Source organism: Neomonachus schauinslandi, chromosome 5 (assembly GCF_002201575.2).
Source record: "Neomonachus schauinslandi chromosome 5, ASM220157v2, whole genome shotgun sequence".
NCBI classification, from domain to species: Eukaryota; Metazoa; Chordata; class Mammalia; order Carnivora; family Phocidae; genus Neomonachus; species Neomonachus schauinslandi.
The window spans coordinates 74,408,804-74,545,325 of record NC_058407.1 but is presented as its reverse complement, the minus strand read 5'-3'; the positions used below and the strand labels follow the sequence as shown (position 1 = coordinate 74,545,325).

General features: G+C 39.7%; 1 protein-coding gene, 1 non-coding gene and 1 pseudogene across 2 annotated transcripts; 2 read left to right on the top strand and 1 right to left on the bottom strand.

Moving 5' to 3' along the window:
- Positions 1 to 31,340: 31,340 nt before the first annotated feature.
- On the bottom strand, positions 31,341 to 123,577 carry PKP2 (plakophilin 2). The gene is made up of 13 exons (XM_044914888.1): positions 123,355 to 123,577; positions 108,765 to 108,877; positions 107,386 to 108,080; positions 95,652 to 95,787; positions 78,276 to 78,483; positions 69,668 to 69,845; positions 52,492 to 52,609; positions 51,236 to 51,400; positions 50,170 to 50,343; positions 42,170 to 42,323; positions 34,101 to 34,290; positions 31,644 to 31,731; positions 31,341 to 31,496 (listed from the first exon to the last, which is right to left on the bottom strand). Exons 1-13 carry the CDS (start codon positions 123,575 to 123,577, stop codon positions 31,428 to 31,430), a joined length of 2,511 nt encoding a protein of 836 aa, XP_044770823.1. The 3' UTR covers positions 31,341 to 31,427.
- LOC123324886 lies at positions 97,413 to 100,929 on the top strand (annotated as a pseudogene).
- LOC123324940 lies at positions 99,302 to 99,409 on the top strand. The gene has a single exon (XR_006540118.1). It is a non-coding gene; the product is annotated as a U6 spliceosomal RNA (small nuclear RNA).
- Positions 123,578 to 136,522: the final 12,945 nt, after the last annotated feature.

The window sequence follows — 136,522 nt, the reverse complement described above, 5'->3', positions numbered from 1 at the left end:
AAGAAACTAAGCAGGATGTGTTCTCCCATGTTGCTATTCAAAATATCTTAATATTTGCAATCATAACCTGTTCACCTGCAATCTTATTTCCCACCACTGTAATCAGAGACATATTTACGTATGTATAGCACACAGCAGATAATGTTTTCTATTTAGTACCTAACCCACAGGAAGATTTGGACGTTTTTATTTTTATTTTTTTTTAAGATTTTATTTATTTATTTGACAGAAAGAGAGATTGCAAGAGAGGGAACACAAGCAGGGGGAGTGGGAGAGGCGTGGAGCAGGGAGCCCAATGTTGGGACTCGATCCCAGGACCCCGGGATCTTGACCTGAGCCAAAGGCAGATGCTTAACAACTGAGCCACCCAGGCACCCCTGAACATTTTTAAAGGCTGTCTTTCATTCCTGAGGTTTCTGGTTAATAATCTGTGTTTTTTATAGGTATGTTAGTAATCTTATACCTGAAAGCATGACTTCATATTGTGGTTTAATTAGTCACGTCAGGTGGTACATTTAAACCCTTGGAATTATATACATGGCTAAAATTTTATGGTCGTAGACCTATGACTTGAGCTTGGCTTGAGGAAAGGTGCACAAGTTGATTCTTATTGTTTCTGTTGGCTTAAAACGGAAATAAATAATGTTAAAAAGTATTTTAGAAAGCATGATTTATCTCAACTGTGCTAACTTGAAGTTAGCTGACTTTTAATTAGTCACATCAATTTTGCAATTACCTTTTCCTGCAACAGAATGCCACATAAATATTCACTTTGAAAGCACCCCTATATTGTATGGTGTGGTTTCAAAATGTAAAAAAGTTGTAATAGTATCCCAAAGGCACAGAAAGAGTAATGATTAATACTGTTTTAATTGGTTTCTCACAGGTTATGCCCAACAGTTTAAAGTTAGGCAGCCCCACCGAATTCTGAAGCGTTTCTCTATCTGTAGCATGGAACGTGTTCAAATTACAGCAGAGATGTGGTTGGGGCTAGAATATAAGCTGTCTAAAGGTCACAGCAAAATCACAGCATTCTGATCATTATAGTCACTTCTGATCATTATAATCACGATAAAATATTATTCCTTTTTTATTTCCTTTTTTCTCTTGAAGACAGGTGGCCTAGGTTTTTTCTGGCACAAAGTGGTGCCACAGGATGCAAAAGGGAGTGGATAGGAACAAGAAACAGAAATTGTACGTCACCTCAGGGATTTAGCGATGGCCTTCCAAATACTTCCAGATGAAGTATTTCTGTAATCTTCCTATTTCCTATTACTTGAGAAAAGATCAAGAATCACTTCTAAAGGCCAGTTTCAAGCCTTTGTTGTCTACGTATAGTAACGAATAAGTCAATCTGCCTCATAATTTCATCCTGTTTCATGCCTTCATAGTTGCCAATATTCTTGAAACTGACAACAACAAACCATAAAGAATTCTCCCACTCCGTCCACCCCAATCTGCAAGACAGTCACTCCCCCTTCATTCCAAATGAATTTCTTCCAGTAAGTTTCTTCTGCAGTAGGTGGGATAGGAGAAAGATGCTTTTACAATCCAAGTTCATCATATCCCTAAAATATATTAAAATGTGAAATTAATAATGTTCATCCTACTCACAAGAAAAGAAAGCCCATTAGATTTGATTCAAAGTATAAGTTTATGACAGCCAGATGCCTTGAAACCTAGTCTGTGTCCTTTTATTGTCCCTGATGCTTTTTGTGCTGGTGTTCATCTTAACATCCAAACAATTTTTAGAAGAAGTTAGTTTCTTCAAAGCTGTTGCTTAAAGGAGGATATTAGACCAAAAAAACCCAGACAAAGCCAAACAAAAAAACCTGTTACTAAGTGTTCCTTTTTTTTTCTACATTGGTAATATCAGAGAAGGATACACACAACTGTTCTTTCTTTTAAACTGCTTTTATAGTCAGTGGAATAACCTGCAGGGCTCACAGTTGCCATAACTATATGCACGGCTGGATAGTATTTTGAGATATTTATGGGTCGTTGTTTTGTTTTTTCCATGCTTCATTTTCCCCTTTCCAATCTACCATTTGAGTTGGTAGTAAGCTGTGTGTGTCAGTGCCTGGGGGAAGTCAGGGAAGAATGCAGTGTAAGTCTGGAAATTTTATTGGCTTTTGTTTCCAAAAGTCGAAAACCTAGAGACAGGATAAAGCCTGAGAAAATAAGCTTGGAGAAGCAGAAGAGAAAGAGATACGATTCTCTTTATTAATGAGGGCCCCAACCCAAGCAAGAGAGCTCAGGTTGTTGGCCTCGCTTGCGAGAGGAGCTGTGCGTTGCTCCCTGGCCTCAAAATGCTGGTCTCCTAGGCACGTCATGCCTGGGGCTCCAGGCCTCATAGAAGGTTCCTCTGCTTCATCCGAGGCCGTGCCTGAGTGCCAATTGGAGGCCTCAGAGAACCACTTGGGCTTGGCCAACAAGGATGGCTAGAGTGACCAGAGTAGATTGGAGATTATTACTTCTTGGGCATCATGTAGGATGATTGAATTTTAGAAATCCTGGAAGATTCCCTCTTCTGTGGAGCCCAGGAATGGTGGAGAAATAGTCTGCCACCATTACAATGGGTTAAGGACTCAGGAGTTTGTTCATTCATTTAAAAATTTATTTAACAAATATTTGTTAAAAGCAAAAAAAAAAAAAAAAGCAATTGATAAGTCAGGCACTGTTCTAGTGGCTTAGACACATTCATGAACCAAAGGAAGATCCCTGCCCTCATGGAGATGAAGTTATTTTCTGAAGTCATATTTCTCTGAGCAGTCCTTTTCTTCACCGACTTCCTCCTTCTGACCCAGATCCCCTTGCCACCCCCAGCCTTGGGGCAGAGAGAGGGAATGAGTCCGAGGGGACTATTCAGGAACGTGAAGGTTGAGATGGGGCAGAGGGAGAGAAACACTGTGGAGAATATGCCAAGGGAAGGCCCCTCCTTGAGGAAGAGTGCTGATAGAGGTATACAACTAACAGGATCCTGAGCCCCAGAATTCACATAATTCTTCCCCTTTGGACCTGCAGTTTTGTCTTCCTTCACCATTGCTGCACTGACTTTTTTCCCTCTGGTGACGCTTTGCCCAACACCCTCTCTTTCTGCTCCAGGTTTGGTGATAGCTGGTGCAGTCCATGCCAATATTTTGTCTCACAGGCTCTTTGCCAGGATTACATCACGAGCTGATTGTCTGTGTGCTCATGTGATGAGAACAAGCAGGCTTGTCTCCTAGAAACAGAATCTTGGAGACACCGGTTGTGATTGTCTTTCGAAAAGCTTAGTTCAAAAGGATAATGTCTTCAGACAAGATAATTTCAGAATTTGCCTCTTTCTCAAGTCACCTTAGTATTTTTCTGGTCTCTCTGACATAATGCACAAGTGGACCAATCAACTCATCATTCTCCTTCCATCAAGGCCAACTGAACTGATGTCTCCATTGGAGAAGAAGTAAAACAATAAGCAATCAGTCTACATTTTGTAGAGTATTTCCACTTTGATTCAATTTATTTTTGTCCTTTTCTTTTCAGTGTCTCCCATATAGGCTTTATGTGTTCCTGTTGTAAGCACTGTATGGTCAACTATCTAATGAGAAGCAAGTCCAGAAATATCTCCTAACTACTGTTCTATAATATTATCATGGGAATAAATACCTTCCATTTATTTGCCCCATACAGAAAAATCAGACATTACTTCCTTCATCTTCATAACAGCAACAAAATGTGGTTCGGAGTTGTGATACAGGGGTACTGGAGTAGGAGTCATAGACCTGGTTAGTTGTCTCAGCTCAATCCCCACTAGCTGTACTCCTTAGATAACTCACTTAACACTCTCGGCCCTAGTGTCCTCATTTTACAGATAAAGGAGCTAGGGTGCCTGGCTGGCTCAGAAGAGCATACGACGACTCTTGGTCTCGGGATTGTGAATTCAAGCCCCCCAGTGGTTGTAGAGATTGCTTAAGTAAATAAACCTTTTTTTTTTTAATGGGGGTGGGGGCTAGATTAGGTTATCTCTAGAATCCCATCGAGCTCTAAAATTCTGAGATGCCTATCTTTACTATTTAAGCTGCCACACTGGAAAAGAGGTTTAAAAGCATGTTCATCTATTTCCTCCTCTACTTGGTTCATTTAAGTAGTAAAAGCCATTTTAAGTAATGTCTCCATGGCTGACAAGTTTAAAAAGTGAAGATTTACAGGGTCACTGGGCTGCCTCAGTTGGTAGAGCTTGTGACTCTTGATCTCAGGGTTGTGAGTTCAAGCCTCATGTTTGGGGGTAAGAGTTTACTTAAAAAAAAAAAAAGATTTGGAAAGTGACCACTAATCAATAAAACATAGATCCTATTTGCAGAAACATTTGATCAGGACCCAAGTAGCTGTGTTCAAATTCAAGCAGTTTTGGTCCCCACTAATCTTATTAACAGTTGTCTATGGGTGAAGACCAAACTGGAAGGGTCTCATTAACAAAAAAACAAATAAGAACAATTCCTCTGCTCATAGCTGTTTTCCCAGAAACCAGAAAAAAATCTTACATACCTGTGCCCCTCTTTCCATTATGCATCACACATAACTCTTCTTCAACCATGGAGTTTAAGGAAGATCAAGGGGAGCAGGAATCAGGGACACTTTAGTTGATGTCAGACTGTGACCAAATACATAGCACATATCGTCAATTGAGACACCTTCCCTATGGACTGCCAATATTATTTCACACTACAAGTTTGACAAAGCACCCTGTTAGTAGGTGACCATGAGTTCTGGTTTAGATGCCTCTTGTCTCAGCCTAATTCTTAATATGACCCTTTTTACCCTCAAAAATGTCCTGTTTTGACAATAAATTATATGGTCATTCTATCTAAAGTTTCTACTCTGGAAAACCAGTTAATGAAAACCTTTTTCTGAGTTAAGAGTTTTTAGTATGTTTTGTGGAGGATTCTTAGATATGAATTGGTTCTCCTTAGTAATATAAGTTTTTAATAGTCAGAATGGTAGGGTGAATGGGCATACAGAGCTGGGACATTGCAATTAGTAAGACAATACTGAAATAGCAACCTGTATGAAGAACAATGAAATGTTTATATATTTTTGTCCTGATCATATGAAAAGTGGGAAAGGCAGGCACAAGGATGCCTATCAGGTTATTATGGGGAAAATTAAACATCCAAAGATTGAGAACTGATTAAATATAATATGGTATAACCTGTACTGGTATATTTTGTAGGCATTAACATTGTGGTTATAAAATGTTTAGTAAAATCAGAAACAAAAGTGTACATATTTCATATTAAGATGGAATAGAATTCTCTAAAATAAAAAAGTGGGATCATACATGAAGAGATTAAGAATTTCTGTTTATAAAAAAATAGAATGATCAAAATAAAAATATTTATAATGTATGTGAGAAACAACTAATTTATTAATCATACCTTGAATAGAATGAGAAGAAGCCTGATATTCCAATAGGTAAATGAATAAACAAGTCACACACAAACATATCCACAAAGCCCAATGGTCAATCAGACATTTTAGAAAATGCTCAGGCTCAACACTAATTAAAGAACTATATAGTTTAAAGCCATATTTTCCTCATATAAAATGATTTGGTGTCTGAAGTAAATGACTGGCTTCTAATGCAGCAGAAATTGATCTTATAAAAGTACAGATATTCAAAGATCTAAAGCATATATCTATACAAATAGGTCAATGATACTACTCAAATGAGGAGTTGAGCAGGCTTGGAAGCACAGAAAAGATCCACAAGGACAACCTTGGTAATCCTCGCCCAGCCACTGTCCAGAGAAGACATGGAGATGTAGGTTTCTGACTTGGAATACATCCGTGGTGACACCTGGCAGGTTGATCCTTAATGTCAAGTTAGATACAAGGGACAGGAATAATAATAATGCCAATAATAACAATGAGCATTATTGAATGCTGTTTGCTAGGCATTGTGGTAAGTGCTCTACACGAATTTTTAATTATCACCAAAAACTCTTAAGAGAAATTTTATTATTTTTATCTAGTTCACAGATGAGGAAGCATCAGTACCTGAATCCAGATTTTTCTGACAACAATGAACATCTTCTTAGCCATTTTGTATAAGACTTTTAAGTAGTTTTTCATTCAAGAGATATGCACTAGACCTGTATTAAGTTCCGAAAATTTAACTGATAGGAAGACAGATGTCTCTTGTCCCTATAGAACTTACAGTTTAGCAGGACCTTACGGTCTGATGGTGCTGCTGACAAGCTCAGGCTTACTGTGAGGTGAACACATTAGGCTCTCTTAACCTGATGCCATTGGTGCTAATTCTGTTGGATTGACATTTATTCCTAACTCCTTCTATGTGACTTTCTGTGCAGCAAGGGCTGGAAAGCTGAAAGCTATCTTTCCCAGAATCGCTTGCAGCTAGGGTTCTAAATGAAAGTTGGATTCCTCCAATCAGATATACGCATGAGCGATATGGAGCCAGCTGTCAGGTAGAGACCATCAATCTTCCTTCCTTCCTTGCTTCCTCCCTGCCTGTATCCCTCCCTTTCTTTCTAATTTTGGTGAGAATATTGAAGTTTTACTCTCTGAGCAATTTCAAGTATACATTACAGTGTTATCTATCGACTATTGTCACCACATTATACACTAGTTCTTTAGAACTTATTCATCTTTTAACTGAAAGTTTGTACCCTTTTACCAACCTCTTCTTATTTCCCCCACTTCTGAGCCTTGGCAACCACTTTTCTACTCTGCTTCTATGAGTTTGACTTTTTTGGAGTGATTCCCCATACAGGGCACCTGGATGGCTCAGTTGGTTAAGCGACTGCCTTCGGTCCAGCTCATGATCCAAGCGTCCTGGGGTCCAGGTCCCTGCTCAGCAGGGAGCCTGCTTCTCCCTCTCCCTCTGCCTCTCCCCCTGCTTGTGCTCTCTTGCTTTCTCTCTCTCTCAAATAAATAAAAATCTTTTAAAAAAATCTTCTTTTACCCTCAGTCAGTAATCCTGGACACCAATAAAGCAAGATCTTTCCCATCCAGTTTCTCTCATTCTTAACCTGGTGCAGTGGTCCAGTGGTCTCCAAATCTTTTTGGTCATGCACCTCTAACTAAGAAGGTTTGAGCATCCACTATCTCAGTGTGTGTGTGTATGTGTGTGTATGTGTACATATGAGTGAAACATGTACTACTGAAATATTATGTACATCATAAAACATCCACAAATTGAATTAAAATATAAAAATAAAAATTCTATTTTTTTATCTTGTATCCCATTATGTGAATTTACCCTCCACTGGGGTACACACACTACATTTTAAGATGAACACCTTGAGGGGCGCCTGGGTGGCTCAGATGGTTAAGTGTCTGCCTTTGGCTCAGATCATGATCCCAGGGTCCTGGGATCAAGTCCCGCATCGGGCTCCCTGCCCAGTGGGGAGACTGCTTCTCCCCCTCCCTCTGCCTCTCCCCCTGCTCATTCTCTCTCTCTCTGTATCTCTGTGTCTTGAACGAATAAATAAAAAAAATCTTAAAAAAAAAAAAGATGAATGCCTTGAACTTCAGAACAAGTTTCAAAGGAGCCAACCTCCTGCAGTGATAAATCTACTCTGGCTCCTTCCATAGAAATATTTTTAAAACTAGTTTTTAATGGCTTTTTAGTTTCTTAATCCCCACAAGTATTCCTTACATCAAGCCAGAACTAACTTAATCCTTGATTTTTCTTGTTCTTTTCTGACTTACCATATTTCTTTTCCTTTGCTTACTCACTATATTTGTAGTTTTATTTTCTCTCAAGCAATCTATTTCCAACGTATTTTAACATTTAAGCCATATGCATTTACATTGACTTTACAAAATATTGTTTCCAGCAATATTGACAGGATACACACACAAACAAGGAGGGAGGGAATTTCCTTTAGATTCCACTTGGATTCTGCCCAAGATGGAAAGGACCTGGAAGCCATTCAAAGACTGGATAAACTGCCAAGTGGATGAAAAATTGTAAAGTACTTTGGGATTTTCCACAGGTAGAAATATATAAAAGAAACATGAATAGAAACAAAACCTGTGCTACTTTTCACTAGAAATCACTCTTTATCTAATACATAATAAAAGCTGTGATCTCAGCGATTTGGCCATCATACCCTGGATCGGTGTCAAAAGCCTATAGGCCAGCAGTGAAAAGCAGTATATTGTTAAAAAACTTTATGGGTCAAATTTGAGGCATTTAAAGATACATTCAGTTTTATTTCAGAAGACAACCACCCGTTACCAGTTCTTTTGCATCTTTTCAAATATATCATACATAACGCTAATAATAATGTACTATATAGACCATCCTGAACCTTTCTTGTTTTTTTTTATTTTTTTTATTTTTTTTAAAAAAGATTTTATTTATTTATTTGACAGAGAGAGAGACAGCGAGAGAGGGAACACAAGTAAGGGGAGTGGGAGAGGGAGAAGCAGGCTTCCCACTGAGCAGGGAGCCCGATGCGGGGCTCGATCCCAGGACCCTGGGATCATGACCTGAGCCGAAGGCAGACGCTTAACGACTGAGCCACCCAGGCACCCCTCTTGTTTTGCTTTAAAATTTATCTTTAGCAAAGTTTCTAGTCAGTAAAGGAAGAGGACCCTCATTCTTTTTTATAGTTTCATGAAAAGCTGTAAGATAATTTATTTAGTCAATTATTTATTTACCAATATTGATGATCAATAACACCAGTCTAGCTATTTTACAAATACTCCTGCATGAATAATCTTACACATGCCATTTTATGTATGTACTAATGTGTCTGTAGTATGAATTCTTAGAATTCAATTGCTGGCCAAAGAGTGGTTTTAACTTTTATAGGTATTGGCAATTATTGCCAGCAATAAATGAAAGTGAGTAATGTGTTCTTTATAATGCTAATGATAATGCTTTATAGTTAGTAAGCATTCACATATTCATGTGGTGATCCAATTAATTGTTGTAAAATCAAAGCACAATATGTGACAGAAATGGGAGATACATAATCTTCAAGACTAAAACATGATAATTATTCTCCATGATGAATTCAAAATCATCTCATGTTAGACGAAGGAGGTTCTGAGTTTATTGTTTCCTTGTGCTGGGTGGGGAACAGAGAACTCAGAGGTAAACTTTCCATCTAAACTCTACCCTAAGCCTACAAGCTTGCATCATTTGGCTGCCATGGATGTCTCTCACTTAAAAAAAAAAGAAACCATTTTAAGAAAGAAGGGTAATGTCATGCTTTATAAATCAAAAAGCAAGAACAAATCATTTTCATAGGACTGTTTAGAGGAGGAACAAAGCTTGCTTTGTTCTTCCAGGTGTGCTCTTTGGATAAAAAGATATTCCTGTTAAGGCCTCAATTGAAGTCAACCTACTGAGCAGAGAATACTGTTCAGGATCATCTCCAGTTGAAAGCATTCAGGGTATAAATGAAATCCTATTGGCAGGAAAGACAGCATCAAGATGTCCATACCTCTGAATTGAAAACAGACAAAGACTAAGGAGTGAACAGCAGATGCAACTGTTGGGCAAGACGGTTGGTGCTCTGGCACCTGGGTTTGCACATATATATATCCGTTGGCACCATTTGTATCTTTACCACCAATGGTACAGATTATAAGTGTCATTGCCTTTATGGTTACATCAGCTCTGTTAGAGATGCAAAAGCTCTGCAGAGGACCAAGCCTTCTGCTCTTAAGGACACACACACAACTTTGTGAGCTAAACACACTGACGCAGCTGTATTCGCTGATACATAAATGCAACTTAAAGGGAGAGCAGAGGACAAACAGGCCCTGTCCTGGGATAATGAGTCTGTCTGGCCCAGTGCTGCTGCTCTGTGATTCTGTGATGCTGACTTAATTCAAACAGGTCTGAACTCAGTTCTGCTCCTGTTTTTTTCCACAGGTGGCTTAAGCCTTGAATCAGCCTAGACCGTGCACTCCACAGTGCTTAGCTCAGGCCACTGCACACTGACCTCTTGTCCATGATCTTAGTCCTAGGGGCTTAATTTTTCACTCTGATCTGCTTGCCCACAATTTGAATTTTGCAGGGGGCCTCAGGTGAGGGGCAGCTCAACACTTGCATCTTAATATCTGCTTTGCTGTTACAAGTCACGATAACCATGTGCTTCCTCTCCCTGAGAGCTGGTGCACGCTGACCCCCAGAGCCTTTGTCCTGCCCTAGCAGCTTTACTTGCCTTCTGGGGTCCTGATTAGAGTCTCTCAGAGTCAGGGGAGCCACAGAGTGCAGTAAAAATACAGGCTTTGGAGCAAGACAAATATAGTCTTGGGTCACAGCTTGATTCTTTCCGGCTGTCACTCTGAGCAAGTCCCTTGGCCATTTTGTTCCAGCATTCTCATCTGTAACATGGTCACCTCAGTGTTAACGTCATGAGGTTTTATTGATAGGAGTGGAAGCAATAATGTGCATAACATTTTTGGCAAAGGCCGACAGGTTCTATGCACTTTATTTTTATTGCTCTATCCTGTAGCCACCTTTAACCAGAGCCTTTTTCCCTCCAGTCTATGAGGACGGTGGCGGTCTTGATGACTTGTATATTAAAGAGATGAGGGGGAAACCGTCCTTTTTCTTCTCTTCCAATGTGACAGATATGTGGATTCTTCCTCTTCATGATCCTGAGTAAAAGACAGAAGTGTTCTTAGGACTGCTGTTGGGATATGGCCCAGATAACCTTCTCCTCAGTCGAGAGGGAGGGTCTCCTATGGGAGGTCCCAGCTTGAGCTCTTCTTTTAGTGCTAGAAATGGTCTTTCACAGGGGTCCTGCTGGCTGTGAAAAATGCAGGCTTTCAGCACAGAGCTCACACAACCACAATCCTCATTATTATCTTTGGACTTAATAATAATATAAGAGGAAAGCGCATTAGAAATTACTCTTTCATCATGCATATCCTTACCTTGAGAAGGCCAATAAACACTAATTAATGTACAGACCAATACAACTACAGATAAGGAAATCAGACTATTTTGTGCATGAGGTCATGAGGAAAAGTAACATGTAAAACTGTTGACACCAAGCACCCTAAAGGGGTGTTTTCTTGCCCTGCGCTGAAGAGAGATGCAGAATTGCTAGTTACTGTTCTTCTGCAAAACCTTTCAAGTCTGATGACCATGACTGAGTTTGTCTTCTGGCACTTCTTACCAAGTTAAAAGATTCTCATTTTTAAAAAGATGTTTAGGTATTCTGTTTTTCAATTGCTTGATTCTACTTTGAATTCTTCTTAAATATCTCCATATTTTTAAGTAAAATAACCTAGTGATCAGTGTTCCAGTGAGATTTAAACCACTGCTGATTATAATTGCAGTTCTCTTGTCCGATGCCTTATCACCCGGAAGACTAGAAACCCATGTTTCTGATATACTAAAAACAATCTCCAATCTAAACTTGGATCTAGGAATCCCCCTACCCAAGGGAAAGCAGTTTAGCTGCTTTGAGAGTTGTTGGAGCCTATAAGTAGTTCTTGTATATGTGCCTGTGGGGATTTGGAGTTTGGCAAGACAGGGAAATGTTAATCGATGGCAAACCTAAAAGGCTGGCAATAAACCATGATAGATAGCTTCTTTTCTCTTAGAAATCTAAGGAAGGAACCAAGAGAAGAAATACAGAAACCTGTGATGCAACAAAAATCACAGGATGATTTAGACTTTGAAGAAACTTACTGTTCTTCTGGTTTAAATGCTTTACTCAACAGGTGATGATCCAGGACTATGATGCTAGAAATTGACATAAGTTTAATTTTAATACCAATTTTACGGATGATGAAATTGAGGTAACTCAGACAGTAAGTGTAGAGCTGGAATTTGGACCTAGCTTTGGTTGGCTTTGGGGCCTAAGTTTTAGCCTCTGTGCTACCGCATGCATATACATCTATGAGGTGTTTTCTTGCATTGATTCACTGTGTTTGTTCATAATGAATGACTGCATTTGCCCCATTGCGTTTTGCTTATATTCCCTAAAAGAGTTAGGTGGTTTTAGTGTAAGGAAAAGACAGTCCCTTATGTTTAAGAGACTCGGATTACTTGTGCTTTTCCCCTCTGGAGAATTTATAACCTCCACAGTATCCCAGGAGATCAAATTGGCAGGGGGAAAAAGGCCAGGGAGTCAGGGAAGGGCACAGAAAGGCCAAGCTGAAGTTCATACAAACAAACAATCAAACAAAAAACTGGGGGTAAGATGTGGGGAGTAATGACCAAAGGACATACCTAGTAAATTAAAATACTGAAAATAATACTGGTCATGCTTTAAAATTGGAAAATAATGTTGATAAAGGAGATAAGTCAAATTGAGGGGCTGAGTTAAAAGGATGCCCCTATAGGGGAAAAAAAAAGGACTCACTGTTTTCCCACAGCCTGGCTTGAAGTTTTAAACATTTCATTTATCTTTACATGATAAGTAGAGAGGAGGAGAAAGGAAACTAGCAGGTCCCTACCTAAGACACATAGCAAAAAACGTATTTATTTCAAAATATAAGTACTAAATTTCTAATTTCTACCACTTCACCCGTTCAATAATTAAAATTTATTGAGCACCTATTCTGTGCCAAGCCTTGCATGAGATACTACATATCTGTAGCTACATATCCTCAATCAATTTACTGCCCAGCAGGGGAGATAATAAGCAGATATCTGCAATATAATGGGCAGGTAATAGGACCATAAAACTTTAATAATTTGAACAAGCAACTCAGCGTGGGGTATCTGGAATATAATTACAACAATTCCTTTTGAGTTGTAGGATCCTTTTGAAGGATGAGAGGAAGTTTGCCAGATGAAAACAAAGGGGAGAAGATATTTCAGGTGAATGGCACTGCATGAGCAAAGACACAGAATTATGCAAGCACATGCATGGAGGGTCTGGAGAACTGTGCACAGTTAGCATGGCTCTAGCTAGAGGACCGAGGGTGGTGGCTACTACAGTTGATCCTTGAACAATGCGGGGGTGAGGGGTGCTGTCCCCCTGTGCAGCTGAAAATCCACTTCTAAATTTTGGCTCCTTAAAAACTTAACTACTAATAGCCCACTATTGACCAGAAGCCTTACCAATAACATAAACAGTCTATTAACACATATTTCGTACATTGTATGTATTATATATCTGTTCTTACAATAAAGCTAGGCAAAAGAAAATGTTAATAAAGTCACAAGGAAGAAAAAATACATTTATAGTACTATACTGTACATATCGAAAAAAATCTACAGTGAGAGTGGACCTGCAGTTTAAACCCATATTGTTCAAGGGTCAGCTGCATAACACTAGCTAGTTATAATGAAAGTGTTAATAGTTATATAACAAGTTAGTTCCACTTACGCTAATGCCAGACTGTAATGCAAGTTGAGCAAGGCTGGGTCTAAGAGAGTGAAAGTTTCTGTATATGATAGAGATTATTAAAGATAAGATAAAAAGCAGCTTCATAGCAGAATGATGGACAATATAACCAAGCTTATCATTTCCAGAGTTTAAGGAAGTCTTGACAACAAAGAGATAGAGTCAAGCGGACCACTTCACCCTGAGACAGCAGTGGTGAGTGCTTTCTTGAAGACCAAATGAAACTGAGCAAAACACTGCAGAACAAACAGAATGAATAAACAGAAGAATCTGTGCAATCCTCTTGGATTTCCTTTTAGAGAACATGTCTAGAGAAAACAGTATGGCATTTGGAGCCTCAAAGTCTGAGGTCTGAATTCGGGCTCCGCCATTTACTAGCTACGTGGCTGGGAACAACGTGACCTCCAAAAGTCTCAACTACCTCCTGTGGAAAGTGGAGGCATGGAGAGGTGCCTTGCAGAGACGCTGCAGTGAAAGGTCTAGCACGAGGCCTGGTACCCAGTGTGAACCCTCAACATGAGAGTTAACACTTGCTGTGACCTCAGAGGGCTTGCCTTGAACATGTAATTAAAGTTGCTGCCTTCTTCAGAACAACTCTAGAGTAAGTCCTTGGAAATAAGCTATGTTCCATGAACCATCTGGGTAGGACGGTTGTATGTGGTGGCGGTATGTCTATGGATAGGTGAGCAGGTTTTTGTTTTTTTTTTTTTTCACTTACATGCAGAATGTTGCTTTTATTGATTTGGATTCATTCATCCATCAATCATATATGCAACTTATGAATTATTGAACACTACATCTGAAATTAGTGATGTGCTGTATGTTGGCTAATTGAATTTAAATTAAAAAAAAGAATTTAGGTGAGCAGTTTTTGAAATAGTTTTAGAACTAAGAAAAAAAATTCTCCTTTATACACTGGGTGAAAGATAACTCTGTAAAGCTTTTTACCAGTCAGTGTTATACAGAAATTGCCAACTCTCAAAGAAGCAGTAGACCTTACAAAACCTAAGTTCTACAAAAGTAGATGGCTACAGGGTCATCTTTATGTTGTTTACCATATCCCTAGTACTGAGCACTGTATCTGACACATAGCAGGCACCAAAGAACTACCTGTTAAATGAAGGAAGAAAGAAAGGAATGGTATTGAAAGGGTTTGGGCATGTTCAAAAATGACATAACCTTAACATAATCCAAGGGCAAGTTGATAAGTATTTTGGGGATACATTGGCTTCTTTATGTTGACACTGAGATAATCAACTGTCATATTTTCCCACTAAATATTCCTTAGTACAGGGGTGCTTGGGGTGGCTCAGTTGGTTGAGCATCTGACTTTTGGTTTTGACTCAGGTCATAATATCAGGGTTGTGAGATGGAGCCCTACATCGGGCTCCATACTCAGTGGGGAGGCTGCTTGAGATTTTTTCCCCCCTCCCTCCCCCTCCTCCTCTGTTTGTGTGCTCTCTCGCTCTCTCTCTAAAAATAAATAAATAAATAAATAAATAAATAAATAAATAAATAAAATCTTAAAAAATATTCCTTAGCACCATTTTTAGAGAGAAATATTCACTGGATAAATCCTTGAGCAGGTGAAGTTCTTAGAAATTCCAGATGGGTCGGTTTATAGAGTTCACATCTGAATGGACATTGTTATACAAAAAGACTGAAGGAACCCAAATCATAGTGCAGTTTTACATTCCTCCTTTCACATGAAACCCAGGAGCCCTCAGATGATTTTTGTACTCTTTTCCGTTTTCAGCCAAAATAGACCCTTTCTGCCTCTCTCAGATTTTCCCATTATTGCATAATCTAGGAGGTCCCTGCAGAGCTTTCCTTGTTGTTAAGCAGAACTGACAGAAGAGTGATACTTTCTATTTAAGGCAGAGCTTGGAAGTTACCAGCTGATTCTCAAAGAGCACTGAGAAACAAATGCTGCTATCATGCACAAGATGTTTTGTCCCTTTGAGTTTTACTTTCTTGCCTCTTAATATCGGCTCTTAAGCAGCAGCTTGGTGGTTACTTACATGGGATCATTGGCATTGCTATTAGTTCTTTAAGAGGCAAAATTTAGGCTTTTATATTTTGTTTTCATTACATTTGAGAAAGAATGCCTCACATCCGCATAAACAAACCTGGAAATTCCATCTTGGAGTTTCATATTCAAAATATTATAGTATCGGGCGCCTGGGTGGCTCAGTTGGTTGGGCGATTGCCTTCGGCTCAGGTCATGATCCTGGAGTTCCGGGATCGAGTCCCGCATTGGGCTCCCTGCTCAGCAGGGAGTCTGCTTCTCCCTCTGACCCTCCCCCCTCTCATGCTCTCTCTATCTCATTCTCTCTCCCAAATAAATAAAATCTTTTAAAAAAAAATTCAAAATGTTATAGTATCTTTGTTCCTTTAAGAGGCCCCTGATAAAAAAAAATACCTCTAAACAAACAAACAAAAAACAACCCACACCTCACAAGGTGAAGGGGTTCTGGACAGTATACAATTTTGATAATACGTCATTTTATAGAGTGATATCTGTTTTCAATATCTAACTGGCATTTTTTCTCAATTAACCTAAATTATTTCTAATATCTTTCATAATTATTTAAAACATGTTCCTGTCATCGCATTTAAATCCTATGAAGGGCAAAGGGACTTGACCTTTATATAAGCAAACCTCAGAGACACTGCGGTTTAGTTCCAGACCCCACCACAGTAAAGTGAATATCGCAATGGATTTTTTGGTTTCCCAATGCATACAAAAGTTAGGTTTAGTCTATTAAGTGTGCAACAGCATTCTGTCTAAAAGAACCCCAATGTACATACCTTAATTTAAAAATACTTTATTGCTAAAAAGTGCTGACCGTCATCTGAGCATTGAGAGAGTGGTCATCTTTTTCCTGGTGGAGGGTCTTGCCTCAACGTTCATGGCCGAGGACTGATGAGTGATGGTTGCTAAAGGCTGGGGTGGCTGTGGCAATCTCTCTCCTTTTTTTTTTTTTTTGACGTAGTGTTCCATGATTCACTGTTTGCATATAACACCCAGTGCTCCATGCAGAACGTGCCCTCCTTAATACCCATCACCAGGCTAACCCATCCCCCCACCCCCCTCCCCTCTAGAACCCTCAGTTTGTTTCTCGGAGTCCATAGTATCTCATGGTTCGTCTCCCCCGGCAATCTCTTAAAGTAAGACAACAATGAAGTCTGCCCCATTAATTGATAAATTCCTTTCACATTTGATTTCTATGCAGCATGTGATGTTGTTTGATAGCATTTTACTCCCTTTCAAAATTGGCATCATTCCTCTCAAACCCTGCTGCTGCTTTATCAGCTAAGTTGATGTAATATTCTAAATCCTTTGTTGTTTTTTCAACAATCTTCACAGCATCTTCACCAGCAATAGATTCTATCTCAAGAAACCACTTTCTTTGTTCATCCGTAATATGTAACTCCTCAACCATCTTATTATGAGATTGCTGTAATTCAGTCCCATTTTCAGACTCCACTTCTGATTCTAGCTCTCTGGCTATTTCCACCACATCTGCAGTTACTCCCTCTACTGAAGTCCTGAACCCCTCAAGGTCATCCGTGAGGGTTGGAATCAACTTTCAAACTCTTGTTCGTGTCGATATTCTGATCTCTTCCCATGAATCATGAATGTTCTTAATGGCATCTAGAATGGTGAATCCTTTCCAGAAGGTTTTCAGTTTACTTTGCCCAGATCCCTCAGAGGAATCATTATCTATGGCAGCTAAAACCTTACACAATGTAATTTTTAAATAATAAGACTTGAAAGTCAAAATTACTCCTTGGTCCATATGCTGCAGAATGAATGTTGTGTTAGCAGGTATGAAAACAACATTAATCTTGTATGTTTCCATCAGTTCTGTTGGGGGATCAGGCACACTGTCAATGAACAGTAATATTTTGAAAGGAATCTTTTTTTTTTTTCCTGAGCACATCTCAACAGTGAGCTTAAAATATTCAGTAAACCATGTTGCAAACAAATGTGCTGTCATCCAGAGTTTGTTGTCCCATTTATAGAGCACAGGCAAAATCGATTTAGCATAATTCTTAAGGGCCCTAGGATTTGGAAATGGTCAATGAGAATTGTTTTCAATTTAGTCACCAGCTACATTAGCCCCTAACAAAAGAGTTAGCCTGTTTTTTGAAGCCAGGCATTGGCTTCTCCTCTCTAGCTATGAAAGTCCTAGCTGCTTCTTCTAATATAAAGCTGCTTTGTCTACATTGAAAACCTGTTGTTTAGTGTAGCTACTTGCATTAATTATCTTAGCTAGATTTTTTTTTTTTTTAAGATTTTATTTATTTGAGAGAGCGGGCAAGAGCATGAGCAGGGTCAGGGGGAGAGGGAGAAGCAGGTTCCCTGCTGAGCAGGAAGCTGAACCCCAGGACCCTGGGATCATGATCTGAGCCGAAGGCAGACAGACGCTTAACCAACTGAGCCACCCAGGCACGGCTTTTTAAAATATTTTATTTATTTATTTGAAAAAGAGAGAGGGAGAGAGAGAGAGAGCATGAGCAGGGAGGAGGGGCAGAGGGAGAAGCAGACTCCCCACAGAGCAGGGAGCCTGACACAGGGCCCCATCCCAGGACCCTGAGATCATGACCTGATCCGAAGTCAGATGCATAACCAACTGAGCCACCCAAGCGCCACTTTTCTAAAGATTTTATTTATTTGTTTGAGAGAGAGAGAGAGAGAGAGAGAGCACGAGCAGGGATGAGGGGCAGAGGGAGAGGGAGAAGCAGGCTCCCCACTGAGCAGGGAGCCTGTCACAGGGCTCAATCCCACGACCCCCAGATCATGACCTGAGCCAAAGTCAGACACTTAGCCGGCTAAGCCACCCACGTGACTCTTAGGTAGATCTTGATAACTTGCTGCTTCACCTTACACTGCTGTGTTATGGCGAGGGCTTCTTTCCTTAAACCTCTTGAACGAAATTCTGCTAACTTCCAGCTTTTCTTCTGCAGGTTCCCGGCCTCTCTCAGACTTCACAGAATTGAAGAGAGTTAGGGACTTCCTGTGGATTAGGCTTTGGCTTAAGGGAATGTTGTGGCTGGTTTGATCTATCCGGGTCACTGAAACTTTCTCCATATGAGCAATAAGGCTGTTTTTCTTTCTTATCATTTGATTTCCACTGCAGTGAATTTTCAGTTTCCTTTAGGACCTTTTCCTTTGTGTTCACAACTTGGCTAACTGGTACAAGAGGCCTGGCTTTCAGCCTGTCTTGGCTTTCAACGTGCCTTCCTCACTGAGCTTAATAATTCCTAGCTTTTGATTTAAAGTGAGGGCCGTGCAACTCTTCCTTTCACTCGAACACTTAGAGGCCATTGTAGGGTTATTAACTGGCCTAATTTCAATCTGTGTCTCAGGGAATAAGGAGGCCTCGAGGTGAGGGAGAGAGATGGAGGGAATAGCCAATTGGTGAAGCAGTCAGAACACACACATTTATCAATTAAGTTTGCTGTCTTATGTGGGTATGGTTCACAGTGCCCTAAAACAATGACAATAGTAACATCAAAGATGACTGATCACAGATCAACCGAACAAGTATAATAAAAACTCTGAAATATTGTGAGAATTATCAAAATATGGCACAGAGGTATGAAGTGAACAGAATGCTATTGAAAAAAAAGGTGCTGATCAACTTGCTCGATACAGGGTTGCCAAAACCTTCAACTTGTAAAAAGCACAGTATCTGGAAAGTGCAATTAAAGCAAAGTGCTAAAAAGAGGTACTCCTGTAATCTCAATTTAACCAGTCTGTGAATATGGGCTTTTCCAGGGAAGGGGGCGTGATCTCAGGTTTATGGCTGTCTTCAGTCAAAGGCAAGTCCCAGAGAGGGACTCAGCTCAGAGACAGTGATTGCCAACACTCCCAGAAGCTGGCAGAGTGTGCTCCAAACCTAAGGTAGGGGATCCTGGTGCTACACCCTGGCCTCTAAGTAGAGATGGAAGTGGGACAAGCGTGTGCAACTCTGCTCAGAGTTCTGGCCCTGTTCATTTTTAAATCATGGCAGATCATCTTTAATTTTTTTTTTGAAGATTTTATTTATTTGTCAGACAGAGAGACAGATAGAGAGCACAAGCAAGGGGAGCAGCAAGCAGAGGAAGAAGCAGGCTCTCTGCTGAGCAAGGAGCCAGATGTGGGACTCGATCCCAGGACCCTGGGATCATGACCTGAGCCGAAAGCAGACGCTTAACTGACTGAGCCACCCAGGCATCCCGAGATCATCTTTAATTTTTAAGTTAGTTTTAAACTTTTAATCATGACATATATCACACTAGAGAACTCACAATATTTGTATTACTAAATAGACCATTTCCAATACCTTGGGAGCCCCCACATAAATCTCCTTAAATGTATCCTCTCCAGAGGTAACTGCTGAGCCAAGTTGGATGTTAATAATTTATTGACTACTCTTTATAGCCTTTTTTTTTTAATTAAGACACCAGTGGGATTGGGTTAGAGGAAACCATTCAACCTACAACATGATTTTTTTTTCCTTACAAACATTTTATTTCAAGTGTGCTTAAACACATCTCTACACCGATTACAGAATGGTTGTCCCATCCATTCACAGATACGACACTGTTCTCGACATGGCAAGCAGGGAGCATCCCTACAAATATCTTCTTTACATGTGTTCTTAAACACTTCTCTCATGCATTCTTTTTATGGCTTCTTAAAGATACATAATTATCTATTCCTAATCAATATTTTTTAGTTTAGTTTAAATGGAATCATTCTACTTTAGTCTCTTCCTGCTTAACATGATCTAATTTTATCGATTATAGCTGCAGCTTGTTCTTTTTCTTTATTGCATATTATTCCATTGTATGATGAGTTATTATGCAATGCCATTGATTTCTTTTGTATTGTCTGATGTTGTTGGTTGGAACTTTGGGTGCTGACTTGTCTATAAGAGTTTGTTTTTTAAGAGAGGTTTTATATTTAGCCAAAGCCTTAATCTCTAGTTGTTGACTTCCATACAATGGCACAAAACAGATATAAGTATCGTTTTCAAATAGGAACTTTTTGTTTTGATAGAAATGTCTTCCACTTAATCATTAGAGTCTGTTGACCTATGGTGGTTTGTTTTATTTAGTTAGAGCATAACTAACATTATAAATAATTTTCAAAAATAAAATCAATGTTTTATAATTGATAAACTGTGATTCTATAGTAGAAAGACTATATGAAGAAATGCTGTCTTTAAAAATGATGATGTTAAAAGAATCAGCAAAGTCAATAATAATTGTGGTATATAAAAACAAATTTTGTGTATGAGCATCTCACGAATAACTCTGATCATTTGAGTTTTATTGCTGCAAATATCAAACATGGGGCCTCAGCCTGGAACACACCTATTCAAGATGATGAATCATGGGCAGTGAATTAAGAAATGTTGAACTTCAGCCTACAACTCTAACAATAAGGAATTTGGCTAATTGCTTGGGTTTTTACAGTACACTAATGTGAACAGTTCTTCAAAAAAGATTAATTTGCTAAATATAGCATTGCTGGAAATGACCTTTCTCTAATGGTTTTCCTGATGAAGAAGCAATTCCTACAAGACACTTTGGCCCTCAGTATAATTTCAAGTAGCTAATGACAGAACAAATCAATGGCTTTAATTATCTACTTGCCAAAATTAAGCTAAAACTCTTGAGAGCAAAAGCCCCAGCGGGGGTTTGTTCAAAAATGATTTTAAAACATCTAAAACAGCTAAGTATTCTTGATTCAGAAAAATTTCTTTGAAGGAGGATATAAATTCAAGATCTGGAGTGCCTTTCATTTTCCATGAGTTCAGATCCATTAAGCTCTCAGGGGCAATGGTTTTTTTCCCCAGGAGGGAAAAAGGAAGGGGTGTGTGTGTGTGTGTGTGTGGAGGGGTGTGTGTGTGTGTGTGTGTGTTCCCCCCCAAAGGAATGCTCTTCTCTAATTTTTATTTTAATTTTTAAAAAATTTTTAATTATTGTAGACTTTTTGTATCAGGGCCAAAAGTCTGCACTGTCCTTACTATGTTTACAGAATGATGGCTTTGTAAGTGATAAAGTAACACATAAGGACATTAATTACTCTGTGTATGCTTGCAGGACTCTGTTAACTCTAATCAGGCAGGAGAGATTTGCTGCCATCTTGTTTGGCGTGTGAGACTGTGTGTGTGTATGAGTAAGTAGTTCACTCCACCCAAGCAAGACAATAAAACGTTGTTAGAGATTGGGGGAGGGGACCAAGTAGCAGAAAAAGCATGTGCTTCCAAAGTCCTATTACTGTAAGAAGGATAATCTGTGAGAAAGGGCAGACGGAGGTCATCTGTGGTTTGGGTGGCTCGGGTAGAATCAAATGGAACCAGCATCTAGACCCCTTGTTCACATCAGGAATCTCTGACTATAATCACACCTGAGAAAGCACTTTGGTCCTGGATTTCATACCAATGAACTTAGCCATTCTGAGGTGGTTGTCTGCTTTCTTTGTTTTTATTTATTTATATAACTCATTTAAAGATTTTATTTGAGAGCGAGCGAGCGAGAGAGAGAGAGAGAGCGCATGCACGCATGCGTGATCACGAACAGGGGGAGGAGCAGAGGGAAAAGCATACTCCCCGCTGAGCAGGGGGGTCCGAGGAGACGAGGCAGGGCTAGATCCCAGGACCCCGGATCACGACCTGAGTGGAAGGCAGACGCTTAACCAACTGAGCCACCCAGGTGCTCCTATATAACTTATTTTATTATTTCTTAAAATTCCAGTATAGTTTAATACAGTGTTATATTAGTCTCAGGTGTACTGCTTTCTTTAGTTATACAGGGGGCTTTGTAACCTTGCAAAGAGTCTAGCCGTCATAGAAATGATGACATAAATCAAAATAATTTTAATGCTTCTATGTACGCCTAGAGGTAAGTTTTAAAATCACCATTATAACCTGCCTCTATTTGTTATTTAACACATTTAATACAATTAAGGAGATCTGGCATTTTGTACTTGTGATTTTATTTTTTTAAGTTTTATTTATTTTTTAGTAATCTCTACACCCAATGTGGGGCTCGAACTCATGACCCCGAGATCAAGAATCCCATGCTCTTCCAACTGGGCCAGCCAGACGCCCCTGCACTTGTGATTTTAATTTGAAATGCTTAATTGATATTAGTCTTGTGATTTTTATGAGGAAGGTATTTGATATAGTTTGAAAATAGTATTGGACTGTCTAAAGGAATTGGATATTTCAAGTCTTTATGCTCAGGTTTCCTTTTTTTTTTAAAGCTTTTATTTATTTATTTGACAGAGAGAGAGACAGCAAGAGAGGGGACACAAGCAGGGGGAGTGGGAGAGGGAGAAGCAGGCTTCCCACTGAGCAGGGAGCCCGATGCGGGGCTCGATCCCAGGATCTTGGGATCATGACCCGAGCCGAAGGCAGACGCTTAACAACTGAGCCACCCAGGTGCCCCTATGCTCAGGTTTCTTAGCACCATTTAACTTAGGAAAGTTTAGTTAAATATTTGGATCTAATATGTTGGATTATGAAGGCCTTGAGATACACTGAATTTCTCCGATTATTGTTTAACATGCTTAATTGAAATACAATTAGTTGAAGTGTTATTTGGAGTAAATTACTGTTAAACTTATTAGTTATTGGAATATTAATCAAAGATCAAGTAAAAATTTTATAGAAAAATTACACGTGTATTGAAAACCAAATATTTAAGTTGAGCTCAATGTTTAAGAAACACAAATCTTTATGATATACCAAAGCTCCCTTTTTAACATGAAAGAACTCAGCAAACAATTAGGCTCTTCTGGGAAACTAATTTCCCCAATTCCTGGCAAATATGAGTGACTGAATACTCAGCGTTCGGCACAGAAAACAGAATTCTAACAGAGTAGAATTTCTACTCGCGCAACAGTGTACGAGTAGAAGGGACTTTGGGTGCTCACACCGTTGTGCAAGAACTGGAAGAGCCGAAGTCTGGAGGCCCAGCTGCTGCTGGTCCTACCATCACACCTGCTGCTATCACTGAGGGACTGGGTGCTGGGTGCCCAAAGACAAGATCTGTGAAGCAAAAAGGCCACAAATCCATGGCCTATTTTTTATGACTTGGCATTATTTTCTAACACCACAGAATGCAGGTCAGAAATTGGGTGCCTTTTATCAAATAGAGCTCCTGGGGGATACAGAATATTGGTCAACCGTGGGTGGTTTTCCAGTAGAAGTTTTAAAAATGTTTGTGACCTAAATTAGGCCACTTAATGGCTCTTTTCATTTTGTAGAAACTATTTCCTCTTGACATTGTAGAAAACAGGCTTCTCTAGTCACATAGTTTTACGAGGATTACATTTCAGGCACTACATTCCCCTTCACCCCCCACCCCAGGCAATATGCCCGAGAGTGCGCTTCCCAGAGGAAATAAGACACCATTAGGTCAAACCTGTGTCTTCCAGTTCCCTCTTGGAAATGTATGTATTTTTCTATTGAGTAGAATTAATTTCACAATGTGCCTGAAGACTGCTTTGAAAAGAGTCTTATCAACAGAGTGGATCTGAAGTCCAAAATTAACTCACCACATTTACTTCTCATTTTTTGTATTCTTACTAGCAGCTTCATCTTCTAGTTGGCATTTTGATCTAGGACAGAAGCACTGTATCTTCTGGTTTGGAAATTTTCTTAATTTGATTTTGCTCTATAATAGTGTCAAGAAGTGATAGCTAGAATTAAGTTTGTGAGATATAAAAACTAAAATAATAGCTTACACCCAATAAAATTTTCTCTCTCTCCTGTGTGCAGTGTCTCAAGGTAAGTGGCCCCGAACTGGTATGACCAAGTTCCACTGAGATCACTGTCCTACCATACCTGAGTATGGCCTTCATCCTTGTGGCCCAGGCAGGTGACGTCAGCTTTCCAGGCAGAATGGAGAAAGGGGGAAAATGAGGGCAAAGGGCACATGCCCACTGTGTTAAGGAAGGTATTGAGAGGCTGGGGGCTTATACTTTACTTCCATGCTGCTGGCTAGCATTTATTCACATGCTTTCAACTTAGCTGCCACGCGAGTCAGGTAAATACAGTCTTTACACTGGGCACCGCGTGTCCTGTCAAAAATTCTCTTGTGTTGGGAGATGAGAAAGGATGTAGTGGGGGCAATGAGCAGTCTATGCCACACCCATACTTTCATAAACACACACTAAACATATACTTCAGAAAAGTATCAGAATACTCTAAAAAAAAAAAAAAAACTTTTTTTTTCAGTAAAGGAAATTAAGCTCTACCATCTGACCCGATGCATTATTTGCCCTAAGTAGCACAAATGCCTTTTTTTTTTTTTAAAGATTTTATTTTTTGACAGAGAGAGACACAGCGAAGAGAGGGAACACAAGCAGCAGGAGTGGGAGAGGGAGAAGCAGGCTTCCTGCTGAGCGGGAGCCCGATGCGGGGCTGGATCCCAGAACCCTGGGATCAGAACCTGAGCCGAAGGCAGACGCTTAACCGACTGAGCCACTCAGGCACCCCAAATGCCTTTCTTTAATAGAAAAACTTATTCAATATTATCTCCCGTTGCAACACTAGCAGTCCGGGGAGTCCTTTCACTTTGTTCCCCTAGAAGGTTTACCTGATTTGAGTTCTTCAGGAGGACAGAGTTTGGTGTGGATTATGGACCAGCAGAAGAGTGAGCAGAACCAGGAGGCATGAGGAGGGGCCGGAGGGGACGAGAATATCCAGCAGGGAAGTTTTCCCTCTCTCTCTCTCATTTCCTGTTTCAACATTATGGAATCTGCTTTCTGCGCTAAGATGATTCCTGGGCCACTGTGAAAAGCAGGGGAATGAAACTGGAGGCAGAAGCTGAAGGCTGGGGAACCCCTGGGCAGCAGCCCAATCTACAGGAGGTTGTCAAGGCTATTTTGTATTGAGAGTGCCCAGGCGCCAAGCATGATGAAAACATCACCTCATTTTATTCCCTGAACAATCCAATGAAGCAGTAATTGTCAACTCCATTTTACCAGGGACTCAGAAAGTTAAAATAACTCCCCAGAGTCAGACAGCCAGGGAGAGGTAAAGTCAGAATACCAATCCATGTTTTAGTCTACTGGGTAAACCGATGGCTCACTGAGGTAATGAGATTATCCAAACACCTCAGGCGCAGACCAAACGTTCTTCTAAGGTGATTTGGTCCATGAAGGTATAACTTGGGTTCCATAATTGACTAGTTAAAGGTGAGGAATGGTAGATGTCAAGAAAACGAATAAGAGGCACAGTACTTCTGAAATGATTTTATTCTACCCCTACCGTTCAGCTGAGCATCACCTTCTTTCCTTATTTTCCTTGAAATCATGATTATTGGTTTAACTGCAGTTTCCAGCTCTTCCACCATTCTTTATCCACAAGACCTCACAGACTTTGTCCTAAATGCAATGCAACTGCCAAACTTGTTCTTTCCCCTGTGGCATTTGAGACGCTTCTTTTACAGGCCAAATGGAGTCAGGTTGCTAAAAAATGTTGAATTCTTAAAAAAAAAAAAAAAAAAAAAGTTGAATTCTTTCTTCTTCAAATGTCCTTACAGATAGCAGGCGATGTTGGTTGACTACTCTGCAGCCCCTTTTGTCCTTGCTCAATAAAACCCGGGCTTCGTTCAAGTATTCTCCATCCAAGCGTCTCAGGGGAGGTAGGCCCAGCCTTGGGTGAAATGTGATTGGTTTGAGAGAGGAACAGTTTTATTTTTCTCACCAGAAATTGATTTAGGAATGGACAGGTGATAGAATTCCGGGCAATATGAAATGAGGGATACCTGATGGAGACTTCTGGGAAATTTTTCTTTACTTATTAAAAAAAAGGATGCAAGAAAGGATTGCTTCCTCTTCTGGCCTTTAGACAAGGCCCTGTAAAGGTGGCATGTTTGGAGCTGCTGCAACCATTTTGTCAACATGGAGAAATCAACCAGGGGACAAAAGCAAAAATGCTGAGGATGGCAGAGCAGAAAGACTGAAGGAATCTAGATTTTTTAAAAAAAGATTTTGAGAGAGTGAGCAAGAGAGAGCACAAGTGGGGGAAGGGAGGATGCAGAGGGAGAGGGAGAAGTAGCCTCCCCACTGAGCAGGGAGTCCCATGCGGGCTTGATCCCAGGACCCTGGGATCATGACCTGAGCGGAAGGCAGTCACTTAACTGAGCCACCCAGCCACGCCAGGAATCTAGATTCTTGATGACTTCAATGAGCTGCTGGAATAACCAAGCCTGAGCCTAAACCTGGTCTTCCTGTTACACAAAATAAATACATTTATTGTTTAAGCCACTTGAGTTGAACTTTTTTGTTACTCAAATGCAAATGAAGCATCTTAAGTGATAAACTAAAGCAGGAGAAAGAGAACCATGGGATGAGGAAATGGGTCACTTCAGGTATGAGCCACCAGAAGTGGGAATGTGCTACTTTATATGTTCACACATAATTATAAAAAGCTGTTCAGGCAATACTACAAAAATAGGTTACTTCTATTCTTTAAATTAGGAACTGCAAAAACCTCCAATTAGAGCAAGAGGCAAAACAAATTTGAGAAAAAGAATTTTGTCAATTTTTTCTAAATACTAAAATTTTCACACACTCTATTGAAGGATATAAGGATAACAACTCCTTCTGGCTAAACATGCAGGTATCTTCTTAATAATCCTCTGCCTCTCAGGCTAACCATTTCTTGTTTTAGGAGAGACCTATTCCAGAAGGTCTGTATGGGTCTAGAGTTACCCAACTCTCACCCTATAGGATGATGACGTTCATTTCCCAGGAAATGACTTTTCATTTCCCAGATAACGCAAAGGATACTGTAAACTGTACAAGTGTCCATCACAGAAATGTCCGTTTTGCTCAGACCTGTGAGCACTTTCTCATAAAGGTGCATCTCACTGGTCCTCAGCTCCAGGAATAAATGTTCAATACATGCACGTTGAAAGATAATTAAAAGTGGAACTCCCTTTTTTCTAAAACAAAACTCCCAAAGGATTACTTGTTACTGGGAAGAACATCATACTACAGTTGTAGGAAAATCTGCAAGTTTGAACTTGTTTTTTATTCCTTGCCAGATGGATTGTTTGTTAGTAGCTTACAGTGAAATTTCGGCCTGTGAGAGATATAACTGCTTCTTGCTGTGAGATTTATGACAAGGTTGATGTGAGATTTATGACAATTATGATCAGCTGGATGTAGGAATGTCTGTTGTTGCCTCAACCTGCTCCTCTGGGCTAATAACCGCCTTCTGAGTTGCCTTCCTGCCTGTAGATGAGCACACTCCAGGTGGGAAGGAAACAAAATATTCAGGAACTAGTCCTTAATCTATTGAAATCATTGATTTTCAGATTTCCCTAATCATGGCTAAGCCCAGGTATGGTTTCTGAGTAGTCCAGGCCTCCGGAGATGAGCTGGACTAGCCTGCCGAGCAGATAAATGCCTCTTGTCCTCCTGCCTCTGGCCCAGATCACAGTTGCCTACAACAGAAGCATAGTTTCAAGAGCCATCGAAGAGAAAAGGGTGTATTGATTCAAACAAAAATCTCCCATTCTTGGGAGATTTCACAATGCACATTGCATGTTAGGGACTCTGAGAAGTCTTGCAATCAGTCTTTGTATAACTCAGCCCTTCTCAAACTTATTTGATTTGGGGATATTTCTTTTCATATAACACTTATAAATACCTCCCAAAAGACTTGTTTCCTGAGGTACAGACATTCAGAATCAGTTGACTGGGCCATATTTGTTTTCCCCGTTTTTACCTGGCCTTCTAAGGGATGGGTGTGTGTGTGTGTGTGTAAAATGGGTAACTGGGGGGAAGGGGTTAGGGCATTTAACTGAACCAACCATATATGAAAAGAGGAAAAAGTATATCCTTCATGAGGAGACTGTGAGGAGTGCTCAATATATGTTCACTATTGTTCAGTCAAAGCTAGTCTCACAAGTCTCTACCTATTGGTACTGGTCTGTCTTCTACTCAGAATAAGACTGTCATCTTTTATACAAAGGTCCTTCAGATATTTAAAGACAGGTAACACGGCACCTTTCTTCCAGGCTAACTATTGCTGGATTCTTTACGTGTGTCTCCCAGACTATGGCTTCAGAATGCTTTTCCTTCCACTCATACTTTAAACAGCTCTTTTACCACCATACAGCATTTTGATCTCTCTTTCCTGAATATGTCATAAAAAGAGAGTTTTCCTTTCTTTTACGGTCCTTAAAAGGTCAAAGTTTATTTCCTAAGAGATGAAACTGTCAGTACCACTATAAACTAAAACATTAAATCTAAAGCAGGATTTTATTTTGAAAAGTTTGTTTCCTTTTTTATTTTCTCTTCCACAACAAATACTTTAGTGTAACAGTTACTGACTCTTAAAATGAGCGAATTACAGGGTTACGCTGAGCATCAGCTGAAAGAATGACTGCAAATTTTCTCCTCTGTTCCTTTGATAAGAACTGCGTCTTTTCTGATGCAAGACAATACTTTAAGGAGGACTTGACCAGATGTCCTCTAAATTCCCCCCTAATCCTCACATCCCGTGATTCGAGGCTTCTGCAATTTTGTTGAAAGTACAAACATACTGAAGTAGTCCTCATTCCAAAGCATAAGTTCATGACACATTTTAGAGGAAATTTCATTTATAACTATAGTACAAATAAATTATATGTATATAAAGATATATTTAAATATATTTATTTCCTATTTCCTTTTTTTATTCTAAGAAATTGCTTCTTCAGAGGGTGATTAAAGTCATTTTAAAGTGGTTTATCTACTCATGCTGCTTATTTTCCCATTTGACATGTTAATCCCCTATCCTGCCAGATAACCCTTTGGTTATTTCCATCACGTATAAACAAATGTTTCCAGTGACAGAAAGCCAGGGCAGCGCCCTCCCATATGCCACAACACCATTAAGAATTCTTGACAAGGAAGCAGCCCTTTGGAGCTCTTAGCTCAAATACACAAAAAGGCCACGCTCAGCTTGTCAATTGCCCTGATGACAATGGGCAAGGTTGGGACACATATTTTTTTAAAAAAGGGCTTTTTGTGTGGACCTGTGATCAAAAACTGATATTCAACACACAAGGACCTCCTCCCTCAGAGGTCTCCACAGATAGTAAAATAGTGAGGTTTTTGGTAAGCAGAGTGAACAAAGCAGGACATGGGGATCAAACACTATCTTATCAGGGTCACAGACCAACTCAATTCACTAAAATCTACCACATTTGTATGTCTCTCCATGGTTATATGCTTTAGTCATTAGCTAATTCCAGTTTTCTTACAGGAAGTGTTTCTTGGTAAAGAATTTAGGGCTTTAAGTAGGGAAGAAATAGAAACATTTATTAAACCCTTAGCAACCGAAATTTAATCATATCACATATACCATGAAACACAAATAAATCAGATATACACAGATACCAATGCAGGCAACATTATTTTGCCCTCTTTTTGTGTTTAAGAAATGCCTTAAAAAACACAGAAGCTTCTTGAACATCCATCAGTTACCTGGAGGAATAAAAATGTTCCAAATGTTATTCATCAAAACTCTAGAAAAAGAGATGATTTCTCTTCAGTATTTAAAAATTGGTATCTAACTAATTTCATTTTGAACTAGGTTAGTAATCTAAGTCTTCTCCAACAAGCTCTTAAAACTCAAAGAATTTTATCTTCTAAATATAATAAAGACTTAAGTACACATTCAAATTGAAAATGGGAATTTATTTTTCTATTACACTTTTCTGGCGAAAAGGAGCTGACGGATTTTTTCCTTCTTATTTTCTTATAGCAAACATTGTCAGATTTTTTTTTAAAAAAGCAAAATATAACAGAATTGTAGTTGAGAAGACTAATTTTATGTAAATGGTATTAATCACAGCTCAGTTAAAAGAACACTTGATATAGATTAGCTTCAGCAGATGATGTCAACTTTTCAATATTAGTATTTCTCATATAATTTCTGGGTGGCCTTGACATATTTTTCCTCAACGTAATGTCTTCATTTTTTTTTGCTCTAGAATTTCCTTGACTTAAAATAATGACTTGAGGAAGATCACATGAGATTGAGAGGCTCTGTGCTATTTTTTAAATGTTGGGCAAAGTTCGGCTGATTGATATGTAATTCATTAAAATGAGCTATATTTTCAGTGCCCTGGGCTCACACAACGGTTTGAGAGGTTCTGGTTCCTTTTGTAGCTGAGGAGCGTAGAGTCCATTTTTCTAACAGCCCACAGAAGTTGCTGAAAAAGTCCAGGCAACAGATCACATTGAATCCTACTATTCAGAAGAGATTTGCACTTCATGGTATTGTCACAGGGTAGGTATTTCCTTGAGCAAGACTCATGTTTACCCAGTGTTAGAGGGAACATTGAATTTCATAACCATAGTCGCCTTTGTCTGTGAAAAAATTTTTAAATTTGCTGTGATCGCTTCATTTCAATTTCATTTTCTTAGAGTCACGCATGCTCTGTGATCTAAGTTTCTTAAGTTCATTTCAAATCGGAAAAAAAAAATTCAAGAGGATAGAAACAAGCACAAAGTAAACAAACATATAATTTTGCCATTAAATTTTCTCCTGGATAACTCTGCAAATATTTCTTGTCGTTTCCATTCTGTTTCAACACTGCAGAACAATACAATCATGGCTCAAAGGCGAAGCAATGTGCATATGAGTGACAAAACATGGAAACCAGAAAAGGAATATAAACGTAAATAAAAGTTTTAAAATCCTAGTAATACAACCACCTTCTTCCTTAGTTATTGTTAATGTTCATTCCACATGAATTCACATTTTGGTTCCGGAACGCCCTGCACCATAAGCCCGGATCACAAGGACCGCAATCTGTGGAGCGTAAAAGTGAGCCTGTTGCCAGTATCTACTGGTAGCAAACTTGCAGAAGTTTTTTAGAAGACTAATAAAATTATATTCTGCTTATTTGTTTTCTGGATTCTGGGGACCTTGGAAATAGAAAAGGCTAAGAAACAGGGCATGCTTTTTTGAGGTTTCTTGGGCGGGGAAGTAGAAAAATAAGTGTTTTCCTTTGGGGCTTTTTTGTGGCTGAGAATGGTGAAGTTGAGATTTCTGAGAGCACGATTTTTCATTTTCCTCAGTCTTTAAGGGAGTGGTAGGCTTTGGCAGTCCGGCTGTTGACAAAATCTGTCTTCTTAAACTGAGCCTTTGGAGTAAGCAAACAGAAATGTGAAAGGTAACAACATTTTCACACGAGAAAATGGAGCTTTGAGTGATGTCTCGCCAGGGGCAGACAAGTGGGACATTACGATCTGGCTGTTAACTGCAACCCATACCCTTTTAGTGTTCTTACCTTCTTGTAGGCATTATGGAGCTCCGTGTGTGTCCACAGAGAATAGAGGAGAACAGAAGCAGCTTTACTTGCTTTGTTGGAGGCATAGCTGAAAAGAGGAAAAAGGCATTCCGAGATCAGTGAGAACGTGTCAGGCTTCTGGATGCTGTCTTTGGATGTTCCGTAAATCTTCTTTAACTGCTGCTGCTCGGTGGCCATCCACTAAGTCAGGCCACTCACCATGACAAGAGAATTAGATGGTGAGCCTTGAAGGCCAGGGGCCACAATGGGTTTAAAAAAAAAAAATTATTAAAAAAAAATCTTTTAAAACCACTAGCACAGGGCACCTGGGTGGCTCAGTCGTTAAGCATCTGCCTTCGGCTCAGGTCATGATCCCAGGGTCCTGGGATCGAGCCCCGCATCGGGCTCCCTGCTCAGCGGGAAGCCTGCTTCTCCCTCTCCCACTCCCCCTGCTTGTGTTCCTTCTCTCGCTTTGTCTCTGTCAAATAAATAAAATCTTTAAAAATAAATAAATAAATAAATAAACAAAACCACTAGCGCAGGCCAACAAATAGTTTATAGAGCATATTCCTGGTATTTATAAGGAATATATCCTTAGATTTCATAGATCCTTGATTTATAGAATACAATTTGTATATTTATATACACTATTTACATTTATTTTATATTACATTAATAAATAAAATTAAATATATATATACACTATAGAAATGTATTTGTACATCTATAACGCATATATGTAGAATACAAATTCAGGAAAGCATGACTGAAAAATATATCTACCTCCTAGACTTAGTGACTCTACGAGTGTAAGAGTAATATTTTCAAGGTAATATAATAAATTCTTGTTGAAATATTTGTTAAAATAGCTTCCAAATTTCTTTGTTTTTGTATAAAGTGAATGGAAAATGCACTCCTGTTATAAATCCAAGTCACTACAGAATTGGACACTGTATTTAGTTTTTTCCTTCAATTTTTTAAAAAGATTTTATTTATTTATTTGAGAGAGCGTGAGAGAGAGCGGAGGAGGGGCAGAGGGAGAAGGAGACTCCCCGTGGAGCAGGGAGGCTGACATGGGGCTGGAACCCAGGACCCTGGGATCATGACCTGAGCCGAAGGCAGACTCTTAACCAACTGAGCCACCCAGGCGCCCCTCTTCTTTATTTTTTAAGTAATCTCTACACCCAACGTGGGGTTCAAACTCACAACCCTGAGATCAAAAGTCACATGTTCCACCCACTGAGCCAGCCACGTGCCCCGACACTATACTTAGTTTTTGATGTTTTGCTTTCAAATTTGTCCTAAAACAAGGTGAGTGGGGGGGATGAGGTAACTGGGTGATGGGCATTAAGGAGGGCACTGAAGTAATGAGCCCTGGGTGTTGTATGCAACTGATGAATCACTAAATTCTACCCCTGAAACTAATAATACATTATATGTTAATTAAATTGAATTTAAATAAAAAACAAAACAAAAAGTTTGTCCTTTTAATCCTGACTCTGAATATGGTCTTCCTTCCCCATGAGGTCTGCCAGAGTGGGGCTGCAGAGCACAAGGGCCTGCCTGAATGGGGCTGTGGGGAAAGAGATGTGTGTTTACTCCAGGACACCACAGACCGCTGTGCTTTCCCGTGGGGCCAGGCACACATCTGTCTACCAGGGGTAAAGTCCGTTTGCTTTACAACTGATTAGAATTGGGGTATAACATTTCATCTCTTTCTTAGTTGTTTACAAAAGTAACTTGTATTTAACAAGTCAAACAATTCAGAATTGTATAAAGAGAAAAAGATGCCCTCTTTGGATTCCATGCCTCTAAATTAACTAATAGTAATAATTTCGTTACACAAGGTTTTTCATTCTCTTTATCACTTTTTTTTTTAAGTGGGGAAAAATTAAAGACACAGAAATAGGGATGTAGAATGACTTCTATACATTAGGCCTTCTATTCTCAAAAGGGAATAAGAGATGGAAGAGATGTGATAGAGAAAACCAAGAAAGCAAGAATTTCTGATTATGTTGCCTCCTACTTCTTGTATTATCCCTGCTTCTTCTAAGCCACCTGGGGCGACACTGACTCCAGATCTAAGTGAGGAAAGGGGCAGTCCCTGTCCCTAGGACTCCCACTTTGCCTACGTTTTGCTGGTTTTAAATCACAGCTGTGGCTCTGGGAAATAAATTAATTCATTAGGGTGATAAAAGGCTGGAGTGTACTACCCAGGGAAACTATTGAGTTTGACTATCTGGATATTTTAGAAGTGAATGGGCAACGATTTGGCTTGGAGAATTCAGTTTTTCACTTGCTTGATTATCAAGGATTGAACCAGAAGATCTGGCCCAACTTTACAATCTCGTTTTTTGGGCATAATACCCATGGTACTCAATGTGTGTTGAAATTTACATATGGGAGTGGTGGTGAGGAATGAGGAGACAGCCAACAGGCAGATACTATAGGACTTACACATCGCCTGAGCTGATGGTCATGATTTTCTGCAGGCCTCCAGTGTTTAGAAGATCCCGTGCATTCTGGTAACTATTTTGGATCATATTGTTCAGAGTGTAGCAGGCAGAGGCTGTAGTCTCAATAAGAAGATCAGTACTCGGGACTGTGTCAGGAATTATGGAAACCAAATCCGGTAGAGTTTCTTTGGCTATAAAATGAAAAAAATCAACACTTGATTAGAAGGACTGTCCCTTAATCTCAAGATCCCAATACATTTTGGGTAAAGAACATTTTTTTTTAAAGATTTTATTTATTTATTTATTTATTTGACAGAGAGAGACAGAGAGAGAGGGAACACAAGCAGGGGGAGTGGGACAGGGAGAAGCAGGCTTCCCACTGAGCAGGGAACCCAATGCAGGGCTCGATCCCGGGACCCCGGGATCATGACCTGAGCCAAAGGCAGACGCTTAACTGACTGAGCCACTCAGGCGCCCTGGTAAAGAATATTTTAAAAAGAAACACAACTGGTTAATGAACATATGGAAAGATATAATCTCTGATACTCAAATTTAAAAAAGATTTTTAAAAAGATGATATTCTTTTTTTAAAAAAGATTTATTTGATAGGGAGAGAGTGCATGTGGGTACACATGCCTGTGAGTGGGGAGAGGGGCAGAGGGAGAGGGAGAATCTCCAGCAGACTCTCATGCTGAGCCGATCCCATGACCCTGAGAGAATGACCTGAGCTGAAATCAAGAGTTGGATGCTCTGGGGCACCTGGGTGGCTCAGATGGTTAAGCGTCTGCCTTCGGCTTAGGTCATGATCCCAGGGTCCCGGGATCGAGCCCCACATCAGGCTCCTGGCTCAGCGGGGAGCCTGCTTTTCCCTCTGCCTCTGCCTCTTCCCCTGCTCATGCTCTCTCTCTCTGTGTGTCTCAAATGAATAAATAAAATCTTTAAAAAAAAAAGAGTTGGATGCTCAACCAACTTAGCCACCCAGGTGCCCTGAAAAAGATGATATTCTGTGCTCAGTACATTGGAAATCTTTTGAAAGAAATGACAATGACAATCTGACAGAAGTGTGAAGAATTTAAAAAATTTTCACCTTCTTTGATTCAGTAATTCCACTTCTGGAAATTCATCCTAAAGACATTACTTTTAAAAACAGAAAAAGCTTTATGCAGAGGCTCTTATAAGTAAAAAACTATAAAAAGCCTAAATAACTCAACAGGAATATGATTATCTAAAACACATCTGCCAAGATTATGTATACCAAAAATATTTACGAAACATGTATAACAAGAAAATACTTAAGTTAGTATTCTGTGAGAAAATTCAGTGCAGTTATTTATAAAGAATATATAACATTTGGAAAAAAAATATTCAAAAGAAACCTGAGAAGAAATACATTAAAATATTAATAGGACTTGTTTTTCTACAATACTATTGATGGTGACTTAAAAATTTTTAAAAAATTATCTGTACTGCTTAGTTTCTTCAATGTACAAATACTTTTTTATTTTTTTTAAGATTTTATTTATTTATTTGACAGAGAGAGAGATAGCAAGAGCAGGAACACAAGCAGGGGGAGTGGGAGAGGGAGAAGCAGGCTTTCCACCGAGCAGGGAGCCCAACGTGGGGCTCGATCCCAGGACCCTGGGATCATGACCTGAGCTGAAGGCAGATGCTTAACGACTGAGCCACCCAGGTGCCCCAAATAATACTATCATTTAAAAAAGAAAAAAAAAAACCCCACTATTTCAAATTTATCTTTTCACCTTCTATGTAAGTTCTTGGTTGTAGGGTTTTAATTTGGCTTTTTTTGTGGTAACAAAAGAGGTATTAATATTTGATGATTTGATTATAACTTGTCAAATATATTGGTATATATTTTAGGCAATATGAATTTATACTGGATTTTTTGCAATAATTCTTTTCATGTATGTTTTCTTCTTTTTCTCTTACTACTTTGGACTCTTCTCAAATGATTGAGAGCATGCTCCTACTGCTTCTCACAACTCTTCAATACAGTGTTGTGTTTATCATGGTTGTATAACAAATACTTCTGCCTAATTTTATTGTTTCTTCATCTGAGTTTATGTGTCACGATGAACTGCACTCCTCTCTAGGGCACTGCATTGTAATTAGTCATGGGCCTGTCTGAATTCCAAAGGGGGCTATGGGTTCCTTGAAGACAATTATCATATTCATTTCTGGACTTCCAGCATCGATCGCTATGCCTAAAACTGAGAGGGATGCAATAAAAGGAACTGAGCAACTATCATCCTTTGATAATACGTGGACATGATTGACAGGAAAGACACACCTTCTGCTCAAAGACCTGAACTCTGGCTTTGACTCTCATTGAAACATCATGGCCCAGTGTTCAGAGCTCAGAGCTCAGCCTCTGAAGTCACACTTCTTCAGTTTCAGTCCTGTCTCTGCCACTCAGTGGCTGTGTGGTCTGGGCAAGCTACTTAACCTCTCCATGCTGCATTTTCCTAACCTGTAAAATGGGGAATAATATTATCTACTTCAAAGAGTTGGTAATATATACCCATACATAACTGCATACACATAACGTTAGGAAAGAAAATAGGCAAAAGAAACCTGAGAAGAAAGAGCATAGGTATGTATACATACATACATACATACACACATAACTGGGCCTGGATAAATATATTTATTCTGGGACAATTAAAATGGGATCTTTAATAGTGATATATAAGATTAAAGGCCTTATCATCATATTGGAGGGTTAGAGCTCAGTGTCATATTGTTGAGGGAGATTTTATTTAATCTTTAAATTCAATGCCTTAAAAAGTCAAGACATTAGTTGGATGTCTGAAGACATCTGTAACTATGAGTAAATGGGAATTGAGAATCTCAAGACGTGTCCAAATACTTCCTTATAAATACATTATTTTATCCGATGCTTGTAAAATCACTGTGAGGTAGTGACTGAATGACTAGCCAAGGTGGTGTGTGTAACAAAGTGGCACGGTAGGACGCAGATCCGCTGTCCTCTGCATGAGGTCTATTATTCTGTCACCATACCAAGTGTGCCTATCTTTAAATTTGTAAGGAAGTATAAGTTTTTAAAAAAGATTTTATTTATTTATTTGAGAGAGACAGCGTGTGTGCACAAGCAGGGGGGAGGGTCAGAAGGAGAAGCAGGCTCCCCGCTGAGCAGGGAGCCCGATGAGGGGCTCGATCCCAGGACCCTGGGATCACGACCTGAGCCGAAGGCAGACGCTTAACCGACTCAGCCACCCAGACGCCCCAGTAAAACGTAAGTTTTAAGTTTATTTCTGTAAATCTGAGTAATATGTGAGGATTTCATTCCAGGTCAACATATGGAAAGTTTTAGTCTAGAAGTCTCTCACAAGAATGCGATTCATGTATTTCAAACTGATTTTCATTTATTCCTGGCTATGAATACTCTGAATCAAGATGGGTCCTGTCACTCAAATTGTGTATCTGACATAAAGCTGATTTGGAATTTAAAAACTGCATTTATCTTGCAGAAGCCTCTTCTCGATACTGTCTTTGAAATGAGAGGAGCTTTATCAGGGGATCATCTTATGAAAGCATGGGGCTACACAGAAGCAAACGCATAATTATATGGTCAATTAATCTTTGACAAGGGAGGTAAGAATATGCAATGGGAAAATACCAGTCTGTTCAACAAATGGTGTTGGGAAAACTGGACAGCAACATACAAAAGAATGAAACTGGACCACCTCCTTACACCATACGCAAAAATAAGATCGATTAAGGACCTCAGTGTGAGACCTGAAACCATAAAATTCCTAGAAGAGAGCACAGGCAGTAATTTCTCTGACATCGACTGTAGCAACATTTTTCTAGATCTGTCTACTGAGGCAAGGGAAACAAAGCAAAAGTAAACTATTGGGACTACATCAAATGAAAAAGCTTCTGTTCAGCAAAAAACAACCAGCAAAACTAAAAGATAACCTACTGAATGGAAGGAGATAGTTGCAAATGACATATCTGATAAAGGGTTATTATCCAAAATATATGAAGCCATAAAACAAATAACTCAACACCCATAAAACAACTCAACACCCATAAAACAAATAATCCAATTAAAAAATGAGCAGAAGACAAGAACAGATGTTTCTCCAAAGAAGACAGATGGCCAACAGACACATGAAAAGATGCTCATCATCACTTATCATCAAGAAAATGCAGATCAAAGCCACAATGAGATATCACCTCACACCCGTCAGATGTCTAAAATAAAAAAAAACTCAAGAAACAACAAGTGTTGGCAAGAATATGGAGAAAAAGGAACCCTCGTACACTGTTGGTGGGAATGCAACCTGGTGCAGCCACTGTGGGAGACAGTATGGAAATTCTTCAAAAAATTAAAAATAGGACTACCCTACCATCTAGTAATTGCACTACTGGGTTATTTACCCAAAGAATACAAAAACACTAATTCAAAGGGATACATGAACCACTATGTTTAAGGCAGCATTATTTACAATAGCCAAATTATGGAAGCAGCCCAAATACCCATGGATAGATGAGTAGATAAAGAAAATGTGGTGTGTGTGTGTGTATATATATGCATTATATGGAATATTATTCAGCCATTAAAAAAAGAAAGAAATCTTGTCATTTGCAACAACATGGTTGGAGCTAGAGAGTGTAACACTTACGTGAAATAAGTCACTCAGGGAAAGACAAATACCATATGATTTCACTCATATGTAGATTTTTTTTTAAAAGATTTTATTTATTTGAGAGAGAGAGCACAAGCAGGGGGAACAGCAGAAGGAGAGGAGGAGCAGTCTCCCTGTTGAACAGGGAGCCCGATATGAGGCTCGATCCCAGGACCCCAGGATCATGACCTGAGCTGAAGGCAGGTACTTAATTGACTGAGCCACCTAGGTGTCCCTCATATGTAGAATTTAAGAAACAAAATAAACAAAGGGGGGAAAAAAGGCAATCCAAAAAACAGACTCTTAATTATAGAGAACAAACTGAGGTTTAGGAGGGGGGGGGGGGGGGGGGGGGGGGGGGGGATGCATGAAACAGGTGAAGGGAATTAAGAGTACACATACTGTGATGAGCACTGAGTACTGTAAAGAATTGTTGAATCGCTACATTGTACACCTGAAATGAATATAACACTGCATGTTAACTACACCAGAATTAAAATTTTAAAAATTGCAAAGAATCTAATAAAGATGATCTCATTAGAATTTTATGGATAAAAGCCTCACTACAATAATAGGTTCCAAAAAATAAATTGAACAAAACTATACTTTTGGTGCAAAGTACTTCATTAGTGAGAGGATTTGGATCAGGCTGGTCATAATAAATCCTGATGTGACTGTACCATAATGGTCCTTTGGACCTATTCCATAATAAAGGAGAAGGCCAGACCTATTTAACAAAACACTGGTCCTCCCTATAATGTTCAGTGGGCATCACCTACAATTTACATGGCACTTTAGTTAAGAGGACCACTAAAATGACAAACTGGAATACAGACATTTGAATAGAAACTTTCCTCTCTCTTTCCCTCTCTCCCTTCCTTCCCTTCCTTCTCTCCATTCTTTGTTTCTTTCCATTTTATGTTTTTACAGGCTGGTGACAAAAATACACGTTATACATGTTACACACATGTCATACACATGTTACAAAAGAGGAACTATTAGAGATTGAGGAGACTAATATTGCTGCGGGGGCAATCAAGACATTCTTCTAGGTTTGGCCAAAAGTTGGAAATCAGGACTGAGACAAACCTGAGTACACATTACCACAGTCTCTAAAACATGCCTGAAATGTAGTGAAAAATTTATCCAAAGTTCAGTGATTCTATATCATTTAGTTTGCTTTTGTTAAAATTAACTCTGATTAGCCACTAGATGTTGTATGATCCAATTTTAATATCATTTATCTTTCTGTTTGTCTAAACTTTTATGTCCATAGGCATAGAGAGATGTCTGGAATAATATTCAACTAAGGGTAACAATGGTTGTTTTCTGAGTGGTAAGAGGAAGTATTTTTGCTTTATTTGTGGTGCTTTTCTTAATTGCTTGAATTTTTAAAATGAGCATATGTCTTTTAAAAAAAATTGAAGTTGTTCTTTAATAAAACCATCCAAAACAATGATTTTCCATTTACCTAGGTCTGGTTAAAAGTGACAAATATGGGATGAGAAGTCACATTGTTAAGCCATTAAAAATTAAGAGGAAAAAAAGTGTAATTATTCTAATTACCAAGGTGAGCCAAGAAAATTTCAGATGTAATGTATCAAAGCCAGAACTCACTCAAAGTAGGCAAACAAAGAAAATAAATAAACATTAAGTATAGTGAAATGCAAAAAACACCTTCTCTCTGCTAAGGCCATTTTCTGCTCAACTGAAGAATTAAATAGAGGGTTTATATATATATTAAAAAAGAAAAAAAAAAAAAAAAGGAAAGTGTGGGGCTACACTTGTATCTTCCCAACAGTTAGAAGATGGTAGAACATGGGAACAACAGCATTTCTGCCCTGAAGGCATGTGTAGACCGCGTCCAGGGCGGTTACCTCCATCAGCCCTGTTTAAAGATGGAGTCAACATTTCCTTTGCGGGAAAAATAAAAAGTCAAAGGATGATACACCTGATTCAAGTGCAGCACAAAAGTCCACAAAGGACAATGAGAACACTTTCATAATTTTCAGAGCGCCTAGGGCAAGGTTTCTTTTAGATTCATGAAAAATTTCCAGGCTCTCTCTATATTTATAATAGGCAGGAAACCATTGCATGAAACCACCTCTCCAATATTGTGCGGCTGGTTGGCTTTGGAAATGACATTAAAACATAACCACAGACTTCAGTATCTCTGGTGCTGTGTGTCTGTGTATGTATTCCAAATTAACCCAATCCCCTAAAACCAAACAAAAATTTGTCTATAATTTTAGTGGAATTTTGTGAAAAACTGAACTTCGAGTTGTCAGGAATGACTAACTTATGGAGCATTAGGAAGCATGACTGATTCTGGTGTTAACCTTCCTATTATCTCATTTTATAGTTTTTGACCTGATTCACATTTATCAGACATTTCTGTGTATAAAGCAAATGAACAAAACATTGTATTATTTGATAGTGTAACATAGTTATCTTTGTCAATAATAGACTCTCAAAAAAGGGAGCAAATGTTTCAATGTATTCATTGTAAAACCACCTATGCCAAATTTTTTTTTAATTTTTAAAATTTTTTATTTAAATTCAATTTAGTTAACATATAGTGTATTATTAGTTTCAGGGGTAGAATTCAGTGATTCCTCAGTTGCGTATCTCATCAAGCGCCCTCCTTAATGCCCATCACCCAGTTATCCCATCCCCACCCACCTCCCCTTGAGCAACCCTGTTTGTTCTCTATAGTTAGGAGTCTCTTATGGTTTGCTTCCCTCTGTTTTTATCTTATTTTTCCTTTCCTTCCTTTATGTTCATGTGTTTTGTTTCTTCAATTCCACATATGAGTGAGATCATATGATAATTGTCTTTCTCTGACAGACTTATTTTGCTTAGCATAATCCCCTCTAGTTCCATTCACGTCGTTGCAAATGTATGCCGAATTCAATATATATTCAGTGACTCCTCCTCCTTGTCTTTTTGCATGTCCATCCATTTTTTTCTAGTGCAACAGGGACCAAGCTTCTAAAACGAGGACTGCTGTGTGTATATTTTCAATGTTTTAGAAGAGCAGTGCTTAAGCAGGTTAAACTAACTGCGCAGGTTAAAAAGACCCCTGACCGCACAGCCAATGGCTGAAAAACATCAGATGTGTTACCTCCCTTGTTAATTATAATTAGGTCTGAAATTTTTCTTCTGCAGTAATTCAAACAAAAAAATGCTGGATATTAAGAAAAATCCTATTTGAGACCCAGGGAGAAAGCCTACCTGGATCTGGATGCCTGGGTGCAAAGGCCAGGTCTATTTCTCACATTTCGCTCCTTTTGTCATTTTCAGTTCGTCATTGTAGAAAACATGATAAAGACAATGGTTCCCTGCCTTTGTAATTTCAGTATGTATTCACGACATCGAGACACGTTTGTTGACTCACCAATTTCATTCTGCAGAGAAAGATTCCGAGACAAATTTCTCAGCAGGGAGACCGCCGTCTTTTTCACACTTGGATCACCAACATGCAGCATCTTGCGGGTGTGCTGAAGGCCATTTTCCTTCTGGACAACTGTCTGAGCTACTGACGTCGGCATCTGTTGCATGAGACATGTCTTATCAGTACTATTGCCTTTTGACTTCACGCTAATATTAATTTCTGTAGATTATTAGAGACTGAGCAAGAGGTTTTGAAAACTAAGGCTTCGATGAAACTAGTCTGAAGATATTTCCTTTAAATTCTTATGTGTTCAGGGGCGCCTGGGTGGCTCAGTTGGTTGGGCGACTGCCTTCGGCTCGGGTCATGATCCTGGAGTCCCTGGATGGAGTCCCGCATCGGGCTCCCTGCTTGGCAGGGAGTCTGCTTCTCCCTCTGACCCTCCCCCCTCTCATGTGCTCTCATTCTCTCTCTCTCAAATAAATAAATAAAATCTTTAAAAAAAAAAAATTCTTATGTTTTCAGAGGTGGCTGGGTGGCTCAGTTCATTAAGTGTCTGCCTTTGGCTCAGGTCATGATCCCGGGGTCCTAGGAGTCTGCTTCTCCCTCTCCTTCTGCCCTTCTCCCTGGTCATGCTCTCTCTGCCTCTCTCAAATAAATAAATAAAATTAAAAAAAAAATTCTTATTACATTTTCAATTTTATTACAGGATAAAAACAGCTTATTTGGTATTTTTAAATAGAACACTGGATTTGGTTAGTTTCTATGTTTTTGCATGTTTATAAATAAAATGAGCCTGTCTTTTCCTTTATTTCCTCTTTATTCCCATTTTCAGCTCAGCATTGTGAAAAGGATATAAGGACAATGTTTTAGAATCAAACACTAGTGTCATGAAATTAGTTGCATAATGTTTTCCCTTTTTCTATTTTCTTGAACTATTTGTTTAATACAAGAATAATCCCAACTTTGTGGGCCTCGTGGAATTTACCTATAAAGACAACTGAGCTGAGAAAATTTTAAAGGGAGATGTCTTTAATATTTTAGCATATTTGCTCGCTATTGCTTTGGTCACCTTCTTGCTCACATTTTGGTATTTTACATATTTTAATAAACTTACTCATTTCTAAGAAGTCAGCTTATTCTGAAAGAGATATTGGGCTTTTAAAGAAAAGAATGTATGGCTAGTTAGATTTAATTTTACATTGCATACATTTGCACATGTTGTATGTGCAAATCATATTTGGAATCAGGCTGGTCACCTACTTTCAGGGGGTCTGAGTACTGACCAGAACCTTCCTAGCATCAATAAACTTCTAATACTGGGGTGTCAGCTTATATCTAAAACTTTATAGATTTGTATTTGAAGCTAACTTGAGGCCACCTGCCAGAAATTCCTAAAATTCTTGACCATTCTTCAGGGTGTCTATCTTCTCTGTTTCTCTTATCTAAACACTGCTTATTTCCCCCACCTCCTGCAGACTGCTCTCCTTACATTCTCCACTATACTTTTTAGAACAGGGGTTCTTAATATAGGGCCCAGGATAGGTTTCAGGGAGGGGACAGGAGGTCCTTAAAACTGTTTCAGTATTGGGGCACCTGGCTGGCTCAGCTGGTGGAGCCTTCGGGCTCTTGATCTTTGAGTTGTGAGTTCGAGCCCCACTTTGGGTATAGAGATTACTTAAAAATTAAAAAAAAATCGGGGGCGCCTGGGTGGCTCAGTCGTTAAGTGTTTGCCTTCGGCTCAGGTCATGATCCTGGGGTCCTGGGATTGAGCCCCGTATCAGGCTCCCTGCTCGGGGGGAAGTCTGCTTCTCCCTCTCCCACTCCCCCTGCTTGTGTTCCTGCTCTTGCTATCTCTCTCTCTGTCAAATAAATAAATAAAAATCTTAAAAAAAAAATCGTAAAAAACAAAACAAAAGAAAGCCTATTTTTGTGTTTATAATAAACTTTCTCAGGGAAAGGATATATAACTTTTATTAGATACTCAAAGTGTCTACAACTCCAAAGAAGTTTAATAATCACTATTTTAGAATGTTTTATTGTAAACAAGTTACACTTTGTCTTTCACTAACTTGCAGAGCACTCCATTAAACTATTTGCTCCATTCTGAGAAGAATCCTTCCTCTGTAGCCATCCAGAGAGGAGGCTATTTATTCTCTACCACTCCTGTGACTTGGGCGCAGAGGCAAGTTAGCATTCCTTTCTCTTCCCAATGGCCTGTCTAGATACATGTCTTCCCTCACATGCAAAAGCTCTGCTCTTGAGTCACTGTCATCCAGCTCTATCACCTACATAGTTTCCTTTGTCATCTCAAGGCCTACTGGTCCTTTCCCAACATCCACTAGAGGCTTCAGAGCCTGGCTCAGAGCCTTCTCCACCTATTCACTGCAGATGACCACATCATAGTTCCTAGACTTCCTAAATGTCACTGACCTTCATCTCTCCCCTACATCAGGCATTCACTTCCATGGTCATACAGAACCTGTATTCACCCCAAAATACCTTGATTCTGAAAACATAAAATCCAATGTTAGACTCTGAACACAACTTCCTCTTCTCTTTGTTCTCTCTCCCTCACTCCTACCATACTTCTTCTTCAGCCTCATCAAGAACTCCAGTGCCTTTATCTCACCTTTACTCCCCACACCTCAAGTTGTCAATCCTCTTCTGCCTTACCTTTCTTATTTAGACTAAGGTACATGAACCAACACATCAAAAACCATCTTTCAATACCCTTAACTCTCTTATCATTCCAGCTTATTCCTACCCACCCATTAAAACTGCAAAACTCATTTTATACCTGGCCGCCAAATACTGCTAGAGTAAATAGTGCATTTGTGGAATGATTTTTCTGCAAATGTATGGTCTCCAGTCTTCACTAGAAACCAAATGTTGCCAGTCAACTTGCTGTTTTTCCAATGCCCGTTGGGGCTTCAAAGCCTTACACCAGAATGATCCTCTTAAAATTTTTTTTTTTTAAGATTTTATTTATTTATTTGAGAGAGAGAGTAAGAGAGAGAGCACAAGAGGGAGGAGCGGGAGAGGGAGAAGCAGACTCCCTGCTGAGCAGGGAGCCCGATGTGGGACTCGATCCCGGGACTCCAGGATCATGACCTGAGCCGAAGGCAGTCGCTTAACCAACTGAGCCACCCAGGCGCCCGATCCTCTTAAAATTTAATCTGATTATGTTCCACCTCAGGATTAAGCTGTGTAATGACCCTCCACTATCTCCAGAAGGTTCAGATGTCTTCATATGGCCTGGCATCCACTTTCCTCTCTTTCCTTATCATTACTCCCTAATTCTCTAAGTTACAACTATACCAAACTGCTATTTCTTCTATTAGAACATAAGCTCCTTTAAAGGAGGACATGGATCTTATCCATCCCTTTCCCCCCCCCTCAGGGCCTTGTATGGTGCCTAGAACATGAGAGGTCCTATGTAAATGTTTACTGAACTATATGAATAATATGTTACCAAGTTTTCCTAAAGATTTACTATCATCTCAGGAGATCAAGATGGAGTAAAAAGTCACAAGATTTTATTTCTTAAAATTTTTAAGACATAAGATGCTTTTAAAATTAAAAAACTTGCTTTGTATGTATATCATACTATACCACCTAATGATATATTCTTATATATAATAAAGCACTTTGATGTTAGCATATAAAAAAGATCATTGGAACATACAAGTCCTGATGAAGTCTGGATCCTCAAATGATGTTTAATCAACCAGGAGAAAGCACAGTATATTAGTCTTCTGATTCATTGAGGGAAATGAGAAAGTCCGAAGTGAGATGCCCTTTACAATTTGCTCAAAAAGGAAAGTAAACAGTCAGATTTACCAAACAGAGATTTCTGTATTCCAGCTCCAGGGAATATGTGAGAATGACTATTAATTAGCTGGTCAGCTATTTGCAAACAGCACTTCTAGTTCATATTGTCGTGATTACTAATGAGGTTTTAAGCACCTCTTCAAATGTTTATTGGCCATTTCTATATTATCATTTGTGAAGGGCCTGTTCAAGTCTCTTGCCCATTTTTCTATTGGGTTACCTTATGATTGTTAACTTGATGAGTTTTTTTTATATTTCCTAGACAATCTTTGTTACTTATATATGTCACAAAAATCTTTTTCTACTCTGTGGTTTGCTTTTTTTACTATCTTAACAATGTCTTTTGATAGCATAACAGCATAAGTTAATTTTAATGTAGTCAATTTATAAAATACGTACTTTATAGTACTTTTTGTGTCCACTTTAAAAAAATCTTCCCCTAGGGGCACCTGGGTGGCTCAGATGGTTAAGCATCTGCCTTCGGCTCGGGTCATGATCCTAGGGTCCTGGGATCGAGCCCCATGTCTGGCTCGTGGCTCAGCGGGGAGCCTGCTTCTCCCTCTGCTTCTCCCTCTGCCTCTCCCCCCTGCTCGTGCTCTCTATCTCTGTGCCTCGAATGAATAAATAAAATCTTTAAAAAAAAAAAAAATCTTCCCCTATTCCCAGGTCATGAAGATCTTCCACAAGCTTTATTGTCTTGTCTTTCATATTTAAATCTCATCGCTGTTAGAACTCGTTTTCTAGTAAGGTGTGAGGGTAAGGGATATGTTTTGTTTTTTTTCCAACAGATATTAAATACTTTTAAAGTGTTTGGAGGGAGCCTGAGTGGCTCAGTTGGTTAAGCGACTGCCTTCAGCTCAGGTCATGATCCTGGACTCCAGGGATCAAGAGTGATGCACTGGGCTTCCTGCTCAGTGGGGAGTGTGCTTCTCCCTGTGACCCACCCCCCTCTCATGCTCTCCCTCTCTCATTCCCTCTCTCTCAAATGAATAAATAAAATCTTTAAGAAAATAAAGTGTTTTAGAAATTTGAAAAGTGCTTATTTCAATGACTTTTAACTTTGGCTATATGACGTTTAACTTATTTCTATTGATACATAACTGACACATAACACTGTAATAGTTTTAGGTGTAAAACATAATAATTTGATATACCTATATACTGCAAAATAATTACAATAAGTTAATATTCATCACTGCACATGATTACAACTTTTTTTCTTCTTATGATGAGAACTTTTAAGATTTATTCTCCTAGTAACTTTCAAATATACGATACAGTATTGTTAAGTGTAGTCACAATGCTGTGCATTATATCTTCGGGACTTACTTACCATCTAATTGAAAATCTGTACCTTAATCTTTTCTTTTTTTGTACCTTAATCTTTTGATTTCTGTACTTACAGAGTTTGCTAAATGGGTAAATATTATTAATTCTTTCTCTTTCCTTACTTATTATTAGAATGACCACGATATCTAAACCAATAAAGTTTAATACTGACTAGAAATTACTGTCATAATTTTATACTTAAATTACATAACCAATCTTTTAGGAAGCTACTCATTTCAGTTTAGGTTCTTTGCCATTTCAGGCACATGGCCATCAACTGCTCAGCGCTATCTCAGTTATGAACACAAGGTTAATGGACTGGATGTTTTCTGAAACTATTTTAAATGCTTTGCTTTTCGTGTTTTCCTATTCAATGATTCTTTTTAGAAATTCTAAGAACAAGTATTTTTTATCATACAATTTAAGCATAACAAAATTAGGAAAAGTAATAATTAGAAAGGATATATATGTCAAAATTTTAATAAAAAGCATCTTGTAACTTAAAAGAACATTTCATTGTCTCATGGTGCTAATGATTTTCTCCTATAAATCTCCAGTCAAATTAAACTCTAACAACTTGAGTACAGGTTCATACCAGTTCAGTGTAGGCTTCCTTTCAGAGGACCAGACTGGTTTAACGTGAGGTATGATTTTAAATGCCTTGACACAATTAGGACAGTTATGAGGTATCTCCAGTGCTTGGACTCCTTTTGGACTTGGAATCTCCTAGTACCTTAGATTTCTTTTTATGTATTTATCCCAGTTAGCTTATTACCAAGCACAGGGATTTTGTCTTATTCACTGCTACATACTTAGCACTAGGCTAGTTAGTACCTGCTATAGTAGGCGCTCAAAAAATGAATAAAGGAACTTAAGATCTAGGTAGTAAACTACATATTCAGAACTTAAGTGGCATAAATATGTCTATCCTTAGGAACACGGAAACATCTCTGGACTGTTTGGAGTCCATGAGAGATCTTGGAATGGAAGAGGCTAAAATGCAGGCTTAATGGGTTAGCTCGTACTGAACCATACTCAGAGCACAGGGAACTCAGATATGCACACACATAGGTGCACACCGCGTTAATGCCTGACGTTTTCTTTGAAGTCGGCTGGGAGTTAATAAGAGGGCTTCCGTAGTTTGGGAAAGTGAAAGAAATCGTTTTGGGAAACCTAGCATGGGAAAATGAGAAGGTACGATGACCGTGCATCATTCAGGGCTCCCTGGTAGTTTCTTGTTCCCTCCTCTTTGTGCACAAGTAAATTTTGCAGAAAATCAAAGAGATAAAAAAAAAAACTTTTAAGATTTTATTTATTTATATATATTTTTAAAGATTTTATTTATTTATTTGACACAGAGAGAGACAGGGAGAGAGGGAACACAAGCAGGGGGAGTGGGAGAGGGAGAGGCAGGCTTCCCTCTGAGCAGGGAGCCCAACGCGGGGCTCGATTCCAGGGCCCTGGGATCATGACCTGAGCTAAGACAGACACTTAATGACTGGGCCACTCAGGCACCCCTAGATTTTATTTTTAAGTAATCTCTACACCCAACATGGGGCTCAAACTTACAACTCCAAGATCAAGAGTCCCATGATCTACTGAATGAGTCAGCCAGGCGCCCTAAGTTTGGTCATATTCTTAACCACAGTGCTAAGATAAGAGAAATACTGGTTTAGTATTTCACAGTTTTGTTCCAAACAGGGCAAGCTTCTTTGTAAACACATTAAAGAATGAATATGGTTTCTCAAGAATAAATAATATTTTTGTTATCTACAAGAGTACTCTTCTCTATGGGGATGGATAATTAGAAACTGGACATATAATGAACAACTTTGTGTGTGTGTGTGTTTATTCTAATAATTTTATGATCAAGACAAAGAATATAAGCTTAGTTCAAATAACTAAATATTCATAGAATCCTAACTGTGTAGTACGGTGTAAAATACATAGGGAGAGGAATAAGCTTTTACTGTTTTATATATTTTGACTTTGCTGGTGTAAAGTAAGTGCATCAGGAAGAGAAGCAGCTCTTCATTTTGTAGTTGAATTTCTGGGACGTAAAAGCACAGATGTCCTTTCCAACTCCATACACAGTGGACATCTGTTGTTTTTGCCTGGGCAGCACTCATTCTTCCTTCTGCTAATAAGCAGCTCCTTTAGCATTTCAGTCCATGTGGTCAAAGTGGCAATGACCCTGCCTGCTCAAACCCATGCCCTTGAAATTCACAGGTGGGCATATCCCCCAGACCTGGCCAGTCAGAACATCGACAGGCTCCTAGCCACAGGTTCAGATATGGGCAAGTGAGACTCATTTCTTGAGTTCCAAATGGAGCTATTGAGAAAACAGTAGTTTCTTTTCTGTGGGGACATTGGGTAGATAAAATGTAAGTCTGAAATCACTGGTGACCTTTGTTATCATATGAGAAGAGCCTTTGAGAGTAAAAAAGGGGAAGAGGGAACCCAGAGATAGAGTGATAATTACAACTGCTAGGACACCTACCTACCATGACAGAAAGAAGACCCATCTTGACTTTCCAGTTAAATGGGCCAAGACATTCCTCTTTTTTGCCCAGGCCAGTTTAGGTAGGATTCTGAGACTTATAACTGAAAGAGCTCTAATATAAATATCTAGGAGCCTTTCACTCACAGCCTGACTTGGCTCTGCAGAAACTGAGGCTGAAAGTCCTAGAAAGCTGGACCTCTTGCTGGCAATTACTGAGAACTGTCTTGACTGAAGAGAAAAAACTTTTCCCTTACTTCACTGTCTCATTTCTGAACCTAATGTAGGTATGTCCCACAATGTCATTATTTTTATAAAGCAGAAGAACAGGGGTGATACTCACTGGTCCACTTCCTGCAGTGAGATTCTGCAAAGCTCCCAAAGATGCTTCCTGAGTGTAGTTTCGGACACTCTTGGCGATCAAGGACAAATACATCCGTATCACGATGGAATGCCATAGCCATTCCACACCCTTCGGGTTGCTCTTTTCTTCTGGCATCGGCATGTCCTGATATTGCTAACCACGTACACAGTGAAATCCAGAATTAATGCCTTCCAGTGATTTCTGGAATTCCACACCCAAACTAAGGGACCAGAAAAACCATTTAGTCTAGAGAGACTGACAATTTGCCTAATAACAAGCCCCTGATATGGAAATGAAAAAGCAAATATGTATGATTTCCAAGCAGTTAACTTTTAGCTCATAATGTCTATTTCTCCTTAACAACACCCCAACTTTATATTTCATAGTGAGAGAAAACTCGAGAATGAAGCATAGGCTATTCTAGAATAGTTTTCAGGCTGCTGTTAAGCTAAAAGCTAAATTAGTCACAACCACTGTGGAGATAAGAAAAACAGGCCTCTTCCCTCAGTCTTGTGAAGTTGTCTGGGATAACATCAGGATTCTAAATTTACCAGCTGCTCTCCAAGTTCACAAATACGTACCACGATAGTCTGAGGAACAGGAGGGGTTACATTCTTCCAGTTTTCATGAAACGCCAGTAGGGACAGTATTCCTTCATATGGATGTACTTTTAGGATACCCAGAGCTAAACATCAGCGTTGCTTTTAATGTTGCACAGTCTATACACCACTGGCTACGCTGTATTAAGCTTATTTCCTAACTTATAAAGCATACAGCAGTGGGTACAGTGGTTAACAATGCAAATCTGGAGCCAGACGACCTGGGATTGAATTCCACCCCCTCTTATAATTTCCTGGATTTTGGGGGGCGGGGAAATTAGCCATTCTGTACTTCCGTTTCCTCGTCAATAAATGAGGATATTAATAATACACACCTCGTAAGGTTGATGTAAGGATTAAAACAACTTAAAATAGTGCCCGACATACACTAAGTACTCAGAGATACACACATACACACTTTTTCTTTCAAAGTCCTTCCAACATACCTCTTTTATTTTCCTGCTTCGACTACCAAAACACCCAATACTTTTGTTGTTGTCAGTCTGGATAGTCCGGTTTTGAATATAGATACTCTGGGAATATCTATCTGGGAGCTCTGCCTCCAGCTGGTAGGAGAGGTTATGAAGAATGCACACACAGTTCTCTGTGGCCTGAGAAAACAGGAGATGAATACTGATCATAGACATACAGACATCCCTCTGCAGTGTGCTACCACAGGACGTGCTACGCTTTTGGTCTTACACAGTTTAGTAGATGCAGTGGGGTGTGCTTGGACGGTGTCTGGGGGAGTGGAATGAGTGTGGCTAGATCATGAATGGTCACGAGCACAATGCTAAGAAGTAGAGGCTGAATTTCTTAAACCACTGGAGAGCCTTTCTGGTTTACTTTGAAGAGTGTGTTCAGACGATTCTATATTTTATGATACGTAATTTAGTAGCCACATGGAGCTGGAAAACAGAAGAACTGTTTGCAGGACCCGTTAGGAAGCTATTGCATGGTAAGTATGAAAGATGCACAAACCAGGGCAGCAGTCATGGCATGAGGGAGGAGGAGCGTGCCAGCTGGAGGGCGTTTCCGAGGTGGCACGCACATGGTTTGCTGCCTGAGGGACACAGGGTGTGAGCGAAGGCAAGCAGGCAGTCAGAGATCACGCAGATTTCTGCTTTCATTTGGTAGGTGGGGATAATTATTAAGAAGGATTATTCAGGGGCACCTGGGTGGCTCAGGCATTAAGCGTCTGCCTTCGGCTCAGGTCATGATCCCAGGGTCCTGGGATCGAGCCCCACATCGGGCTCCCTGCTTGGCGGGAAGCCTGCTTCTCCCTCTCCTGCTCCCCCTGCTTGTGTTCCCTCTCTCGCTGTGTCTCTCTCTCTGTCAAATAAATAAGTAAAATCTTTAAAAAAAGAAAAAATGAAGAAGGATTATTCAGAGAAGGAGCAAGTTTGGGAATAAGGGAAGAGATGAACTTAAGTTCATTATTGCACACGGAACTCTTGGGCTCCTTTCAAATACCTACATAGAGTTGTTAAACAGGTAGTTGTAAACTGGGGTCTGGAAAGTAGACAGAAAAATGGGGCTAGGTAGATTTTAATATTTCTAAGCATGGATGGGAAACTTTAAGCTTAGCAAGTGAGTTAATGAATAAAGCTAAACCCAAACAGAATACTTCCAGAATCCTCTGAAGCATCTTAGTAAGACAAAGTAAGTAATTCAAACAAGAGATATTTAACCCACGAATCACCTTGTCATCTGGCTGGTAGTCTGCGATGGTTCCTCTGACATAATGGACCAGTGAGTCGATCAGTCCGTCACACCTTCTCATCACTTTCCTCCCATCAGGGCCAGCCGAACTCATGTTTCTATCAGGAAAAACAACCAACTGTTAAGACTTAAGCTGTGTATCTAATAGGCCTTCGTTTCAAAGCTTTATTTGATTGATGCTTCTTCCAAGTGTTTGGAAAACTGACAAATCTGTAAAAGAGTGGCAGACAGGTCCTGGGGTCAGTTCGTTATCAATTGCCTGATGGTCATCAAATCTGGACACAACCTCTAACTATATTCCTATAACATGTCATCGGGTCAGTAAAAGCTTTCTGTCTACTTCACTTCAAGCACCAAGGGCACAGCATCATTTACTTAATCTGCAATCTGTTTTTGAGAGGGTACATATGAAGCAAACACTCTGCAACTAAAAGAACAAATGGATCATTTGACGTAGCAGTATACTAGATGTCCAAGTGCCAACCTATTCCGTGTCTTAACTCTATGTAAGTTAAAGTGACTTAAATTCTCTGGGCCTCAGTTTCCTCATTTGTAAAGACGTGATGTTGGACTCTACTATTTTGGGGTTTTGTAGCTTTCAGTGTAAATAATTATTGACAAATATCAAACCAGATATCTAAAATGTGATTCTATAATTAAAATGACAGAGAGATGTGACAAGAATGCAAAGTTCCACAGTGTGTAAGACCTAAGTCAAAAGCATGACCTATAAATATCTTTGCACTTAGTCTATTTCTAATTTTGCTAGGCCATGACACCTTTCTATAAACAGTACCTACATCTACAAGTGGAGGTTGCTTCCTTATAGAGAATTGAAACTTATCAAATCCAGCAAAGTAATTTATTTGGGGATCAAATTTCAAATTCAGAATCTTAATTGCTAAGAACTATTCCTATAAAATTTATCAGACCAGTTTTTTGTTTTTGTTTTTTTTACTGGTAGGTAGAGTATTCAAAGTATATTCAAAAGTTTTGTTTATAACGTCTCTGTCAGACTGAACATCAAAAGAACTACAATTCTGAGAACTTTTTGGGTCTTATTTTCTTCATCTGTAAAACAATATATTGCATTAAGTGATTTCAAAAAGGCTTTCTGCCCCAAAATACTGCTTTCAATACATACTATATCAGAGAACAAATGTACTCAGCATGGTATCAAGAACTAATGGGAACAAGAAAGGAACACACAGCATTGTACCCTGCTTCCCATGAAAATCACATCCATAGGATGAACTTGATGATACAAGACTGTTTTTAACCCACAGAAATGTAATTTCATGATTCAACCTAATAGTTGAGATGAGACTAATATATTTAAACTAAGGATATACAAAAATTTAATGGTGGTTGGGCTGATACAATGAATTTTTAATTTTAAGAAAATCCTTTGTGACTTTGGTTTTTATTCGACTAGTCCAATTAAAGATTTACCCCAATTTTTACTGTACCTAAAAAACTGACACTTTGTCCATTAAAAAAAGATAATGCATGGGTTTATAAACTAAACTGAACCATTTTTACTATAGCTTTTTTTCTCAAGAAATGATCATTTGAACCAAGATCCTGTATCTATTCTCTGAAGAAGCCTGACAGAAACTGAAAAAGCATCTTTTCCAGTCATCTTTTTTTTTTTTTTAAAGATCTTATATATTTATTTGAGAGAGAGAATGAGATAGAGAGCATGAGAGGGGGGAGGGTCAGAGAGAGAGGCAGACTCCCTGCTGAGCAGGGAGCCCGACGTGGGACTCGATCCCGGGACTCCAGGATCATGACCTGAGCCGAAGGCAGTCGCTTAACCGACTGAGCCACCCAGGCGCCCTCCAGTCATCTTCTTTCACACATGGAGAAACGGAGGTCCAAAGAATTTAAAAGTTACTTTTCCCGGTGACAGCATAGTAGTGGTCAAATCAGAATAGGAGAGCTGCTCTTTATTCTGTTCTCAGGGGCGGCTCCAGAATAGAGCACACCTCATCAACATTCATTCACTCTGTCATTTGCTTAGCAAATACCAGATGTCCCCCAACTCCAAGACAGCGTTATCACATATTTTAAAGTTTCCCCTTGACCTTTTCAACCTCTGGCTTGGAGAAATGGCAGTAGTTTAAAATTGCTTTGACAAATCAAAAGGTTTCTGACTAGCTAAAGCTGCCACATACCTTGCAGATGGATGACCTAGCTTTGTTAAACTTCAGGGTGTTTATTTTGGGTGCGAATGGTAATTCACTTTGGTGGGACTGCCAGTTCACATGCACGGACTCTTGTCTCGTAGTTTGGTATTATCCAGACTCTACGTGCTTAAAATGGGACTTATCAGGGTTTTCTGGCACTCGACATCTTTGTTGACAGAAAGTGTAACCCCACTGCTTCAGTATTTGCTCCTGCATATCAAAAATAGTTCCTACCTTACTCAACTGCCCAGAAATATGAATGATAAGGGTGGATTATTTTATAGCACTACATCCATGAATAGAAGTCACTAGTCAGAAAGGAATTTGTTATTGTACCACTCTGAAAATAAGCAGTAATTATGAAAGTGATATATCTATCTTAAGGGACTGAAACATTTTTTTCAGCAGCTAGTACTTAAGTTTGTGGAAATCAGAGAATTACCATGGCTAATCTTAGGCAGAATGGAACCTTTTACAATGTATCTACCAAACCCTGAGAAATATTTATTTATAACTATTTCCTCTATGTAGCCCAAAAGAGGTTTAATATGATAAATATCCCACAGTTATAAATGAAACAGTATCAAATATCGATATATGGAAACAATTATCCTATTGAAAAGTAAAAAAGAATGAGCATACAAACACACTACTCAATAAAAATTGATTATCAGAGTTACCAATGAATATATTAGAAATGTTTAATTTAGTGTCTATGATTTTAACTCAATTAGATGATGGTTTTACTTCCCCTGGTATAATCTGGACAAACGCTGAGTAAATATGTGGGCAACTTCCAGGAAACCAAAATATGTATGCTGTTGTACACTGAAATTTAAAAACCAGATCCTTGGACTGGGGGGTTGGAGGCTGGTGGGAGAAGTGGGGAATATAAACTCTTCCCACAAAGGCAGGATTGTTTTGGAGCTCTTTATCTTCCCTGAGCCAGAAGAGGGGGAACACTAGCTTGATCAGTTACTTATGCTTGATATGAGGAAGAATTTTTCTGGTAATAGGACTTGTTAAGCGTGGGGGAAAAAAACAGAATCTGAACCTCTGCATGTCTCTGAACAAAACTTTACAGATTTAGGAAGATTCAGGTGTTTTATCTAAAAGCAAATCAATGACTGATGACTGTCTCTAGGACCACTTTTCTCACACATTCCTGTGTGTCATAACGAAAAGGAGAAAAGAAAACCAAACACTCAGGACTTTGCTCGAATTGAAAGAATGGTATGTCTTTGTTAGATTAATGACAGGGTGACTAAACCTTAAATTCATAGGGCAAACCAAAAAATGGACAATGTCAAATGATAAAGACAACCACAACTCAGTGTGTGTGATAGACATTGCAGTAGGCACTTCACAAATACTGTTATCTGTAATTTTCACAAAATTCTCCAAATTGGGGCATGCTAAAATTTCATTTGGAATCCTGACCTGTGACTCTTGTTTAAAATCAGAACTCCCTGCTTCTAGTAGGCTTTTTACTGGCCCGTCCATAAAAAGTTATGTGTGTGCGGCTGCGTGCAGGCTGTTACAGCTAGTTGGTCAGCACCGACAGGAAGTTTGTCACAACACAGAATGTCCAAAGCTCGGTGTGTGGTGTATGGTCAGCTAGCGTGGGGAAATGAACACTGTATGTTAACTATACCGGAATTAAAATAAAAAATAATTAAAAAAAAAAAAAGACTACAATTACTTACCAGATCTGAGAATGGCAGACAACATAATAATATGGTTAAAGTGAGTCTTTTCAAGACACTTCACCAACACGTAATTCTAAGAGGCAGAGATTTTTTTTTTAATGGGGCGATACCTACTAATAATAGGTGTAGTTTCCTCCTAACACACAGGTTACGTGTGTGTCACATACAAGACCTACTGCCTATGGGGCCAGTCTTCAAGGTCTAGCTAGCATACTGAAAGAGTGATCACCTTGATGGTTTTACAAATATCGTAGGTACATCTTCACGTTCACCAACAACTATAGGATTTCTAATATCATGTATCGTAAACTGTGCAATAAGGCCCCAGTCCACTAAGTGCTTGGAGTCCATTCTAAGACCCAACGGGCACTTGATAAAGAGATTGGTGGATAAGGAGGCATCCTTCCCTCTTGTTATTTGAGATTTAGGGCTGGGCTTTTGTTTATCTCTCAGCTGATATATATCAAACAGTTGGGCCTTGTCTGTGAGTAACCCAGAGAAAGCAGCAGAAGCAGCTTGTTATTGCCCAGAACAAAAGGGGAGCCTCATTTGAACTGGCAGAGGGACAAAAACTCTTTGCCAAGAAAAGGGATTGTCTGTTACCCTAAAGTCAACATCAGTTCCTGAAGGTATCTGCAGATATCAGTCAAAGTCAACTGTTTGGTCTGCAAACAGAAGCATCATTGGGAGGTACAACAAAGCTCTCCCACGTACATGTCTTGTTCCTTCCAGGACAAGGAACATTAACCGAACAAAGATATGTCAGCATCTATTACACATCAAGAAACCAGAAGGCAGAGGAAGAGAAAATCTATCCTTAAAAATCCTTTGGTTTTGCTGTCCTGTATTTTTCGGATCTTCTAAAAGTATTCTGAATAATCAATGTAGGCAGCAATCATCTGGTTGGTAGGTAACAGTCACTTCCTTTGGATTTAGCTGGCTGTTCAAGGTAGAATGCCAAATTCCATTTCAAATCAATTATAAACAGTGAACTAATTTTTGTAATATGCCTGGGAGCCACTGGAACTTGAATAGACATTCTTGACACCTAAAGGAGATTTCTCAGATGCCAGACAATGATTGATGAAGATGCTTAAGACTTAGAGTAAAATCATATGATGCTCAGATGGTCTGCACTTCCAATACAGGCATAGATTTTAACCATAGGATAGCAACAAAGTCATCAGCTGCTTTATTCAAATATACCAACCTGCTCATTTTTTTTATCATGATGAATTACAAAATTTTTAATAGTTCTATGATGATAATCAAGTATTTTTAGAAAAAAATTTTCAGTGATGTAAGATACAGTTAATAATAAACTACTTCCAAATTAAGTTATACACAGATTTTTTTTTTAAACATGAGGATGCTAAGAGAGTAAATCTTAAAAGGTCTCACACAAGAAAAAAAATCTTTGTTAACTACGTAAGGTGACAGATGTTAACTAGATTAACTGTGGTGATCATTTCACAATGTCTACAAATATCAAACCATTATGTTGTAATGAAACTAATATGTCAATTGTACCTCAACAAACAAACATAGGATGCTTTTAAAAATCTCTGACAAAGTCATTCTTGGGAATTTTTGTTCAGGACCCAAGTCACATACTGACTGATAGAGAAAGACAAGCAAATACAGTCCTCTTGATATAATAAAAATTATTCTGGGGCGCCTGGGTGGCTCAGATGGTTAAGCGTCTGCCTTCGGCTCAGGTCATGATCCTGGAGTCCCGGGATCGAGTCCCGCATCGGGCTCCCTGCTCGGCGGGGAGTCTGATTCTCCTCCCTCTGACCCTCCTCCCTCTCCTGCTCTCTGTCTCTCGTTCTCTCTCTCTCAAATAAATAAAATCTTTAAAAAAAAAAATTATTCTTCTGTTATCTTCATTGATTTTTCTTCCTCCATATTAGTCCTATTCATGTATCCTTAATAATTATTCCAGGGCTGAGCCCAAAGCAGGTAGTCAATATTTATGCGTTGATTGATAAGAGTAAAGAGTTTCTTTGGCAAAGAGATATGTCATATAATTACTGAGAAGTACAACTCCTAATCTGAGTCTATCTGCTAAAGGCATGAATAGGATAGTAGAAAATTTAGTTTGAAGAACTGAGACATTTGCAAGGTTTGTAGCTGTGCTGTTTGACAATTCCAATGCGACCTAAACTTTTAACACTGGGTTCAGGAAGATCAGAGAGGGGTGGGGGTGATCAGGTAAGCACAGCTGGATTTGCTTGGTTTGATGTTTGATTTGTTTGCTTTACTAACTTAATTACTGTTGAGAGATTTCAAACAGGTGACCTAAAACCCCTGAGATTTCGCTTATAAACAATCATTTTTTTTTAAATCAAGATTTTATATATCCATTTAAATACCACGTACATCTTTTAAATTTACTTGAAGAGAAATTTACAAAATACTTTAATTCATTAAACTAAACATGTGTTTGTATTTTATTAGGGATCAAGAATTCCTGTCCCCGTTGAAGTCCTTCTATCTAGGTGGACTAAAAATCAAATTGACAAGATTAAGAGGAGAAAATCAAATAGCGTATGTACAGAGAGTCCACACAGTCATGGAAATTCTAAAGACAGGCAAAATGAGGTATACATGTTATTCTAAACTAAGGATAGAAGGGTAGGGGTCTGGCACTTCAGAAGAAAGGAATGCAATTCACAAGGTGAAAAGAAGAGCAAATGTTTGGTAATTAGATGGTTGTCCTGCCATACAGATAGGACACTCAGATAAAATTTATCTCAGCTAATAAACCTTATCCTGGGAAAGACCATCCAATTTAGAGTTTTCTATGTAGTTAACGAAGGGGCAAAAATTTCTCTTGAGCACACAGGGTCTTGATTGCCTTCAGCTCAAAATAATCTTCATGTCAAAGTGGCCCATCTTAGCGTGGCCTATCCTTGGCCCCCACAATATCTAAAATACACAACATATGAAATGCAATTATGACTGATAGTTTAACATTGCTAGAAATATTGCCAATTCCATTATTTATGGTGTAGGGGGAACAAATTTTGCCACCCCAAGATATGCCTCTTTGACATGTTATTTTAAGCTGGTTATTTTTAAGAAATAGCAAACACAGGAGAAGTTCAGCAAACCAAGTGGAAGTTACCCTTTTGTAAGAGACATTTACATTACTTACATTGCAAGAGACATTTATATTCCCTTACAATTTGTAAGGGAAATCTCCATTTGTAAGGGTATTCCTCTGCTATATCAGGAGGAGAGGAAAGACTAAATCTCTAGAAATTTATCAAAGGAGAAAGCATGGATTTAAAACTGCATAACAGGGGTGCCTGGGTGGCTCAGTCGTTAAGCATCTGGCTTTGGCTCAGGTCATGATCCCAGGGTCCTGGGACTGAGCCCCGCATCGGGCTCCCTGCTCAGTGGGAAGCCTACTTCTCCCTCTCCCACTCCCCGCTTGTGTTCCCTCTCTCGCGGTCTCTCTCTCTCTGTCAAAATAAATAAATAAAATCTTTAAAAAAAAATAATAAAACTGCATAACAGCCTTATTCTTGTTTACTGTGCTTTGCCTGGTACCCTCCTTTAACTGACTCCCCACCCAAACATCTTTGTCTTCAGCTGAAGATGATATTTAAGGTAATGGCTTGGAGGGCTTGGGTGGCTCAGTCTGTTAAGCTTCTGCTTTTGGTCATGATCCCGGGTCCTGGGATCCAGCCCTGAGGCAGGCTCCCTGCTCATTGGGGAGTCTGCTTCTCCCTCTCCCTCTGCCCCTCCCTCTGCTTGTGCTTTCTCTCTCAAATAAATAAATTTAAAAAAAAATAAGGTGATGGCTTTAGTTATTTTGGGGAGTTACTCACTTTTCCTGGTTTCTCCCATGTTTACAGGAGGTATACATGTTATTAAGCTTTTGTTACTTTCTCCTGCTAATCTAAGTCAATTTGATTATTAAACCAGCCAGAGGAACTCTGAAGGGTAGAGAAAAAATTTTCCTCTTCAACAACTGACTTCATATTGCTTATGTTTACATATCAAATGAAGACTTTAAATAATTAACTAAATAACTATGTTTGAAGTTGATGATCCAACTGTCTTTATATTTCTGGAAAAATCACTCTTTAGGTTGAATTATGTGAATACTTCTATTGGGTTTTGTTATTGTTTACACTATTTTAATTAACATTCTTCTAGTTTTATATAAATTATTTTCCAGGAATAAAGAACTACATTTAGATTACAGTTTTAAAATGTAGTTCTGGCCTGCTTTGGATCTACAGTCTGACAAAAAATTATTTGATACTCAGGGAAATTATTAGACCCTCATTTATCTTAATTATTGAATTTTTAATTATTTAAATAATCATCTGGCATTATGTGTATGGTTAAACCAAATAAATCCTCTTCTGTCATAAGTATTCAGAACAAGGGATGACCACAAGTAAATAGAACGAAAATATACAATTAAGGAATGCAGACTCAGGAAACTTCTGAAGTTTGATATCCAGATATATATAAAAAAATTAGATTTAGTAACATTATATATATATATAATATATGTATATATATATATATATACATATGTATTGGACAAGATAGAAGTATTTGAATATATTAAAATTCTACATGGAGACACTCTTTTTCCAGAGAGTGGGTATACTGATACTCAAGACCCCCTCTCCCACCCTGTGACATTACTCTTAACCCTGTGGCTAATTAGGAACATGATTAATAGTTACATCTTTTCTCTCTAAAGGTAGTTTGCTTTATCAGACCACTCAAATCCACCGCAGTTAGATTTATAGTGGTGACAATGGAAGTTTCTTTTAAGACAGTTGTAAATTTTAGTACATATGTTATATATTCATCAAAACACATTTACTACACCATCACATGTGGAGGAAAAATGAAATTTAAGTAACTTGCAAGAGAAATGTATTACCAATTGCTTTTCTTCTTTAACTGGCATCTATAGGCACAAAATACAAGAATAAGAAAAATCATCCTAAACAAAGTAGCAAAATTCTAGGGTGGCCTTCAATTATGGCAATAAGATGAAGGTGCCAATTTTATATGCATTTCTCATTATGACTATATTGAATAATGGTAGAGGTGAACCAGTAATAGAATGGAGCTGAAGATAGAGAGGGACATTCAAACACCTACTCATCCTTCAACAGTTCCTTAAATATGACTCTCCAGTTAACTCTTCCCAACCCTCAGGCAACATCAGTTAGGCAACTCAGTGCCTCCGGAACAGTCTTTCATACCTTTTACACTTCTTACCAAATGGATTGTGATTCCCTTCAGGTGCCTGTCTTTCCCACTAAACCTGGAGTTCCTCTAGGGCAAAGGTAGGTCCCATTTCCCTTGGAAATTTCAGAAATTTAAACTGTGCTTTGAATATAGCAGGCATTCAAGGAACAAATACAGTGTTAGATAAGAGGAAGAGGAAAGACAGATCAAATGGTAAAACCAAGAAAGCTGGACTAGTTTCCTTTTGCAAATTTCTGATAATGGTTCTATAATTGTGAGAGAGTCACTGTCAATTTCTTCAAGAATGAAGAAGGAGACTGCTAACAGAAGCTGCCGAGATGTGTTTGGTCAGAAGTGTCTTCCAGAACTCTGAATCTCACTGCTCTCGGAAAAAGCATATTTTTCCCATTCTCTACTCTGACAGCTTCCACCATTGCCCATGGTCTTATACCTGTCCACCTAAGTCCAACTGGAACCCTGGAGGCACTCTAATTTCTTTTTTTTTTTTTTTATAAAGATTTTATTTATTTATTTGAGACAGAGAGAATGAGAGAGAGAGAGAGAGCACATGAGAGGGGGGAGGGTCAGAGGGAGAAGCAGGCTCTCTGCCGAGCAGGGAGCCCGATGCGGGACTCGATCCCGGGACTCCAGGATCATGACCTGAGCCGAAGGCAGTCGCTTAACCAACTGAGCCACCCAGGCGCCCGAGGCACTCTAATTTCTGACCTCTAAGTTGTTTCCATCCCTTCTTCTTTAAGAGAACAAAGACTCAGGGAAGAGAAGGGAAGACAAGGGAAGAGAGGAGGAGGGAGGAAGGAAAGAAAGGGGAAGAAGCCATAAGAACGACATGGAGGAATGGAGAAATAATGATAAATCTTTGGTAGAAATTTCAAACTTCCTCCTAAATGAAACAAGACGAAACCAGAGAGGGAGATAAACCATAAGAGACTCTTAATCTCAGGAAACAAACTGAGGGTTGCTGGAGTGAAGGGGGGGGGGGGGGGGGGATGAGGTGGCTGGGTGACGGACACTGGGGAGCGTATGTACTATGGTGAGCGCTGTGAATTGTGTAAGACTGATGAATCACAGACCTGTACCCCTGAAACAAATAATACATTATATGTTAATAAAAAAATAAAAAAAAATTAAAATAAAAAAAAGAAATTTCAAACTTCCTCCTGATAATAACTATTGGTTTTATTTGTCACATCCAAAGGTTTTCCAAAGGTGTGCCAATCAGTGATGTGGAACATACAGACTTGACAGCCATGTCACATCAATTCCTAAGAAGTTACCCATACTAAATAGAAAAGCAGGGGCTCATCACAATGAGTGTGCATGTAGGAGGGGTGTTAAATCAAAGAAGGCAGCTCATGCTTTTTGGTAATTTACAATTCTATGATTGTCACATAAGTCTTTTGGAATCTGAAATATCTTAAAGAGTATCCTACTGATTGCAATAAATTATCAAATATCAAATACTGTTACACTTCTCACCCTAAGTAAATGAAAATAACTTGGGAAAAAAAAAAAAGAATGGGGCATTTTAGCATGTTTTCTCCACTCAAAAAAAAAGGAAAATGATGAAGCTTTGTAATACCTTCCAAAAAAACAAAGGAATTGTTTCTTCTTTGAAAAGGGATGTGTATAGAAAAAATATGCTTATACCCTAATTACCCACATTTTGATGTTAATATTAACTAACAGAAATTCAGTGCCAGTCGTGTGCTGGTAAATTTTTATTTAACTATCAGTTTTTTTTTTTTACTGATGCAAAATATTTATTCCAAGTTAGTTATTTTATGCAGTAGTTTTCCCCCTCAACAGACTTGTGATAACCACATCTTTTAAATCTGTAAATAATGTTATCAAAATAATCTTAATCTTTGAAATCTCACAAAAATTTATATTTTACAATCCACCCTGAATATCAAGGCTGCAAGAATAACACATTTCCTATATCCAAATATTTTACAGCTGTACCCAAAAAAGGAAAAGAAAAAAGAAAAAAGAAAACCATGTATGCTTGGTTATGGGCTAACGTTACCCGAGCAGCCAAAAATAAAATAAAATATCCAAATTATTAGCATTAATTTAATACAATTATAACTTCAGTAGTCACTTTGTCATTGACAATGATTGCTTGAGCACGGGGGTGAGCGCCCCAAAGGCTGGCAGCAGAAGCTGTGCTGCTGAGCAGCCTCCCCTCTCTGCACGGGCAGCAACCACCCGTGTGTCGTCTTTTTTTTTTTTTTTAAAGATTTTATTTATTTGTGAGAGAGAGAGAGAGCACAAGCAGGGAGAGTGACAGGCAGAGGGAGAAGCAGGCTCCCCGCCGAGCAGGGAGTCCTATGTGGGACTCCATCCCAGGACCCTGGGATCATAACCTGAGCCGAAGGCAAACGCTTAACCGACTGAGCCACCCAGGCGTCCCAACAATCAGTTTTCTAGGGGCAAGGGAGTGGGGAGACCTCTGACTTGTAGCATTTGCCAATTTCTGTGGTGTGAACACTCCCACCGTGGCTGATTTCAACCTACCAATATGATGTCACTGCCTGTGGAGCTATTAAGAGATGCTGACAATTCCATTTGCTGGCTCTAGCACAAATTGGAGTGTACCAATTTATTCTTCCTCTCCTAACTTGGGTTTTACTACTCATTATTGCTAGCATAATATTGTTTAAGATGTTTTCCTCATTGCAAAATTTGTATCACCTTTCAGTGAGTAACTTCAGTCATTAAAAGTATGTTAATTCCAAAGGGACCTCAAGAAAGCACCAAGGCCCATGCATGGTAAAGCTGCTGCAGACAGATGCTAATCCTGTAGATAAATGATCTGATACCTGACAAATATGCTGTACCTGACAGCATTGGTCCTTTCGAAGGATAAACCCTGCACGTTCTCCTGTGTGAATGCAATCTCACTGTACCAGGTCCAGATGGGAAGAGCTGGGGTCACTGCCGCAAAGCAAGTTCATCAACAAAGCAAATATCTTACCTGCGGAGCAGACTCACGCTACACCATTGCTATATGCAGACCAAGGGAAGTCCCTCTCAAAACTGATCTCAGTGTCAAGTTAGTAAAGGAAAAAAGTCACTGGTGTATGCAGTTTTTCTCCAAAGGAGATTGAAAAAATTTAGCTACACTAACCTGAGTCAACCACAGTGCCAAAGATATTGCTCATGTTGCCAATTCATTGTTGGCTCTACACCCACTGGGGGAGAGAATACCTCAAATAAACTTAGAGCAATTAAGATATTTGCTAACATTTGTGACCTTATTATTCAGCAAGATTCACTTTTGTTAGAACCAGTCAACACCTGTCTTAAAATCTGTTTAGAGAAGCTGTGGTCATAAATAAGCAACTACTCAGCAGACACCTCTATTGTTATGGAAATTGAGACTATTTGATCGCAGGTCCCCTACAGGTCTTTTCTTGCATTCTGTGCATATCTCCTTAGTGGCTTTTATACTCATTGTGACAACATCCAACCTGACGTTGCCTACAATGCCCTCTCCTTTCCTGGAAATGTCTCCCACTTCATAGGCTTCATCCTTTGTATCTTCTCTGTTTATATGAAATGCAGTACAGAGTTCCATTTGCACAGAACTTCTAAAAAACAATGAGACAATGTGAGGTTGCAAGGCTGTGAAGGGCAGAGGTTTTATCCATATCAGCACAGTCTGCAGGAGTGTGACAAACATGAATGTATGAATGTACTTGGCTTTGGAGACAGGCTTCCTGGATTTGAACTTCAGCTTTGTCTCTTACTAGCTGCATGACGTTGGAAATATCATTTAATCTCTTTGAACCCCTCAACTATAAAATGGGGAAAGCTTACTTTATAAGGGCTGCTGTAAGAATAAACTGAGAAAATCCTCATCAAGAATTCAGAACAGTTTCTAGAACGTAATACACAATAAATGTCAACTATTATTATTGTGATTTAGATACATAGGTGAAATAAGAACAGATATTTAAGCATATACTATGGCATTCAAATTTTGTAGATGTTTTGCTATATTCTACTTCTAAAAGTAGTTCAAGTCACTGGTTTGGACTGGCTGTGCAAACACTGTTTAAAATGGTGTCATATTGATGGGAGTATATTCAGCTATTACATCTTCTGGAAAATGTGTGTCAACTAAGGCACTGCTTCACTCAAAACATCCGTCTTTTATTCCTCGTTCATAAGGGGAAGTGGCAGGAAGAGATTTGCAACTAATATTTTTGTCTTTATTATTCACCTTCTCAATACACCTTTCTTGTTAATATTATAATTATTCTTCACACAGAACTTACCATATTTCTATCCTCCCACACTAGCTAATCTTGCTTACAGAAGAAAAAAATTAACCTCTTAACATGACCTTCAAGGCCCCCACAATCTAGCCTTAGCCTGTTTCCAACTTGTTTGATTACTTCCCATCACAAATTTGATACTCTCGCCAGACTTGATTATTCACCCAGTTCATCATGTATTTTCATTTGCTCACTCCTTCATTTATTTTTTTCATTCAGATACTTTATAATTGCTTACTATATGCCAGAAACTTTGCTAGGTGTTAGGGATTAAAGATAAAAAGAATGCACAGCCTTATTTGCATTCGTACAGAATGAGCCCAACATGTGAAAGAAGAAGAGCAAGTGGAGAGGAGATACAAATTTAAAAACAGAGTGAGTCCCATGGATGCTGAGTTTCTGCCCGAGTCCCTGAGGTCATGGTTCCTGGTGCACTTCCTTCACTTCCACAAGTGACCGTCAACATCTCACCCACAGGAGCCAATGAATCCCTACGTGGCTTTAGCAAGTTTGAGTTAACTCATTTTGAGTTGAAAGAGTCCCTACTGACACTTTAAGAACTCTGATGTAACACAGTCAGGCAATGGGAGCTACAGAGAAATTCTGAGATGCAAAATGCTTTTAAATAGATCAAAATGTATTATTAGATCAAAAGTGTAATAAAAAAGCGGTTCTAGTGAACTGTACAGAAGACGGATTCAAAGAGACCATTTAGGCACCTCTTCTGCTATTCAAGGATTGAGTGCCTAGTCCTTAGAGAATTTCTGACTATTGAAATAATCCACTGAGGCCTAGTTCATTTGGCACCTCTTCTATAGCGTCTTTCTGATCCCACTCTGCTGGCATGAATGGTCCTTTGTTCTGCATTCCTGCAGCACTTACTTCCCTTGTACCTCTGACACCATGGGTCTCCTAATTCAGCTGCATCAGAATCACCTGGAGGGCTTGTTAAAACTAGACTGCTGGGCCCCACCCTGAGAGTTTCTGATTCAGAAGGTCTGGGGTGGGACCTGAGGATTTTAACAGGTTCCAGGTGATACAGATGCTAATGCTCCAGGAGCTACTGCTCTAACATATTTCACTGCCAGCTGTGTTCTCTTTCCTTTACTCATCTGCATCCCCCCCCCCCCCGTTAGGTTAACGGTTCCCTAAGGATTCTCTTATTCATTTTTGTGAAATTCCCAGAAGCTAACATAAAAGCTTACACAAAACTGGTATTTGATATGATGTGTGATTAACAATGGAGAGAAGATAAACATTTTACCATAATGAATTCTCTTAGTTACAATCTAGATTCCCTCAAAAAATGAACTGTAACTAGAGAAAATATCAAAAGGCAGAATATATTCTGACCTCTCATGGGCTGCCTAATTTTGATTACTTTTTTTTTTTTTTTGAGAGAGAGAGAGAGTGTGCGCATGCAGAGCCTGATGCTGGGCTCAATCTCACTACCCTGAGATCAGTATGTGAGCTGAAATCAAGACTTGGATGCTTAACTGACTGAGCCACCCAGGCAGCCCCTGATTGTATCTTCCATTTGATTTCTTTTAATCCTTGCACATAAAGCACAATGATTATTTTCAAATATAAGAAAGCTTGAGATGCATGATCTTAGAGATGACTAGCACTTTTCTTCCTCCTGCCATGTATTTCTATTTCCTCTTGATTTAGCTGGCATCTGACAGCCCAAGGGAGAAAACCTTTAAAGCATTTTCTCATCCCACTATTTAGAAATGCTGATCAAACTAACTTCCTTTGTAGCTGTTCTTATGGCAAAACTTTCTGTCCCTTTAGGCTTTGTTGCCTTACAGCTATTTAAAAACATCTATGTATCTGATAAGGGGTTAATATCCAAAATATATGAAAAACATACAATTCAATAGTAAACACAATCTGATTTAAAAATAAGCAGAAGATCTGAATGGACATTTTTCTAAAGAAGATACAGAGATGGCCAACAGGCACATGAAAAAATGCTCAACATCACTAATCACCAGGGAAATGAAAATCAAAACCACAAGGAGATATCACTTCACACCTGGTAGAATGGCTATCCTCAAAAAAAAAACCAAGAAATAACAAAAGTGTTGGTGAGGATATGGAGAAAAGGCAAACCTTGTGCAATGCTTGTGGTAATGTTAAGTTGACACAACCACTATGGAAAACATTACAGAGGTTCCTCAAAAAATTAAACACAGAACTACCATATGATCCAGCAATTTCACTTCTGGATATTTATCCAAAGAAAACAAAAACACTAACTTTGAAAAGATATATGCACCCTCATGTTCATTGAAGCATTATTCATAATAGCCAAGAAATGGAAACAAGCTAAGTGTCTACAGATAAGTGAATGGATAAAATCTGGTATATATATGTAGACTATTATTCAGCAACAACAAAGAATGAAATATTGCCACTGGCAACATCATGGATGGACCTTGGGGGCATTATGCTAAGTGAAATAAATCAGACAAAGAAAGACAAATACTGTATGATCTCACTTATAAATGGAATCTAAAAGAAACAAAACAAAACAAAAATAAAAACCAAGGTCGTAGGGGCGCCTGGCTGGCTCAGTCAATAGAGCATGTGACTTTTGATCTTGGGGTTATGAGTTTGAGCCCCATGTTGGGTACAGAGATTACTTAAATCAACAACAACAACAAAAACAAGCTCATAGGTAACAGAGAACAGACTGGTGGGATTGTCAGAGGCAGGAGGGGTGGGCAAAATGGGTGCAAGTGGTCAGAAGGTACAAATTTCTAGTCGTAAAATAAGTAAGTCCAAAGAAACCATAATGGAAATAAATTTTTCATATGCCATAAACAAACAAGCAAACAAGTTAGTCAGTCCTGGTGAGGTAATGTACAGCATGGCAACTATAGTTAATGATACTGTATTACATATTTAAAAGTTGCTGAGAGAAAAGTCTTAAAAGTACCCATCACAAGAAAAAAGAAACTCTGTAACTATGCGTAGTGATGTCATCTCGACTTACTGTGGTGACTGTTTGCAATATACACAAATATCGAATCATTATGTTGTACATCTGAAATTAATATAATGTATAAAAGAATAAAAACCCTAGGTTTAAAATTATTTTTTAACCATGTCAGTAAATTAGATTTTTGTGAATTAAAAAATAGCATGGAGCCTACCTTAGACCCTGGGAGACAGGAAAGGCCAGTCTGCATGGGATTCTGGGCATTCAGATCAGCTCTCTGTTTTCTTTACTGGAAATGACATCCTCTCTTTTGTGAGCTAATGTGGGTAGGTGATAAAATCAAATATGCCTAGAAACAATATTCTGTTCTTACTTTACCTTTCTCATTGTCTCTACACGCCCCATTGGTAACAACGGGTAATGACACACTTCTTGTGCTTCTTTTAATTTTTTTTTTTTTTTTTAAGATTTTATTTATTTGCAAGAGAGAGAAGGAGAGACAGAGAGCATGAGAGGGAGGAGGGTCAGAGGGAGAAGCAGACTCCCCGCCGAGCAGGGAGCCTGATGCGGGACTCGATCCCGGGACTCCAGGATCATGACCTGAGCCGAAGGCAGTCGCCCAACCAACTGAGCCACCCAGGCGCCCTCTTGTGCTTCTTGTATTTAGACTGATCTTTATAATTCTTATTGCATCTCCAGATAATGGAGTAGAGTTTTAGAAACCTGGATGCAGTATGTAAGGTATACAGAGAAAAGATCTGTAGAGTGGCATTACCTTAAACATCCTGTGATGTTGTAAAATATATCAAAATCAAGCAAACCGTTAGCTTTAGGGTAATCTCCTTCTGGCCACCCCGAGAAGGGAATGATGATATTCTCAGTCAGGATAAGCAAGGCTTCTGTTATCATGAGATTCTTGAGTTTGTCATTAGATGACAAATTCCACAGCAAACCTAGAAAAGCAAAGAGTACTATCAAAACAGTGCAGGGATGGGTCAAATGACTGCTGAAGAGAGAAAAGTCTAATTAGGGCCAGCATCCCCCTCCGGTCTGTGGCTAGCTGTTTGGAAAAAAGGGGGAGTGAGAGAGCCCCTTTCCCAACCGAAAGAATCGGTTTAGAGTTTGTTAGATGGCAATGAAGCCAATCCATAATGAGAGAGAGAGAGAGATTATGATATATAATTATGCAAGTTTAAATCAATCAGGAATGTGAATGAAAGTTAGAAATCCTTTAACATTTATGTTGTTTCTCTTAAAAGATCCTACCATTAAGCTGACCTCACTGAGATAATAAATTCTGGTCTCATTAACATGGAGGCTGGAAACGATCCTATTTTATTAAAGACTTCAATATTTTTATTTTATTTTTTTAAAAAGTATTTTACTTTTTTTTTTTAGTAATCTCTATACCCAACATGGGGCTTGAACTCACAACCATGAGATCAAGACTTGCACGCTCTACCGACTGAGCCAGCCAGGCACCCAAGTGTTTCTTCTGTAGAAGCAGGAGAGAATATCTCCCTCTGCCTCCCGCTCCCCACTACCTGCAACTTCCACCTGATATTTGCCTCCCAGTGAGAGCAGAAGGGCCCACAGAAAGCCTTTGCCTGTACCCACGCCTGTCACCAGTAGGCTGATCAACATCACCAATTAATACTTATTAAATCCTATCCAATGATAGACTTTCTGTCCTCCTGGAATTTATGCTAGCTACCTCACGTATTTCCTACATTATAGTTCAGCAGTGAAGGAGATACAAGAGTATTTGATCTATCTGCCGATGTGTATGGCCTAAAGCATTGGCCTAAGCCTGGTACCACTGTCCTCATTCAACTTTCCCTTTCCTCTTGAAACATCTCCACCTGACCCGCCATTAAAGAGAAAGGCTATATAAGCCAACTCAGAAATAAATTAAGAGAACAGCATACTGTACTTTCCAGGGCCTTTGTGAGACAGAGCCTGAAGCTGGGTATCTCAGAGAGAATACAAAGTGGCACCATACATTTAGGATTTGTTTTTCTTACAAATTTGGCATTCAAATACTTCCGATTCAGTGGAAGGACTATGCACCTCTCGCTGGCTATTCCAGTGACTCCCAGCAGGTGTCAAGTTGCCTTAGCTTCCTTCATCCCTCTGTGAAGGACTCTAACCCACTAGCATCCAGGAAGGCAGAAAGAGAGAAGGGGCAGAAAGAGAAGGGAATCTTCATTTTCTTCCCTATTCATGCCCCTACCACCCAATCGGTAATTCTTACTTTTAAAATGTACTGCTTTGTCTGCATAAAAGAAAGCAGGAGCACAGGTATACAGGACAGCCTACCTTGTGAAAAAAGCAAAGGTGCTTTTTTTTTTGGCTGAATTATGTGGTGATATCATCAGCCCTGATTTTAATGACTGAAATAATTGTCCGTGCGGTTAAAGCTTGCTAATTATTCGACCATACTAATACTTGGCCCACCATTTAGAACACTTGAGGCCAAACACAGTCTTTTGACCTTCACCAGTTCACTCTGGCTGTGTACCAGTACGTAATTTCTGAAACAATAACCAAATTCCCACTGCAGCCTACACTGAGCTTCCGTCAGAGAGAGAGACACTGGGTCTAGTGTCTTGTGAGGACCAGCATTCTGGCTCAGGTCTTCTCCTGATCCAGCTCGCACTGGGGATTACTCAGGAGCAGTGTCCCTCAGCCACAGGTTTTGTAACACAATGATTTCATTCCTCCCACTTCATCTTGAGGGGCGCTGGACAGGGGGAGTGACAGAATAAAACTCCAAAGGCGGTTGAAAACAATTTAGAAGCAGGTCTGAGGTTGAGTGGTCTGGTTACTAAGCTACGAAAGGAAGTTAAAAAGAAAAGAGAGAAAAGGAAAAAAAAATAGCTTCCTGTTTTAAATAAACAAACAAATTAACAGTCTCTGCTTGCCAGAGGCTTAAAAATGTAAAGTATAATGACATTTCCTCTTTTTAAAAAGGACCACACAGGGCACTCAAAGGAAAAGTATACCTTACAATAAAAACCAGAAGAGGATTAATTTTAAACAAAGGGGGTGGAATCTTCCCTCAACGGTCGGATGTCCTTCATAGCTTGGCATGCAGTATTACTTCCATAAAAGAATCTGGCTTGGGAGTGTCAGTATAATTTTTGAATTTTTAATGTAGGATATTGTATAGAAATGTCATGCCTGCCAAATTTGTGTATGGCACGAAGCTAGGAAGGAGCTTAAGTGTTCACTAGAGATTCGGGATTATACATACTTAGACACTCCCCCTACGTGTACACACAAAATCAATAAAGGACCAATTGCAAATTGGGAAAATATGTATGACAATACGAGGTTAATATCCTCAATATATAGAGTTCTTATAAATCACTAAAGATTCAATTGCTAGAAAAATTAACCCAATCTAAAAAATGTTAGAATCTAATACACATAGGAATGCATTTTCTCTAGTAATGAAAGAAATGCAGGTTTAATAGCTAGATATCATTTTTTGTGATTATAAGAAGGCAAAACCAGAACTAATGAGTGGAAATTCTAGGGAAAAAGATTCTGGCTCACTGAAAATACAAACTTCTAAGAGAGCTTTGAAGACAACAGAAGACCTGCTTGTAAGATCCAGCTTTATCGCTGGAGCTGATAAAAAATGAGCTCATCCTTTATGAAAACATTGACAAGGAGTTTTTTTTACCCCCAAGCTAGAGTGGTCCACTAGCCTAGCAGTTTCCAAATGAACCTAGTGGCATATCTGAATCACATATTTCTGGGCCACATCCCAAATTTACTAGCCAGAATCTCAGGATGGCTCTCAGGAATCTGTATTTTATAAAAATGATTTCCATGGCACCTGGCTGGCTCAGTCAGTAGAGTGCATGACTCTTGATCCCAGGGTCATGAGTTTGAGCCCCACGCTGGGTGTAAAGATTACTTTAAAAAATGATTCCCATTTCTGGCATTGAGAAACGAATGGGCCAGATGACCCTTGATAGAGGTTCCTTTCGATGACTTGATTCTAGATGCCCTGAGCTAGTATTAGGGTTTAGGTTTTCATTGGTCTCACCTTTAACTTCTAGTTAATTTATTCATAGTGCCTAGATATCTATTATAGTTCTTCGTGGCAGCCGATAAGCCTGTCATTTTCTATCACTAAGTTCTCATTTGAGCCAAAAAGAAAGAGAAATGGATTCTGGTAAGGGATATACTTTGAATAATTAGCACTTGTAACAGAGATAATAATAACTGCATTATCCAGAAATTTATTGCCAACTGTGATATTTGCAAAAAATAGCTAACTATAGTAAAGGGATCTTATAAAATATTAAAATCCATGTTTTATTAATATTGCCTTTTAGGACTAGAAATATAGTTATTTAACAAAGTCTGCATGATACTTTGGTAGCAAAAACTGCAAGTATTATGACTAAATAAATCCCTATTATCAGTACAGAAGGAGAAGGAGGAACAGGAGAACTGGTGTGTTTTAACCTCGTTTTGCAAAGTGATCACAGAACAGGAGGATTTTTTTTTTTTAATAATTTCCCTTGCATGGATCTACTCCTCTCACCTAAGTTTTGTAAATCTCGCCTGAAATACCACACTATTGCAAAGGCCATTTAGTCTGAGTTATATATGAACCCAAGGTAACCTGTTGCACATTCCAAATGAAAAAAAAAAACAGAATTATTTTTAAAAGGTGCATAATGAATATTTTACAGTAAAATGTTTCTGCTATTAAAATACAGCAATCCAATTAAATACTCCCATTAAACATGCAGAGGTGAATATGCATTTTCGACAAATTCCATCAACAATCATCCCGACCCTTCCTTATGTGACATGCAGGACAAGAATCTCCTGCTTCATTCTTGCCAAGGCAGAGCCCTACTCGCTCCTCAAAGTCCTCATTACTCAGTGACCCTGAAGATGAACCTCTGAGATCAGTATGTACTGTTCTCATTTCAATTAAAGTACACTACCACGCTTACTTGGTAAGGGAGGGGAAAAACCTTATAGAGGGAAAGTCTTTGATCCTGAAGTCTTTTCACCTGAAAAGGAAAGAGCTTCCCTCCTCATCTGGTACTGAAAACGCCAGGAGGGTCAGTGAACAAAGCTCTGGTGCTTCTTCTATGCATATATAGAAATCAGATGGTTAATGGTTTTATATCTTGGCCAGAAAAATCAGGGTCTTATCTGAAAACACACTTGATTCTCTTATTTGTGTGTAATCTAGATATTCCCAGGTCACAAACCTCTTTTTTTAACAAAGATTTTATTTATTTATTTTTTAAAAAATGTATTTATTTGAGAGAGAGAGAGAGAAAGCACGAGAGAGATCAAGCATGAGTGAGGGGGAGGGGCAGAGGAAGAAGCAGGCTCCCCACTGAGGAGAGAGCTGGGTCTCAGGACGCTGAGATCATGACCTGAGCTGAAGGGAGATGCTTAACCAACTGAGCCACCCAGGTGCCCCAAAGATTTTATTTATTTGAGAGAGTGTCAGTGGGAGGGAGAGGGAGAGAGAATCTGAGGCAGACTCCATGGTAAGCACAGAGCTTGACGCAGAGCTCGATCCCAGGAACTGAGATCATGACCTTGAGTGCAACCAAGAGTCAGACACTTAACTGCCTGAGCCACCCAGGTGCCTCCACACGTCTCTTTTACATATTCAATCAGACAGCCACAGTTGAGAAACTTGGAGGCATAGCACTGTTGTTATTGCAATAAACATACAGGCATGAAATAAGTGGCATCCTAATATTAAAGGGTGCAAAAGTAGTTCATTAGAAGCCTGTTCTTTCAAAACTCTGCTGGGGGGATGGCGGGAGACAGGGAGTAAAGTATTAGAGGATCGCATCTGAAAATGCTTCAGAGGAAGAGATGACTTTCGAAGGATGAGAGGGTTCACCAGGTGGTCAAGGTGTGGAAAAGGATGCTATCTAGTCCAAGAAACAGCAGAGACAAAGATACTAAGATGTGGAACAGACCAGCTAATCCTCTGGGATTTCAGAACCTGGGCTGGGAGGGTATGAGAGGAGACACTGCTGCCCATGGTCACCGGGCTCACATCATATCTTAGGGGTAATGGGGAGCCCAATGGGGCAGTATTTTCATATTAGAAAGAAATCACTCGGTGCAGAGTGATGGATCGAGTGGGAATGCACGACACTGAATCAGAGGGCGGGTAAGAAGCAAATGCAGTAGTAGACCAGAGGCGTGAAGAGGACCGAAGCACGTCAGTGTTAAGTGGAAAGAGAGGAAGGTTCAGAGAGGAGTGAAGGAGCTCTCTGATCTGAGATTCTTAAAGACAAGCCCTTTCCCAAAGAAGTATAAAAATGAGTCACTCTCTGCCCCCAAAGCAGTAGGTGTGAGCCACTTTCATAGAGCAAAACATCCAGACAAAGCTAGGTTCGAATCTGGGCCTTGTGCTCTGCTAGCTGTGTAATCCCGGGCAATCTACTCCCCCCGACCACCTCGCTGCGTGTCACGCTGATCATGAGGAAATCATCAACAATGCGTTAGGGAGATGTCGGGGGGGCATAAAGATGAAAAATGGAAAGTCCTAAGTTAGTGACTAGCATGTAAAAGGGGCTCAATAAAAAGATGTTCACCAAATAGACAAAATTCACATATATGGTTGCTCGCTTGTGTTTCCTTACAAAGATACAAACATGTCTACATTAAGTCAACAGTTTATTTCTGAGGCCCTGAAAGCACTTACTTAGCTGTTCTATTAATAGAGCTAAAGGAAGTTATTTGTAAGGATTTGTATCAAACATTCAAGTATCAACTCAATTCAATTAGCATGTAATGAGCACCCTCTGGTAGGGGTGCTTGGCTTGTTCTGGAAATCCTGAGAATTGCACAATAAACCTCCATTTATCAGCTCTGTAGATTATCTAAAGATAACTGAATGGTTTCTATGGCATTAATACCACAGAATGTTCTCTGACCGTAGTTTCCTATTGCCTAAACAAAAGAAGAGGAAGAGAGGTTCAATGGATTACTTCCTTGACACACACCCACAAATCCTTCCAAACTCTCTAGCTACAATACACCCTAACCTCAATACTCTATTATCCAACTCCCTCTCAATGACCAGCAGCTTCTTTTTGCTTTTTTTTTTTTTTTAAAGATTTTATTTATTTATTTGACAGAGAAAGACACAGCGAGAGAGGGAACACAAACGGGGAGTGGGAGAGAGAGAAGCAGACTCCCTGCCGAGCAGGGAGCCCGATGCGGGACTCGATCCCGGGACTCCAGGATCATGACCTGAGCCGAAGGCAGTAGCTTAACCAACTGAGCCACCCAGGCGCCCCTCTTTTTGCTTCTTTGCTTTGCTAATGATGTTCACTTTCCTGGCAATAACTTTCACTGTCCTTCAAAACACCAAAGTGTATCCTATCCTTCTTTAAAAGTCCACAAGGAACCATATCTCCTTTGTGAAGTCTTTTTTTTTTTACTGTAAAACAGTGCATCTGTTTGATTCTCTCTTATGGTTGTCATTACTATATTTAATGAAGGAAATGTTAGGTTCTAACTATGAGGTTTGGTCTTTTTTTTAAGTGCCAACCATCACATAATTGTTCATGTTTTAGTAGAGGGAAAAGAACGTCTACAGTCTCTCTAGACTGATTCTCATCGCCTGGCACTTGAAGGCAGTCCTGTAAACGCTGGCTGAATGCATGAATGAATCAATGAATGAGTGAGATCACCCTTAATTTCTGTAGGTATTTTAATATAAGTCATAAATATGTAAGGAAATTTCTCATGGGACAAGACAGCATGCTGACAGAAGGGCAGCATGGTATGACCCTTCATACAGTTTTATAAAATTAAAATATATCAAGATAGAAAAATATGTGATTATTTTAAGATATAAATGGGCAGAGAAGATTGAATGGCAACATTTCCACAGAAAAAAAGAACTGTTGGGGGCGCCTGGGTGGCTTAGTCGGTTAAGTGACGGCTCAGGTCATGATCCCAGGGTCCTAGGATCAAGCCCCGCGTCGGGCTCCCCGCTCAGCCTCAGGGAGTCTGCTTCCCCCTCTCCATCTCCCTCTCCCCACCTCCAGCTTGTGCTCTATCTCGCTATCTCTCTCTTCTCTTTCTCTCAAATAAATTAAAAAATCTTTAAATAAAAAAAGAAAAAAGAACTGCTTTATGGTAAAGTGGACATGGCAGAAGTGCAGAATATATTCAATTTAAAATATTTGTGAAATACCTCCTTTTAAATAAATAACACTGTCAAGCATTAGTACTTAAAAATACTTTTATAGGATATACTAAAAAGGGTTAACTTCTTTGGGCTTTACTTTTCTCATTTATAAAAGTGAGATTTAATCACCCAATAATACCTAAAAATACCTCAGAACCTTTCCGTGATAATTAAATTAAAAATGTATGTTTACCACCTGGGCCACTGAAGCTACTTAATTAAAGTTTCCCCAGGGCAATCCTACTGACAATCGCAGTCTGTAATGTGTGCAGGGAGCACCAGCGGGGAGCTGAAGGTGATGGCGAGGAGGGTGAGCTTGAACATCGATGCACCATTTTCTCCTCTACCATATGTACTATTCATTTAAATGAAACTAGGTTTCTCTTCTCCATGTTTCAAGGGTTACTAAAACTGTTGCTTTAATGCTATCAGATTATTTCATCCTTCTAATCTCTTGGGCAGAAAGAAGATATTTATTTGTACAAATCAGTATTTTGAAATATGAAGTAGAGAACTAAAAAAAAAACCACATCCAGCCACTTTCATCTTTTTTCTTTTTTTAGGGTGCAGGGATGGGTGGGCTAGGGAGCAGGTATTTTGAGGGGTCCAGGTAATGGAAGGATTGGGAAACAACATTTCCTGTATTTTGACTATTTGATTAAATTGACCCTCTACATTCGGGCACTATTTGACTCCCTGATTCGCTTTCTTCGCATAGATCCAGCGAGTGGATTACCAAGTATATAATAAAAATAACTGGGTGTGGTTCCTATTGAGTCTCTTCTGAATGAATGCCTTGGGCACCCAAGGCAGTACTGAAACCTCACACATCCTCAAACTACACAACTGGCTGTTAGTAAACTGATGCGGGATTTCTAGGCTATGAGTCTTGTAAAGTTGTTTTAAAAACATGTACTCAAAGTCACAGTTTTTAATGAAAAATATTGAACAAAGCCTCAAAATAATTTCCCCTTCAGAAAAAAAGGAATTCCAATTTGACCTGAATCTGGGGTCTAACTCAGCAGGGTGACAATGTTCCCTGAAAGCCACCTCTCAGATAATGATGAGCCCATCAACCACTGGTTCCGGGAACCTTAAGAAAAAACAGATAACATATCCAGCTGGGGTACCCTGTCCTATGTCCTATGTCCTAAAATTCTGTAAGCACTACCTGTTATTTGCTTTTTAGTCTCCAAGTCCCTGGTTTGCTTCAGCACCTGCAGCAGCCGAGGTACCCCATTGAGTTCAGCCACCTCCAATTTGTTGTCATTGTCTTCAAATACCAAGTTTCTCAAGGCCCCACACACGGCTCGCTGAACATCTTCATTCTGAACTTTTAGGAGCTGTAGCAGCTTGGGGATGCCACGAAGCTGATTAACCTGGGAAAGAAATGCATGTGTATTTCAGATATTTATTCTGATGTGGCATTAAAGACATTGGTTGTAATATGAATAAACAGATGAAGTTCACTAATGTGGATTAGAACTCCCATCAAACAACAACAGAGACACAACCTGAGACGCATGGCATACAATACACACCTGCTATCAGGCAGTACCTCTCATCAAGGAGCTAACAATAAATTTGCGAAGGCTGAAACCTATGAGATAATTGAAGGGGAAAATGAAGTGACAGAGGGTAGGTAAGTGATAGCGAAGTGGATAGAAAGAGTTTAGTTATAAAAGCCTTGAGCATAATGAAGATGAACAGACCTGGGAATGCAAGGAATGAGGCGTTTAATGGAAGAACAGCACATTACATGAGTGTTTTTTTTCCAGGAAAGAATTTTACAGTCAATACAAACGAAAGACTCAATTTCATTAACAGTAGAAATAAAGATTCATTTACCATAGCAACGGTAGTAGCAATGGAAACTAATCCTAAATGCCAGCAATTTTTATGATCAATTGCTTTGGGTATTTAAAAAGATTTATATAAAAATTATGCAAGCATTTTAATTTAAGTAAATAATGTAACTTTACACTTTTTGAGATGCTATTTTAGAAACATTTCTCTGATCCAAATATGCAAGAGTGTGCTGAGAAAGGGCCAGAACAAGGAATAGAAAAATAGATGATTTAGATTCTGAAATGGATGGTTGTTCAAGAAGACATCAAATAATGACAATCTGAGCAAAGTGATTTTATATTTCAGGCTGCAAATATTATCTAAAAAAATCAAGAGGTGGACATGGGTTGCTGAAGAGAAATGTTAAGTTGCAGACTGAGGGCTTTCTTTCTCATAGCCTTCCACTGGCATCTGATGCAGAAAAATTTTTTTGTTTTTTAGGGAGAGCGAGACAGAGTGTGAGTGGGGAGGAGCAGAGGGAGAAGGAAAGAGAGAAATCCCAAGCATGCTGAGCGTGGAGCCTGATGCAGGGCTCGATCTCATGACCCTGAGATCATGACCTGAGACAAAATCAAGAGTCTGATGCTTAACTGACTGAGCCACCCAGGCACCCTCAGAAATTTTTAGTAAGAACTTTTGGTAAAGATCTCAGTCATTTTCACCATCTTAATGCAGAAATTTTTAGGATATAACTGTTGTTGTGAATGGGCAGGTGTTTCCCTTTCGGATCAAGTTCATCACCTACAAATGATGCCCTAACTGCACAACAGTTCATGCTCTGGGCCTCATAACACCTTTTCATATTTTCTATGTATCATCAAATTCCAGTTTCCCTTTCATAGACAGATAAATGGTATTTAAGACATAATGTTCCAATTTGACATCTCCCTTTGTTAGGATTGGGAAGAAGACTAGCAAGGCAAGAATAAAAGTCAAGGTTTAAAAATAGTAACTATAGGGCGCCTGGGTGGCTCAGTTGCTAAAGCGACTGCCTTCGGCTCAGGTCATGATCCCAGGGTCCTGGGATCGAGTCCCGCATCGGGCTCCCAGCTCGGCGGGGAGCCTGCTTCTCCCTCTGACCCTCTCCCCTCTCATGCTGTTTCTCTCTCTCTCTCTCTCTCTCAAATAAATAAATAAGTAAAATCTTAAAAATAAATAAATAAATAAAAATAAAAATAGTAACTATAATAATAATAAAACAGATAATGACTCCTCCACCCACTTCCAGGTGTTATCTGATAAATAGCTTCTTAAGAACCTTAAGAGATTAAGTACTCTTGGGGCACCTGGGTGACTCAGTCGGTTAAGCATACAACTCTTGATTTTGGCTCAGGTCATGATCTCAGGGATGTGGGATCCTGCCCCCGATCAGGCTCCATGTTGGGCATGGAGCCCTGCTTAAGATTCTCTCTCTCTCCTTCTCCCTCTGCCCAACCCCCTTCCTTCTCTTAAAAAGAGAGAGAGAGAGAGTAGTCTTTTGGTGCCTTTAAGGCTTCGCTGGTAGTAATGAGGAGTACCACTTCCATTTATTGCTCCCTTCAGAGGAGACATTCATTTGCAGAACAGGACACAACTGGTAAACTGCTCACAGCAATTTTGTTGGGCTATGTCTAGAACCATTCTAATATATTTGTGTGACAATGCCAATGAGAAAGAATACTTAGCTATCAATTAATTCTGGTCCAACAGATCATCTATTTGATCACTTCATCTATTCTCATTATTACACTTCCTTAAAAGCAGAAAGGCACAATTTATTTTAAAACAGTCTGTAACTCACATGTTTCCTTAATTCCATCAATTTCTATTTCATAGTTAGGTTTTAAGATGGTTAAATTTACACTCTGTAAACTTCATAAATGCCACCTATACTAAATCTTCACACCAGCAGTATAAACATCAGACGCGAAAAGAAAATCCTGTTTGGGGGGCGCCTGGGTGGCTCAGTCGTTGAGCGCCTGCCTTGGGCTCAGGTCATGGTTCCGGGATCCTGGGATCGAGCCCCACATCGGGCTCCCTGCTCTGCGGGAAGCCTGCTTCTCCCTCTCCCACTCCCCCTGCTTGTGTTCCCTCTCTCGCTGTGTCTCTGTCAAATAAATAAGTAAAATCTTAAAAAAATAAAAAATAGGGCGCCTGGGTGGCTCAGTCGTTAAGCATCTGCCTTTGGCTCAGGTCATGATCCCAGGGTCCTGGGATCGAGCCCCACAATTGGTCTCCCTGCTCGGCGGGAAGCCTGCTTCTCCCTCTTCCACTCCCCCTGCTTGTGTTCCCTCTCTCACTGTGTCTCTCTCTGTCAAATAAATAAAAAAAAAAAAAAATAAAAAAAAAAAAAAGAAAATCCTGTTTGTCCTGAAGGTACTTTGCAAACTTCAGTAATATTTTATTACTTAACTTATAATTTATAAGTTGCCTTCTTCAAAATATGATGCAAAGTGGCTTACTGGCCATATTTCATTTTCAGATGCAATTACAGAATTAGCAAGAAGTGGCATGTGGAAGTCTCCACTGCCCTGACTGGGGGGAAAAGGCGGCGGGGGGGCGCTCAGACGGCAGGCTTCCCTTACCCTGTCACCTCTATCCCTTTGGCTTTCAGCACTTGTGCCAGCCCGGAAAGAAGTCATTGCAGACACACCATGCTCAGATAAAGGTTGAAATCTGCTACAGCTCTAGTTACTGGAGAATTTGACTCCCTATTGTCTAGCACCTAGCCCAAATTAAAAAATAGACTTTAGTAACTTTCATCCATTTTATCAAGCAGATTGAAACAAAATCAGTATCAAATCCAAGAAGTTGATGACATTCACCTTACTGCATATAACTAGAAGGACGGTTGCTGATGGATCCTATATACATTAGGGCCAATGTCAAATGTACTGTCCTTGCCCCCTTTAAATTCAGGGAAGCAGATGGGACCAGAGAGGTTGCATGTGTTTCCCAGTTATACCGAATCCTCAGGGGATTTGTTCTCCCTCTGGGGAAAGGAAAAAAGAAACAGACTAACATGAATGTCTCAGAACTTCAAAAGAACTTTCATTTGAGATGGTTTCTAAATATATGGAACAGCTCTATTCTGATTCTCTTTCCTGCGAACTATAAAATAAATGATGAGGATTTCTGGTGGCAAATAAGCAGAGGGTGACTCCTTTGGGGCAAGGGCTCCCTTTGCCCTGGTGCCTTTGCTCTTTCTTTCCTGTCTGGAATGCTCTGACCACTATGCCTCACTTCCGGCAAAGCCCTACTCATTCTGCATGAGCTGGCTCACATGTCACTTCTGTGAAATGTCACCCCCTTCTCTCTTTTCCTTCCCATTAGAATTAATCACTCCCTGTAAACTGGTATAACCTTTCAGGAAGGCAATTGGCAATATGTGTCAAAAACTTTAAAAATATTCTCTTCTAATAACCTTTACTTGGAAATAAATTGAAATGAACACACACGTAATTGTCACTACATTATTTATAATGGTGAAAAATTTGAAACCATAAATGTCCAACAACAGGGGAAGACTGGTTAATGATTGTCACATATCTTTATGTTGAGGTTTCCATGGAAGAGGCAGAGCAATATTAGAACTGACCAATATTTTATTAGTCATTACAGTTTCCTCACCAGTCAAATGGAAATTATCTAAGAATAACAATCTGCATGCTAGGTATATAGTATTCACTCAAAACATGGTAGCTACTACTGTCACCGTTAATATGCCACCATTAATACGAGGTATGCAAAATATTGGTAATGTTATGACAAACTGCTTGTGATATAGTGTTACTGAAAAAACTGTATAAAATATCTATGTATTTCCATTCAAACAGTCATAAAGGAGGAAATGAAATTAGGGAGCTTGGAAGAAATGATGGGGGTATAAGTTATGAAAGTAGTTTGTTACTTTGTATTTTTTTAAACAACAAGCACATATTTGTGCATGTTTTTAAAAATTAAACAAAAATAAATTAAAAAATCTTTAAAAAAAAAAAAAAGGGGGGCGCCTGGGTGGCTCAGTCGGTTAAGCGTCTGCCTTCGGCTCAGGTCATGGTCCCAGGGTCCTGGGATAGAGCCCCGCATTGGGCTCCCTGCTCGGCGGGATGCCTGCTTCTCCCTCTCCCACTCCCCCTGCTTGTGTTCCCTCTCTCGCTGTGTCTCTCTCTGTCAAATAAATAAATAAAAAATCTTTAAAAATTAAACAAAAAAAATCCCTACACACAAAGCTACATATTCATTTTGATTACAGCTATGTACATATATGCATTTAAAAAGTCAGGGGACAAAACCAAAATGATAACAAGAGTGGGAATTGTGGGTGTGTTTTTCTTTTTTGTTTCTTACTTTCTCAAATTCTGAGTAATGAATTTGTATGAGTTTATAATAAGATTCTGCAAGACAGTTATGGCAGTCAATACTCCAGTGATGAGATACGAAGCAGGCATGGAAATAAGGTCAGTTTTAAAAGGGACTTGCAGATTAAATTAAGGGGTTTGTCCTTTCTCCTGGAGTTGGTGGAGCAGCTACTAGGAAGGTCTCCCTCCGTGCTGTAAGGCGACTCTATCAGAAGTGGCTAAGAACGGAGGAAGGTAAATTAACCAGGAAGCAGCTGGATTAACAGAAAACATCGTGATAGCGATTAACATAGTAGCACTGAGTGGGGAGGGAAAGATGTGGGTAGATTCAAGACACTTTTAGTAGCAGTACTAATAGGTCTTCAAAACTGCATGAATATGAGTATCTTGAGAGGTAAGAATAAAAGAAGGTCAGTCTCTATTCAAGTTTTTGTGTCACACCACCTGGGTGCCCTACCACTCACCTACACAGGAAATAATACGCTCTGACTCATTCCTTCGGGGCAGGCACCGTACCATTATCTGATTGCACCAACTGCATTCTCACAATTCCTTCTAGTAGGACTATTATTTCAACTTTAAAGGGAGGAATGCCGAGAGACTTGGAAAGGTTAAATATCTTGCCCAAGGTCACTGAGCTAATTAGGGTGCTGGGTTCACCCCGCCCTGAGTGACTCCTTAGAGTTAACGCTCAAACCACCAAGGGTCCTGCCTTCCAATCCAGTAGGAAGAACAAGTTTAAAACGAGGGTTGGATACTAGAGAAGAAAAACAAAAGATAATGTGTTCATTTTTTGAAATGCTGATGTTGAGTTCAGTGGGATGTCCAGGAAATAGATGAACACATGGTTTGGAGCCCAGGGCAGAGATAGAGACTGGAGATGCAGTGAGTCATCAGGATCTTTGACACATGGGAATGGAAGTTGTAAGAGTGGATGAAGCAGGTCAGGAGATGGTGTCGAGGAAGAAAAGTCCCAGGAAGGTATCTAAGGAACACGAACATTTAAGGACAGGTTGAAGATAAATTTTTCACAGAAGAAACCCAAAGGTGCCAGAGAGATGGAAAAAGAACCAGGAGACCCTGGGCCAAAAGAAGAAAGTTTCAAAAAGAAGAAAGAGATCAACCATATTAAATGGGCTGAGTCCTAATCAAATAAAATAAGGATTAAAAAGTTGCTGCTGGTTTTAAAAGCTTATGATTTAAAATTTTGATCTTTATTTACACACTGTAATTATTTTTTTAAGATTTATTTTTTAGAAAGAGAGAGGATGTGCACACGTGCGAATGGGGGGAGGGGCAGAGGGGGAGAATCTCAAGCAGACTCCCTGCTGAGTGTGTGGAGCCCAAGGTGGGGCTTGATCTCAGGATCCATGAGATCATGATCTGAGTCAAAACTGAGAGTCAGTTGCTTAACTGACTGAGCCACCCAGGCACCCCTAAGATTTTAAGTAATTTCTATACCCAATGTAGGGCTTGAACCCACAACCCTGAGATCAAGAGTTGCATGCTCTACGAACTGAACCAGCCAGGCACCCCTGTAACTGTCTTTTATACATAAATTCAAACACTGTTGCACTATGCTTAATATTAGCAGGATTTTGTTAATATTCTTGGGTTATAACATAATTCTTAAATTTTTCTACCATGCATATATATTTTTAGGTTTCAGTGTGATTTTCATGTTTCATTATTCTCAAAACCAGTGTTTGTCCTAGCTTTAGAATAAGAGCCAAGAAGGCAAGCACAGCATTAATCCTGTGTGTAAGCAAAATGATATTTATAATCAAATTAGTAACTTAAATAGTGGAAGTCTAGCCCAACTTGAGTAACAAAAGAAAAATTCAAGTATTTCCATATTAGAAAATGAAAGCATGCATAATAATGCCCAGCTTTTTAAAATTGGAAATAAAAAAAGATTTAAACATTTATCTGATTTAGTCATAGAAAGGACTAATTTTTAGTCCAATTTTCTTCACCTATATGTATAAAGAAAGTTCATTACTAGTTAAATATATTATTTTTTTAAATCCTTACTTATTCTTCCCATGGAACAAACATATAGGCAAAGGGGCAATGAGAAATACCCAATAATTATATAGCTTTTAAAACCAAAAATATTCTCGACATGGGGATAGGTTTTTTAAAGAAACACCTAAAATACAGATGCAATGAATAGAAATATTGACAGATTTGACTTCAGAAGAATTTTTAAATCCTGCATGATGGGGCGCCTGGGTGGCTCAGTCGTTAAGCGTCTGCCTTCGGCTCAGGTCATGATCCCAGGGTCCTGGGATCGAGCCCCGCAACAGGCTCCCTGCTCAGCGGGAAGCCTGCTTCTCCCTCTCCCACTCCCCCTGCTGTGTTCCCTCTCTCGCTGTATTTCTCTCTGTCAAATAAATAAATAAAATCTTTAAAAAAAAAAAATCCTGCATGATGAAAGATACCATAAGATGGGTTAACACTGTGGATTATATATAATATGCATAATAGGTAAAGAACTCCTACAAATCATTACGGAAATACAGATCTTAGTAGAAAAAAAAAGTCAAGAGAACTCTTTTGTCTGACTCTACTTAACTGACCTGCAGGATTACCTACATTCTCTTTATTCCCTCTGTGAACCTATGGATTCCCTGAGTACTATCAAAGCTGGTAGGTTACTCTGTGTTGGGCTTTGCACTCCCATCTCTACTAGATGAGTCACATGTTTTCCAAGGATAACTTAGGTTTGTTTCCCAATGTATTTAGGCCAACTATACTTGTTACTGTAATCATGTAATTTATTTACCTGTCCTAAATATGAAAGAAATATGTGAAAAGAGTTCTGTCTCTCTGAAAACCAATCTGCATGCTTTGGAAAGACTAGCTAAAGGTAAACAGCTCTATAAAGCTCTGTAATTATTTTTGGACAAAATTAATGTAAAAGACTAGGGAAAATGTAAAAATCCAGAAGGATTTGAACTCAGATGAATTAGTGCCATTAAGTTCTCATTTCACTTTAAAGAAACTAAAAATTGCAGATGATATACATAGTGGGCATAGTTTATGAAAAATTAAGACAAACTGTGTAATTGTATGCGTGTGGTATGTGTGTATAATTAATTTTTTTTCTCTGTAACTCTGATTAAATGACCAACTATTAGTCTTGATTTCAAAAAATAGGAAAATTTCTACCATAAAGAGATGGCTTTTTTTTTTTTGCTTATTAGATTAACAAAACCAAACAAAGAATAATCTCATGATGGTACAGGTAAATGGGCAATGGGCACTGGGATACAGTGTTACTGGGGTGTAAGTTTACACAATTTCAGGGAGAATTTATTAGGGAATTATTTATCAAAACTGATAATGACTCAACAGTGAGGACTGGATTTGCCTACCACCTGAAACAATTTTGAAAAACAGATAAAACATGCAATGGTTTCAAGAACTGGACATGTAGCAATGATGGACAGTGATCCCTCAGGGATGGAAAACAAGCAAGGTGAGCCCCACTGCTGTCAAAGATCACTGTCTTGAGAGAGTTCTCAGGCTATAGTGTGGTGAGGGGAAAACCCAAATGGAATTCAACAAGCAGAGTTAATTAGTCCTAGAATAAATGCTGCTCTGGTCCCACCTAACAAATCTCAAAAGCAAGATTTGAAAAGATCAAACTGTTTTCAAGCAACTACATCCTAGAACAAAGCTCAAGAATATTTACAGAAATATAAAAATACCGAGTATCCAACAAGGTAAAATTCATAATACCTGGCATTCAATGAAACATTTCCAGTTATGCAAATAAGAAATGGATATAGATATTAGAATTAGCAGACAAGGTCATTCAAGCAGCTATTTTAACAGTCTTTCATATGTTCAGAAATCTCGAGGAAGGATGGAACATGTCAGGTAGAGAAAGAAGATTTAAAAAAAAACCCCAAGTGAGACTAATGGCATATTAAACACTGAAGAAAGGATTTGTGACTTTAAAGCATAGCAATTAAACATACCTAAAAGGAAACACACAGAAAAAAAAAAAAAAAACTAAAGAAAAAGAATAGAGTATGGAGGGCGCCTGGGTGGCTCAGTTGGTTAAGCGACTGCCTTCGGCTCAGGTCATGATCCTGGAGTCCTGGGATCGAGTCCCACATCGGGCTCCCGGCTCAGCAGGGAGCCTGCTTCTCCCTCTGACCCTATCCCCCTCTCATGCTGTTTCTCTCTCTCTCTCTCAAATAAATAAATAAATAAAATCTTCAAAAAAAAAAAAAAGAATAGAGTATGGATAAGCTATGAGACAACTTCAAGCAGACAAATATGTATGTAACAAGTTTCCAAAGGACAGAAAAAATATTTGAAGACTTAGTGGTTGAAAAATCCAACCCAAACTCCAAAATTTGATGAAAAGTAAAAATCTACAAATTTAAGAAACTCAGTGAATTCTTAAGCACAAGAAACCTAAGGAAAACTACACCAAAGCACATTGTGACCAAACTGCTCAATACTAGTGATAAAGAGAAAATCTTAAAAGCAGCTTGGGTGGGCAGAGCAACAGTATGTACAGAGGAACAATAAAGATGATAGATCACTTCTTGTCTGAAGCAATGCAAGTGAGAAGACAGTGAAGCAACAACTTTCAAGTACTGGAATAAAAATCTCTCAACCTAGGATTCTACTGCGAGTGAAAATCTCTCAAAAGCAAAGACAAATTCCTTTTCAGACATACAAAAGCTGAAATAGTTATCACCAGGAGACCTGCACTAGCATAAATTTTAAAGAAAATTCTTTAGGAAATGGGAAATAACAGATAACATCTATACAAAGAAATGAAGAGCACCGGGACAACTTAGATGAAATGGACAAAGTCTTTGAAAGACACAAACCACCAAAGTTCACTAGGAAGAATACATAGCCCAAAAAGCCCTGTATCATGAAGAAACTGAATTCATAGTTAAGAACCTAGCTAGCCTCCTTAGTACAGTAGGCAGTGTGTCAGTCTCATGATCTGAAGGCCCTCAGTACAGTTAAGAACCTCTCACAAGAAAACTTCAGGTCCAACTGGCTTCACTGGTGAATTCTACCAAACATTTAAGATAGAATTAATATCAATTACAATCAAACTTTCAGAGAATTGAAGAGGAGAGAACACTTTCCAATGTGAAGCTAGTATTACTCTCAATCCAAAACTGGACTAAGACATTACAAGAAAAGAAAATTATAGATCAATATCCTTTATAAATATAGCTGCATAATTGTTTTAACAGAATTTTAACAAATCTAATTTTAAAAAGTAACAGTACATCATGACCAAGTGAGATTTATCCTAGGAATGGGATAACATTTAAAAACCAAAGTAATTTATCATATTAGCAAAATTAAGATAAAAACCATAGAAATATTTTAATGGGCAAATAAAACATTTGATAAAATCCAACAACCATTCCTGAGTAAAAAACTAAAACAAAAACTCTGTAAAATTAGGGATAAAGGTAGTTCTTCAACTTGAATGGTGATTTATGAAAAACCTACGGCTAACATCATACTCAATGATTAAAAGCTAACAGCTTTTCTTCTGAAGATCAGCAACAAAAGAAGGATGTCCATTCTGACCACTTTTATTCTAAATAGTATTGAAGTCCTAGCTGGTGCAATTAGACAAGAAAAAGAAATAAGCGGCATCCAAATTGGTAAGGAAAAAGTAAAACTGTCACTATTTTCAGATGACATAGAAAACCCTAAAGACTCCACCAAAACTCTACTAGAACTAATCAATAAATTCAGTAAAGTTGTAGGATACAATATGCAAAAATCTGTTGAATTTCTGTATACCAATAATAAACTATCAGAATTAAGAAAACAAACCCATTTACAATTGCATAAAAAAATACCTAGGAATAAATTTAACCAAGGAGGAGAAAGACCTGTATACTAAAAAGTATAAGATACTGATGAAAGAAACTGAAGACAAATATAAATGGAAAGATATTCCATATTTATGGATTAGAAAAATTAATATTGTTAAAATATCCATACTACCCAAAGCAATCTACAGATTCCATGCAATTCCTATCAAAATTCCAATCGTATTTTTCACAAAAATAGATCATACAATACTAAAATTTATATGGAACCACAAAAAGACCCTAGCCAAATCAATCTTTTTTTTTTTATGATAGAAGTATTCTCAAGACCCAAAGGTAAAAACCAAAAACAAAAGACCCTTATTTTTTTTTTTTGCCAGATGGTGACAAGCATTTTATTTTTTTAAACTTTAAAAAAAATTTTAATTTCTGTATAGTTGACATATGGTGTTATATTAGTTTCAGATGTACAATACAGTGATTCAACAATTCTGTATATCACTCAGTGCTCATCAGGACACGTGCGCTTCTTAATCCCCATCACCTATTTCACCAATTACTCCCACCCATCTCCCCTCTGGTAACCATCAGTTTGTTCTCTATAGTTAAGAGTCTGTTTCTTTAGCCAAATCAGTCTTAAGAAAAATAAAACTGGAGGCATCATACTTCCTGATTTCAAAACTACATTAAAAAGGTATAGTAATAAAAACAGTATATTGGCATAAAAAGATGCACAGATCAATGGAACAGAATAAACACTCCAGAAACAAACCCACACACATACGGTCAATTAATTTACAACAAAGAAGCTGAGAATACACAATGGGGAAAGAAGAGTCTCCTCAACAAACGGTGTTGGGAAAACTGAACAGCCACATGCAAAAAAAAAATGAAACTAGACCACTATCTTTCACCATACACAAAAATTAACTCAAAATGGATTAAGTCTTTAATATGAGACCTGAAACCATAAAACTCCTAGAAGAAAACCTAGTCAGTAAGCTCTTTGACATTAGTCTTTGCAATGGGTTTTTGGATATGACACCAAAAGAAAAGGCAACAAAAGCAAAAATAAGCAAGTGGGACTAGACCAAATAGCAAAGGAAACCATCACAAAATGAAAAGGGCAACCTATGGAATGGGAGAAAATATTTGCAAATCATATATCTGATAAGGGGTTAATATTCAAAATATATAAAGAACTCACATGACTCAATAGCAAAATGCCAACAATCCAATTAAAAAATGGGAAGAGGATTTGAACAGATATTTTTCCAAAGAAGACCTACAGATGGCTGACATACAGAAAAGGTGTTCAGCATTCTTAATCATCAGGGAAATGCAAATCAAAACCACAATGAAATCTCATATCACACCTGTCAGAATGGCTATCACCAAAAAGACAAGAAATAACAAGTATCGGCAAGGATGTGGCAAAAAGGGAACTCTTGTGCATTGTTGGTGGGAACATCAACTGGTACAAGCACTCTGAAAACATGGAGGTTCCTCAAAAAGTTAAGAATAGAACCACCTTGTGACTCAAAAATTCTACTTCTGGATATTTATCAGAAGGAAATGAAAACACTAACTCAAAAAGATAAACAAACTACCATTTTTACCACAGCATTATTTACAAGACCCAAGACATGGAAACAACCTAAGTATCCATTGATGGATGAATGGATAAGGAAAATGTGGTATATATACACAACGGGATATTATGCAGTCATAAGTAAGAAGGAAATCCTGCTATTTGCAACATGGATGGATCCTGAGGGTATTATACTGAGTGAAAAAGCGAACAAATACTACATAATCCCACGTATACATGGAATCCAAAAACAAACAAACAAACAACAAAATCAAAGATACAGAGAACAGACTGGTGGTTGCCAGAGACAGGGGGTTTGGCATAGGTGAAATGGGTGAAGGTGGTCAAAAGATACATACCTCCAGTTAGAAAACAAGTCATGAAGATGTAATGTACATCATGAAGACTAGTTATTAATACTGTACTGTATATTTGAAATTGCTAAGAGAGTAGAACTTAAAAGTTCTCATTACAAGAAAAAAAATTGTAACTGTATGGTGACAGATGGTAACCAGACTTGTGGTGATCATTTCACAATATATACATATATCACATTGTACACCTGAAAATAATGCTTATCTATATTATTATCAATATAATTCAATTATAATGCTAAAAAAGTAGAAAAAAGAAATGGTGTTAAAAATACTAAAATACAAAACTTCTTCCTTCCTTCCAAAAAGAACCACATAAAAACCACCCAGATTAAATTCCTAAAAACAAACAAACAAACAAAAACTTACAGGTTGCACCATACTTAACAGTGAAAGAACAACCAAATGCTTCCCCCTATGATCAAGAACAAGACATGTCCACTCTCACTTCTTTTTAATATTGCACTAGAGGTTCTAGCCAATACAGTAAGAAAAAAAGAAAAAAGAAATAGAATTATCCAGATTGAAAAGATACAAAAGTGTCTTTATTAGCAGACGGCATGCTGTATGTAGAAAATCTGATGAATCTACAAATATTCTACTACAGCTAAAAGTGAATTTAGTAATACTGCAGTAAAACTACAAAATACAGCTGAGAGCAATTAAAGACCTAAATAAATGGTGAACTATACCATGGTCAGGAGTCAGAAGACTCAATATTGTTTAGATGAAAATTTTCCACATACTGATCTATAGATTCAATGCAATCTCAAACAAAATCCCAGCAGTTTTTTCATAAAGAAATAGATTCTAAAATTCATGTGACAGCAAAAGACCTAGAAGAGCCAAAATCACTTGAAAAAGAATAAAGTCAGAGGACTAACACTAGCATCTTCAATATAAAACTATATTAATATATAAAACTATAGTAATCAAGACAGTATGAGATTAGCATGAAGACAGACCAATAATAGATCAATGAAATAGAATACATAGTGCAGAAAAAGACTCACATATATGTGATCAATTCATTTTCAACAAAGGCAGAAATACAGTTTAGACACAAAATAATAGTCTTTTCAACAAATGGCACCTAAACAATTGCTCATATAAATATATTTATATCTTTTAAAAGAAACTTCAGTCCACATCTTGCAATATATACAAAATTCATCCCAAGTGGATGGTAGACCAACTATAAAATCTGACGCTTATAAAACTTCTGGAAGAATATATAGATTATCTTTGTGACCTTAGAGTGAGAGTCCAGAAAGATTTCTTGGATAACCATGAAAAGCACAATCCATAAAGAAAAAATTTATAATTAGACTCAATCAAAATTAAAAACTGTTAAAAGAATGAAAAGATAAAATACAACTGGGAGAAAGTATTTCCAAATTATGTATCTGGAAAAAAAAAATAAAAAAAGACTTATACCCAGAATACATAAATGTCAAAATTCAATGACAAGAGAACAAAAACCCAAATAAAAATGGGCAAAAGAACTGTAATGAGCTATCACCTCACACCTGTCGGAATGGCTAAAATCAACAACACAAGAAACAACAGGTGTTGATGAGGATGTGGAGAAAAAGGAACCCTCATACACTGTTAGTGGGAATGAACACAAACTGGTGCAGCCACTGTGGAAAACAGTATGGAGGCTCCTCAAAAAATTGAAAATAAAACTATCCTACAATCCAGCAACTGCACTATGGGTTATTTACCCAAAGAATACAAAAATACTAATTCAAAGGAGTATATGCACCCCTATGTTCACAGCAGCATTATTTACAACAGCCAAACTATAGAAATGGCCCAAGTGTCCACTGACTGATGAACGGATAAAGAAGAGATGGTATATATACACAATGGAGTATTACTTGGCCATAAAAAAGAATGAAATCTTGCCATTTGCAATGACATGGATGGAGCTAGAGGGTATTATGCTAAGCAAAATAAGTCAGTCAGAGAAAGACAAATACCATATGATTTCACTCACATGTGCAACTTGAGAAACAACACAAATGAGCATGGGGAAAAGGGAGAGAGAGAGGCAAACCAAGAAACAGACACTTAACTATGAGAACAAACTGATGGTTACCAGAGGGGAGGTGGGTGGGTGGATGGGTTAAACAGGTGACGGGGATGAAGGAGGGCACTTGTTGTGATGAGTACCAGGTGTTGTAAGTGTTGAATCACTCTTTTGTGCACCTGAAACTAATGTTACACTGTATGCTAACTAACTGGAATTTAAAATTATTTTTAAGGGCGCCTGGGTGGCTCGGTTAAGCGTCTGCCTTTGGCTCAGGTCATGATCCCGGGGTCCTGGGATCAAGTACCACATCAGGCTCCCTGCTCAGTGGGGAGTCTGCTTCTCCCTCTGCTTCTGGCCCTCCCCCCGGCTTGTGTGCTCTCTTGCTCTCTCGCTCTCAAATACATAAAATCTTTAAAAGTATTTTTAAAAAAGAAAAAATGGGCAAAAGATCTGAACACACATTTCACTAAAGAAAACACAGGGATGGAAAGCACATGAAAAGATGTTCAACATCATTAGTCATTAGTCATTAGTCATTTGGAAATGTAAGTTAAAACCATAATAAAATACTACTACAAACCAACAGGCTAAAATTCAGATTGATCAAGTATTAGGATGTGGAGGAACTAGAACTCTCATACATTGCTGGTGGGAATGTAAAATGGCTCAGCTATTTTGTAAATAGTTTGGCAGTTTCTTAAAAAGTCAAACATACAACTACCATATCATCCAGGCATTCCACTCCTAGGTATTTATTTACCCAACAGAAATGAAAACATATGTTTGTACACATATGTTCATAGCAGTTTTATTTGTAATAGCCAAAACTCAAATGTCCATGAACAGGTGAGTGAATAAACAAATTAAGGTGTATCCATACAATGAAATACTAGTCAGCTATACTCAAACAAACACACACCCAACACCTTTTGATACACACGACATGGATGAATCTCAAAAGATTAAAGCTTGGTAAAAGAATCCAGAGGAAAAGCATATATACTATATAATTTATATAAAACTCTAGTAAATTCAATATAATCTATAGTAACAGAAAGCAGATCATTGGTTACCTGGGGACTAGGAGAGGGTTGGGGAGGGGTCAGAAGTATGGATTACAAAGAGGCACAAGGAGGGGCGCCTGGGTGGCTCAGATGGTTAAGCGTCTGCCTTCGGCTAAGGTCATGATCCCAGAGTCCTGGGACAGAGCCCCACATCGGGCTCCTGGCTCAGCAGGGAGCCTGCTTCTCCCTCTGCCTCTCTCCCTGTTCATGCTCTCTCTCTCTCTCTGTATCTGCGTCTCAAATGAATAAATAAAATCTTTAAAAAAAAAAAAAGAGGCAAAAGGAAACTTTGAAGGTAATGAATATATTCATTATCTTGATTGTGATGATTTCATGATGTCAAAACAAGGCAAAACTTAAATGGCCCTTAATAAAGCTGTTAAAAAATGAACAAACAAAACTGGTACATTTATACAATAGAAATCTATGTAGCAATTTTAAAGAATGAAGTAGGGTTAATATATACCAAACATTTCCAAGATACAGGGTTAAAGGAAAACAAAGTGCAGGGTACTATACATAATCTGCTACCATTTGCAATTTTGTTTTAAAAAAGGATACCGAACGAACCTATCTAATAATTGTTTCTATATGCATAGAATATCTCTGGAAAGAGACCCAAAAATTGATGAGAAAGAGAGATAGGGAGAGAAGGAGGGAGGGAGGAGGAGAGAGGACAGGAGAGTGAGAGAGAAGGAAAGAGGGAGATGGGGGGGTAGGCTGAGATTTGGTGCAGAAGGGAAACAGTTTTCACTACATACCTTTTTGAACTAGGATTTTTTCCTGCACAAATGTACCACTTTTTCAACAAACATAAAATGACCTATTGATTCCATTTTGGTGAGCTCTGTCCTATAGAACACTTACACCAGGGCATCTGGGTGGCTCAGTGAATTAAGTGTCTGGCTCCTGATTTCGGCTCAGGTCATGATGTCAGGATCGTGAGATCGAGCCCCACATCGGGCTCCACGCTCAGTGCGGAGTGTGCTTGAGATTCATTCTCCCTCCCTCTCCCTCCCCTTGTCCCTCCCCCCACTCGTGTGCATACGTGCGCGCGCTCTCTCTCTTAAAATCTTTTAAAAAAAAGTCTCAAGACTTTATTAATTTATTTAAAATTGACCTATAATTGACATATAACTCAATAAAGATTTTTTTTAAATTTATTTATTTATCTTTTAAAAGATTTTATTTATTTATTTGAGAGAGAGCAAGAGTGAGAGAGAATGCAGAGGGAGAGAGAGAAGCAGGCTCCCCGCTGAGCAGAGAGCCCTATGCCGGGCTCGATCCCAGGACCCTGTGATCATGACCCAAGCTGAAGGCAGATGCTTAACCCATTAAGCCACCCAGGCGTCCCAAGATTTTTTAAAATTTAATTAAACTAATGGTTTCAGTTTGCATGGCCACTGTAATAGATGTGAAAGCATGATAATTTTAAACTGGACTTAAGATGACACTCACCCTTTTCCGTGCTTCAGATTTCTGGAAGCACTCGTGCTGTATGAAAGTAGCTGCAGCAGAAATTCTGGGTGGTGGTGTGTGGTCTGCATCGAGCATACTCACTGCTCGCTCCAGAGTCATCTCCATGTCTGCACTCCTAGACAAACAGTCACAGATTCAGCAGAATTCCAAACCTGCTCCCTCCTCCCTACCAACCTGATCCTCCAGAAATGACTCTGCTAATACCCGAAAGCACCTAGAACATCTGAGCCTTGGCTTCTCTTCGAAAAGTCAGCACCTGAAGATCAGAAGGTACAGGAAGCTAGCAGAAGAAATATTCCAGCTCTGGTCAGACTGGCCTCTGAAAATGTCACTGAATTGAGCAGACTCATAATATATACCAAAGAAAGAAGATGAAGTCTGTTTAAGATAAATATGTGTAGTATGATAATTACGTATTAAAAGGTCACTTTAAAGGCACAATGTGTGGGGTGCCTGGGTGGCTCAGTCAGTGGAGCCACTTATAAATACATACATACATACATACATAAGGCACCAATAAGACTTTATGTGGAACTTAAAATAAATTTGATCTTAGAAATTAAGAATTATTTCTACCATGGTAATGTTACATCTGTGGATGAAACACCCTCCCTCAATAATCATTAGATTTTTCTCAAAGCTGCTCAGAATCTGTTATTTCACCTAAAAATGAGTTTTAAAATAAGCATTCAAAAAGTTTTCTAATAAAAATAATAGTATGTAAACAGTAAAAGCCAGTAAAATTGAGTTTGTTTTGTTCAAATAAGGCATGCTGATGTGACAGAACCCATCAGGAAAAGTAATGATTAAACATAATTATAATATGCTTTTTCTTAAAGAAAACAATTTTGTACCCATTCTGTCACCATTTGCTTTGCCACTGCAATGACATTTGGTTTATGTCTATCTAGTAGCGTATTTTTGTCCTTTACTAATTGTGGGTATTTATAGTGATGATGAAATCTGATGCAGTTCGACACAAGAGAGGATAATTTATAGAGGACAAATAAAATTGCCACTTGTAAAACAATAGCTCCCAAATGCCTCATTGAACTGGTTTTTTCCTCCCTTTTATTTCTGCCTGGAGGGTAACTAGGTTAGGCAACCTATTATCACTGTGGATGTTAACACATTCATGCTTCCGTAAGCACCGACTCAGAGAAACCAGACGCAGGATGGCAACATCTTAGAATTATGGCTAAAAACTTGTCTTAAAGGTATCCTAGGACTTTGGCTTCAAAGAGGATTATACCTGATTCACTCCTGGTAATGGAGAACAAAAAGATAGCTTGGCAGGGTATTTTCCAGTATTTGCTAACAAGCACAAGGAATACAGGCATACCATGTTTTATTGTACCTTACTCTACGATGCTTTACAATATTGCTTTTTTAAAAATTTGAAGGCTGTGCCAACCCTGCGTCAAGCATGCCTATCAGTGCCAGTTTTCCAACAGCATTTTCTCCCCTCATGTCTCTGTGTCACATTTTGGTAATTCTCACAATATTTCAAATTTTTTGCTACAGTGATCGGTGATCAATGATCTTTGATGTTACTACTGTATTTATTTGCGGGGGGGGGGTGCCACGAACCACACCCACATAAGATGGTGAACTTGACTGATAAATGTGTGTATTCTGACTGCTCCACCAACCGGCTATTTCCCCATCCTCTCCCTTCTCCGTAGGGCCACCATATTCCCTGAGACACAGACTGAGCCAGTTAATAACCCTACAGTGGCCTCTAAGTGTTTGAGTGAAAGGAAGAGTTGCACGTCTCTCACTTTAAATCAAAAGCTAGAAATTATTAAGCTCAGTGAGGAAGGCACATTGAAAGCCAAGAAAGGCTGAAAGCCAGGCCTCTTGTACCAAGCAGCTGGCCAAATTGTGAACGCAAAGTAAAAGTTCTTGAAGGAAATAGAAAGTTCACTCTAGCGAACACGCAAATGATAAGAGAGTGAAACAAGAGGGGCGCCTGGGTGACTCAGTCGGTTAAATGTCTGCCTTCAGCTCTGGTTGTGATCCCGGGGTCCTGGGACTGAGCCCGGGGAATGGGGTTCCACGCTCAACGGGGCGTCTGCTTATCCCTCGCTCTCTGCCCCTCTCCCCCCACCCCCGCTCATGCTCAGTCTCTAGCTTGCTCTCAAGTAAATAAATAAAATCTTAAAAAAAAAAAAAGTGAAACAACCTTATCGCTGATATGGAGAAATTTTCAGTGGTCTGGAAAGATGATCAAACCAGCCACAACGGGCGCCTGGGTGGCTCAGTTGGTTAAGCGACTGCCTTCGGCTCAGGTCATGATCTTGGAGTCCCTGGATCGAGTCCCGCATCGGGCTCCCTGCTTGGCAGGGAGTCTGCTTCTCCCTCTGACCCTCCCCCCTCTCATGTGCTCTCTCTCATTTTCTCTCTCTCAAATAAATAAATAAAATCTTAAAAAAAAAAAACAAAAAAAAAACCAGCCACAACATTCCCTTAAGCCAAAGCCAAAACCACAGAAAGGCCCTGACTCTCCTTAATTCTGTAAAGTCTGAGAGAGGTGAGGAAGCTGCAGAAGAAAAGTATGAAGCTAACAGAGGTTGGTTCATAAGGTTTAAAGAAAGAAGCCGTTTCCATAACATAAGTGCAAGGGTGAAGCACATTTTTTTAAAAAAAAACCTATTTATTTGAGAGAGTGCATGCAGGGGGGGGGGGGGGAGGGCAAAGGGAGAGGGAGAGAAAGTCTTAAGCAGACCCCTCACTAAGCACAGAGCCTAAGCGGGGCTCAATCTCACGACCCTGAGATCAGGACCTGAGCTGAAATCAAGAGTTGGATGCTCAACAGACTGAGCCACCCAGGCACCCCTAGGTGAAGTACTTTTGTAGAAGCTACAAGTCATCCAGATCCTGCTAAGATAATTAATGAAGATGGCTACACTAAACAACAGATTTTCAATGTAGACAAAGCAGCTTTATATTAGAAGAAGATGCCATCTGAGACTTTCATAGCTAGGGAGGAGAAGCCAATGTCTGGCTTCAAAAACAGGCCGACTCTTTTGTTAGGTGCTATTGCAGCTGGTGACTCTAAGTTGAAGCCAATGCTCACTGACCATTTCCAAAATCCTAGGGCCCTTAAGAATTATGCTAAATCGGGTGCCTGGGTGGCTCAGTCGTTAAGGTCTGCCTTCGGCTCAGGTCATGATCCCAGGGTCCTGGGATCGAGTCCCACATCAGGCTCCCTGCTCTGCAGGAAGCCTGCTTCTCCCTCTCCCACTCCCCCTGCTTGTGTTCCTGCTCTCACTATGTCTCTCTCTGTCAAAAAAATAAATGAAAAAATCTTCAAAAAAAAAAGAAAGAATTATGCTAAATCTACTTTGCCTGTGCTCTATCAATGGGACAACAAACCCTGGATGACAGCACATTTGTTTGCAACATGGTTTATTGAATATTTAGCCCACTGTTGAGACCCACTGTTCAGAAGGAAAAGATACCTTTCAAAATATTACTGTTCATTGACAATGCATGTGATCACCCAAGAAATCAGATGGAGACATACGATGAGATTAATGTTGTTTTTATGCTTACTATCACAATATCCATTCTGCAGCCCATGGATCAATGAGTAATTTTGACTTTCAGGTCTTACTATTTAAGAAATACATCGCTTTGGCAGTACATATACTAAAATTGGAACCATACAGAGAAGATTAGCATGGCCTTTGCACAAGGATGACATGTAAATTCATGAAGTGATCTACAGTTTTTATAAGTCAGGAATAAAAGGCACAGCACAAGTATAGTCAATGATACTGTAATAGGGTTGTATGGTGACAGATGGTAGCTACACTTGTGAGGAGCAAAGCATAATTTATAAACTTGTTGAATCAATATGTTATATACCTGGAACTAATGTAACATTGTGTATCAACTACACACACTCAAATTTAAAAAATTTAAAAAAAAATACACTGTGCAAGGCTATAGCTTCCATAGATAGTAATTCCTCTGATGGATTTGGGCAAAGTAAATTGAAAAGCTTCTAGAAAGGATTCACCATTCTAAGTGCCATATAAGAGCATTCCTGAATCAAGGTGCCTGGCTGGCTCAGTTGAAAGAGCAAGTGACTCTTGATCTTGGGATCGTGAGTTTGAGCCCCACAATGGGTGTAGAGATTATGTAGATAAATAAAACTAAAAAAAAAAAAAAAATAAAGAGCATCCTGATTCACAGGAAGAGATCAAAATATCAACATTAACAGAAGTTTGGAAGAAGTTGATTCCAACCCTCAAGATGACTTTGAGGGGTTCAGGACTTCAGTAGAGGAAGTAACTGCAGATGTGGTGGAAATAGCCAGAGAGCTAGAATCAGAAGTGGAGCCTGAAGATAGGACTGAACTGCTGCAATCTCATGATAAAATTTTAACAGAAGAGGAGTTGCTTCATATGGATAAGCAAAGAAAATGGCTTCTTGAAATGGAATCTACTGCTGGTGAAGATGCTGTGAAGACTGCTGAAATGACAACAAAGGGTTTAGAATATTACATCAACTTAGTTGCTAAAGAAGCTGCAGGGATGGGAGAATTGCTTCCAATTTTGAAAGAAGTTCTCCTGTGGGTAAAATGCTATCAAACAGCATCACATGCTAAAGAGAAATCATTCATGCAAGGAAAAGTCAATCAATGGGGCAAACTTCATTGTCTTATTTTTTTTTTTAAAGATTTTATTTAGGGGTGCCTGGGTGGCTCAGATGGTTAAGCGTCTGCCTTCGGCTCGGGTCATGATCTCTAGGTCTTGGGATCGAGCCCCATGTCGGGCTCCCCGCTCGGCGGGGAGTCTGCTTCTTCCTCTCCCTCTGCCTCTCCCCCTGCTTGTGCTCTCTCTCTCTCTGCCTCTGTATCTCTCTCAAATGAATAAATAAAATATTTTTAAAAAATAAAATAAATTTAAAAAATAAAGATTTTATTTATTTGACAGGGAAGGACATACAGCGAGAGAGGGAACACAAGCAGGGGGAGTGGCAGAGGGAGAAACAGGCTTCCTGCCAAGCAGGGAGCCTGATTCGGGGCTCGATCCCAGGACCCTGGGACCATGACCTGAGCCGAAGGCAGACGCCTAATGACTGAGCCACCCAGGTGCCCCGTAAACTTCATTGTTTTATTTTAAGAATTGCCACACCCCAACCTTCAGCAACCACCACCCTGATCAGTCAGCAGCCATGAACAATGAGGTAAGACCCTCCACCAGGAAAAAGATTACCACTCTCTGAATGCTCTAATGACGGTTAGCATTTTTTAGCAATAAAGTAGTTTTAAATTAAGGTATGTACATTGTTTTTTTTTTAGACATAATGCTATTGCATATTTAATAGATTATGGTGTAAACATAACCTTTATGTCCACTGGGAAAACAAAATATTCATATTTGCCCCACTTTACTATGATATTCACTCTATTGTAGCCGTCTGGAACCTAACCCATCATACCTTCGAGGTATGCCTGTAAATTCTCTCTTATATTAGGCTAGCCCACTAATACATGTATAGATATGAGTGTACGTATGTGTAGTGTTGTGAATGGTGTGTTTGTGTGTGGGTGGATGTGAAAAAGGTGAGGAGGTAAGAGTTATGGGACTCATGACTAAAAACCAATACCCAGTGCTTCTGATACACCATGTTCAAACATACCGTGTTACCTCATGAGTATAAGAGTATTAAGAAGGAAGCAGAACAGTTCTGGCATCTGTACTGAGAATTATATAATGATTTATATTTTAAAGTTGTGCCTCAGGAGTCAATTTAATGGGTAAAAATGTAGGTTATTACTATTTGAGTCACTTTTGGTATAAACACAGTTTTTTTTTTTTTAATTTTTTTTTTAAAGATTTTATTTATTTATTTGAGAGAGAGAGAATGAGAGAGAGCACATGAGAGGGGGGAGGGCCAGAGGGAGAAGCAGACTCCCCGCCGAGCAGGGAGCCCGATGCGGGACTTGATCCAGGGACTCCAGGATCATGACCTGAGCCGAAGGCAGTTGCTTAACCAACTGAGCCACCCAGGCGCCCCTAAACACAGCTTTTAAAAGAGATGAAGGGGTGCCTGGGTGGCTCAGTTGGCTAAGCAGTTAAGCGTCTACCTTCAGCTCAGGTCATGATCTTGGTCCTGGGATCAAGCCACATGCTGGGCTCCTGGTTCAGCGGGGCGACTGCTTCTCCCCCTCCTTCAGCCCCTCCCCCCACTTGTTCATGTGCTCTCTCTCCCTCAAATATATAAATACAGTCTTTAAAAAAATAAATAAAAGAGATGGAAATATTTTATATGCATGGATTCCAATGCCTTTACAGAGAAATCAAAACTCTAATACGCTCCATCTCGTGGCAATTTCAAGTGTTTACCCTCTAACACTACAGGTGTTTTAACTGATGAAGGATCACTTGTAAGAATAGCCTTCTGTTCAATGCAGCCTTTTTTTTTTTTTTTTAAAGATTAAGCCTTTAATCTACTTCGTAAGTCATACATGACTCAGGAAAGTTCGAATTTCCCAACACTGTAACACCCACAGATAATTCCATTACTCTAATCCTTTATTTTCCTGAACATGATTCACAAAGCAGCTCCGCATCCACTGCTGGTCAACCCAGCGCTACTTCACTTTATCACTAAAAACAATTCCCAAACCGAAGGAAGACTTCCTCTTTAACAGGGTCTGCTACAGCTGTGAGGGTGTCGATTTTCTGTTTTGTTAGTGTCTGTGAAGTCCAACTCTAACACGGCATACATTCTGACCCCAGTCTGGCTCCATCTCCTTGCCACCCTCACCCCCTCCTTTCCCTCCTCTGACCGCCTACCCCATCCTCCAACCACACTGAGCTTTAACCCTTCTCTAAACACTGCATGCCTCTTGATAAGCTGCTCTGATTTTTCTAGAAAGCCCATCGTTCTACCCCATTCTTATCCATTCTTCACGACTCAATTCAAGTATCAACAGCTCTGTGAAATCTTTCCTGTGTCCCTATCCCCAGCTAGAGCTTTTCTGAATTTCCTCCTCTATCCTCCCACAGCATTCCTCCCCTCCTTCCCTCTCTCTTTCTCTTCTTCCCTCCTTCCTACTTCCCTTCCCACTCAATCACAAAACACTTCTTGAAGCCTGTGGAAATGTGGCTTGTGAGATGGGGCGGGGGGGGAGGGATGGTGGTGGTGGAGAGGAGAGTCAGGAAGAGTAGTTGCCCCTGGGCCCCATTATTACCTGAATACATTCTCCAGAATTGAGTCTTTTTAACAACTTTAGGTAATGTTAAAATGATGTCAATGTAAGTGAAAAATGCAAGAGGAAGCACTGTAAAATATCTTTGGTCAGAATAGGAGATGATATAGGCAAAAAATAAAAAATGGTACTTTTTTGTGTGTGCAATCGTTCAGCAACCAGCATCCTTGCTGACTAACAATGCAGCCCTGCCCCAGGCTGGTTCCCAGATATTATATATATTAATAGGGCTACACCTCAGAGGGCCAAACCAATGTGAGATGATGAACGGAAAGCTCCTGGGTGTTGTCAGGTGCTCAGGAAATACAAATTCCCCCACTTCACAAAGATTTAAGTGTGATGAAAGAGCACTGCTTTGGGAATATGCCTCTGGTGTGGGTATGTGTTCCCAGAGAACATTTTGAGGGAACTAGAAGAGTCTTAGTGGGGCAATAAAGCCTTGAACTGGGCTATTAAAAATGGAAATGGAAAGAAAGATATAGCTGAAAGATAATTGAAGAATCAAAGAACTAAAGACATTGGTAATAAGAGAATATGGAAGATTTTTTTCTGCTCTGTGCCTCTCTATGTCATGAACTTGATTGGTAATCCTACTAGGGATCCAATCTCTCTCCATAGGCTCCATCTACTAATCTTAGAGCACAATGCTCTTTTGTTCTCTGAATTCCCATAAGCCAGCACTTGATGATGTGTCTTATTTTCTTTTTCACCAATCCTGTCCTAGACCTTCATATAGTCCATTCCATTTTCTATCTCTTGCAGTGCTGGGTACACTGGAGGAGCCTGACGTTCATTTGCTGAACCACCAGTCCCCGACAGGTACAAAAATCATATTTTCAGAAAAACAGATCTGGAATGTTTCACTTGGTAATTTCTTAAACCTTTTTCATCAGTCTGATTTAGACCAGATATTGACTCTCCTTTCACTCCAATGTCTTGGTTTTCAGCTGCCTTAGTAACTGTCTGACCGGCCATTCTTCTTTTGGAAAGAAAGATCCATTGTTTAATACTTTATGTTATTATGTAGGTTTATAATTGTACCTACCTACTCTGTAGGAATGTTCCACATATAGGAAAGAACTCTTCTTTACATGTGGGACTTTCACTAGACATAAAAAAAAAAAAAAGTAGATTCCAAAAACAGGGGCTGGATAGGTTTGAAATGGGAGAGAACGCAGGGCAAAGGAGAACACAGGGTCCCGGAGCCAGGACTCTCAGGAGGCGGCCCCGGGAGCTGAACCGCCATGGGGCACGGCTCAGAAGGAAGAGATGCAGACACCAGAAACATAGGCGTCAGGCGGAGAGTCCACCTTGAGGACTTACTTTCCTCATTACTGGAAATACCGCTGACCCCCTTCTCCTTTTACACAGAGAGCAAAAATTTCAAGAAGAGTTCATTTTTATGAATTCTGGTCTCTAGTATGGCAACTTTGGGAATTGTCAAGAATAGATTTCTTACTCTTTATTTTAAATTTCTTGACCCTCAAGTGTTCCTTCTATTCTTTGAAATGGGATAAATTATTCTAATAAAATCTGCCCTGTCCATTAAAACAATAACCCAAAATAGCACAGTTAATACTTCTTCTAGAATCCGAGCAACAAAAGAACTTAGATGACAAAAAGTATAGATTTTATATTTCATTTCTTCCATCCTTCTTTCATTCTCTCACCATGCACTTATTTAGTGCCTATAATGGGCCTGCCTCTTTTTTAGGGTACTGAGAATATAAAGATGGTAAGACATTCACAACAGGTTCAAAGTCTAGAGGGAAAGACGTAAGAAATGAATAACCACAATGCATTAGACTGGCAGAGACACCCACACAGTGCAGCTATCTGGGGCACCTAGATTGCGAGGGGAGTGATCAGGAAATAGGCAGGACCTGAGCTACACCCAGAATCATGAGCCAGGCAAAACCAGAGCTACTGGGGGGGGGGAAGAGAGACAGACAGACAGAGACAGATGGATATAGATAGATGGAAAAAAGGAAGGGAGGAAGGAAGAAAGGAGAAAGGCAATACACGAATGAATATCTGTTAAGTGAAGAGGTTCCAAGTGGTTTGTTTGTATAGGGTGTGTGTGGGGGGATGGTGGTGAGAAAGCATGGAGGGGAGTAAGACTGGAGTGATAAGCAGAGGTGAAAACTCGGGCTGAGCCATGTGTGCCATGCTGGAAAGTATGAAAACTTGGTGGAATTACGGAAAGGTTACAATTGAGGCGGAGAAAGAATCAGATTTGGAAAGATCATTCTAAGGGTCAGAGAAGAGTTCTGAGGGAGCAAGACCAGAGACACAGAGATGTGTGCAATGGAGATGGACAGAAAAAAGTTTAAGGCCCATTAGGGAGGTTGAAATACAGTGATGGGGGATTGTGAGGGGCTGAACATAAGCATGACTTCCAGGTTTGTAAGGGACAGGACTTCAGTTTGAGGAGATGGTTAGGAGTAGAGGGTAGGGAGGAGCTAATACATTTATTTTTTGATATACTGAGTTTGGGATGCCTACGAAGTTGCTAGAAATACATGCAGATCTCAGTAGAGCTCAGGATAGAGGACAGTTCTGAAAAAAAACTTGGGGAATCACAAGGATACGAGTGTAATAAATGGGCCTCTCTGGAAGAGAGCCTAGACTCGGCAAAGAAGGGTTACTGAAGATGACCTCTCTGGGCATGCAGAAAAGGACCACGCAGAGAAGACTGAGACACAGCTTGAGAGGCGAGTGGAAAACCGGAAGAGGCTAGTGCCCTGGAAACCGAGGGAAGAGAGAACTTCACAGACAGTGCTGTCAACTGCTGCCCAAAGGCTGAGGAACGTAAGGACAGAATATGTGTCTGCTTTGGATGTAGCAAAAAAGCAGTCATTGGTACATTTGTGAGGACGATGCTTCGGTTAAATGGTGGGGATGGAAGCCAAAGTGCGGCAGAGTGATGAGAGATTGGGAAGTGACAGGTGCCTCAAGAAGCATGGGGGCACAGAGATGGAGGAAGAGAAGAATGCCAATTGTCAGAGGATGTGGCATGAGAGCTGTTACTGCTAAAATCACTTTGTGAAAATTGTGCCAAGCACAAATCCTAGAATATGGCAGGTGTTTAATAAATTTTAAATTATCCACTTAAAGGCCTTGATTAGCTTTTTCCTCCACAAATAATGACCTCATGCATTTTCTTCTTTATAAGTACGTCCATAGTGACAAAGATCTACATTCTATAAAGGGCTTTAGGACTTAAAAAAAAAAAAGATCTGCATTCTATAATAAATGTTAGAAGTCTCACACTCAGTTTTGTTTCATAAAAAACATTTCCTGGGGCGCCTGGGTGGCTCAGTCGGTTAAGCATCCGACTCTCAATTTCAGGTCAGGTCATGATCTCAGGGTCAGGAGGTCGAGCCCCATCCCCCCACCCCCAATCAGGCTTTGTGCTCACCGGGAAGTCTGCTTGAGATTCTCCCTCTCCCTCTGCCCCTACCCACTCCCCAACCCCCGCCGCATGCTCACTCTCTCTCAAATAAATAAAAAATCTTTAAAAATTTCCTGCTTCAAGATTAGATGAGTCCTAACATCTTTTATCACCAGTGCCTGCCCAGTCAATGAATATACTGCACAATTTCACTTAAAGGGATGAGGAGAGGTGACAACATGCATCAAGCAACTTTAGAAATAAAACAAAACTCATGTATTTAATGTTTTACCATAATGATACTACATCATTATTTCAGGAGTTACTAATTTAATCACCAATTTCTCAACCTTTCTCTTAGTAACTTCCTCAGTTCAAGAAATTTGTACTCCAGCATTAAACCTGAGTAAGACTTAGGTTCCAAAGATCAGACCGGTCGTGCCAGAAAGTCAATATGAGAGGCAAAAGAATGACTTCAAAAATCTGGTTATTTTAATTATTCAGTATTGCCAAAAAAAATACCCTCCAAATCACTGCTGCTAGAATCAAAAAGTAAAAGCATCAGGTATCAAAAGGAAAGAGACACCTAGAGATTAAGCTGCCTTTGCTTACTTAGCTCTCCAGCTCTCCATCTTTTCACGACAGTAGTTATCGAAATAGCACGTGAAGTTCACTCTTAGCACCAGCAATTCGCACTTTTTCCTCTTTCCTCTTTCCTTCCTTTATTTCGAAGACTGACTGAGACAATACATGCAATTATCCGTTTCTTGGCCTACTTTGGAGTTAGCTCTCATTCGGAGCCGATTTTTCACACAGCCAAGGGGTGGCCATCCACCATCTAATTTGGAACAGATGGCCTCCATGTCACATTTCTCCATAACCTGCCACAGGAGCAGGTAACTTGGCCCCTGTCCCTGAGGTAAACAGGCTCATCTGTCAATCAGGCAGCCGCCTGAGAAGTCACTGTTGTAATCACTTATTTCTGGAAGCCTCTCTCGGGAGCCCCAGAAGCGCCAGCTCACCCTGAAGGGCTGTGGGAACAGAATGTGCCAGCACCGGCCATCCCGCCGATGAAGAGGGGAACTCACCCGAGCTGGGAGTCGGTGAAAGTGCTTCTCTCCAGGAGCAGGTTCCCACTTCCATAGGCTGCCACTTGGCCAGTGGTCATGTGCATCCTCCTCCCGCCTGCACCCACGGCGACGCTGGGCCCTGCTTCCCGCCCCATGCGGGTGCTGTGGAAGGAGCTCTGGTGCCAGGACTGAGCAGCCCTGTTCTGACTGGCAGCCTGCAGGGGCACCAGTGGCCGGAGGTGCCCAGGGGCAGGCCCCGAAGTCAGACAGTTCTCTTTCTCCAAGAGGTTTCCCATGCTGTGACTGGTCCCAGGCCTGGGGTACGTGAGCACCACCGGGTTGACAGGGGCGTTGTCACACACGGTGTCGTTCACAGAGCCGTACTGGTACTGTCTGTGGTAAGTGTCATAGTGGCGATGTCTGCTCGTGGCCCCGGAGTGACTGAAACCAATGATTTCTGAGCGAGCATATCGAGGCGGCAGGAGGAGGGTGGATCTCCTGCTGTCTTGGTGCCGCAGAGCCTGCCCGGCCTGGCTTCTCTGGCCGTACTGGTAATCACTGTGCGAGTGATGAACCCTCTCTGGGCTGCTGTCTGGGGAAATCTCAAGTCTCCTCAGAGGCTGCCTCAAGGACCTTTCTTCCACTGACTTCTGCGAACTGTACTGTGCCGTTCCTCTCCCCCAGCGACTTTCGTAAGTGCCAGTGGTGCCTGTCTGCAGAGAAGCAAAGTCTAAATGAGGCCTAAGTCAGTTTTCATCTTTGTTAAAGACCAAGGACTCCAGGACTATTATATAAGGTGTCCATTTTCTGAACCGCATGAAGAAGTTGGCCCCTTTTCTTAAAAAAAAAAAAAGAGTTGGTTGACTAGTTATTTGTACTAGGATTTATACCACCCAGGGCACCTGGGTGGCTCCGTCGTTAAGTGGCTGCCTTCAGCTCAGGTCATGATCCCAGGGTCCTGGGATCGAGTTCTGCATCGGGCTCCTTGCTCAGCGGGGAGCCTGCTTCTCCCTCTCCCTTCCCTCCCCCTACTCGTGCTTGCTCGCTCTCTAATAAATAAATAAAATCTTTCTAAAAAAATAAAGTCTCCCGTTTTCCCTGGTGTCCACACAAAATCAATCCTCATATAATTCATTTAGGAAATGGCAATATTTGGGAAAGGTAAACATTAAAAATAATCTATAGAAGGGGCACCTGGCTGGCTCAGTTGGTGGAGCATGTGGCTCTTGATCTCAGCTCAGGGTCATGAGTTCAAGCCCCATGTTAGACATAGAGCTTACTTAAAAAAAACAAAAATTAAAAAATTAAGATCTACAGAATTAAAAAAAAAAAACTATGGAAGTTTAAAAATGTTTTATTCGTAATCTGATAACTAGGGTTATTCTTTGGTATCCTACCTTTAGCATGTCATAGGTTTTAGTACCAGGTGAACGCCCGCCAGCAAAGTCATTTTCAACCAAGTGTAGGTTATAGACATACTCAGGAACACTGCTGGTTCGGTGAAGATTTCCTGCAATCAAGCATACAGTAAAACATTAAGTGGGCCAATCAGTAGTTAAAGATTATCTAACAATAGTGTATTTTAAAGATTTTTTTTTTTTTTTAATTCATGAGAGACAGAGCGAGAGAGAAAGGCTGAGGGAGAAGCAGGCTCCCAAGGAGCAGGGAGCCCGATGCGGGACTCGATCCCAGGACCCCGAGATCATGACCTGAGCCGAAGGCAGACGCTTAACCATCTGAGCCACCCAGGCGCCCATACAATAGTGTATTTTAAATTTAAGTAATTAAGACCAATAAGAAGTATCAGGTTTATATCAGTATTTTTAAGTGCTTGTTTAATATCACCCTTGGATGTGGGAAATGACCAAATGTTATCACAACATTCTTTATGAGATTTCAAAATAAAAGCTGAATTAAGAATAAAAATGTATTAAAAAATTAGTTAAATTTTTTTTGTAAGAAAAAGGAAGAATGAGGAGAGACGATTTTCACAAAGATCCAAAAATGGGGGCACCTGGGTGGCTCAGTCGATTGAGCGTCCATCTTCAGCTCAGGTCATGATCCCGGGGTCCTGTGACTGAGTCCCACATCCAGCTTCCTGCTCAGCGGGGAGTCTGCTTTTCCCTTTCCTCCCTGCTCGTGTTCTCTCTTGCTATCTCTGTCTGTCTCTCTCAAATAAATAAAATCTTTAAACAACAACAACAACAGAAAAACCCCAAAGATCCAAAAATGTTTGTTATAACACTAAGAAATTTGGGAGTCACTTATTGGCTTAGGTGGTCCATACCATAAACGTTGTTACTTAAGTCGGAGGAAGAGAGAACTCTACACCCGGGGTGGGAATTCAGAAGCTTCCTGAGAAGGATGTAGGTGCTTAAATATAATGGTGACAAACAGAATAGTGACTCAATACTAGTAGATAAGACAGCTTGTAAAAAAAGTAAGGTGGGTCAGTGCGGTCAAGAAAACACCCGCTTGAAAGGGGCCGAGCCTGGGGTTGAGGTATTTGGCACCCTGAGTTAGACAGGAGAAGAAACCATTCTCTGCACTACAGATGAGTGCTTTTGCGGAATTACCAGACTCACTCTTAGTCTGGTGGTCTAATCCAGCCCACTCCCCTTCCTGCTCAGCTCTGTGGGGTCTACAGGGACTCTCAATGGATGCATGTCTCTTAAAACACTCCTTTTTGGGGTGCCTGGGTGGCTCTGTCGTTAAGCGTCTGCCTTCGGCTCAGGTCATGATCCTGGGGTCCTGGGATCGAGCCCTGCGTCAGGCTCCCTGCTCAGCGGGAAGCCTGCTTCTCCCTCTCCCTCTCCCCCTGCTTGTGTTCCCTCTCTCGCTGTCTCTCTCTGTCAAATAAATAAAATCTTAAAAACAACAACAACAACACTCCTTTTTGAGGAAGGGGGTGGTAGAAGACAGTGTTGTGACCCTCTTCTACTTCCTTTATCCTTCTCTCAGCTTTCTATTTGCTCTTCTTTATATATAATCTCCCACTGCCTTACCAAAAACCAAAACCAAAAAATTAATCAAAATAATCACAGATCAAGGGGCACCTGGGTGGCTCAGTTGGTTAGGTGTCTGCCTTCGGCTCAGGTCATGATCCTGGAGTCCCGGGATTAGCACGTGGGGCTCCCTGCTCAGTGCAGACTCTGCTTCTCCCTCTGCCCCTCCCCACCGCTCATGCTCCTTCTCTCTCTCAGGTAGATAAATGTAATCTTAAAAAAAATAATAATAATCACAGATCTCTAAAACCTAGGTAATTTCTGGCTCCCGGATTTTAATAAAAATTTCTTTTTCCTTTAAAAATCAGAGGAAAAGGGGTGCCTGGGTGGCTCAGTCGGTTGAGCGTCTGCCTTCGGCTCAGGTCATGATCCCAGGGTCCTGGGATCGAGCCCCACGTGTGGGCTCCCTGCTCAGCGGGAAGCCTGCTTCTCCCTCTCCCGCTCCCCCTGCTTGTGTTCCCTCTCTCGCTGTGTCTCTCTGTGTCAAATAAATAAATAAAATCTTAAAAAAAAAAAAAAGTCAGAGGAAAAAATACTCAATGAACTCTCCTAGGTTTCAGATTTGTGAAGGATGTGGAGAATAAAACAACACAGGCAGTCCCTTTCCAACATGATTGGAACATATCAACATACTCTCCCAGCAAGATTGTTATAAAGTCAAAATTTCAAAGGCTAACGATAGATTCACATTTTTTTTAATAGAATCACATATTTTGAGGGGGAGGGGAGATGGTTGTGGAGAGGACTAAAAAGTATGAATCCACCCCAAATTATGTTTGTACATGTGTCTTATTTCCTGGAGCCAAACAACCTGGCCGGTGAACAGTTTCAGGCCTCAAAGGGTCCTGGGGGGAGGCAGGCTTGTAACTGTCACCTTTCTATAGACCAGAGAAGTTGTTTCTAGAGGTCTGATTTCTCCATAAGGGCGGGCAAAAGGTCAGATGGCCCCTTAAGTTTTAACCTCAATGACAGAGAACCTACACACAGAATGAGGGAAAGGAATTCTTTACAACCCCAGAGCAAAGGCGGCAATGCCTTAAGGACTTAAATCTCCATGCCTGCCTGGGGCTCCTGCCCAACGTGCCGGCTAGCTGAGGCTGTCCTAGGCCCCAATTCTGCCCTCAGTGGTCCTTCTGTCACCCCGACTCCCCACCTCAGGCTGTCAGAAAAGCAGGGCAGCAGGCCACACTGGCTGGTGTGGAAAAGGTGGCTGGCTGAGCAGGTCCAGGGAACATCTTAGCTCTCATACTGAAGGGTCTGGGGACTAGGGTGCTCTCAGCACTGGAGATGTAGAAATCAAATTTTGGTCTCTCAAAAAAGTCATTTCAGAATTTTAGATTATATGAAAACTGAATATATGAGGCAGGGACAATCTAGAATGGGAAAATACTAATGACATATGTGGATGGTAGCTAGAACTATTAATTCCAGTTACGTGGCAGATGATGTAAAGGTGCACTTTTAAAAACCCATGGAAGTTTTTTTCCTGGGCCCCTCTAGCCCATCATCGCCTGCAGTATTAAGGATTACCCCTGCCCTACTTCCAGACAGACATTCAGGAACAGTTAATACGGGACAACTCCCATTTTCAAGCTGAGATTCCTGCAAGGATTTTTTTAAAGGTGTAAGAATCTTTGGAAAAGATCCAGTGCAACAACGTATCCTATCAAAATAGCTAATCAGTGAGTTTTATAATCAGGCCTATTGAAGTAAAAGGTTTAACTCACATTGTTGCTGAGGGCTGTAAGGCTTTTTAAGGCAACTTATATGAATTCCTTGTATCTCAATATTACTTTTCTTTAAGGAGCTCAGATTATTTTATGTTTCTTTCCAATATTCTGTGATGCAGAGCCAGCTCCTATCAACTCCTTTATAAACAGGGAAACCTAATTACTTGCTTTAGATTGCAAAGCAATTTTGTATCACATTTGAACTCTGGGTTCCTCATTTCCACTGGTCTCTGCTGTTTGACTGCACTGTAGTTTTTCCGAAACTGCCATTTACCAAAGCCCTGGAGGGATCATTATCATAGGTTTTGATAGGAAAACCAAAGCAATCATTCTCTTTCCTCTAGAATCTTCACCTGGGCAACCCCAAATACTCTATTAATTCTTTATTTGCTGACATAGTCCTTCTAAGGAAGCTTCTCCCTCAGTTTTCAGATGAATGAACCGAGACCAGTTTACTGATTCCCAAAATAACTATAACACAGTTGGGAACAAGGAATAAAATAAGCTTGGATCTTTAAACCATAGACTCTCTTCCTGTGCTAGAAAGGCTATGACTCCTGATATTAAGCTTGCAGGTTTCTCTGGTTAAAAGGCCAATCTCAAACAACAAACAATGCACACTGATTTGCCTAGGCAGTCATGAGTTTGCCATCAGTATAGTGGCTTAAAGACGAATTAGCAAATGTATTCTAAGATTTTATTTTTCTTTTAAAGATTTTATCTATTTATTTGAGAGAGAGAGAGGGAGAGCACAGAGGGAGTGCGAAGGAGAAGCAGACTCTCCCCGCTGAGTAGAGAGCCTGATGTGGGGCTTGATCCCAGGACCCTGAGATCATGACCTGAGCCGAAGGCAGACACTTAAGCAACTGAGACACCCAGTCATCCCTCTATTCTAAGATTTTAAAGAAATTTTGAACTGGGTGGAATTTTTTACTATTTTTACTATTTTTAGTATGTATATATATATATATATATATATAAATCAGGATGGAAACTAATCTCATCTAAGGCAAGTCATTTTCTCTTCAGAGGATAAAATATATAACTACTAAACATACGTAATAACTACTAAACATATGTAATAACTCAGCCATGCCCTTCTCCAAAAACAGAAAAAAAGAAAGCAAACAAAAACATAGCATAGTTACAGGCATATCCTGCTTTAAATAAACCAACATGAAAACTCAAGATTTTCTAACATGGAAAATTAGGGTATCATTACATCTCAAAGAATTTCTTTATATCACAAAATGAGGCAGGTATCTTCCCTAAACAGAAGAAATATGTGGACTTGGCCTGGAGCCTACACTCCCCTATTCTCTGTGTGCCTAGACAAATCACTTATATGCCTCAGTTTCCCATAATTCTCGTCACTAAGAGTTGCTGAGAGAGAGGTTTACCTGAGAAGCATATATTCAAACGCTTTTAAAATTGTAAAACAATATGCAAAAATGAGACATTGTTTTTTAGAATTTGGGTTATGAAAATTTGTTTTTTACCCTTTCTCATGAAGTAATCTGTTCTAGAAAGAGGGATAAACTAGAGTGCATGCCTTAATTTACACTGTGTTATATCTCAGAATTTTTATTCTGGTAAATTTACCAGTGATCTGGAATTTAACTTTCTCTGGTTATTTGTGACTGACCCAGCCACTGAGGATCACAATGACTGTATTGTGGTTTTTGCAGTCATTCATATTTCATTTGCACAGTGTGCAAATGTGCTTCTGTTTCCTAACGAAGGTGATGATTTATAGGAACTATTTCAAATTAATATAAATTGGGCAACATTATCCATACCTTTCCATCTAAGAATGCCAGAGACATTTTATGGAGCCCACTTTAAGGGAGATGAAGAAGGTAATTACAGAACAACTTTAAACTCCACCTCCTCAAATAATAAGCAATCCCGGTCAAAGCAATGATAGAGTAGGGGTGGGGTGATGGGAGTTGGTTTTGATGGTGGAAGGATTCCAAGCTGCTCAGAAGACTACAGAGGTGTTGACCTCACAGGATAATGTAATTTTCTCTCTTTCCTGGTCTGAACATGAATCTTACTCCCTAAGGAGCTGTGAGGGGGAACTATCTTGGTTTCTGGTTATGTATGCCAGTATTGTCCAAAATAATGGATTATTGTTAGGGTTAAAAATAAACTGACTTCCATAATCAGTCTTTTGTTTCTGGGTTTTGTGAGCAGCTTTATTACCTAATTGGTTAAATTTAATACACTTATAAAATCAAACTGACAGGCCTCTGTGACTCTCTTACCTCTATCTGAGCGTGTTTAAAAAATCAACTACAGCTTTCCTTATGGGAAATAGATGACTGAGAACTGCTAAACAAGCAAACAAAACCTTTATATAACCTGCTTCTAACAAAGTAGCATTCACATTCAGAAAAGCATCTTTTCTTTCAAGCTTCTAGTACTCTCTGCTCATGGTTAAAAAACGGATTTGGTTTACCCTAAGCTCTAAGAAGAGAATTTGTAGAGCTGGAGATAGAAGAAATTCCCATGAAAACAGGTATAGTTAGATGCACACATAGAGATCAGCAGGCGTTCACTGCTGGTATTGATTTAAATGCTACACTTAATTGTGCTGCTGGTCACAAGACGTTGCCTTCAGTGTGGGCTGACAGTGGTCTTTTGGTGGGAAGAGAGCCCAGAAGTCTAAGAGCTATCATCTTGTATTTGGACTTTCTGCAGCAACCTCTGGGTAATAGCAGTTCTCTTTCTTCACATATCTTAAAAAAGATTTAACTTCTTCCCTAAGGGTAAAATTGGGGGCCTGTTATTACAGGTGAGAAAGGGTATCCTGAACCTTCTTGGAAGAAATCTGTATAGAGAAATTCATTTTTAAATGGCTCCTTAAAGTCATTTACTAACAAAAGTAGGAGCTTAAATATGAATTACATTAGGACCTATGAAGAACCGTACAACAGGACTCTGGAACTAGTGAAGGATTTTTCTTTGCCTGTGCGGGCCTATGACACAAGGTTCACTTCCCTGGATTTACATTAAAAAAAAAAAAAATACTTCTTTTATCTTCGGTTCTTTCTAAGAAAAATAACCAGATTATTTGTGGAAACCGCAATTCTACGGCATGCATACAATTCAGGTGAGTACTTGCTCAGGTTGGAAAATGAATGGAATTTGGTTTAAAAACGATAGCAAAGATTTATTTTAAAGTAGGTCAAAGTCTATTCATGCTCTGCCTTATTGAAAAATTATCAAAAAGTGTACAGTGCTGCTTATCATGACCAGTTAAACACAACTTACATAATCGACTATGAGAAACAACTGATATATTGGGTATATGGTTGGAAAGTATGAGCTAGGACTTTCTTACAAAGCTGATATTCCAGGAGTCGGCACCGGGGGTGTAGTGGGAAGGTGACTATGCCAGGGACAGAACAGCTCTCCTCACACGATGGGCCACATGCGCCATCTAGTCCGGGGCTATTGTCCCTCACACAAGATACCAACCAGCCACTGGAAGGCATTATTTTTCAGAAGCCCCCTAAGCAGCTTGAGGCTATCCTTGGATAGATCTGTTTATGGCATCTGGGGGACAATCCTCATATTACTGCTTGAGATAACCACGAAAATACATATTAAAAAGGACCCTTATATAACTGTGGGTGTACAGCATGCATTTCGTTTCGGTAGCCAGATTATGTCATTACAGAATATGTGATTTTAAGCTCACTGACGAAGTCCTACGTTGATACATGCTGGAAGGTTCTAAATCTATTAATTCCTGTCACTTGTCTCCTTACTTTGGCATTCCTGCCAGTTCATTCACGGAGATACCTGATAATGATTACTTTAGAACTGCAATGACAAATACCACGTTATACTCACAATAGTGCAACTAATGGTCAAAAAGATGAATTTACAGAACTCACAAACTTAATTATTTTTCTTTTAAAAACTCATTACAGGGGCGCCTGGGTGGCTCAGTCGTTAAGCGTCTGCCTTTGGCTCAGGTCATGATCCCAGGGTCCTGGGATTGAGCCCCACATCAGGCTCCCTGTTCAGCAGGAAGCCTGCTTCTCCCTCTCCTATTCCCCCTGCTTGTGTTCCCTCTCTCGCTGTCTCTCTCTCTGTCAAATAAATAAATAAAATCTTTAAAAAAAAAAAAACTCACTACAGGTTTTTGTAATGAGTCTCAAGTCATTATATCCCCACCACCTCTCATGTGCCAGAGCTAATCTTTTCCCTCCCAACTCATTCATAGCTGCTGTCCCTTCTCCTTTAAAATCTTCCTTGCACCAAATCTTCCAAACGCACTTTCAGAAATCCCCTGCATTTTTCACATTTCTCTCTTGCTGAAACATCTTCTGTGACTTGCAAATATCAAATCTTTAACTGCATTCAAGATCTCTCTCTACCCTCTGAGATAGTGTCTATCCAACACCACAACTTTACTGAGTTTTGAGGGGGCGGGTAAGAGGTTAACCAGGCCAGGAGAAGGGAGGAATGAGGGTGGCAGGAATAGGAACACCAAGTAAGATAAGTCACACGTGTTTGTTTGGTGGGGCGTGGGAGTAGGGGTGATAAGATGAAGTTTGAGAAGTTGCAGGCATCAGACCATGAAGAACTTGGAATGCCATGCTGAATGAGAATTTTACTCAGAGTGGAATAACTATGTTGATAACAGCAAGGAACTGAAGGCATTTAAATCAAGAAATGATGCAGTGAGACTTTAGAAAGTTGACTCTAATAGTGAGGCGAGGAATGAGTTGGAGTGAGGCCAGGAAGAGTCTGTCTTATCTTCTAGGTAAGTTTTTACATCCTGACGTAAAGAATCACATCTTTTACTGCTGCTTCTAGCACAGTCCTGCATCAGCACTTGACAAGTTGTTAATTAGTCATATTTCTTTATCCATTTGAAATATCCTAGTTACACAAATTCGGTTTGCACTTAGTGCTTCAGGCCCCACATCCATCCCGTGGATCGCCACAGTGGAGCCAAAATGTAACGAAGGCAGTCACAGGTGTGCTCTTGCCCTGGTGTGGATGGAAGGTGCTCAAATATTTTCTACTGTGTCTGTCATTCTGGGAATATAGAGAGGAGAGAAAATTTCTTTCCCCCTAACATAGGCAGACTCTTTCTTCCTGAGTGAGCAGACAGGCTATGTTCCTTTTAGCAAGGTTGATTCTACATCTGGATGCTAAATATTTATTGTCATTCTCTTACTGTATGGCTTGAGTATTTACCTGTAATATTTTGGTGGTCTAAAATAAGCTCCTATTATTTGTCAAGAAAAGTTCCCATTTGTTTTCCTCCTTCAAAGACATAAGGTAACCCAATACAGTAATTATGATGTGATCCTCCTTACTCCCATCCTATGGATGTGTTTAAGATTTAAGATTTAGTGGGAATAATTTATTAAGCTTCTAATGAGCAACATTTTCTTCTAGAAATCAAGAGATTTCAGTACTTTGATCATGATGCTTTCATGAATTAACAGTGTTAAGCCTAAATCTGATTATTCCAAGAATTTAAGTATGTGGATTCTTCTAATAGTAACAGCGAGTTTCGTTTTCAAATGCTCAAGGCTCTTTTCTTCAAAATATGCATTTCTATCTAAGTCGACATATTGGGTTCCCTACCTCATTTTAAGCACTTAAGAACATAACTATTTTTGGGGCGCCTGGGTGGCTCAGTCGTTGGGCGTCTGCCTTCAGCTCAGGTCGTGGTCCTGGGGTCCTGGGATGGAGCCCCGCATCGGGCTCCCTGCTCCGCGGGGGGCCTGCTTCTCCCTCCCCCACCCCCCCCTGCTTGTGTTCCCTCTCTCGCTGTGTCTCTCTGTCAAATGAATGAATAAAATCTTTAAAAAAAAAAAATAACTATTTTTATGTCCAATATCCAATCACCACTAATGGCATTACACAAAAGATATAAAATAGATTTTTAAATATTTCTATTGTAAGAGGATCTGAAATTCTGTTATTCCTACCATAAAAAGTCAGGCAAGCGAGATAGTTCACTCTAATGCAAAGATTTTCTCCTCATTTTTTCTATTCCCACTTGCAATGCTGCCTTCTACTGTTTACTTCCCCAGGAGAAATATGGTATTTATGTCTTCATACATTTTTGTACATGCACAAAATAGCTGGAGTCCAGCATTTATCTCAGAATTGTATAATTTTACATTCTTGAATATCACCTGAGATGGAACCAAATGATCTTTTATGGGACTCACTAGTCAAGTTTGGTTTATAAATTCCAGAGGTTCTAGCAACATATTTGTTATTATATTTCATTACTATCATAGATAGGTTGCCAATAATATGCTTATTCTCTTAGAAAAGAAAAAATAAAAGCTTTTATTGATCAGGCCAGAACCTCAGTTTTACTGTGAAATCAATGTTAACTATATCTGAAGATAAAATAATGCAAATACGTATATCCTTATTTTAATACATGAGAAAAAAGTTTTAAAGCCGATAACCAAAACAGCACTTTAGAAAAATGAGCCAATGTGAACAACAAATACCTCGAATATCTGAGTCAAGTGAACATCCCTTCTGTTTCCATCATTGGAACTACTAGCACAGGGCATAGATAACATTAAAGGAGGTTTTTAAAAAACCTTAATAACAGTCTTCTCTTGAAGGGAATGTCCTGCATTTTATCTATGACACACAGAGCAATGAATTTTTATAATCGAAATCAAACATTGTTATAGTTCCACTAATTCTGAAAGATCCCTAGCACACTCTCATTCAAGACCTTATCCATAAAGAATGTGTTCTCACTATTTCTAAGGGTGTGGAATATAGTTTTTGTAATCGTATTTTGCTAACGTTCTATTTCCTTTTATTAACTATCATCAGAAGAATTTCTAAAAAACAAAACAAGGGGTGCCTGGGTGGCTCAGTTGGTTAAAAGTCTGCCTTAGGCTCAGGTCATGATCCCAGGGTCCTGGGATCGAGTCCCACATCGGGCTCCCTGCTCAGCGGGAAGCCTGCTTCTCCCTCTCCTGCTTCCCCTGCTGTGTTCCCTCTCTCGCTATGTTTCTCTCTCTGTCAAATAAATAAATAAAATCTTTTTAAAAAAAACTTTTCTAGGGGCGCCTGGGTGGCTCAGACGTTAAGCGTCTGCCTTCGGCTCAGGTCATGATTCCGGTGTCCTGGGATCGAGTCCCACATTGGGCTCCCTGCTCAGCGGGAAGCCTGCTTCTCCCTCTCCTGCTTCCCCTGCTGTGTTCCCTCTCTCGCTATGTTTCTCTCTCTGTCAAATAAATAAATAAAATCTTTTTTAAAAAAACCCACAAAACTAAACTAAAAACCCCCACACGCTTTTTCTGTACTCACTGCAATCGATCTGCTAGACACCAGACAGAAGTAGCCCCTGGGCAATACTAGGCGCACACAGAGGGACATTAAATCAGGTTCCACTACTGACATATCACATTCGGAACAGCCTGGGCACGTCTCTGCCACCCCACCATCGGACTTTTTTCTTCCCCCTCTCCTGATCCCTCCCACTTTCTGAAGGACCAGCCACCTCGCTCCCAGAATTGCTTCATTCCTGGAATTCCTTTTTGGCAAACAAATAATGCATCAGGATTTGAACACCCTCCCCCCCACTCTCCCCAATAACACCTATTAATAATAACCTTTTTTTGTTTCCTTAACCAATTTTCAGTCCTTTCTCCAGAATTTGCTCTGATCACAGATAATCAAAACATCTCGGCCAGGGAAACTAAGTAAATGACATGCTTCAAGTTTTTTTGGTGGATATCCAAAGAAGTTGCAAATTTTATTAGGATATTGTTCACTGTGTTTTACAGGTATTACCTATAACAATTTAAAACAGGACTTTCTTCCCATTCAAGCACCTGGGGGAACTGTGTAATAAGTACAGTAGTACTTTCAAAGTAAGTGTAATAAATAGGATATGGACACTTTAAATTTTTTCATTTGCTAATACTTGCAGTTCTTAAACGTCTTCTCTGTGATGTTTATAGTGATTTTTTAAAACTCCCTACAATACACTCACTCATTTCACAATGCTGCTACACACCTCTGACCCCCGGCCCTCTAACCCAACCCCCTCACACACGCACCTTCCAAGAGTTACAGTGAACTTTAAACTGTTCAGCACAGTTTAAAACAGCAACAAAGGTTAGAATGATTTACAATGAAAACCACCCACCTATACACTGAAGCATTCAAGACCCTTGCAGGGTATTTATCAACAAATCAGCCTCATTTATCACATCTCTGTTTTCAGCAGATTATCTGCTGCCCCAAGCTTGCAGGTATGTCAACAATTCAGAATTCTCCAGGGCTCTGGAACTAACAGCAGTTAACACCGGGGTCCTTTCTTCGCAGACTTGTGTTGATACAGGATTCTTTCCAGACCAACCCTATTGTAACAATTGCTTGTCTGTTTCAACTTTAGAGACATGATAGTAATACGGAAATAATAAAAACAATACTCACAACCATCACAAGCCCCCAGGCCTTTTCAAAGAACTTTAATTAACATACACGAACCACCCTCGGTAATTGTTCCATGGCATGTTAATGTTAAATTCCTTTGAAGCCGATTTCCTTTTTAAGTCTCAGAAAGCTGAGGCTTTAGAGTAAGTAGGTGTTGTTAGCTGCCTTATCTCTATGCCTGCCTGAGAGGCTGCTGAGCGAATTTCAGCTTGCAGGGAAGCTGCTGTTGTAATCAAAATATTTCAAACACTTTGTTTCTTAGTAGGCAGAACCATTCAAGTAGTTGCCCTAAGCATTAGAGCAGAAGCACCCCAACATGATTTGTTCCTACCACATCAATTCTGTGAACTATGGAATACCCCCACTGCTCTCCCCGAGAATGCTCTTTCTCCAACCACGGACCCCTGTCCAGTCCTACTGAATTTTTGAGATCTAAAATCCCAATTCCTCTAAGAAGCTTTTCAAAACTCCCTTCAGCTAGTAGTCTAACTCGTACTTCCAAACTCCGTAATGTGTTAGCTGTTCTTCTTTTGGGTTGCTTACTATTTTTTATGTGGTAACACATTTTTTTAGAGGGAGGTTTCCTTCTACAGACTTTAAACTTCTTGCCTGAAAGCAAGCACAGTCTTTGTTTTAATTCAGCACCTGCACAGTGCCCTGCATGAAGAACAGACTCATTTCATAGTTCCTTAATTCACCAAGCAACATGAATTCACTATGTTGTAAGGAGGACAGATCACGTGTGGGTTTGGGGCAAAGAAACCAATAAATGTTGAAAGACTGATGCATTCTTTATATGTGAAACGGAGCTTCATATCCATCTTATGCAATTGTTTTAAAGATTTAATTAAATGCAAACATATGAAGATTTTAGAACAAGGTTAGGCACACAGTAGATGCTCAGCAATGCTCCCTTTCCTTTTGTTGATTTTCCCCATTTATTGAATAGTGGCTGTCTAATTGCTCTTCTGGTTAGCCATTTTCAGAGGGTAAGAAATAACATTTAAGGTGCATCTCCTGTGTCCCCCAAGCAGAACACCCTAGTTTGGTTTCAGCTTAACACTGGATCTGCACAAACAGGGTGCAATGACACCACTGATCAAAAATTGGCCTCAGTTGTCACACTCTCAAATGTAAATTTAGGTTCTTTTTCTCCATGTACAGTGGCAGTTCAGTGTTGTCTAGACCTCCCTACTCTCAGAACTACCTCAATTTTATTTAGAGGAAAATGAGAGGAGACCAGGGAGGCCCCAGGGTCTAATAAAAATCCCATTGTGTATTAATAACCAAAAAGCTTAACAATATAACTGATGAGTGGTTTAAAAATTCAGGCTTGGTGGTTTCAATACCAATTCCGCTACTTACTGTCGGTGGGAATTTGAGTGTTACTTAACTCCTTAGTTTCCTCATTTGTAAAATGGGGATTAAAACACCTAGGACAAAAGTTTTGTTTTGTTTTTTTTAAATATAACAATACAATGAATGCAAACCACATAGTTCAATTCCTGGCACACAGTAGGGAATTGCATTAACTACAATCATTAAATATCTTCTCTTTACCTTTCAAGTATATAAATATTGACTGCCTGATCCTTTAGGATTCTTTCACACAAACTGAAAACAATAGAGCCTCCCAGGGTCTGCTGTTTTAAATCTTTGTTCTGGTCTGCAAGCATTCTTCTTTTTTCCTAATGGGTTCTACATTTGCCATTGCCCAAGTTATGTCCTGAAGAAACAGTTCAACAATGCAGGAAACAAACGGATATCCCAACTTAATCGTTCAATTAGTTTCCTCTTCTCTTTTCTGTAATAAGCCTATAATGCTTTTATAATAAAGAAAATAAATAACTAATAAAAGAGTTACTGTGTGGCTCTGATTATCTGACTTCTAGCAGGGGAGAAAATGATACAGCATGTTCTCTAATTTTCACAGCTGGTTTGCCATCTTCCCTTCCACCTCCCCTATCAATTACTAATATAGTGTTATTGTCGTTTTTTGATCCCCTTTCACTTCCAAGTTTAATTTTTTTGGAGACCAGGGCTGTGCCCAAGAGGACGTCCGCTCGCCTTAGCAAGGTGGGCGAGGCTGCTGAGGGTCGGGCCAAAGTCCCCTTCCTCCACCTCCTCCGCGGGCTGGTGTGGTTGTTCCCTGGCCCAAAACCTCCTACTCAAATATTTTCACTTCCTCGATCAACCATTCGCTCCGTACACAGGGTGGAGCGCCCCGAAATACCTGGGCGAGGCCCCTCAATCGCAATTTACAGGTTGTAAGAGGGAGGGCCAGTACTTTCAGGTTTTCTCTTTCAAAAAATGTATGGAAAGGTCATAGACTTAAATCTAATAAAAGCTAGGAGCATTTTCCTCCAGAAAAAATGATCATACCAATTTTCTGCATAGAATCTCAAAGTGTTTATAGACTCCCAGAGCCTCCAGATTAAGGTCCACGATATTGGTGGTGGGGGTGGTGGGGAGGGTGTTAAGGAAGGGGTGAAAATTGAATTCTTTCACACAGATATATATATGTGCATTTAATATATCTAGATGCATATACGAAGAAGCTGAGAAAGAGGTTATTTTAGGAGAGTGCTTTCCCCAAGTAAGTCGGTCTGAGTCTGGAGGCGCGGCGGGTCGTACAAAGGGCCCGCGAGCAACAGGTGGGCAGAACACCAGGTCCCGCACCCTCAGGAAGCAGCGAGTCGAAGCAACAGGGCGCTGAGAATGAGGGAGGGGAAGGGATAAGGGGTGGGATGCGGGCGATGCGGGCGGTGCGGGGGGGGCGGCTGGGCTCCACTCACCGTTGCCCACCAAGCTGCGGCTCTTCCGGGCCAGGGTCTGCTGCACCTGCTCCTGAATCCGCAGGCTCTTGGCCGCCTGGCCGCTGCGGCTGCTGCTCCCCGCCAGCTTCAGTTTGGCCTCGGAGGGCACAGCCAGGCTGGAACTGTCCAGCTGCCCCAGGATCTGCTGGCCCAGGACTGTCCGGATGTAGCCGCACTCAGCAGGGGAGTCGAGGGCTGCCATGGGGCCGGAGGGGGCGACGAAGCCGCTCGCCTGCCGCGAGACCTGCGGACGAAACTGCAGCAGAGCCCGCGGCACTGGCGCCAGCCCCGCCCCGCCGTCCCGGCCCCGCCTCCGGCCCCGCCCCCACGCCTGGTTTGAGGCCCGAGCCGGGGGGGGAGCGCGGCCTCGGGAGCAGAGGCGCAGCTTTCCCCCCACCCCCCACCTTCCCCGGGCAGGGGGCGCGGCTCCGGCCAGGCACGCGCACTCGGCCCGGGAGCGGGGGCGGGGCCGGCCGCGCGCAGACACCTGGCGAGTTATGTCCCGCGGGGAAGACCGCTGAGAGGCGCGGTCCGCCCGGGGCCGCGCAAACCCAGTGAGTCACCTCGGATACCGCCGGCCGGGGCCGCGCCCGGCTCGGGTTGCAGTGCTCCGCGTCCGCGCAGCCTTGGCAGAGGATGTGATTTCCGCTTAATTGCAGAAGCAGCCGCCCTCTAGGCAGGTGCGCCCTGGAGAGTCACTTCTGATCCTGGGTTAAGATTTGCTTGTGGGATCCCCGAGTGAGCGGTTTATCCGGTTAGGCAGCCTCTGTCGGACTGTTCAACATTTCATGGTTTTCCTGGACCTGAGGGTGAGAAAGGTCATGCAGAAAGGACAGTAGGAGGGAAATGTGCCAAGAAGATGTGTGTGAAATAAAACTTTTTTAAAAGGTTTTTTTTTTTTTCGTACAACTTCAGGGGCTATGTACTTTTTGCACAGATGCAGTCCCAGAAACATGTTCTTCCTCATTCAGATCTTCTGTTTTCTCTTGTAAATACACAAATTGTACCCCGTACGCTCTTGCTCACCCACTCCCTTACGAACACGCCCACACAGAGAAACTCCAGTAAGAGGCTCTAGAGAAGAGCATGCTTTTAATAGGTGACACTGTTTAATAGCCCTGCTAATGTTGATTAAGTCTTGTTTATGATAGGCTTTTGTAGGGGGCCCATGGAAGTGGCTCTGACTTTCAATTGCATCTTCCACAACTTATATTTATCTTGCTATTAATTATGTTTCACGCGCAGTTGACTACTGAGAACTTGAGAGCCAAGCTCAACAGAAAGGGTCCTTGACCCTAAAGTTTACAAGTCACTTGTCCTGATTTTCCTCTTTGGACTTGAGAGGCAGAAAGAAAAACTTCTATCCCTGGTATTAAGTAAGATCATCTTCCCTTTAATTGCTTGGGTTTGTATGTTTACTTTCCCTCAAATCACTCAGTTACTGCAAAACTCCATTTGTTCAGGTCTGGAGTGGCTGGAGAACACAGCTTCCCCCTTCTCCTGTGCATACACCTCTATCCTTACACACACACTTCATGCACAGGTACACGTACTTCCAGGGAGTGAAGAGGAAATCCAGGGGCCCAAAGCCTAGACAGAGTGGTGATAGTTCAGCCAGCTTTTCTCAGCTGGCCACAAGTCTAAGGCCTTGCAGAATGTAATGCTTAAATGAAGTCATGTGGATGGCGGATCTTAATTCCTCACAGCAGGACCAGTCCTGAAGTAGATTATACCTTGTGAAGAGTTCAATTACATAGCCAGATGTAAACATTCACCCTGATGCTGAGATTCTATTGAAAAGATCAGTGAACTGAAGGGGAAGTGATGATAGAGACTTCCAACATCAGACTCAGTTCCTGTACTCCCCTTTTTTCTCTCCCCCTCTCCCTACTCATGGCCTCTTCTTGCAGCCCTACTAGTGCTGCATTGAAAGACATTTCAGTACCAGCCCCCATGGGGCAGGCTGAGGTATCCTCGCTTTTGTGCCTGGAGAGCCCTAACAGACAAGGTCAGATCTGCCTTTATCTAGACCCCTAACCAGCGGACTGGAGAGGAATTTTTTTCAATTTATTTGACTGAGCCAAACTTCGTTTACCTTTTTCCTCTCAAGTCGGTTTTTTACTCTTTAAGTTGATGTTGTAATTGAATATCCTCTTAGGTAGGTACCAATATTGAGCATGTAGAAATCTTGTTATAGGATAGGTAGGTGATTTGTCAGGAGGAAGGTGGTTAAAAGCCTCACACACTTTGTGAGGGTGGCAGTTCTGGGTTCAGATTTGATCTTGCCCTTTGTGAATAGTGTGGCCTTAGGCAAGTTTCTTTACATTTTTTGAGCCTTGATTCTCTTACCTGTAAAATGAGCAATAAAAGTACCTACCGTAAAGTGCTGCTGTGAGGATTAAATAAGTGGTTCATAAGCATACTCAATAAGGGGGCTCCAGGGTGGCTCAGTCGTTAAGCGTCTGCCTTTGGCTCAGGTCATGGTCCCAGGGTCCTGGGATCGAGCCCTGCATCGGGCTCCCTGCTCAGTGGGAAGCCTGCTTCTCCCTCTCCCACTCCCCCTGCTTGTGTTCCCTCTCTCGCTGTCTCTCTCTGTCAAATAAATAAAAATTAAAAAAAATTTTTTTAAAGTCACTTAGATATTATTATATATTCTAGGTATTCTTTTTTTTTTTTAAAGATTTTATTTATTTATTTGAGACAGAGAGAATGAGAGACAGAGAGCATGAGAGGGAGAAGCAGACTCCTGCCGAGCAGGGAGCCCGATGCGGGACTCGATCCAGGGACTCCAGGATCATGACCTGAGCCGAAGGCAGTCGCTTAACCAACTGAGCCACCCAGGCGCCCCTATTCTAGGTATTCTACCAATTAGCTGTGTAATATTCCCTGTAAATAAAAAACAAACTAAACTGAAATAATTTTTGAATACTTTCGTAATTCAATGGTTCAGTAGAACAACTTCTTTGAAAATAAGATAAACATATAAACTCATTAAAAGGATCTCTTTGGGCGTGAGAATCCTATTGCAACAGCAATAGTTAACTACAGGGTGAGGAAGTATGCAGACTCTGGTATTGTGCCCCCAAAACACAGAATAGATGTGATTCTACTCCAACAGAGTGCAAGTCCTGTCATGCTCTTTGCATTTCCTGGGAATGCTGCCCAGCTGACTTCCTAAATTGTGAGCAAGCCCTCAGATTAAATGCTAAAGGCAGCTTCTGGCCAACAAATTGTGACATGGAAATAAAATGCTGTGAATACTTTTGTGGTATTTGGCTGTTCTGCAATCTGCTACTTTTTAGAATTTGGGTCAGTTTGGAAATGCTTCCATTTCTTTTGTTTTTCATTTATCAACAGAAACTAATCAAAGAGGAAAAAAGTAAAACCACAGAAATGTTTAACTGGATTGTAAATAACAAATTATTAGGTTACTTCTGTTGGAAATCTGCAATAAGGATTCAAAAAATTCTTGAGTTTTAAATTTGCATTTTTATCTGATTTATACATTATAGCCTTAAAGCACTAATCTTTTATTGTTTTCAAATCTACAGTTAGGGTTTCCTCAGAGTAACCTTTATTTTCTTTAACTATTTATAAATTCCAGTATGGGAAATTCCAACATGCACAAAATTCAGGAAGTTACTAGAACACTATAGTATAAATTTTTGAGCAGAAATGTTCTTTAATGTTCTTCATTAAAATATTAATGGCATCAAAACTCTTTGATACACAGTTAAGAAAATAAACTTTAATACATTTTCATGAGTGTCTTCTCTCATGAAACATTTTCTTGTTACTATTTGTGGGCTATTAATATCTATTTTATTTATTTATTTTTAAAGATTCTATTTATTTATTTGAGAGAGAGCGCAAGGGCAGGGGCAGAGGGAGAAGCAAACTCCATGTTGAGTGCAGAGCCTGACTCAGGACCCCAGGATCATGACCTGAGCCAAAGTCAGCCGCTCAATGGACTGAGCCACTCAGGTGCCCCAATATCTATTGTTTTTTTAAAAATATTTCCTAAATTAGTGTAAGAGACCTGGCAGATAGAAAATTTAAAATAAACCTCAGGTTTTATTTCTCCTTTTAGCAAATGGGTATGTTGCCAAGGCAATGGGTAACAGTTTTATCATTAGCCACATACAATGAAACTGAATCAGGAGAGGAAAAGGAAGCTCTAAATGTGTACGTGCTGAACACCACTCTGTGATGGGGACTTTCAATGGCAGTGAGGTTTAAGGTGTTTATCTTTAATGCAGATGTTCATCTTGTCTGCTGTTCTGGATACATTGTCAGTATGTAGGTCTGAAAATTATTCTTTTTAAAAGACTCCAAATGTGATGTGGGAGGTGGAAACCAGGTGGGCAACCATGAGGGCTGGCAATGAGTGATTTGTTCATAGTTACTGAGGCTTTCAAGACAGTTCCTTTAGGGGCGACTGGCTGGCTCAGTCAATAAGCATGAGACTCTTGATCTGAGGATTGTGAGCTCAAGCCCCACATTGGCTATAGAGTTTACTTAAAAAAAAAAAAGAGAGAGAGAGAGACAGTTCCTTTAATCATGGCTCAATGGCATGTATAAGCCCAGTACCTTCTGGGGGGATGACTGCAGATGCTACATTAATGGCTGTCAGCACTTTGATCTGACAGCCAGAGAGGCTGAAGGGAGGGAACAACTTGGTGGATTTCCACTGTACATTCTTGGTTTCATAAGAGACCATGTTCCTCACTTCTTTGTCTCTGCCATAGAACATAGCAATGAGATACATGCAAGTGCTCAATAAATAGCTTATTGAGTATAACCTCTCACCTACAAGCATTTTGATTAATTAATTTGCCTCTGAGTGGGCCCAGGTGCAGCTGGGCAAAAGGAACCTGAAGGAGGTGGCTTGACCTGAAACAAAATCTCAATGTGATTTGAATGCCTAGGAGGGAACAATGGTTTTTTGTTGTTGCTGTTTTGGTTTTTTTTTTAATTTAAATTCAATTAATTAACTTAAAATGTATTATTTGTTTCAAGGGTACAGGTCTGTGATTCATCAGTCTTACATAACACACAGCGTTCACCACAGCACATGCCCTCCCCAATGTCCAAAACCCAGCCACCTCATCCCTCCCACCCCCCACCCCAGCGCCTCCAGCAACCCTCAGTTTGTTTCCTAAGATTAAGAGTCTCTTATGGTTTGTCCTCCTCTCTGGTTTTATCTTGTTTCATTTTTTCCTCTCTTCCCATATGATCCTCTGCCTTGTTTCTTAAATTCTTCATATCAGTGAGATCATATGATAATTGTCTTTCTCTGCTGGACTTACTTCGCTTAGCATCATACCCTCTAGTACCATCCACGTTGTTGCGAATGGCAAGATTTCATTCTTTTCATGGCTGCGTAATATTCCATTGTATATATACACCACATCTTCTTTATCCATTCATCTGTCGATGGACATCTGGGCTCTTTCCATACTTTGGCTATTGTGGACATTGCTGCTATAAACATTGGGGTGGACATGCCCCTTCAGATCACTACATTTGTATCTTTGGGGTAAATACCCAGTAGTGCAATTGCTGGGTCATAGGGTAGCTCTATTTTCAACTTTTTGAGGAACCTCCATAGTGTTTTCCAGAGTGGCTGCACCAGCTTGCATTCCCACCAACAGTGTAGGAGGGTTCCCCTTTCTCTGCATCCTCACCAACATCTGTCATTTTCTGACTTGTTAATTTTAGCCATTCTGACTGGTGTGAGGTGGTATCTCATTGTGGTTTTGATTTGTATTTCCCTGATGCCAAGTGATCTGGAGCACTTTTTCATGTGTCAGCCATTTGAAGGTCTTCTTTGCAGAAATGTCTGTTCATGTTTTCTGCCCATTTCTTGATTGGATTATTTGTTCTTTGGGTGTTAAGTTTGATAAGTTTGTTATAGATTTTGGATACTAGCCCTTTATCTGATATGTCATTTACAAATATCTTCTCCCATTCTGTTGGTTGTCTTTTGGTATTGTTGACTGTGTCCTTTGCTGTGCAAAAGTTTTTTATCTTGATGAAGTCCTAATAATTCATTTTTGCTTTTGTTTCCCTTGCCTTTGGTGACATGTAGAGCAAGAAGTTGCTGGGGCTGAGGTTGAAAAGGTTGCTGCCTGTGTTCTCCTCAAGGATTTTGATGGATTCCTGTCTCACATTTAGTTAGGTCTTTCATCCATTTTGAGTCTATTTTTGTGTGTGGTGTAAGGAAATGGTCCAGTTTCATTCTTCTGCATGTGGCTGTCCAATTTTCCCAACACCATTTGTTGAAGAGACTGTCTTTTTTCCATTGGCCAGCTTTGTCAAAGATGAGTTGACCATAGAGTTGAGGGTCCATTTCTGGGTTCTCTATTCTGTTCCACTGATCTATGTGTCTGTTTTTGTTTCAGGACCATACTGTCTTGATGATTACAGCTTTGTAATAGAGCTTGAAGTCCAGAATTGTGATGCCACCAGCTTTGGTTTTCTTTTTCAACATTCCTCTGGCTATTCGAATTCTTTTCTGGTTCCATACAAATTTTAGGATTATTTGTTCCAGTTCTGTGAAAAAAAGATGATGGTATTTTGATAGGGATTCATTGAGTGTAGTGTAGATTTCTCTAAGTAGCATAGACATTTTGACAATGTTTATTCTTCCAATCCATGAGCATGGAACATTTTTCCATTTCTTTGTGTCTTCCTCAATTTCTTTCATGAGTATTCTATAGTTTTCTGAGTACAGGTTCTTTGCCTCTTTGGTTAGATTTTTTCCTAGGTATCTTATGGTTTTGGGTGCAATTGTAAATGGGATTGATGGGAACAATGTTTAGTGATTTTTAACCTTATGAAGTTATCAGAGAAATTCAGAAAAAATGATTTTCTATTACTTGGTAGAGCATCTTAGATCATGTTAGATCACATGGATCTAACAATGTCATGAATTGTTTAAATTAAAAAAAAAATTACTGCATTATATACACTTTTTGGATTGTTTGGAAATTATTTGAATATAAGATATTGATTGATACAAGTGTATTTTCATTCACAAATAAATTATCTTTATTTTTAATTTGTGTCCTTTTCCCATATATATAATTTCCTTGAAATTCTATAAACAGAAGTATTACATTCTGTATAAAAAAATAATAATAATCTGGCTTGGATTTTAAAAGCCGCACATCCGCCTACTTTTTTCCTTTTGTAAACATCATCGTAGAATGATATTTTAAACATCCTCATAGAATGGTAGAGGGATGTAATGTGTGCTTGAGGCCAGACAGTACTGGATTTGATTTGTTGCTTTACTGTGTGATCTTAGGCAAGTTACTTAAATTCACTGAGTTTCAAGTTCTTTATTTGGAATGTCCTGTCATTAATAGTATTGGCTTCTCAGGGTTGTTAAGAAGATTCATTTAGATACTAAATATAAAACACTTACTAAATATAAAACACTTAATCCCAGGGCCCTGGATCAAGCCCTGCTTCAGGCTCCCTGCTCAGCGGGAAGCCTACTTCTCCCTCTCCCACTCCCCCTGCTTGTGTTCTCTCTCTCGCTGTCTCTCTCTCTGTCAAATAAATAAAATCTTAAAAAAATAAAAAAAATAACACACTTAGATCTCCTAGTCCACACTTAGTTCAGTTATCCACAATTGCAAATCCAACATTTTGGTTTATTTATTTATTTAAAGATTTTGTGTATTTATTTGACAGATTGAGCCACCCAGGCTTCCCCATTTTGGAGTTTAAAACAACAATGATTTCTTTCCTGGGGTGCCTGGGTGGCTCAGTCGTTGGGCGTCTGCCTTCGGCTCAGGTCATGATCCCAGGGTCCTGGGATCGAGCCCCGCATCGGGCTCCCTGCTCTGCGGGAAGCCTGCTTCTCCCTCTCCCACTCCCCCTGCTTGTGTTCCCTCTCTTGCTGTGTCTCTCTCTGTCAAATAAATAAAATCTTTAAAAAAAAAAAACAACAAAAAACAAAAAAAAACAATGATTTCTTTCTCATGATCTGGTGGTTGACTTGAGAGTTCTATGGGTTTAGCCTGGGTTCACTCATGGCTGAGGTCAGCTGGTGGCTTGGCTGGAGCTAGATAGTCTAAGACAGCCATACTTCTGAGTCTGGGAACAGCTAGGATGGTTGAACCTCTTTCCATATGGCCTCCCATCTTCTAGGAGGCTAGTTAGGCTTCTTTCCAGGGTAGTCTTGAGTAGCATTCTATGAGAACAAGAGCAGAAGTAATAGGCCTTTTTAGGCCTAGCCTCTGGCACTTGCTCAGTGTTGTTTTGACCACATTATTTTGGCTAAAGCAAGTTACAAAACCAGCCCAGATTCAAGAAGGGGGGGAAGAGATGCCACCTCTTAAGGGAGAGACTACAAAGTTGTATTACAAGGGGCGTGCATGCAGGGATAGGAGGAGATGTGGTGGACATCTTCGCAAACCATCCATTATTGAGGGCTCCATTATTGAGCCCTTAGTGCTCAATAAATGGTAGCTGCTGTTATTATTTATCATTATCAAGAATTGGTATTCTTCTCAGAACTTAGCAGGATTGTTATTATCTTTTGAGGGCTGGAGTAGCAAAGCCAAAGGAAATCAATCTTGATTTACCTATGATGAGAGGATCCATGTAGCTCTCTGCCTGTTACATCAGTGGAGTTTAAACACTATTCAGAGAAAACTTGGCTATCTTTAGAAATCAAGTGCAGTTAATCTAAACATGTTTCACTAGATGTGGGAAGCAGTCCCTGCTGGTCCTTCACTGGTTCAAAAGTGGATGGAGTTCCAGTGTGTTCACCATCTTGGTGATGTCACTGGTGCTTGAATGATCATCATCTTGGATTTTATTCAGAGTACACGCATTAATAACTTTAAAAATACATAATTGAATCTTAAAAGTGATTAATAGTATAGTTTCACTGTATTGTGTCATTCCTACTTATAATGGTAAGAGAAAAATACATAATACCTTTCCAATAGTAAGAAGAAATGTTTGCTATTCACTTGGAATATAGTTGCTGTAGTACAAAAGAACAGCAATTGCCAAGAAAGAATATGAATGAGAAAGAATAGACAATTGTTATTCCAACCCCATTATTTTACATTTATATTCCATTATCATCTTAGTATAAGCCGCTATACAAAATACCATAAAAAGTGTGGCTTAAGGGGCACCTGGGTGGCTCAGTCTGTTAAGTGGGATCCTGGGATCAAGCCCCTGCTCCCACCTCCCTGCTGAGCAGGGAACCCAATGGCTCTGCTTCTCTCTGTCCCTCTAACCCTCTTCCCTGCCTGTACTCTCGCTCACTCTCTCTCTTTCTCAAGTGAATAAATAAAAAAATCTTTAAAAAGAAAGTGTGGCTTAATGGCAACAAACATTTATTTCTCACAGTTCTGGGAGCTGGAAATCCAAGATCAAGACACCAGCAGATTAGGTGTCTGGTGAGAACCCACTTCCTGGATCACAGAAGGCATCGTTTTGCTGTGTCCTCACATGGCAGATGGAGAAGAGATCTTTCTGGGGTCTTTTTATAAGAGCACTACTCCCATCCATGAAGGCTCTGTCCTCATGACCCAACCACCTCTCAAAGGCCCCACCTCCTAACACCATTACATTGGGCTTTAGGTTTCACATATTAGGTTTCACATATTAGGGAACACAAACATTCAGACCATACCAATTATGTTCTGTTCTCTTTTATTAGGTCTGCAGCCTCAATTTAAAAATTGTCCAGGTAAGGCTTAGGTGGTGAGGATAAGTATCCTTTCTCATATCTTGATGAAATAACACCTGTGCCTTCGTTCTTTCCTCTTCCTAGAAGATGGCTTTCCCCAGATCATCATGAGGTTGATTTCTTTCTGTCATTCAGATCTGTTTAAATATCTCCTCCTCAGAAAAAATTTCCCTAGCTGGCTGGCTCAGTTGGTGGAGCATGCTACACTTGATCTTGGGGTCATGAGTTTGAGCCCCACATTTGGTATAGAGCTTACTTTAAAAAAAAAAAAAAAAAGAATTTCCCTGGCCAAGCAGTTTGAAGTAGCTACTCTGCCACTCTCTACAAACCACTTACCTTGTCCTGATAGTTGTCTTCTTTATAGAGGTATATATGTTCGTATGTGTTATTTCCCTACTAGAATGTAAGATTCCTGCAAACAGAAACTTTGTGTTCACCAATTCATCTGTAGTGCTGAGAATCTATATGTATAGTAAGCTTACAGGATTTGTTAAATGAATGCATAATAGAAATACATTTTAATTTTAGTTCCTCTCTCTTCTTTAATACAGTTTATTTATTTTTAAAGATTTTATTTATTTATTTGTTTGATGGGGGGCGGGGGGACACAAGCAGGGGGAGTGGCAGCAGGAGAGGGAGAAGCAGGCTCCCTGATGAGCAGGGAGCCCAATGCAGGGCTCGATCCCAGTACCCTGGGATCATGACCTGAACTGAAGGCAGACATTTAACCTACTGAGCCACCCAGGCACCCCCTTTAATACAGTTTAAATGTGAGGACAAATTTTTTGTATCTTTTTCTCATGGAAAAAAAAAAGCTTTATAATGAAAGATGGGATTCTGCTTCTTTTAAGCTTAAAGTGTTATACCTCAAATAGTAGGAAACTTTTTGAAGAAATATTCTGGCCATAGAACCGAAGTCAACTAGGAATCCTAGTGATTGTCCTGTGATACAGAAGAGAAGGTAAGAAAGGAAGTCCCTCTGAAGTTATGACTATGCAACAGCTTCCATGAAAATGGTTTAGAATGATTGGCTCTGTATTTTGAATGGCCTTGCTGATATTTTAATGTCAGTATATTTCAGTAGAAACATCAAGCTTTGAGGCCATGAATAACAAGCCAATTATTGACTCAAACCAAATTTCAAAGACATTATCAGGAAAGTACTTAAGTGGGAAAGTGACCCCATCAGCAATCAGTTGCATAAAGGATCAAGCCAGCCTTAATTTTCCTGTCATTCAAGATCTTTCTCATCAGCCTCACTTTACCAAGCTGACTTTATCTCACAGTATGGAACTCTCCAGAACAAACATTCTAAAGCAGGCAGGCTAAAATTCTTTTCACACCCTGAATTGTTGGTGTTCATTTCCTATTTTCAGTGACTGCCCAGTTTATGTCTACACTGTCTTTTAAGGTCCAATTTATGTTTCCTCTCCCTAACAAGGCTGACTTCATCTGTTCTTATGGGTTCCCCTATGCCCCACCCCCAGACTCCTTAGAATCATTTGGTTTTGCCTCCTGAGAATTAAATGAGATGACATTTTTAAAGAGCTCTGCCTAGTGTTCAGAATAAACTTGCTTGTTTTATGTTTGCTTGCATATCTGGGGTACTGAAAATAAAAATTAGTAGATGAAAAATTAATAGTAAATGCACAACGAATAAAGAACTACAGCATAATGGTTAAGAGGTTAGCCTCTGGAATTAGATAAACCTGAATTCTTTTCTCTATCTGCCATTTAATACATTTAACCTTGGTCAGGTTACTAGACTTCTCTAAGCCCTAGTTTTTGGCTTGAAGATGTAGGGTTAATATGACAAGTGAAATAACAGAAAAATTCTTTATAAACCATAAAGCACTATGTGAATGTTAAATATTATCTTGCATATTTTAGAATTTTTAGATACATGCCATCAAAGTAACAGATTGTTTTAAAACTAGCAATATGCGAGATAGTAGCTAGGAACTTGGTATGCAAAAAGAATAAGGCACATTCTTGCCCTAGAGGCCCTTTCATCATAGATAGGGAGATAAAACAAAAATAAGTCAAAAGTTAAATAACAATAGCATGTCAAAAATTATTCAAAGCAACAATACAGGAGGTGGTACAGGATGATCTGCCAAATAAATTGGAAAGATAAACAGTATTCCTGAAGTCCCAGGCATAAGAGATTGCTTTCCATTTGGCACAATAAGTATAGAGATCGTGGTAGGGTATTTATTGAGCTGGATCTTGAGGGTAGGTAGGATTTAATTAGGTGGAAAGTGGTAGAGGGTTTTAAGAAGGTGGGCAGCAGAAGTGTGGAGATAGAAAAGTGAGATTGTTGGAAGGCTGATAAGGAAACTAGTCTGACTAGAGTAATTCTGGCTAGTGTTCCCAAACCAGCTGAACATTAGAATCAAAGAGGAGGGGCACCTGGGTGGCTCAGTGTGTTAAGCAGGTAAGCATCTGCCTCTGGCTTGGTTCATGATCCCAGACTCTTGGGATAGAGCCCCAGGTCGGGCTCCCTGCTCAGTGGGGAGTCTGTTTCTCCCTCTGTCTCTACCCCTCCCTCTGCCCCTTCTCTCTCTCTCACTCACTCTCTCCCTCACTCTTAAGTAAATAAATAATAAAAATCTAATCTAAAAAAAAATAGCATCAAAGAGGAAACTTAAAAAATTATACAGATTCCTGGGCTCAGGCTCAGACCAATTAAATCAGAATCTGTAGGCTGAAAAAGGCTTTCAAGGAGATTCTGATCAACAGCCGGGCTTGGAAACCACAGATAAAAAGGATTAGTGGGCCATAAAAGGAGAAATTTAGGTGAGGTCCGAATCACAGAAGCCTTAATGTTAGGAGCAGATTTTGTACCTTATACAACATCACATCTCAAACTTTAATGACGTACAAATATATTTTTTTTAAAAGAAAAGTGTCTCTGGGGACCCTAGGAGAAAACTGCAGAAGTCAGTGAAGAGTCATGGAAAGTTTTGGGGAGTGAAGGTGCTCTGAGGTATGAATCTGAGATCCTGAGAGGGAAAAGAAAAGTGGAGATGAGTTGGTAAACTAAGAGTCTTCAGCTGTGGTGCAGGGGTCATGGGGTCCTAGGTGACTCCGGGCTCTAGAGCGTGTGTTTTCTTAGCCAGACGCAGAGGCAGGAATGGTAACAGAAAAATTTGTTCTGTAGGAGGGATGTTTAGCAGTTTTCAAAAGGCTCCTAAAAAGTTTGGCTGGTTAGAAGGTTAAGACTGCTTCTTTTCTCTTCTCCTTTGGCTCTCAACACAACTCTTGGGACACTTTTGCAAACTGATTTGCTTGAGAATTCCAAATTTCCAGTCCTGCCTTTAAAAAGCTATTCCTGTATAACTTTTTGCTGGTCAGCTTATACATTTAGAGTAGTGGTTTTTAAAGCATAGTCTACAGACCCTTAGGGATCCCCGAGACCCT

Bases quoted from the DNA above. Each gene is read 5' to 3' on its own strand.
- PKP2 (XM_044914888.1), bottom strand. From the start codon at position 123,577: ATGGCAGCCCTCGACTCCCCTGCTGAGTGCGGCTACATCCGGACAGTC. The intron at 69,846-78,275 runs GTAGTGCTTACA...TTGCTTTTCTAG, and splicing joins GACTAAAAAGCAAATAACAG to GTTTGCTGTGGAATTTGTCA. The intron at 34,291-42,169 runs GTGAGTCAACAA...TTCATTTTATAG, and splicing joins TTCTCTGCAGAATGAAATTG to CCAAAGAAACTCTACCGGAT.